At 40.8% G+C, this 144,179-nt stretch overlaps 12 protein-coding genes and 1 long non-coding RNA gene across 20 annotated transcripts in view; 11 read left to right on the top strand and 2 right to left on the bottom strand.

The window, feature by feature from the left end:
- The window catches only part of hibadha (3-hydroxyisobutyrate dehydrogenase a), a 23,970-nt gene extending 820 nt beyond the window's left edge, over positions 1-23,150 (top strand). The window contains exons 2-8 of one of the 2 annotated variants that reach the window (XM_068333053.1): positions 828-988; positions 1,247-1,356; positions 1,492-1,613; positions 14,082-14,119; positions 15,320-15,396; positions 20,472-20,628; positions 21,873-23,150. In XM_068333053.1, coding sequence (XP_068189154.1) covers positions 828-988; positions 1,247-1,356; positions 1,492-1,613; positions 14,082-14,119; positions 15,320-15,396; positions 20,472-20,628; positions 21,873-22,031 — 824 coding nt within the window. In that variant the 3' untranslated portion in view covers positions 22,032-23,150. Of the gene's footprint in view, positions 1-827; positions 989-1,246; positions 1,357-1,491; positions 1,614-14,081; positions 14,216-15,319; positions 15,397-20,471; positions 20,629-21,872 lie in introns of both variants that reach the window. The other variant, XM_068333052.1, reaches the window with a different exon arrangement.
- Positions 23,151-41,668: 18,518 nt separating this feature from the next.
- evx1 (even-skipped homeobox 1) lies at positions 41,669-45,878 on the bottom strand. Its single transcript, XM_068333387.1, has 3 exons — positions 45,354-45,878; positions 44,106-44,344; positions 41,669-43,667 (listed from the first exon to the last, which is right to left on the bottom strand). The coding sequence occupies exons 1-3, from the start codon at positions 45,715-45,717 to the stop codon at positions 43,140-43,142; spliced, it is 1,131 nt and encodes a 376-aa protein (XP_068189488.1). The 5' UTR covers positions 45,718-45,878; the 3' UTR covers positions 41,669-43,139.
- Positions 45,879-54,244: 8,366 nt separating this feature from the next.
- On the top strand, positions 54,245-57,043 carry hoxa13a (homeobox A13a). Its single transcript, XM_068333255.1, has 2 exons — positions 54,245-54,946; positions 55,424-57,043. The coding sequence occupies exons 1-2, from the start codon at positions 54,286-54,288 to the stop codon at positions 55,669-55,671; spliced, it is 909 nt and encodes a 302-aa protein (XP_068189356.1). The 5' UTR covers positions 54,245-54,285; the 3' UTR covers positions 55,672-57,043.
- An 8,060-nt stretch (positions 57,044-65,103) lies between these two features.
- On the top strand, positions 65,104-68,249 carry hoxa11a (homeobox A11a). The gene is made up of 2 exons (XM_068333168.1): positions 65,104-65,880; positions 66,664-68,249. Exons 1-2 carry the CDS (start codon positions 65,220-65,222, stop codon positions 66,894-66,896), a joined length of 894 nt encoding a protein of 297 aa, XP_068189269.1. The 5' UTR covers positions 65,104-65,219; the 3' UTR covers positions 66,897-68,249.
- Positions 68,250-69,027: 778 nt separating this feature from the next.
- Positions 69,028-74,914, top strand: LOC137607374 (homeobox protein Hox-A10-like). Of its 3 annotated transcripts, XM_068333090.1 has the most exons (4): positions 69,028-69,187; positions 72,108-73,098; positions 73,969-74,251; positions 74,381-74,914. In XM_068333090.1, the coding sequence occupies exons 2-3, from the start codon at positions 72,252-72,254 to the stop codon at positions 74,241-74,243; spliced, it is 1,122 nt and encodes a 373-aa protein (XP_068189191.1). In that variant the 5' UTR covers positions 69,028-69,187; positions 72,108-72,251; the 3' UTR covers positions 74,244-74,251; positions 74,381-74,914. The 3 variants fall into 3 exon arrangements, with proteins under 3 accessions (XP_068189191.1, XP_068189189.1, XP_068189190.1); XM_068333088.1 differs by having other exon boundaries at positions 73,969-74,914; XM_068333089.1 differs by having other exon boundaries at positions 72,102-73,098; positions 73,969-74,914.
- Positions 74,915-75,263: 349 nt separating this feature from the next.
- On the top strand, positions 75,264-114,474 carry hoxa3a (homeobox A3a). 5 transcript variants are annotated; one of them, XM_068333086.1, is made up of 5 exons: positions 75,264-75,347; positions 97,373-97,509; positions 106,916-106,976; positions 110,633-111,212; positions 113,485-114,474. In XM_068333086.1, the coding sequence occupies exons 4-5, from the start codon at positions 110,750-110,752 to the stop codon at positions 114,267-114,269; spliced, it is 1,248 nt and encodes a 415-aa protein (XP_068189187.1). In that variant the 5' UTR covers positions 75,264-75,347; positions 97,373-97,509; positions 106,916-106,976; positions 110,633-110,749; the 3' UTR covers positions 114,270-114,474. The 5 variants fall into 5 exon arrangements, with proteins under 5 accessions (XP_068189187.1, XP_068189186.1, XP_068189185.1 ...); XM_068333085.1 differs by lacking the exons at positions 75,264-75,347; positions 97,373-97,509 and adding an exon at positions 104,065-105,665; XM_068333087.1 differs by lacking the exons at positions 75,264-75,347; positions 97,373-97,509 and adding an exon at positions 106,267-106,352.
- Positions 77,593-80,462, top strand: hoxa9a (homeobox A9a). Its single transcript, XM_068333094.1, has 2 exons — positions 77,593-78,988; positions 79,390-80,462. Exons 1-2 carry the CDS (start codon positions 78,433-78,435, stop codon positions 79,629-79,631), a joined length of 798 nt encoding a protein of 265 aa, XP_068189195.1. The 5' UTR covers positions 77,593-78,432; the 3' UTR covers positions 79,632-80,462.
- On the top strand, positions 82,971-86,240 carry LOC137607378 (homeobox protein Hox-A7-like). Its single transcript, XM_068333095.1, has 2 exons — positions 82,971-83,428; positions 84,340-86,240. The coding sequence occupies exons 1-2, from the start codon at positions 83,071-83,073 to the stop codon at positions 84,636-84,638; spliced, it is 657 nt and encodes a 218-aa protein (XP_068189196.1). The 5' UTR covers positions 82,971-83,070; the 3' UTR covers positions 84,639-86,240.
- On the top strand, positions 89,223-91,713 carry hoxa5a (homeobox A5a). Its single transcript, XM_068333065.1, has 2 exons — positions 89,223-90,023; positions 90,607-91,713. Exons 1-2 carry the CDS (start codon positions 89,438-89,440, stop codon positions 90,858-90,860), a joined length of 840 nt encoding a protein of 279 aa, XP_068189166.1. The 5' UTR covers positions 89,223-89,437; the 3' UTR covers positions 90,861-91,713.
- hoxa4a (homeobox A4a) lies at positions 98,347-100,971 on the top strand. Its single transcript, XM_068333082.1, has 2 exons — positions 98,347-99,302; positions 99,846-100,971. The coding sequence occupies exons 1-2, from the start codon at positions 98,885-98,887 to the stop codon at positions 100,172-100,174; spliced, it is 747 nt and encodes a 248-aa protein (XP_068189183.1). The 5' UTR covers positions 98,347-98,884; the 3' UTR covers positions 100,175-100,971.
- On the bottom strand, positions 103,935-108,329 carry LOC137607379 (uncharacterized). Its single transcript, XR_011037973.1, has 3 exons — positions 108,208-108,329; positions 107,739-107,964; positions 103,935-104,071 (listed from the first exon to the last, which is right to left on the bottom strand). It is a non-coding gene; the product is annotated as an uncharacterized lncRNA (long non-coding RNA).
- Positions 114,475-117,713: 3,239 nt separating the features above from the next.
- Positions 117,714-120,624, top strand: LOC137607375 (homeobox protein Hox-A2a). The gene is made up of 2 exons (XM_068333092.1): positions 117,714-118,939; positions 119,550-120,624. Exons 1-2 carry the CDS (start codon positions 118,573-118,575, stop codon positions 120,275-120,277), a joined length of 1,095 nt encoding a protein of 364 aa, XP_068189193.1. The 5' UTR covers positions 117,714-118,572; the 3' UTR covers positions 120,278-120,624.
- A 3,786-nt stretch (positions 120,625-124,410) lies between these two features.
- Positions 124,411-126,575, top strand: hoxa1a (homeobox A1a). The gene is made up of 2 exons (XM_068333093.1): positions 124,411-125,046; positions 125,468-126,575. The coding sequence occupies exons 1-2, from the start codon at positions 124,440-124,442 to the stop codon at positions 125,842-125,844; spliced, it is 984 nt and encodes a 327-aa protein (XP_068189194.1). The 5' UTR covers positions 124,411-124,439; the 3' UTR covers positions 125,845-126,575.
- The last annotated feature ends 17,604 nt before the right edge of the window (positions 126,576-144,179 follow it).

The following is a 144,179-nucleotide window of genomic DNA, read 5'->3' as shown; positions in this document are numbered from 1 at the left end:
TGTATTGAAATGATTAAAGACGTAAGAACACAAATAGACAGCTTAGAAATTAAGTAAAATGATATTAGACATCAAGTAGTGTAAATGGTTACAAATGATAAATTAATTAAAGAGAAAATTGTTTATTCGGCCCTTGAAGCAACCATTATTTTGGTTTCACACGCTCAATTGTGAGGATTTTTATAGTGTAATTTTATCTAATTGTTAAGTGAGTACAAGTTAGAAATTACCTTTACCATTTCTCTGAAAAACACTACATTTTGTTGAAATGATAGAGTAAGCAACAAATTGAGAAAAATAAGGAAAAATGCAGGACAAAGTGGTGTCTACACTGTAAGTTTATTGGCTCAATTGAAGTTAAGGCTCTCAGTTTGAGCTTCTCTAACTGGCCTAATCCTGTTTTTGGAGTGTGTCAGGTTTTCTCTCTTTAGTATCTGTTAACCTGTCTGGACTTTGGCAAACCTAGGAGTGTGTAATACCTTGGCCAGACTTTCTAAATGTTGACTGACGGTTGTGATATCCAAGCAGTAGGAATCATATTCTCTATTCTCATCGTGAAAAGTATACTCAAATTAATTTTTGTAAAGCATTCTGATTTTATTTATTTTTTGTCAAACAAATGAGCCCACCCTGTGTGGAATGGATGATGAGTATCAAACTAATCAACACTCATGAAGACAATGTTAGATACTAAATTCAATCACAGAACTTCTGTTGGATTGTTTGTTCTTATTGAGAATTATATGTATTTGATCTCCTCTGATCTTCAACTTAATTAAATGATTTGTGTTACAATTCTAATGGCGTCATTCTTATCCTCTTCTTAGTGACATCAAGATCAATGGCCTCAAAAACTCCAGTGGGGTTTATTGGCTTGGGGAACATGGGTAGTCCCATGGCCAAAAACCTATTAAAGAATGGTTATCCTGTTATTGCCACTGATGTCTTCCCTGAGTCTTGCAAGGCGCTGCAGGACATGGGCGCTCAGGTAACACTCACTCAATAATGTGTCACATATGAATGTTTAAACATTTATCAGAATATAGTACATATAACCTTGGCATCAAATTGTCTGAGCCACATCAAAACACACTCCTTTTTGTCAGATTTTACCATCTTTCAAATAAAATGCACTGCAGTTTCTTCAGGACAATTGCCAAGTTAATACATGTGTTCCTTTTGTTCAAAATAGTTTTCTGATTGTGTTGATGTCGTGATATTGTGCAACAAAAAATCCAATATTCAGGTCGTACACTCTCCATCAGAAGTAGCAGAGAAAGCAGACCGCATCATCACAATGCTACCCTCCAGTCCAAATGTTATAGAAGTCTACACAGGCCCGAATGGCATCCTCAAGTAAGCCAACAAAAATTTAATACAACCCCCAGCCTTTTTCTGTTAAATTAATGGCACAGGGGTAAGGCCTTTGATGAACAAATTGAAAGGCTTGGGCTTACAAAATGCTAATGTTTCTTATCTTGTCCTCTTAAGGAAGGTGAAGAAAGGAACGCTGTTGATTGACTCATCCACTATCGACCCTGCTGTCTCAAAAGAGATGGCTGTTGCTGCAGAGAAGATGGGAGCTGTCTTCATGGATGCTCCAGTGTCAGGAGGTAATGTGTCATCCAAAGAAGGAAAGCTTTCCTCTGCAGTTTTGCGTTTATTTTTTCTGTGATGCTAGAGTATTGTAAATTGTAAGTTAATGTTATACTCAAAATATTATTACATCTCAGAGTCAGTGATTTTTTTTCATCGTGCTCCACTAGCCTGGGAGTCAAATGAATCAGTGTGTCCTAGTTTGTGATTGGCCACTCACAACCATTTACCAGATATTAGACAGGTTTGATACCCTGTCTTTAAATACAATCTGCTGTTTGATTCAGAGTCATCCATGTCTGCTGATTACAAATAAACCTAATTTGTTTCCTTTTAAAAAATCATTGGTAGTCTTGTTGTACTCATCAGTTTCCAGATGTGTGGAATGTGTTTGTGTGGTTAGAATGAAATGAGGTCACTTACTTTTATAGTGGTTAATGTTTTTCCCATTAAGACTAGAATACCCCAGAATGCAACATGATCTAGACTAGAGGAAAGTACCCACCTCAGTTTTTCATATTGTCTTGAAATTAAATTTTCCTGTTGAGACAAATGATTTGATAGTGTAGTGTGCTACTCCCTTTCTTATTAAAAGTAACTTATCCATATCTCTCTCTCTCACTCACTCTCTCTCTCTCTCTCTCTCTCTCTCCTCTCTCTCTGGTTCTCGCTCTTTTTTTCTTTTTCTCCTTTCTCTCACTTGCTCACAAATGAAATTGAAGATATAATAATCTAAACAACATGCTGTATTGAAATATACCATGTTGTTGCTTAAAAGTGTGTTTTTCAGTATGATTTTTGTTATAGCAATATATCTCTTTGAGGGTCACTTGTAATACAGATTATCCCAGGTAACTAAGAAGATAGATAAATTTGAAAATTTTAAATTAAGATGATGAAAAATGTTATGATAAATCAACTTTGCTTATGGTCTGCCAGAGAAGACATCAATCATTTTTGATTCCGTGAGATGGAAACTATCATTCATGAGCTAGTCAAGGCTAGTTGTTGCAGTGTTGAGTTGATAACAATAGCAATATAAACAAACCAGGAAGTCATGATTCATGCTTCTGTTTCTATTAATGTCAGTGGTAGATAATAGCTTTTCCTAAACTACAATTATCCAGTAGAGAAACTCCTGCCTATGTTCAAACCTCTGCCTTTCAACGCCTTGTGGTTCGTCACACAGGTGCAGCCAATTCTACATGTCTGAAGCAGCTTTACTTTCTGACAGTTGTAACTCCTTAACAACAGTAATTACATCAACAATAATAATAATCGACCAAACACCCCACAGGACACAAAATCACAAGTTGCTGTTAAGTTTGTAATGGACATTTGTGTTGTGAAGTTTAAACAAACCACTGTGTACAGGGGCATAAAAGCCGAGACGATCTATTGACAGAGTTCCAGCCAGCTCACAGGAGGGTTTGTGAGGCCGGATACTCAGCTGACCCGCTACTGTATCAGCCCCCGTAGGCTCTAGCTTGCTGTCTCAGAAGTTTGTAGAGCCTGTCAACTTCAAAACACTGTAACTAATTTTGTCCATTCATCATCTCTCCCATGCCTGTGTACTTCATAGCATTGGTTAGCGTCAAACCAAGGCAAATATTAGCGTTTAACAAATATCTGGAAGGGTATAGCCAGTGAGACCCAGAGGGGTGTGTTTTCCCACGAGGCAGTCAATAACAGTCTCATCCACAAATAACCATGGCAATGCCATGCCAATACTCAACATGAAAAATCAACAAAAGTGGAGGATAATGTTCCTCATGTAAGAAATGTTTGAAGAGGGCATATTACATATAATTATACGGTGCCATGGGATTTATTTCTGTATCTACGATCATTGGTCTGACATTGTGTAATGAGAGGTGACTGTATCAAAAGCAGAATCAGACTGCTAGTTTGCTTGTTTGAGAATACCAATCATAGTGTTAGGCCAATGACCCCTAAGCCTTACTTATGAACTGTCTTACACTCTTTTGTATAAAATATGGAACCTTTTTTGGTTAGTGCTAAGACATGGGTTGTAATTACTGAGCAGGCCAGCCAGTAGGTGCCCTCTTGAGGTTTTATTGCTGCTTCTGACCAGGGGTCTGAAAGGCAAGGTTAAGGTTTTAAGTCCTCATTATGTCGGAGCTGTCTGCTTGTGACGGTTTCTTGACAGAGCACAGGATCACCAGACGTTCTTAATAGGCTGAGCCACAGTGGAGAATTCTGTGTCAGAGCTTTTCATGTTGATGGAGCCGTAATGGTGGGTATCCCATGTTAGTGCCTTTCATGTCAGGTAAAGAGTCATAAAGAGGAGAGAAGCTGCCCTCACATGGAGTGCAGAAGTGGAGAGGAGAGAGATAAGACATGAAGGAGACACACTGCAGTAAAACTGTCCATCTTTCTCTTTTTCATTTTTTTGTACTTGCTCACCCGCACTCTCACAACTCATTTTAATCGAGTATACAGGTAAAGAGTTCTTTATCCTGACACTCCCGCACATCTGACTGCCAACTGTAATCATGTTCTATTTGCTTTATATTACGCAATGCACACACAATACACTCCAGCTCCCGCCCTCTCACATACAAACACAGACATGGTCCACACTGGTATGTTTACCAGCTGGCGTCTGGAGAGCAGCCCAACAGTCAGCGAGATCAGACCCTTAAGCCTGTTGCTCTCTCTTAACACACACTGTTTACATACTATTGACAGTGCTCAGTTTGTGTGTGCAGTCTTCTGTGAAGGTTCTTCCTCTCCTGTCTCTTAAATAAGCCTCTTTTACTAGCCTGAGATGACCAATGATTTACCTGCTACCTCTGGCCTCTGCAACTAGCTCTCTAGACACTCTTCTTTCAGAGACTCATGCATCATGCTTCACGGACCTGCCTACCCATGTTATCTAGTCTAGTCCATAAAATGCACTCAAATCAAAGGTGAATTTGAGAATTAGCTAGAAGTCATATCATCAATCAAAGAAATCTCTAATTCTGTAATTTTCTCTGTTTAGTGCTACTTTTTTTACTTTTGTTACCCGGGGTTTAGGAAGTTGCAATGATATTTTTTAGACAAAGCAGTGAATCTGTCACCATTAATAAATAAAATAAAGCTAGTTATTAATCTCTGATTTAACATTCAACACCTTTTTGGGCTGAGGAATTTGATGGTTGATAATACATCGGCAATATTAGAAACCTGGTTTATCCCACCTGTCTAACCCAGCCCCACACACCACATCCCTGGGTGGCCTATGATATTGCATAGTTACATGCTGTCTTCCAACCAGAAGATGGCACCCTACCCAAATAGGGAGCTGTCATACTCCTGAGTGTGTATTTATGTGAGTGCAAGTGAAGAGTGTGTGTCACATCTATTCTAAATCTATTTTATATTAATACTTTACATGAAGTAAGTACCACATGACATAAAAAGTGAAATTAATAAGGAAACCATTGTCATACAGTATGTATTCCATACACAATAACAGTAATTATATATAAGAATATAACAATAAGGACCATATATATGCATATATACACAGACACACACACACACACACACACACTTTGTTAGTTTATTTATATCTGGATGATATAAAATTCAAAAAGACCTTGTCCAATCAAAATGTGTTTCCTTAGCTAAGGATAAAAACACATGCAATACAGACAGCTTGTGATCTCCCAAAAATTTGCGAATGCAGCATGCTCCCTTTGTGGTTTCTAAATTTGTTCTTTCTTTTTTTTTAATTTAGATGTTTCTTTTGATATAAACGGCAGCCTTTCATGTACGCATGGTGTGTGAGGTTGCATTATTTTAACACAGAAATGTACATGTGTGTTTGTGTGTGTTCAGTGTGCGTCAACAGAGGTTTGGCAGCTCAACGTGGGATCTGAATAGCAGTCTCAACTTCTTTTCAGCCAAAAAAACCCCAAAACTCTGACTTTATTCTCATGGCCTTCTTGCTGGCTTCTGTTGTTGCACATTGCCCGGTGTCTTGGCACTAACCCGCATGAGCCAGCTGTGTCCTAATATACTGTATACACTCATCTGCATATAAATATACAAAGTTGCTGTCTCTATGCAAATGCTTTCTTCAGGCATGCTTGCATTTCCTTGCGCACGCGCACACACACACACACACACACACATACACATCTACCGCTGTCTGGTGTCATTAAAAGCATCCACATGTAAAGTTGACCCACAACAAAACAAGCTCTGATGTCACAGGCTCAGGGTGTTGGCACAGTGATGACAAAAATAGGAGGTCTGGCTAACAAGTGGCAGTGTCGTTAGCAGTAATTACCCAGAATGCCTGTGTCTGTGTCTTTGTGCCCATGGTGGGCTGCCACATTGCTAACGGACGATGGCTTTAAAAGGCTCTAAAAACCTTTCACTGTGTTTTTCCCAGGGCTGGGAAATGAAAGCAAGAGGGAGCTTAGCTGCTGTGAGACCATACTCAGGCTAATGTTGCTTATTTGCGAGGTCTTATAATGCTCGGCTAACTGCCTATTTAGGCTGAGTCTCAACACCACTCTAATCATATCCATACCACATGAAGTTAATCTTGAGTATCGCAATGTGTCATTTTCAGACACTTTTAACGTCATCCTCCAGCTTGTAGGAGCTTGTTCAGCTGAAGGCTGGCACCGGTCGGTTCATCAGTCAACACCACCATTCCACTCCTTTACTGGATGACAGAAGCTCTATTTCTTCCCATAGACCCAGAGGACCTGGGGCGTCTTCTTTTCTCCTTCTTAGTATGTTAGAAAAATGTAATGTATCTAACATGGTCTACAGTTTACAGTTAATCCCATGCATTTTTAAACGGCACGTAATTTGGTAACAAAGAGACACATGATGGGTTGTATTCAGTCGTTTAATAATCAAAGTTATTGACTTGGATACTACACAAAAAGACATTTACACATTTAAAATGTGGTAATAAACTCAGCAAAAAAACAAATGCAAAGTCATGTTAGTCATGTCAATTGGCAGAATTCTCCACCAACTCCCCGTAATTTACAGTACACCAGGTTGTGCTGATACAGCAGATGGTGGGGATAGGTTCTTCAAGGGCTAAATGAATCAGTCCTGGATAGGTGTTAATATGTGAAGTCATTTGGATTTGGGTTGGCCGGAATAACCAGTATACAACTGACTGTAATAGCTCTTCCTCATCCGATGCCAACCATTCTCTTAGTTTTTACAAGGAATTATTATGGCCCCAAAATCTTTAACTGGCCTATCGTACAAACATAAATCACAAAGTGACGATTATTAAATTATCTAAAAATGTGTCTTTCACAGTTTTCTTAAGTCCAAGTGGGAACTCAAGTTTCAGCAGGACTGTGATCACTCCATTGTTTTCTGATTGGCATTTGTGCCATTACTGAATGTGTCACATGACTATTTCTACATCTGTGAAAGCTACTGCATCGCAACAGTTGTATAAAACATCATTTTAAAATCGAAAATTCATACTTCGAGGTAAAATTGCATAGTCGTCTGTGCTTCCCCATAAATATATAAAAGCACAGAGGACAAACTAACTTTACTGTGTAAATCCTGCTAATGGAAGGGCTGGTCAAAGACCATTCCAGTCAAGTTAATCCAGTCTGATAATGGGATTAATTGAGAAGATGAGTCTGGGAGTCTGAAGGTGTTTTAGTGAAGGTTAGTGATGATTCTCTGACACTGAGTTAAGTAATCAGGTTGGCTGGGCAGGGGGTGGTGCTGCTGCAGTCTGTCATGTTGATGGCTCACCACTACTAGAGAGTGTCAGTGGTCCAAAGACAAGATTAGCATAACAAGCCTCTCACTGAAGGCTTCTGGTGACATAGAATGGGGACTTAGGAGGGGGCGCAGAGTAGTGACCAGGGATGGTGATGATGGAGGGTTGGTGATGGGGGAGCTCCAGATGGAGGTGGACCCACAGCAGCTGGGGACTGGCTCTCACATCCCTGCTTCCATGTCTGCTTTGTGTGTTTGAGCAGACAAGTAGTCAGCTGGTGTATGAGTCATACAAAAAGTCTCTGTCCATCAAATGTATCTTTAACATAACACCACGTCACTCAATCTAAAAGCAAATTAGTGTTCTGTCTGTGTGAAGGACAGTCTCTGCTATTGTTTCTGGTCGTGTGTGTGTTTGTGTGTGTGTATGTCTGTGTCCCTGCCCACTAACAGCCTAATTGGGGATCATTATTAACTAGCTCTATCCAAGATGAGTCTCATTGGGCCAGGGAAAGGATTGATTGTGTATCTCTCCTGTTCCCTCTTGCCTCCGACACCTACCATTGACCAGCCTCTCCCCTGCAGAATAGAGCAGTTACTGATGATGATGATAGTGATGATAATGATGATGATGATGGGGCCTAGCCTGGTAGTCAGTGGAAAGGCACTGTAGACTAAATCCTTGAGGCAGCAGCAACATTTCTAATCAAGAAACTATGTTGGCATCTGTGAACAAATTCTTCCCTCGTTTTTTGGGTTTTTTTCCTAAACCCAAACTGTCTCCAGTCTCCTCCTTGCTTGAGTTTCTCATAGAGTGTTTGTGCGCAGGAGTCGGTTCTCATGGTTCTGCACTCATTAACTGGAACCGATAAACAGCCTGTTTTTAACACAACACTGGAGCATTAGCAAAGTTGGCAGATAAACTGTTGAAAATGCTGATTTTTTTTTTTAATGTGGCTAAATGATTTTGGGTAAAACACACCCTTATACCATTTCTCTTATTTACCCGATATCCGTTACGTTTTTTACTGCGTCTGTTTGGTTTTTTAATTTGTTATAGAAAAAGATCTGCCCATGGCTGTAATTATAATGGTGGACCACATGAGGCTGCGTTGTTGGCCTATAAACATCCTACCCCCATTGGCTTGTACTGCAGGCTACCATTGATTTAAAACTGTTACGTTACTTACTGGGAAGGCTCTTTCTAGCCTGCAAGAGAGATGTCTGCAGCTGAGCCATAACTTTAACTTAACTTCATATCGTGCATATCACAGTAGTGTAATGGGAATCACTAAAGCCGGAGCCTCATTTGAAAATTAACATTTAAACCTGTTGTGGCATCATATCAGAGTGAAAGCACATACATTGTGAAATGAGGAAATGAGGTGTTTTGAGGCACACTAATGATATTATAGGTGTTATCTCATGTTTTTGCACATGCACTTTGGGGTGAAAAAGCAAGGGAGTGGCACAATGTCAAATACGTCATTCATTACCAGACTCTTGGAACAGGACTTTGTGTGTCTGTTTGTGTGTGAGTATCTGTGTACGTGTATGCGTGCGCATGCGCGTCTGCATCCATGCGTGTTGTTTGCATAGCCTCATATTGACAAATGTTGTTTAATTTAAACCGACCACCAATAAAAAGTGCCTACTGGTTTACATGTGGCTCGTAACTGTGGGACACAGCCTCAGAAGCTCTAACTGACGTCTTATTGGCAGCCGCCTCTGAGATCTGCACCTGTCCCTCATACACACACACACACACACGCACACAGATACTCAGATACACAGATACGTACATAGACATACACCACTTCAAAAGAAGCTGTAGTTCAAAAGGTTACAAGACTGTCTAGAATTGCTTTGGTTGAGTCTTTTGTGTGTAATGAAAGAAGTGCTAATGAATTTGGTGTTCACTACAAACAGGCCAAACCCATGTTGTTTCTCTGATCTTCCTTTGCCTTCACACCACCAACTCTGCCGTCTTACATTCATGGTTAATGCCTGTTGTGAAGCATCTGTTCTAATTATGGTTGTTTGCCACCTTATTAACTTGAACCTTGTTAATAGATCAGATAAGATGAAGGAAGTCTTTGGATATGTGTGTCTGCTAGTGAATGGAAGCTAGCTTGTATATGGGCCACACGCAATTTTACACATTCACAGAGAGACCCCCTGTATGCTGCCTCCCCATCTTTCTGTATACTGTAAGAGTCACTTTGATTGTCCTCCTCTTCCCCTAACCTTTGGCATCTACACAATAGAACCCACAGAGTAGCTCATTAACAGTCCAGCCAGCTTCAGATACTTGGAGAATATAAACAAAAATTGTCCTGCTTGTATAATGAAAGTGATAGAGCAGGGACATGACTGATTCCCAAGGGAATTATATCCCCAGAAATCACTGCTTGGTAAAAATCAAGGTGAAAAATTGATCTTGGTTCTGAATTTGTTATTGCATTAAAGATTTAATTTTATTTTCATGACACAACCCCATGCAAAATAAACATTGATGTAGTACATCACGGCACGTACCCAAAATACATGAATTGTTGTGTGTAAATAATTCAAAGTGGAGTTTTTAGGATCTGTTTAGGAGTCTCACAGTGCTGGTATCATTTATGATACTTCTGTAATGGTTGCAAAATGGCAGCGGCACAGGTGGATGTTGTATTTCAGTATCCAGGTGTTCCTATACGATAATCGGTCCATAGATAACGTTGTTACTATAGGTTGTTTAAAACACCCACTGTAGTCTCTTTGTGTATTGGGTCATGTTCATCCTATGGCAATCTACAGGTATTTGCACTTAAGGTGCTTTTTGTTGCTATTCTCCGAAAGTGAAAGTGCGGAAGCATAAGGAGGAGGAGGAAATCATAGTATGTGTTGTTTTTTTTAGCACTATAATTATACATTTCCTATATGAATAAAGTAGTATTTGGTGGGGCATTATATAGAAAAGTTTTTTCTCTTGTAGATATTTTTCTCTCTGTTACACTTTCCTCTCCAACTCTCAGCCCCCATATCTTCTATCATAGATCCCCCACCCCTCACACACACATACGCACATGCCGTGTCTCCACCCCCTCCCTCCAAGGGGGCGTTGTGTAGTTGTGCAGTGCTAACGATCCAGGGCTGTCACTCCCACTGGGATGGATGAGCCAGGCAGACCCAGCGCTCAGGAACCCTCATTAAGATTCCACTTTAATCCGTCTCTGACAGGACCAGTCCGAGAACGGGATGCCCCCCCCCCCTTTTTTTTCTCACACACACACAGACACACACATCATAGAATTACACATTACACATATAAGCACTAACACAGTTTTCCTGTGCACAGTTTACAGACTTGCCCCCTACTCACACACACCCGTGTTTTATGCTAATTATGTGTTAGTCTTCCACCAACAAGGATCTTCAATCATCCTGGTGTCACTGCCGATAGAAATCCACTACAGATCATAAGAGCTTATTATGGGTGATTAGTTAATTTGAGGGAGGGAGAGTTGGGAGGGATGCAGGGAGGTAAAAAGAAAGAATAAATCGTTTTTCTTTGTTGTCGTCTCCAGGTCTCTCTACTCTCTCTCTTTAGTCTCGCTCTCTTTCTTCGTCTCCATAGTGAGATATATTGATCAGTTCCTTGACTGTGTTATCAATAATCTCCTCTTTAGTCATCCGCAAACAGCATTCTCCACTAATGAACCGACACACTTGTCTTTCTGTGTTTATATTTGTTTCTGGGAGAGAGAAGCTCAGCCTGAAGCTTAAAAACATGTAAATGAAAGTCAAGAAATTCAAGTTGAGGTGCATTTTGTAATTCTTTTTCTCAAAACTGTAATGGTTGAGTCACCAAAAAAGCTCTGCACCAATCTTTAATCTTGTGTGATGAAATTAAAATCTTTGTACACCAGACTTAAATACTTGTAAGTAAGATAATCACAATCATCTTGTCTTTTAGAAGAAGTGGATTGATGGAAGATAACATAGAAAACAGATATTCACGAGAAAGGAAGTACATATCATGCCCATCATCTGTGGCCCATATGTGTGTGTGATTGGTGTGTGGCAGCCTTATGTTGAACTTGTGTGCACAGTGTGGCCTTTGGGTTTCTTTATATGGACTTAATCACCAGTTGACAGCCCAACACACACACACGCACACGCACACACACACACACACACACACACACACGCACACATACAAACACACAGTGTACTGGTATCATCGTATCTTGACGATAGCACAGCAAATTTAAAGGGAGAAGCAATATTTTTGATTGTTGCTTATAGATAAACAGTAAATCTCTCCCTTTTCCTCTGCAATGAAGTCTGATAATGCTTTGTCATCTGTTTTGTCCCGAGCGGTTCCCTTTTAATTATTAACACTGACATTATTAGGCTTTCATTATTAAGAGGCTTTTCATTACAGCCAAATGACACCCTAAAGAGAATTTCTCTTTCTCTCTCTTGCTCTCTCTCACTGTCTTACTCCCTCCATCTGTTTTTTTTTCTCCAGTCTTTTGGAAAATGATCAGATCAGAAAATGATCAGATCTAACACATTATTTCTGCTTTAGCTCATAAGCTACATTTGTGTCCCCTGACCATGAGATGAAACATAGATATCTGCAGCGTATTCGGCAAACTATACCTACCACCAAACTTTATACACACCATACATGCAGTTGTCTTTTTTGATATTTTGAATCTTACATTAAGGTCATCTTCTCTGGTTTCCATGGAAATGTTTTGTTTTAGGTGATTTTGATTTCCTTGCCTACCTTCACACGTGTTAACCATAATAAGCAGTTGAGCCAGTTTAATTGTTTTACACGCTACTTTCTTCATTTTCCAAGCAAAGATAATTTAAGGTTATTGAAGTTTGATTAGCTTCTCCAGGAATATATCTTGGATACTGTGCTGTTTATTATGGATGACTAGCAAAGGCTAGTGAAGATAATAGTGGTAGTGGTGACCGTCTCTCTGATAACAACTTTGCCTCTCACCAACAATAACTGCCCCCACCTCCTTCTTCTCTTCCTTTGCTCTAAAGGTACCGGTAAGTCACATGCTATATTCTACAGTACAGAACAGTGGATCGTCAACATCAACAGCTGGTCGAGAGCTTATTGAAGTGCTTTCTTCTTCTCCTCAATGATTAAATTATATGGAGCAAAATGTTACAATAACCTAATCTGAATTTAAAACAATTGCGTGAATCATGAGTAATGCTTAACAGTACATATTGTCACAATATTATTATGTTTCTATTCTTACTTATTGTACAGTAACATGATATTGTGATAACCTGTGTTAATGCGGAATTTTATTGATGTTCCCCCGAGCTGTAGGCTGTGCTTGTGTTGCACTGTGGGAAGTTCACGAGACTTGGGAAAAGGGAATGAGAGCTAGTGAGTTAGTCATGAGTGGCAGTTGTGTCTGTGTGCAGTTCCTGTGTAAAGAGACGAATAAATCCTGTGTCTGCAAATTCAATTTCTACTGCAGTTATGGTTAATACCCGGGGTATTACAATATTATGTGCTTTTAACAGTTAGCTAGTGGCTTTACTAGTCCAGTGTTTGTGGTGCACAGATGTAAATTGGAGTGAAATGACGTAAACTTGAATTTTAATCTTCTGTGTTTTTGTTATGTTTTTTAAAACTGATGTATAATCAAGTACGTGTCTACTAAGCATCATTCTGTTAATATATAAGGCTATTAAAAACAATTTTAGAGACATTACAGAGTAGAATCATGCTGCCTGAGTCCAACTTTGAAAAGGGGTAATTTCTGCTTTAAGGACCCTGGTAAGTGACTGAGGTGTGTGTGTGTGTGTGTGTGTGTGTGTGTGTGTGTGTGTGTGTGTGTGTGTGTGTGTGTGTGTGTGTGTGTGTGTGTGTGTGTGTGTGTGTGTGTGTGTGTGTGTGTGTGTGTGTGTGTGTGTGTGTGTGTGTGTTGAGGTGTCTCCTACAACATGGCATGCTTCTTAAGCCATCAGGCATGCGGAAGGATGCCTAATTGAACATGATAAAGTGTAAAGTTAATTACCCCTCACGCCTGTCACTGATAACCCCACGAGGGGATGGCTGGCTTCAGGCACAGCTGTTGGTGTGTATGTGTGTGTGTATGTGTGTGTCTGTATGTGTGTGTGTGAGAGGGAGTGCGTAAGGGTTCCAGGACAAAAGGCAAGGGCTCCCACGAGGGTTGTGTGGTGGATGATGGCAACAATCGGCTTTTAAAGATACCTCTGTCCCTCTGGTGCACCACTACTTAACACGCCTGTCCCAATATGATTCTAACACACACACACACACATGCACACACACACTCACATGCACACAGACAAAAAAATACACCACTGACCTTTAAGGCACAGTTGGTAGTTTGGAAACAGTCAAGAGGCTGATGTATTATATTCTTTTTTTCATCGTGAATCTGCATATTTTAGTTGGACCTGTTTACTGGCGCACAGTTATGAGTTGATCACAAATTCAGAGTAAACTTTAACTATGGAATTGATTTTGCAATTCTGATTTTTATATATAAAGAGTCTTACATCACTGAACTCCTTGTTATTATTTGGTTCATCTGCATTGTGTGTCAAGTGCTACAGAAACGATTGCATAAAATTTGTAAAGTGTGAACAAGTTTGGATTGGAATATATGTAGAATTTAACACTTTGTTTTAAAATTTGTGCTCACTTCAGCTACAGTAAGTTCATAACAGTTCTCTAACCTATGTTTCGTGTTTAGGTGTTGGAGCTGCTAGCTTGGCCAAACTGACCTTCATGGTAGGTGGAGTGGAGGAGGAATATAAGGCTGCACAGGAGCTTCTCACCTGCATGGGGGCCAATGTTGTCTATTGTGGACAGGTTGGCGCTGGACAGGTATAGACAAACAGGATTGTGATTCAGAGCCAATTGAAGAAAAACATAAACAGCAATGTATCATCTCTTCTATAGGACCATAAACCCATTAATTCTACAGCTAATATTAATGGGCCAGAACATGCAGTGATCTTTGACTTTGGGATACATTCTGCTTCACATTTGACTCTACACAGTATTCATGGGAGAGTATACAGTAATCCCTCGCTTATTCGCACCTAAGGATGCACAGTTTCACTACGTCGCAGATTTTTAGTAGGTAGTCACGTAAGAGAAGGGGATGCAAAGGACAGGGCTAGATGGAGGCAAATGATTCACTGTGGCGACCCCTGAAGGGAAAAGCCAAAAGGAAAAGCAGAAGAAGTCACGTGATACCGTACTCGCATGCTATTGGCTGAAAGCATCTGTGCATGTGCTGCGTTCCGCGACTGATGGAACGCAGCTCACTTCCATGTATTAAAGAAACACTTTTCTTCAACACAAAAGTGTTTTAAACAATCAATCAGAGTGTGGGAAAAGAATGTACAGATATAAGATGATTTAATATCTGTATAGAGAGGGTTCATAAAAATTTAAATTACAGTATTTTTTGCACTATAAGGCGCACCCAAAAGCCTTTAATTTTCTCAAAAACCGACAGTGCGCCTTATAATCCAGTGTGTCTTATGTATAAAAAGAACTTTAAAATAGGCCATTTGTTGAATATGTGCCTTATAGTCCAGTGTGCCTTATAGTGCAGAAAATACTGTACTAAAAAGAAATAGTTTGTTGCTATATTGCGGAATTTCATTTTTCACAGTTGGGCCTGGAATGCCTTAACTGGAAGTAACGAGGGATTACTGTACTTGCATATCCACTGAAGTCAATCATAAGATCAAAATTGGTTGGAAGACTGTTCTATAAATGAGGTTCCTGAAATGGTCATGCAGAAAGGCCCAGTTAAAGATCTCTCTTGGGAGTCTATTCTAGAGCAACAATGTCTTATGATTATGATCAGTGTACTACTAAAGTTTTTCTGTTCTGCATTATACATTTTCTTGCAAACCTCCTAATATGCAGATATTACAGTGCCTTGTCTACTTTGTGGTCTACCTTCAACCTTAGGCAGCCAAGATCTGCAACAACATGCTCCTGGCCATCGGGATGATCGGGACCGCAGAGACCATGAACCTTGGCATTAGGTACTGTCTGACTGTGCTTTGCTAAGCTGCTTGCTATTGGTTATCCTAAGAGAAAAACAAGGATGATAAAAGAGGTTAAACAAGGAAATCTAATGCAGGTGTAGCAGTAGGTAGATCATAGAGAGAAATTCTGTGAGCGAGGTATCAAAAGTGTATATACCTATACAACTTACAATTATACTGTGAACCCTTAACAAGGAATATTAGCTAGTACCCAAGATGTGTTGTTGACATGCAATCACAGCCTTGTGGGCTTTGACCACATTTTAAAGGATTGTTCAGTAGATCCAGAAGAAGAAGAAGAAGAAGTTCAGTAGATCCAGAGCGTAGGAGTGAATATTTTCCTCATGAGTCCAAGAAACTGAGACTTTTGGTATTCATAGCATTATAACTTGAATTTGGTGTTGATCCAGCCATTAGATGCAGCCGTCACTATACAAGCAATTACCATACCAGTGATATGGCTCAAAGTGTGGCAGTAATTTACTACTTCAATCTCTGTGTATGTGTGCGTGTGTGTGTGTGTGTGTGTGTGTGTGTGTGTGTGTGTGTGTGTGTGTGCACGTGTGCGTGCGTTCGTGCGTGCGAGAGAGAAAGGGCAGCCCAGAGTGAGAGATGGATGGGGGGGTGGAGCCACAGACTCTGATTTACATCTGCTGATTGAGCTCTCACCAGCATCCTGCCACAACCCCTGTCACTTACAAGTCTTGTCATTCATCATTCCCCATCCTGGCACAAAGCGGCTTTGACAAGGGGACTCAGAATGATAGGATACAAAGTATTGTGAGGTTGTTGTTTTTTGTTTTGTTTTTCTTTTACAGTTTTTCTACAGTTGGTTATTGTTAACATAAAATACCCTAACTGAGCCATCAGAATAATGTTCCACTTTTATAGTCTACCCTATTTAAAAACTGTACATCCCAACCAATGATGTGGTTTCCTGTCTTTATTATATCAATGTTATTACAGTATGTCCATCTCTATGTACAGACCTGTGTAAGGAGGGATGGTCAATCCACATTTAATACATGCTACGTTGGACCCTTAAATGTGTGCATCTCATAATTAGTTTCTTCAATTTTCTTATTCTTTTATCTTTCAGCACATTTGAATTTTCAATTTCCATCCAATTTTGCTCACTTGTCTGTGATAAAGGGATCTTTAATAGGCTGTAGAGTCTATCCACAGTAACAGAAATTGAGTTTTTACAGTAGCAGGGGCCCATCAGTGTCAACACAAATTTTCTACTTATGGGTTTTGCAGCATGAAAGGCGTTCGCCCGCCTGTGTGTGTGTGTGTGTGTGTGTGTGTGTGTGTGTGTGTGTGTGTGTGTGTGTGTGTGTGTGTGTGTGTGTGTGTGTGTGTGTGTGTGTGTGTGTGTGTGTGTGTGTGTGTGTGTGTCTGCGTGTTCACCAATTGCTCTTCTCAAAGTGCAGCTGTGTTAGTGCAGCTGATTTATATGTGCTGAAATAGAGGAGGAAAATTGGCATGAGCAGTCACACATAAATCCCCCCACTAGGCCTCTGAAATATGGAGGCATTAAGGGAGCAACACAGATTTACACATTGCCATGTTGCCTCTGATGCACTCACACACACAGACACACACACACACACACACAGATTTACATCCAGAGACACTGAAGACAGCAGTTTCTACCAAACTTCAACAACTTTTACTCAGTATGCACATCATTGTAATACAAACATTTGAAAAAAGATCAAAATACTACAGTTTCCATTCTATAAATTTGCGCCCCTTACCTATATTCAGTCCTGATTGGGCCCACATACTTGCATGCATGCATATGTGTGTGTGTGTGTGTGTGTTTCCATATTTCCTCCCTTGTTACTAGCCAATCTCTTGGGCTTTATTATAGGGTTTGACAAAGACTGTCATCGTTTAGAGGGAGCTCGCACCCATAAATCTCCCATGCTGCATTGCGGCCCAGTGTCTTATGCAGAGATGATGTTCTCTTAGACTTGTATGCGTAGACACAAGCACACACGACACGGTCATACACAATGGAGACTGAGCACTCAGCCAATTTACAGGAATATGGCAATAACATTTTATCATGTTGGATTTGGTCCTGATAGAGCCGCCCTTTCATCAAATGCATTGTTTCTTGTTATGTGTATATGCAGGCAGATACAGACGCACGCACACACACACACACACGCACGCACACACACACACACAACTCTTCATAGAGCTAATTTGTTGATCTCAGATGGAGGCTTGGGCCGTCTCCAATGGCGCGTGACGTTCTCTTAGTGCAAGGAATGGCCACGCATGGCAATTATGAGCACACACACACAGGCACATATGTGCACCCTGCCTTTTTGTCATTCTTTCTTTTCCCCTCATTCAGCTTCTCTCCATCATCCGTATTTGCCTTGTCTCCTCGTTTTGTTCTTTTCTTTTAATCCCTTCATCTGTTCCCACTGTCTCCTGTTCGTCTGTATGTAATTTCTGCATGCAGCCAACCAGTCAGTAAAATAGAGGGATGAGAAGATGCAGAGAGTAGTAGGGAGAGGTGGCAGGGAATTTAATAATATACATGAAAGAAAGGACTGGGTCAGGAAGCGATATACCAGGCCTTATGTACCTGCACTCATCCATGCATACAAGGCATGCAGTCACTGAAGCAGAAACAGACACACACATACTCACTCCTTTATTCATTTTATGTGGAGAGTATCAGGTGAATCTAAAGATGTTAAAAAAAAACACACAACCCATTGCATTGAACAACAAATAGGTTTGCCATCACACACATGAACAGTCGCACATCTCTCCTTTTTTTTTTAAATGAATTGTGAGCATATGTTCCAATGAAGATTTAAGTTGGGTGATGAATGAGCTTGTTGCCTCCATAAATGTGACAGTAAATGCTTGTGTGTTTATATATGTGCTTGTTAGCTCTTTAATGTAATAATAAATGGTGAACGGGTTGGGCTTCCTTTCCGGTGGCATCAGACGAGGACGAGAAGCTAATCTCAATGAAACAGACAGTTAATATCAGCTCAGTAAATGAACTCCACTTGCTAGACTCCTCTATCGTATATGTGTATAAACACCCTCCCCTCTTATTCTTCATCTCCATCCTCTCACACTTGCAATGCTTTAATCTGCAGCAGCATCCCGCAGCAACACGTTCATCTCTCCATCCATGTCTGAGTGTTTATCCATGTCAGTCTTGTTAAACCGTGACATGTCCTCTTCTCCACGCAAATTACCGCAGGCGAGGAACAACACCACTGCGTCAGCTAATAACCACAGACGTGTGTGTGTGTGTGTGTGTGTGAATGATTGTGTGTGTGTGTGATGGGAGCAGGAGGGGAACTTCATTGATTTATCGTTAACAGAGGACAACAGCTCCCCGTCAGCGTCTCTGGTCGCTATAACAAACGATCTGCGCGCTCGGACGCGCTTTATTGTAGTTCAGCCAGTAACCTTTTCAGCTGCTGACCCAGAACACAGGGAGGGGCTGCCTGTGTGTGTGTGTGTGTGTGTGTGTGTGTGTGTGTGTGTGTGTGTGTGTGTGTGTGTGTGTGTGTGTGTGTGTGTGTGCGTGTGTGTGTGTACGTACGCATATGCACAGAGAAATGGGGGTTTGGGCACTATGTCAAACATATGTCCCCCTGAGTCCTGAGACAGGGAGGTGTCAGCGGGGAAGACAGAGGGGAGATAGAGGAGAGGACGAGCAAATAGAGGCGGAGGAGACGAGGCTAAAGGCTGGTGAAGAGATGCTTACAGACATTTAAAAAAGCCATTATCTGCTAAAACACATTTACACCACACACACACACACACACACACACACACACACACACACACTCATACTGTCATTTAAGCTACATTTCCAAAACAATTAAAAAAGAAAAACGGGGCTGAGCCAACACAAAAGATGAAGGGTAAGGGAGCAGGGAAAGACACAGAGTGTAAATGCTATTCCCATTCTTAATTAGTTAGCAGACAGCTAATAAAAACTGCGGTTATAATGGCAGAATGAGAGCCAGGTGGAGGGAAGGGAGGGTGGGGGGGGAGGGCTGCTGGCCTTAAGGACCTATGATGGTTTAATAGTCATATTGAGAGCAGAATAGAGTTACAGGCCTGTAAGTAACAGTGAACAGAGGCAGCTAGGGCTTGATGTGGTCAGCTTTATACTGGCCTTTAAACTGTTAATATGCAAAAACTGCACTACAACAGACTCAGACGCAATAGTTACACCCTACTGTAATGTTTGGCTCTTGATTTCACTACCTGCCTCTGTGTGCCTCTGCTCACGGTCTCATTTGCTCCTTCTTACCATAGCCTTGGAGATTTGTCCTCTTGCATATGAAAGTGGGTTGCTGCAAAATGGGGCAGCAAGGAAATAAGAGTGTACTCTCTACGTTGACAACAAGGTTTATGACTCCCCTCGTGCTGCTTAACCACTTCTCCTCCTCCACTTTCTTTTTTCATGAAAAAGGGATGATGAAGGATAGACATGCTGGTAAACATCAATACTGCATTAGCCAGCATTACAAAGCCTTGAGCCATTAACACTGAGGAATGGTCACAGGCTAACATAAAGTTCAACAGGGGTCACTACAATCACCAGCCAACCCCACACCCATCATTTTCCATGTTCTGTCTTTGCTCCACTTTGGAAATTAATTCTAAAATCTGTGATGCTATCCTTCCCATTCTGCCTCCAACATTTCTTTCCCCTTTTCAGTTTGTATCGCTACCAGCAGTTTTCCCCTTTGTACCGAGTCAATCTGGATTAGAACAAAACAACTTAAAAATGGATAAATAAGGTCATCTATTCATCTTTCACACAAAAACATTAGATAAGTATATCGTCATTTAGAAGGCGATAAAATTACTCTATTCAGCAGAGCAGAGGTTCTGTGGACTTTTATCAACTACTAAAATCAGCAGTTGTCAGTTGCATTTCATGCCTGGCCTCTACAAGAGAGTTCCATGGTTTATGTACTCAATGTGATGGTTCAATCCAGGAATTTTATGTTTTCCAGGTTCTGAAGGAGACACTGATCTTTTTTTTTTCTCCTGTTTTATGCCAGACTGGGTTTGGACCCAAAGCTGCTAGCAAAGATCCTCAACATGTCTTCAGGTCGTTGCTGGTCCAGCGACACATACAACCCGGTCCCCGGTGTCATGGAAGGTGTCCCCTCAGCCAACAACTACCAGGGTGGATTTGGAACCACACTAATGGCAAAGGTACATTCTGTGTTCCCTGTCATCTCCATGATGACTTGTAACTCCTTCTTTGTCCTCTAATACTATTATATTAAAATAATAATTGTTTTAATACTTCAGCAGTCTCTTGTGATTATAAGATTGACTGTAACTCTTTTCCTCAAAAGGTAACAACATGTAGTTTGTTTGTTTTTAATTTTACAATGAAATGCAACAAAGACAAGCATCAAATCATCAAGTTTGAGAGATAGGGAGAGTTATTTTTCAGGACATTACATTAAGTATTAATCTAATCTAAAAAAAAAAATCTAAATTCTTTCCAATCGATGTTCGGTCAGTTATTTGAGCAAATGATTGTCAAATACTGCTTCTGCTTTTTTTGTTCTCCTTGTCTTTAGTCTTTTTTTTTTCAGTCCCTCCGCTATTTAATTGGCTTTGTCTGACTTTTAGCTGTTCTTTTGTCTCTGTGATGCTCTCCTCTTCACCATCCCATCTGTGACTTACTGCTTGCCACTTAACTTTACTGTTGCCATATATGCAGTCTGGCAGAAAAAAACCCCAATGTGGATTAACCAAAGGAAAATGGGGAGAGGCTTCCATTGATATCTGCAAATTTTTTGACAAATCATTAAAAAATAAACACAGCTATGTATAAACACAGCTATGTATAACAATGAAAGTAAGTGCATTTCCATATTCATCCATACATCCATTTTCTTGAAGTCGAGATGATTATAATCACCACTTTTTTGCCCCTGTGGGTCACGGGTGTTCTAGAGTGATGGTTGTATTAGGTTAAGTGCAGAGGAAGGTAAAGTGATGTACCCATCATGCATAGCGCCTACCATACAACTCTCAAATTGTGAAAGAGTGAATTTGGGATATTTAACATAATTTTCACTCATGGACTTTTCCATCATCAATACAAGATCTCTATTAAAAAATCAACTCTGTATGGAAATAAATGTCATGACACTGTATAAGCTTAATGAAGAGATACCATGTTAAAAGAGTGTTATATACGCAGTTAAAGAGAGTCCAATAAAGTTTTAGTGTGACAGTTATTTGGTAAGGCAGTGTGAGTCAGTTGGTATTATAATCAGATGGACAAAAGTCCACCTGATTGTCTGTCCATTGTGTTGTGTGCTCTGCAAACATCAGCCTGGGTCATGTAGCACACACACAGAAATCTAATACATATGTTTGCCATTAAGTATACCTATAACACTCTTTTCCTCTCTTTCTTCCTTTGTCTCTGTTTCAAGGATCTTGGTTTGGCTCAGAACACTGCCACCAACACCAAAACACCCATCCCCCTGGGCTCCCTTGCTCACCAAATCTTCAGAGTCATGTGCTCCCGCGGCTTTGCTAACAAGGACTTCTCATCCGTCTTCCAATTCCTGCGTGAGGAAGAAAGCCAGTGAATGGAGATGATGTTACGTTGCATGCACAAATAAATACACACACACACACACACCCCAGTGCCCCTTATCCCACTATGCTCAGGAGAGACGAAGGCCTTTACAGGCACAGGTCTGCAACTGAATTAGCATACTCTATGTCAACACATCTTCTCATCGCATTAGCAGAGTCATATTTTAATTTCATGGTTCTTCCTCTGCACAGGGAAACCATTATAACTGACCTTAGAACATAGCCAAGATGGAACATTTCTCCTAGTCAAAATGATCACAATGGAAAATGCGAGGTAGGATGATATACTGAGTTTACATTTAACAATGCGAGAAATGTTATGTTTGCAGGTCGATTGTGGAGTAGTAGCTGAATGTTTTGTTTTTATTCTATTTTGTTGTCCGAATGACTCAGGCCTGTCTCCATTATATTAAAGAGAATGGAAAACCAAGCAGCATACAAGTATTCACAAAGACACTAAAACTTCATGAGAGAGACAATCACACAGTATTTACTAAAAGAAATGCTAGTTGGGTTAAAAGTTTACTTGTTAAATTTAATGTTTGTGTCTTCCAGTTTGTCTTCCATACATATGTTAGTTTTTTAATCATGCAGTTTACCTTCTTGTGAATACAACAGAGTTCTTCAGTCTAAATACTGTGATATATATCGAGATATTTTTGCATCAAGTACATTGCAGTGCAATGTGCTGGGCCATTTTGATACAGTTACTGATATTTAAAATTACCTCTTTTTCTACTGTCTACACCTGCTCATTGAGCCATGGCAGTATTATTACGAGCACTTCTCACGTTTTACACTGTTGTGACAGTATAGTGCTGTTTTCAGTGAATTTAAAGTCTTCCCTCATATTTTCTCCCTCTCTCCCAGTTTGCATGAAAGCTTCAAATTGTAAGCAAGGAAAGGTTCCTCCTTCCTCTGAGTAAATGTACATAATGTATATTCTATTTTGTTGTGCAGCATCAGTGAGAAATCTGAATGTACTGTTGATTTTTTTTTTCTTTTTGTTTTAGTAAAATCTATGAGTAGGGTCTACAAATTGTCTTGGCTCTGTTAAAGTCATGTTGACCGAGTTACACTGTTGCAAAAAATAAAAGATGTTCTCAGTATTTGGTATTTGCTTTTTTTTTAGTACATCTGCACTCAACTTTCAAAGAGGAATTCATTATAGTTTGTTGAAACAGATCTTAAAAATAGAGCTTACAAATAATATGTAGCGATTAGTTCAGAATTTTCAGAGGGAGTGGCTTGGTGGCCATTTTTACAGCATCTATGAGAATGGATCATAAAATCATCCCCAGCCCCACCAAACTTAATATTCAACCTGCTATACAGATTAGACATGTTTATTTTAAACCAGATGGTGAAACATCAATGCACTTAACACTTTTTAATTTTCTCCTAACGAAGTAATGTCTAGTTAACAAACAAACAACCATTGGTAGGAGAGCAATGCATTGAGTGACATGCTAAGAGATACTTGTCATAAAACAAAAAAGCAATTTAGACCAATTCTGGATTTTGAAGAGTGGTACTAGATTGATTCCCTTACGTTACTTTTCCTATTGCTCACTCTTATTTATCTATTTTTTAATTTATTGTCTTCAGATCATTTGATTTGAAACAAACTCCATATACAGTACACTGTGTTATGACTTGGGAATCAAAGCTAAATATTGATTATATGTTTTCAGTGGGGGGGGAAATCATTGCAATGATTTCAAGTGTTACATAGATAGAAGTAAAAAAAATTCACATGAAGCATACATTGATTGTGATTCTATCTATTGAAAACTGGTGGTTCATCGTAAAACTGTGGGAATTTAATGCACTCAAGAAAACTTTTTCCACGATTCCTTTATTTGAATGTTAATTCATTTTACTTTTATTTCATCTATTAATCATGTGGATATCGATTCAACTAAAATGTCCTTATTTTGACACTGAGACCACCTTGGAAGTTAAATATATGAATTTATGTCACATGAAATGAAATGAATAAACATACGATTTAGAGTTCACTCAATTCTCCAGATGTCATTCAGCCAAAGAAGCAGGGATACTTGCAGCCTCCCCAGCATGTTTGCCAGGTCAATCAGTCCGGAGACCCAACCGACATCATGGAAACTGATTTCATAAGACATGAAATAGTTCTCTGGCTAAATCCTTACCACCTAATGTCAATGAAATGCAAAACTGACTGAAATAAGTCTCCACCTTGGATAAAATTAGATATTAATAAATCACACCTATACATTTTATTGTTGATTTAGTATTCAGTTTTCTCTCCTGTTAAAACAGCAATCAAACTTTGACACTTATTGTTTGACACTAGAACAAAATTCAACATGTTTTATTGCCTTGGACCGTAAATGTCTCAAACTTTTTCTCATAATATTTATTGACCGAATTGTTCCTTCCGTTAATGGACCAATATACAGACTGAATGACATTGTCAGACAGTCGTCTGTCTCTTAATGGTTTGTGCATATTTTTAGCTTTTCTTTTCAGTTTTAATTGTACTGTTATTTGACTTGTGTGTGAACAGACAGGTTATACCATTTATGCAATCATTATTTGCATCCTATCATCCAATGTCTCACTTCACAATTTTATCGTTCAAGGTTTAATTTGGACGGCCTATATAGTGTTTATGATTTTTATCTTTGCAGGTTGAAGCATTATAAAACCATCCTGCTCTTCTATAAGCTACTGTTCCATTAATTTTCCTGAGCTTTTCAGCAGGCTAGCTAACGTCAGTCGGGGAGAAATAGCAGCACTAATCTCAGAATGATGCCCTTATTTTCATGATTACAATGAAATGAAAGGGAAAAAACAAATGCGGTTTTGTTTTATTTTGCGCCCTTTCTTCTGAGGCCTGACGTTTCTTCGCGACATTTTATGGAGCTGCTGTCGTCTAAGTGGCAGCCGCAGTTATAGCAGACTGCGGCGAGCCATTGGTGGCAGGGTTTGTGTCGCGGGCTTGTGATTCACTCTGTTATTGTTCTTTGGGGAAGTATGCACTTGCTTAGGCTCTGTGCTTTGAAGATTATCTTCATCTAGTTATAAAAGATGAGTATTTCCATGTTCAATTAAGAACCAACTGATGTTAAGCATCTCCTCTTACGTAAAAGTTGGGTTCTCTGCTCTTTTAGCACCACTGCTTTTACACACAATAGACTATATTCCTGACGTCTTGCTAAAGACGAGCCCTGCCTCTGCCTCGGTCTGCTCTGATTCATATTTGGGTGTTTTAATTTGACTGTGTTTTACAGCAGGCTGCTGAGCCGGCGGTTTACTCATTAAAGGACACATGAAAGCAGGCTGTAAAGGAGCCTTGGTGAGATTGGCCTGCACTGACGTCTGAAGGGGACACAAGCGACCGAAGGGCCAACCAAGTCCCGAGCCAGCCGGTCTGAACCGGAGGGCCTCGCCCTCACAACCAAGCAGCCAGTGGTGGGACACCAGACACACCACACTGAATAGTGTCCTCATCAGGATATGAAACCAGTCTGATGTGTCAGCAAGAGTTCAGCAACTTGTATTTGCTTTGTAGGATTTGAATAGTATAGTCTTACAATACTGACCTGAGAAGTATTTCAGATTACTTTCCCAGGTTTCAAATAACTCGTCCACCACTTATATCCTCACACACACACATGAACCTGACCTAATCTTTCCTTTAAGTCAGATTTTAGTATTGTATCCGCTGATGGGAAAATTTGCATCTTTCTCATTCTTACTGATACGCAGTTGAAGCCAGTGTCTGCCATCCCAGCAATTAAAAAAATCTGTGTGATGTGAGAGTTATTGCTGTGATAAATACCTGAAGCAATAGTGTTCATTATTTCACCATTATAAGTGCAAGTGAACATCTTACCTGTTTAACGACTTACTCTTTAAGGACAAAGGAGCGGCAGGGTCACTATGCAGGGAGGTTAGGTGAGGCTCCTCTAAACACCCTGTGATTCATATCAAATGGCAGTAAGTGGCGTGTGGTTGGAATGTAGCAGGTATAATAGCTATAACAGTAGCGGATAACAAGCTACTGTCTCACTGTGTAGTAATGTGGCCTTGATATTTTTACACAAGCCCAACATTAATAGTCAGGCTATTTAGCCCTAGTTCATATCCACACCCACGGCGTCTGCACATCAGCACAACACCCACATGTCGTCTTCCTGTTTTGTAGACAACATTCCCCATCCTGAGTCATTGACTCCGCTTAGGTTCATTAGTAAAGATAATTCTATTCTATTGCAGACAGCAGTTAACTTGTCACGACGACAGCAAGGCACATAAGAGCAGCTAATTATAACTATGAGTCCTCATTAGAGTATCTACAGGGATGTAGTGAGTTGTTGTGAGACATGGAACGACTTCTTTTTTTTTTTTTTTAAATGGCTTCATCTCACCAAATGAGCTGCTGTCTCAGGTAGAAAGAACTTTGTGTCATATCATCTTCTTTTCTCGATTACTTTTCCTGCCTGTGTAACTCCAGCTGGATACATGATGTTTAATAGCCTGTAAATGGGTTAATCAATGCATTGCCTAATACCTAAGATGTTCCTTGCTATCCTCCACCATCCTCCATCAATTCGTTCTCTTCCATACTTTCTCTCTTTCTGTTACTCCCTTTTCCTCTGATATTATACAATTTCCTTCTATACGTTACCCCCCACACACGCTCTGTCACCTGTGAGTAACGACAATATGCGCATCCTATTCATCACACGCTACTGCACATGCTCAGTCGTGCTTCATTATATTAATTACTCTCATTGGAAGAGTGATCATCAGCCCACATCAGAATCCATCTCCACTTGGTTCCCACAGAGATCTGGACCCAGTAAATAATCACTGGTTGCTACTGGTAACAACTTCAGCCCCATCATTCCCATTGGACCCACCAGGGTGGGCCCTAAATACCCAGGAGGATGCAGCTCCCACTGAGTTACATTCATCTCTGCCACTGGCGAAGGTTGATGGTGAGTCTGGTTCTAGAGGCTGCCGGCGGTGCCTCAGACCTGTAGTGTGAAAGAGCAGAAGTAAAGGTAGTCCGGTCCACGTTGGCTCAGCAGTCGAAAGGGAATAACACATTCTGTATCACAACAGTTTCTTGAAAAGTTTATGAGGTTGCCTGTATTCATTTGTCTGGGGTAAGATGAAAAATGAGATGTGGGAACCAAACAGATTCATTAGCTGAAATCGTCCACAGGACAATGAGGGAGACCACGAGGTCGAGTTCCCACCCAGCAGGCTCAGTGAGGTTTATTAGACTGTGGGATGAAGATTTTTTTTGTCAGGTGAAAACAATAAAAACTCTGAGGTACATGCTAAGAATACTTTACAGCAAAGGAGTCATTTTTTTTAACAAGTTAACGTGAGGCCAGGGACTGCTGCGGAACTAAAACCTGAGTCGGTAGCCAGCCTTGACTGAATGATTGCAAAGGATAGCAGAAGCACAGAACATTACGACATGGCTGACGCAAACGTAGATCAGTCATATCATCCTTAATAAAATCTAGTCCATCAAAAGCTGTAATATATTTTATTGAGTATAATTTGAATCAACTTGAGCAAGAAACGACCCCAGAAACCGAGAGCTAATTAATGGCTTGCATGTTTCTCTGCAGCTACGGAGTAATTTTTGATTGATCCACATCTATTGGTTCACCCATTGATACAGGATTCAGCCAAGGGAATAAAGTTCCTGGAAGTAAAGACAAGCTATTTCTTTTCTAAGAATCGAGAGTTTGTCCAGCGTATAATTTTTGAACTGTCTCATGTACTGTATCTACAACAGATTGTACACCTCAACAACATGTCAGAGTGATTTCTTTTGCAATGCAGAATTGCCTGAAATATTTATTTTTTTGCATTTTTATGGAAACTGCTTTTACTTTTGGTGAGTTGTTGTTGTTTTTTTCAAACTACATGGACACCAGAAAAAATGCATAATGCATTGTTTTAGTTTTATTCTACATGACTTTGAGATTTATTATGAGCCAACTGCAAACATGAAAGAGCTTGTGTTCATGCAAAATGCTCCCAGTTCCTTTTTGTTAGAGCCAGGGGGTTGTAATTATGCGAACAAATGCCATGAAAACCTCAAAATTAAAATTGTACTAGTCTGTCTGAATGCTTTCAGACTTTGTCTGACTGTTCAAGCCCACTTGTTTTTGCTGAATCTTTAAAAATGTCTTAGTCTTTCATAAATCCTGGTTACACAAGTTATTTACAATAATAGAATCCTGTATAAAGGATCATCATTGAGACTTCCTGCTATGTTTTAACGCTTTCTGGTCAACAATGGAACCCATGATTCAGTGAAATAACTATTATCCAACTTTATTTCCGAGCAGTATTGTTTAAATGTTGATTTTCGTCTTTTCTAGTAATAAAGTGATTAGATATTACCAGGCTAAGCATTTAAACCTAACCGAAACAACAGACGCCATCACTTATCATTAAGAGAATTTCTGATTTAAAGACCATCTTGAAACACAGTTTAGGATCGCAGCCAATCAAGAAGTTTGTGAGTCAATAAGTACACTAATCTCCAGCCTCTGGTTGTTTTGATGGCCCCTACTTGAGCAGTTAAGTCTCTCTTCATGGCCAATTGACCTGATGCCTCAGTCTCATCCCTTGCTAATTGAACAGCGAAAGAACAAGAGAGATGAAGAGAAGAGAAAACGAGGGGGTTGAAGAGGAAGGAATGATGTGAGGGAGAACAATTGAGACCTCATTGATTAGGTGGTGAGCAGCGCATGTTTCTCTCTTGACGTTTGGACGCATTAAGGCTACATAAACACCAATAATTGGTTCATTGAGAGCAGAGTGGAGGGAAATAACACACGAGCACAAGCATCCCACATGTGTGTTCGATAGATAAAGAGCACGAAAATTAAATGCTCATAAAAAGGCATCATAAGTTTGCAGAATGGTTGGTACAGACTGAAAGAAGTCCATGGGTGTGTGTGTGTGTGTGTGTGTGTGTGTGTGTGTGTGTGCGTGCGTGCGTGCGTGCGTGCGTGCGTGCGTGTGTGTGTGTGTGTGTGTGTGTGTGCGTGCGTGCGTGCGTGCGTGCGTGCGTGCGTGCGTGCGTGCGTGCGCGTGCGTGCGTGCGTGCGTGCGTGCGTGCGTGTGTGTGTGTGTGTGTGTGTGTGTGTGTGTGTGTGTGTGTGTGTGTGTGTGTGTGTGTGTGCCACGTGTCCCACTGCTGTACTAAGCAGGAATAATAAAACCATCCTCAGAGACCAGGGATGACAATAACACTCACTTCAGGGAGAATAAGAAATGGGGGGACTGCTGCTGACTGTGACAAATTAGCTCTCAAGTATCGAGGTAGCTGATTGGCTGCAGGCGTCAGGAGGGAAAGATATGGTGGGCTGGCTGAGGTGATGGATAGTTATTATGCCATTCTATTAAAAGAAACTGCAGCTTTGGGGCTTTGCAGTTCAATGATAGCTGTGGGGAGCTGCTCAATGCTGTCATGTGAGATCCTGCAAAGTGTGTGTACCCATCTATGCATCTGTGTGACTCTGTCTGTGTGTTTGAGCGTAGAGTAAAACACAAATGTGGTGAAGCAAAGACACACTGAGAAAATTAGCGTCCTTCAGCGCCGATGTTGGTGTGCCTATTTCTGCACTTAGATGACGATATTTTAGAGTTAATATTCAAGGTGTACCCTGCATCCCATAGCGTTACATCCATCAGGTCATAAGAACCCCTGACAGGGCGTAACTGGCACCCCCACCTTCCACCCCACCCCAGAGGGCTTTGTCATAGGAATGGAGTGTTCCCTGGATGTGGAATGATGGGATTCCTCGGTCTTGGCTGTCATCCCTAATCTGACACTGTCACTAACGTAGCTGAATCTTCATCCATTTCCCATGTAGTGCATCACATGCCCACACACACACACACACACACACACACACACACACACACACACACACACACACACGTGCAGACGACTTTCTCCAGCTCACCACACTCTGGTTCACACATACATTTGCATTTATTGCCAATTCAGATGCTGAAGATTGCTGAATCTACATATCGTTGGCATGTCCAGGTGCTAAGTCACCATTATGCCTCTCTCTATCGCTCACACACGGACACCCAGAGTAAAGGGTGGGCTAGTCACAGTGGCGCCAGAGCACTGGATTGTGCTAAGCAAGTAAATATAGCGAGGACAGGCTTTATTGGAATAGAAAAGACTTTGTTACTGTCACAGGTAAGCATGACTGATTGTTCTCCATGTCCTCACCTATTCCAAGAAGCCTCCACAACTCTGGGTGTGAGCTCTTCTGTCCTGTTCTGGGAAATCTCTCCTGAGGCCAAATGTCTTTCTGTTTTAATTTAATTCAGTTGTAAACGAGAGAGATTTGTTGTTTTGTATGTGTACGTTTCATCTTTTTTTGCACTCACTGTAATTTATCATTAGTAGTATCAGTCATCAAAGAAAGGATTATGTATGTCATGTCATCCTGATGTATTGTCTGACAGATTACAATTTAATAGATGTAAAACAATAGATGTGAACGGCTATAAAATAAAACTGGTTTCACCTCAATATCTGCCCTACAGGCCTACAGACTCAAAGTCACACCCATACATACTTTAAATTCTCATATATTCACATCATGTTCATTGGTATAAGTGTTAAAAGAGTGACGGTGTGTGGATTACAATAGAAAATGATGAGAGCTGCAGATTCAAGGTTCTATCTGACCTCTTCGCCACCACAGAGGCAGCACATACCTTTAAAAAAAACAAACCTCCATTTCTATCTTCTAATCCTCATTGATTCAATCAACATCCAGACATTGCATGCAGGGCCCCCCTCTTTCCTGTTTTCCTGGCCCACACTCCCTCCACAGCTGTGATCAATATTGATTATCATCTCTAAACTGCCTGTCTTTGATTATGTGTCCCAAGACCTACTATAACCTAAGATTCCATGAAGGTTTAAATGGATAGATGGCTAAAATCTGTCTGTGAACATATCACTGTTCAGATATCCAGGTACCAGATATTTTATATTGATGTGAGCTGGCTCATTCCTTAAGAAAAAAAATTATATTTAAAAAAAAAACAACTTTGTCGCCAAATTCGCATACAGTACATACTATCTAAAATGTCCAGCTCCCTTCTGTTCTTTAATCCCACTTCACACATCTGACTTGACTCCATCAATCACTACCCTCAGATGGCCCCATGATCACAATCGACACTCAAATGATGGAAGTGAATAAAACTCATTACTGATAGTCAGCACTGAGTCATGGCAGGGCATTAAAAGTTGCCACTGACCCGCGGCCACTCATCCTTCAGCTGTGTTTTATGATGGGGAGAACCTGGCCAGGTTCCCATTGCCTTTCGACACCAATTTCCATCAATCCACCGCACCTACAGACACCCCCAACCTCTTCTATATTTAATGCACATTTTTTTGTTAGACATCTTTTATCCAGGTAGTGTGAGAGTTTCTCGCTGTTGGCTTTGGGCGAGTGATTTCATTGAAGCTAATCTCTGGGGCTGCAAACGCAGTTGTTGTAATAAACCTTTTGTTTTTTCATTAAAATGTCATTCACTGGAAATAGTGACCGATAGCCACTCACATTGGTAGATACAATAGTGATATCTGCAGCCGTTATCCTACCACTGTCTATACTCCCCACCTGATTGTACTAACCACTGCCCAAACAAGTCTTTACCTGATGTAAACCAAGCCAAACCAGTGAGACACCCACCATTTCAGACTTCCTCCTACACTAGCCTCATCCTCATAAACCCAGTGCAGAGAAAGAGCGGTGTTTACAGAAACACAGGAGCGGCTCACCTCTGATCTGCCATGAGATAGGGAGTAAAGAAAAGAAGACAGAGAGAAACAGAAGAAAGGAGACACCAGGGGTTACATGATTGTAGAACAAACTCATAAAAGTTCCATTAACCCGCGAGGAGTTAAAGAGGCCCTGTTTTCATCCAGCGGACAGCCGTCACAAACAGAGCATCACCATAAACCATGTCCTCCGTCGTTACCTCCGTTTTTCTCTTGATCTTTACAGCACTCACTCCCACAGTTTATCTTCTCCTTCCGTTCATATCTTTCATTTTATTTTTAATATTTCACTTACTTCATCCTTCATAAACACGGTGGACAAACACAAATGTATAAAACTAGGGCTCCCTAGAGTCTATTCTCTTTCAACTCTTCATCTCAGTCTTTCCCACAGCCTCTCCTCCTCTTCATCAGTTAACCAAAACAGGACTCCCTTCTTCCATCCTCTCGTCTTTTTAATCTGGGTTCCTGGTCTGTGAGTCACAACCTGACGACGCCACAGTGCTGTCAGCGTCAGTCAGTCTGTTCATCCTATTAAAACAGTTTGGCATTCATCCATGTCTATTCACTAACTGCTCTGATGGTGACCTGACTGCATCAAAATGCGAATGCAGTCATTTTATAGAGGAGCCTACACGTGATTGCCTTCAGATCCCATGCAAACGGGATGAAACTGCACATAATTCATTCATACACACACTGACAATACTGGGATGAGATTTTGTGGACTGATATTATAATCTGACATATAATCTGACATTATATTGCTTTACATGTGTTTTTTTGTACAGATCTTAGAATCAGATTCTACACTTCTTGGTTTTGCAGTCCTGCTCTCTGTGTAACACAATGCTAAATAAGCAGCTCTTTGATTCACTGCAAACCGCTGTGGTTCATGCCAGAAACAAAAACACACCGCTTCCTGTTTGGCATTTAGTGTTCTGAAAAGTCACAGAACGCTGGGTTTTAAAAACATTAACAACTAACCTTCTCATGATACAAGTTAAACTATAACTACTGTTTCAGAAGTTACTTAAATTATTTATTTAACTCAGTCATACAATTCGTAACAATTTTTTCCATCACATATTCTTCCTTCATAAGCACATATTGAGTGGATGATGGTGCATTTTTGCATAATCGTAACAAAAAATTAATATCCCATTTTTGGTTCTTCTGATTAAGTGAATCTCATGAAGATTAACATCATTTTTGCTTTACAAAAATATCCCAAAAACACCAAATAATATTAGAGTGTGCCATGATATAGCGACAAATTATTTATCTTATTATTTACAGTAATTTAAACGTTTATGAACCCTCCCCATACTGATATTAAACCACTTTCTATCTGTATTACCTTTTCCCACACTCTTATCCATTGTTTAAAGCACATTTGTGTTTCACAGAAATGCGCTGCAATCCGAGGCTCACAGAACATAGCGCACTTCTGGATGCCGTCAGCCAATAGAATGTGCGTATGGTATCACGTGACTACCTACTAAAAATCCACAATGAGGTGAAGTCGCGCGTGTTGATGTGCGAATGCCTAAAGGATTACTGTCCTTAATATATTACCAAAAACCAAAAGAATTCTTTTCAGCCATAAGATAATTGTGTATCTCTAACATGTAATGTGCAAAAAATTTACATGGTAATACAAAATAAAATGCATTGAATATAAAGATTTCTATCTGTTGTTAATAGGGACATACATGACAGAGCCTAATTTCAAACATGCAGTACAATATAGCATCATATTTATCCCATAATCAAGATTAATCACACAACTTGAAAAGATTCAGGTTTACCATTAAGGCCCTAATCCTAAAGCCTAAAGCCACGTGTAATCGTACACTACCCTCGTGCTACCATTAAACACATGTTTGCTAAACCTTTCTTTGTGAAATAACTCAAATATTTTGAACACAGGAACCACACAACTGCATCCACCCCTGTCATGTCAGTCGTAGCAGTTTTATAGTTTTGGGAAGGTCTGCCCTTAGTCAAACAATATGAGTGTTCTCTTAGAACATCCATTAAAGCACTTAGCACAAGCTCTTAGATCCTCCTCTGATGCCCTTGCTATCTTGTACTACTATCTCCACTGCTCCTTTTCCCATGGTGTAGCCTTACCTCACAAACTTATCCTTCTTGTTACTCCTTAGTAGGTATTTAAACACATCTTTGAGGTGCTCATTAAGACTTGGTCAAATACTGTATAGATATCAAACCCAGCCTTAGGGTCTGAAAACCGATGCAAATGGCCAAGTGCCTTAAACCTGCATTCTAACAAACAGCCAACAGAGACATTTCCATTGCATAGAATAGGCCTGACCTGACTTCTGCACAGGTTTTCTGTTGGCTGTTGCTTGCTTAGGGTAAATAGGAAGATATATATAAAACAACTATGGCGCAGTCTTCACAAGATCATGTAGAAAATGCAACCAAGTAGGGCATTTGAAAATGCAACCAAGTAGGTACTAAATAGGGCAGGTACATTTTGCCAATGGGAATGCAAAGAAAGACAAATCATAGTACAATTGGAAATTGTACTATGCAAACGAAGGATTCATGTGGATTCATGAAAAAATGCCCTACTTTTTACTGAAAACCTAAGGCTTTTAAATCATATTCAATAAACCAATGGGAGAATTGATAGTTATGCTAGCATGCTATTTAATGGACTTTGTTATCTGATTACCTTTTTGGTCAGGGGCATGATCCTGAACAAGATTTTTGTGCTTAAAATCAAATAATGAGTAGCATGCATTAATTGTAATCCATCTACATACACTCTGTGCCACAATGAGGTTGGTGCCAGATGGAGAAGGTAAGATGTCCACCAAAAGCCATCAACTCAATGGAGTAGAACTGAAGAAGATGCACTTTGGGTCTCTTCAAGGGCAAGGACCAACAGGCCGCTCTATGCCTGTGATACATTTGACCTGTTGGTTTTATGTACTAAAAGGATGACAATCCTGCTGCCATCTTGCCTGCCCTCTGCTAACCACACTATTGTACAGGTTTGTCTTTTGGGCCTTTGTTAAATCCCAATTTTCATTGTGAAGCTCAACTTCACTCACCTTTAGGCCAGGTATTTAAAGTCGAACATTTTCCATTGGGGGAAATTACCTCCTCAGGGCAGATGGACGCTGGTTCCATGAAAAACACACCACTCATTGCCCCTTGTGATCCCTCATTAGTTCTTTAAAACAGGAACATTTGCACTTCTGCTATACAGTGGCTTTTTTTTTTAAGTTGTTGTTGCTAAATTAGCTTGGCTGTTTATGTGTTTAGTCACTAATTGTGTTATGAAGGATATTCTGTACAGACAAGATACCAGGTACTTTTTAACTCATGGAAATGCAAAATAGGTGAGCATAGTTGAGTCAAACTGATAGTACTATGCATTGTGAGCTGGGATTTAACAGAATTATCCAGGAGCTGTATTTCAACAGTGACCTTATTTGCCTCTCAGGTGAGGCAGAAAGCTCTGTGGGTGAGAATGTACACAAAGCCCCGAAGCAGGACCCTTTCCCTCTACACTTAGTCAGTGAAGGTCCAGACATTAAGACCACGGTTCAAGTTAGAGAAACTGGTGCCGTTCCTCCATTGTCAACAGATTTAAATTCTATTAGTACACATTCAGCCCCATAACTACAAACCCAACTGACTTCTATTCCTGGTAGATTATTTCCAATGGGAGATGATCCACTTAGGGTTTTTAGGGTGAGGGTACTGGGTGAGTACCGAGGTAAGGCCTTTGACAAGCCAACCCACAGCAGAACATGATAAAGTTCTCCTCACTACTGGAAAACGGAATTGTATTTGTACCAGGTCTTGTCATTTTGGTGACTTGACTTTTCAGACCTTTTCAGTGATAAATCTTGTGAATCATTCAGACTGTCAGGAAAAAGGCTAGGACTGCAGACTATTGCATCATTTGAAATTGAAATTAATTCCTACACTTGAAGACCAGATTTTATTAACTGCAGCCACTCAGTATCGAACTGAGCTAACTGTAGTTCCCGCTGTCCCACGGGATCTCAACAATGTACTTGATGGTTGCATCCATTAGCCTACATCTTTCTGAGACTCAGGCTAAACTGAATAACTTCAGAAATTCATCGTCCTCACCAGGTGGTAATGCGTGTACATGTATTTGTGTATTGCTTTCTAGAACTAATTAATCTCACCTGTACTCAAGAAATAGTACATAGACTGCTCCCATTTTCAAACTGCATTCTGCAATTTGAGCCAAAAGGACAGGCTTTCTGAAAATGGAGAATCGAAAGAAGGGGAAGTCAAGAGACCCCACTCTCCCATGAGAGGACCAGTAGGCTCGGTGTGTGACGGTCATGGGACAGGGGCATAATGAGGATACATCATTGTAACAATGAGGTGCTCCATCACATGCACACGCCAACAAGCAGGCACACAAGAAACAGTGTACACCCACATATAGGCCTACTCCAAATTACCATTGAACCTCTAAAAGCTGATAATGGTAGATGACGTCAAGTAAGCCTCAGTCTCACTGTAAAACAGAACCTAGTGTGCTGCAAGTTCAGACTGACTGTGGGAACAGGCTTTTTCTTATACTCCACTCTGGAGTCTGATGAGTCTCTGGAAAAGAAGGGGCACAACTTTTCCTGTCAGCCACCGCCATTGCTGAGCAGTAAAGTGGCCGATGTGCAGTAAAATAAAATTAAGTGTAGAGAGATTTGGACAGATCTGCAAAGCCATTGGCTGTTGAGAGGATCATAAAATAATAACACTCCATTGTAAAATAAAGTGCTTATTAAATCATTTTAAGCAGGGTTGCAGTATCTGATCTGCTCCATGAACACAAAACAAAAATCTATCTCTGGGGGAAAACAACCAACTGTAATTTAATAAGTTGATCATCGCAGTCCTGAGGAGGATTTTTGGGAGACTTTGGTGGCTGAACTTCTCAAAACCATTAATAAAGTCACACTTTTTTGTAACCATTACTTGGGCTTAATTGTACAACAGGATCTCAACTAAGCCTGCGGTTGTTTCTTTTTGTGTGATGCTGGGAACAACATAAAGTGTGCTCATACACATAATGACCTTATTATATGGTCTCTCACAAGGACACGCTGCTCCCATATGGATTTCCAGCCTTAGGTAATGGCATGGTCCCCACGTTGGCTGCCTAGAAGCATGTACACACAATCAAATGTGTCCCAACACCTTCATTAGCTGCAGTTCTTTTACACTTGTTGGCTTGTGAGTCTAAACCTCTTATTGCAGATACCTGCAGTGAACACTTTTTTTTTACCACCATCAGTGCAGTGGAGGGATAATAAAGGATTAAGACCTTGAGGACTGACATGTGCATTTATGAATGTGTAGTAAAAGTAATGAGGATGTAGAAATAGATGAAGAAAAATGAGTTACATGATCATTCAACTTAGTGTTCACTTACCTCACTGTGGGACAGTATCGTTTATCTTGGAATCTAAAGGAAATTGCATGTTCTGTTCTTGTTTGGGCTTGTTTTATTTTTTCATAAATAAAGACTGCTCATGAGTAATACATAAATGATTCAGAATACAAAGTTGTGACACTCAGATTCTGTCTTTTTCCTACAAATGAGTACAATTGCAACTTCATGCTTTTGAGTTTCCCCAAAAGGATTATGCTTCTTAACAAACTGCATTACCATTCATTCAAATGAATGCTAAATAAAACAACATAATTGCAAGAGTTATAGTTATATGAGCATTGTATGTAACATACCATTCCTCTGTGTTGTTGCTTCCTGATCTGTGTCTTGCTAATGAAGACAAAATATCAAAACCCTGCTGTAAAAAAACATTTATTTTTACCTTGGCTCTCATTTATTGATTATTCTAACACATAGTCAAAGTCAATTTCATCTGTTGAAGTCCGGAAATAAGCAACTCTCAGTTTGCATGACTTGAATCTCAATGTGAATTATCGTAATAAGGGATATGTGTGTCAGATGCTCTTGACATTTCCTGCATCATCATCAATCACAGCAGTGGAAACACTTTCCATCTGGATCGGGTCACTTTACAGAAAACCTGCAGAGTGAAATATGAAGATGTCCAATGTCAAAGAAATACATTGTGCTGTCTTACACACCCAATCCGTAAATCACCATTTTGCTTAGGGGTCATAATCCATAGAGCATGAAGCTAAACACCTGCATCCCCTATACAGCATATTGTTATGGTTGTTTGCCTGAACACAGTATTTCAACTGGACTTCAACACAGTTATGAAGGTTGATTTTTCCAAGTCATTTATTATCATTGTCTTTATTTTGACTTTTTCAATATTTTGAAGTATAATTGAAGAAAATTGGACACCATCTGTGATAAACTTTATGTCTGAAAACAACTGTGATAACCTCAATTCTGACTCCTCACTATTAAAATCCTTGTATTTTCTGTTCCAGTGTCAAATGCATTCAATTCTAAGAATTGAAATGATGGCAAAGACTGAAAATGGAGGAAGGATTAGAATGAAAGGGTTTTTACCCCAGAACATTGCTCTGTTTCACAGTCAAAGTGATTATACAAAAGGTGAGAAATAAGACAACACTGTCTAATAACTTCAATTTTGATTTATTTAAGAATAGTTAGGGTTAGGGTTAGGGTTTGGTCCTTCAAGGAAGAAAGGATGCTAAAATCTTTGTTCAGTTGCAATCAAGTCTGGAATATTTAAACCACCATTTTAGCTCAGAGCCAAGATAATATTGACATATATGATAATGACTGTAAGGTTAAGATCATTGTAAACCTTTAGTTAAAAAAAAGGTATAAATAAATAACAAAACAAAAACGTTAGATTAAGATAATGGTACTTTTTGGGATCGTGTCATCATGAAAGAGACTTAAGTCTTAATGTCTTAATTTGAACGAAGAATCAAATCCAGACTTCACACATGTTATGTTCACCATTTGACGTGAATTTAAACTCTTCAATCCCTCCATACCTGCATTCAGACAAACATGAACGCCACTGTTGCAGCTGTTGTGGAGGGAAGTTCATTTAAAGTGATGCTTGTGTTTCTGCACAAACAGCTGATTTCAAGAACATAGAGAAATAGTAATACTTCAAAATGGAGTAAATCGTTATTCCATAGCTGCACTGATCTTGGGTTAATAGAAGCGCCACACCTTGAATTGATAATTGATAGAGAAAATTGTCTGAGGCCGCTTTATTTTACGCGCAGAGAATCACGCGTATACAGAGACAGGGATTTTCCGTTTTTATTGAATTCTGATCATAAATCTTGGTCAGATTTCATGCTGAAGTTTTGAAACTTGTCTTGGCCGAGAGCGTTAAGAAATGTTGGGCATATAAAGCTAGAAAAAGACAAACATTTGCGCATTACGCGCTCATAGCTTCGATGAAAAAAGCGTTGTTAAAGGCCACACATCTGCTTCAATTTTGTCCAGGCGTGGACAATATTAATAAGAACGGTGATGGCGTTCAGGGACCTTATTAATTCGTCTTAAAATATTCATTACTGTTTGTCACCTCATCGCTGATAATTTACTACTACTTTGCACATGCATTTTAAATTAATATCTGGAAATTTGCTGACATTTTAAAAATGTATTATTATTTTACTGTTTATTGCCCAAATAGACACTACAAGTAGTAGCAGAGTCCAACTTCTTAACTGGAGCGAGACTCTAAGAATAGCAGCTGGTTGTGCCATTCGGGTTTTCTGCATTTACATAACGTGCAAATGAAAAGTGTGGCTGCGACATTTAAAAAACGCAGTGTTCGCTAATGGACGTCTGCGCATCTGCTGCCTTTATCTTCTCTCCTTTCTGTGTGAATCATCACTCTCTACCTTAATAAGCTACTGTACACTGAAAAGGACTTAAGTGACTTATAATAGAGGTTCGTAGTTTACAAAAAGAGAAGATAGAAATTTGTCAATTGTGGCCATTGACCCCTTTGCGCTTCGTTTTGCCCCAGATGTCTATCTGATCTGCTGATTTGACACAAATTTTGTTAGAAGTTTTTTTTTTAACTGTATAAATCATAGCCTCCCTACGATTAATTACATCCATCGTATACGGAAATTTGAGTTTATTTGGATTTTTACTTTTTATTCTTGTTGGCCTATACAGAAAAAGAAATTACGGCACGAATGTATGCAAGAGGACTGAGCGTATTCAATAGATTCAAGCAACTAAAATAGGACAAATTGACTGAGAGCTTTTTATGCCTCGCTTTCATCCTGCTCTGTTTTATTGTAACTCGCTCTTTCACAAACGCGCACTGAATTGTCTCCACTTTCCCAGCTGCATATAGTCTAGTTGTCTCCTATGCGCCGTAAATAAGGATGATAAAGACACCACCGCAAACGACTTTCACGCGTCCCGTCATTGATTTAATATGACCTCCGTTTCCAAATGATATTGGAAGCCTATTTAAACAGATGAAGGCTTAAATTGTCTTGCTTGTACGCGCATTAATCTCTCATTCATCATCATTACTGTGTGATTGGTCCGTCCACGCCTCCGCCAGCCCCTCACTCCACGACGAGGGCCTGTAAATTAGGATGTAATCCAGTTTAAACAACGGGTTTCAGCAGCCACACAACCATTTGGCCTTTCTTTTTTTTTCTGTATGTGTTGCCGGTGAACAGCTGCACTGCACCGCCCATATCAAAATGCTTTGTGTGGGAGCTGTGTGTGAGTGGGGAGGGGGATCCAAGTCTCACAAATTGGATCTTGTATAAGACTGATGTAATTTGTATTATGTTCGCAGTCTATGAACACATCATATAGCTCAGTCACACGCAATGTTTCCGCCATTAAATGGGATGTGGGTGCTGGTTCGGGCCGCTGAGGATGCTGCTGTATAGGTTGTGTAGTGAAAAGAGGCGGGGGTCCATATGCGTAAATGTTGCGGTAATTGTGTCTCACTTTAATGTGACGTTCTGGCACAGTGACGCGACATTTAGACGATGATCTGACGCTCCTGTGCAGCCAAAAGAAAATCACCAAGCTGTCCTATATAGGTTGTTAAAAAAAAATCCACTGTGCGACCATAATTTTGGAGAGACCTTCTAATATTCAGCTCGATCCGTTCTCCATGTTCTTTACAGCATTTCCCCCTCCACAACCCGTGTTCCTATCAGGCTTCAAGGCACCAGCTGATAGTTTACATAAATCTGCGTTGTGGTTTCGCACGACCCGGGCGGCTTAAACGGTGTATTATTCTAAACATATGCATTTTAATCAGCTCGGTCACACTTACAAGAACTCCAGTTAATAAGGCCATCAATCAAACCGGTGTGCGGGAGGGAGTGCGGCAAGAGGGAGGCTCATCGGTGCGCCATCGGGGTGTCTGATTAGGATGAACCTTTTACCTCACAAAACGTCAGATGCGGATGAAAAAACAGACATTGTTGATGTCTTTTTACATTATAATTTTTTAAATTTCGTTTGCATAGGTCGTGCTCACGGTGAAGAAAACTTAAAAATAACGGAATTGGATCATTTTAATCATTTTGTATTGTTTAAGAATGAAAGGCTGCTTGATTTTAGAAGATTACTGTGTCTAAATATATTAAATGAGGATGAGTATAGGCTTTAATTATTAAAAAATTGAAAGTCTACGGAATAATATTTACGTTTCTCCACACAATCTAGCAAATACTTGTAATTTATTCCATCGAAGACGGAAAACTCCCTTTCAAGTGTGATTTGTGTGTCTCCCTGCGTATCTTAGCACTTCGCACAACCCTATTACGCCCTAAATCTCTTTTAATTTACGCACCCCCGGTCAAATGTGGCCAATTAAGAGCCATCTGATTGGTGGCGTGCCTCTCTGAAATCATCGATCTCATTGCATTTTCAATATCTTCAGACAACTAATTCAGTCGTGTCTATTAAGTGGTCCGAGAGAAAATATGAAGCCCGTTAGCGGAGCCCAGGGACTACTTTACTGTCACGGTCAATCTGAGGGTCCCGTCAGGAGAAATGGGGGACACAAGAGCATTTTTGACATCGACCACTTGAGAACAAAATTAGTGTTATTATTGGAGGGAAGAGGTGGAAATTCAAAACTAATTAAAGTCTATAAGGACGCGAAAGGAAAGAATTTCTTGGAATTTTATTCTGTAATTTCGGATTAAAGCAGCATTTACATGAAAATCCGGGCTGTTTAATTAAAATAAACCATAACGATATTCTAAAGAAACACTCCATTTCTCTACTGATTCGTTGACAGTGTTTATTGCAAAGGAAGATGGTGAGGACAACCCAGTCAAAAAAAAAAAAAAAAAAAAAAGAACAACAATAATAACATTAAAAAAAGAAAAACACAATCACTTACTTTGTCTACAATATCCCATTAAACCTTCACCGCTGTGGTAAAGTGAAAATATTTTTCTATTTATCACAACATCATCAGATTTCAGAGCCGGCTGTCATATCTTCAAAAAAAAAATGGAAGTATTTGCTTGTGATTGTCCTCCCTCTTTCTTTGCAACCTCCTCTTGTGCCCCCCCTCCCTTCTTTCTCCCTCTCTCCCTCTCTTCCAACTGTGCGGTCTGCAGTAATCCGTTCCCTTGGCACCTTGTTACCTTTTGGCAATAACGATCCCATCCCGGTGTTATCATTAATTCAACACTCAAAATTCACCAGGTCGTACATATACATCACTTACTAATTTTACCAGCATGTGCACATTTCGGCCCCGGGGCCGACGTGGAAGACCCAGTTGCAGAGGGCTTCTTTATAATGAGACGATCGCAGTCTGTTAACAAATCTCCTTGTTAAAAAGAGAGATGGAAAGCATCATTCCCGCTTAACTAACAATACATGTTTGAAGATTTTGGACGCGCAGAGACAAGAAATGATAAGACCCATAACGTCATCCATCGCGAAGAATTAAACGATCCCCTTCTGGATCTCCTTCTCTCACACACTTGAAATTAATCTAAAAAAAAATAATTCAAAACTGCTTTTGTGTCCATGCCGCCATACTTCATATTGTCCGGCTTTCACCATGGGATCATTTTTTCAGTAGGCTAATGGGAGATCCGTTGTGCGTCACGTAGCTGAAGTGGATAATTATCTTGCGCGTCAAGCTTAAGATGACTTTCACTTGCTTTGCAGGGTATACCTCTTCATGCTGTTTCAGTCCTGGTCATAGAGTATAATAGGATAAAAAGCTAATGATAAAGGCTTATAAAGAGCAAGTGTTGGTTAGTTTTGGCTTTATCTGGTCAGAGGCACTTCTTCCCTCTGGTCTAATGTCACGGATGAGGATTTGCTGAGAACTGAAGGTGTGAAAGTGACAAAAGCATCAGTCCTGCTAGTTGGAGAACACGCGAAGTCCGTGCCGGAGGGTCTGGTCGAGATGCCATTGGATTGACTGGTATGACATGCAAGACACGAGCAGGGGCTTCCTCCTGGACCGAGACCGTGGGTCGGACCCGGGTACAAGGAAGGATGCCTGAAGGCGCACAGGAGCTCCGGCCGCGGGTATGGGTGGGACAGCATCCGGAAACTGTCAAGGGAGCGCAGGGGGTTGGAGAAAGGTGTAGCTGCTGGAGCCGAGCCAGCCCCGACACCCAGGTGGGAATAGTAAGGAAACGGCAGGTGTGATGGGAAAGGGTAGGGCAGGTTTCCTGTGGCCGCCGCATGGCTCATCATGTAGGTGTAGAAGGCCGGGTCGGCTGGGTGGGGCCACGTCATGGCCAGACGCTGACGCTTGTCTTTCATCCTGCGGTTCTGAAACCACACCTGGGATGGAGACACACAAAGTCAAATATTAACCACAAATCCCCACTGGTGCAAAGAAAGGCCATATGAGAACAGATGCTGACGCGTGGAGCGTATATAGTTCCGCTTCCAGACACAGACTGTAATGTGTGTTCCATTTGTATACTGATTTGATTTTGTTGATTATGATAGATTTTAACAGCATTTATCATTTTTCAAAATACTTTTTTTTTTAAAAAGTGGGGCTCTGAGTTTACCCCAAAACTGAAACAAATTGGTTCTCCATTGCGTTTATAGATGCGTGGACTTCTGGCTAGGCAGAGGTTTTGCCATCCTTTCTACATAAGCGAAGCTTATATTATGTGACCATCCCAAAGAAATGAGCCTCTTTACATTAATCATTTGCGTTGTCTTAATGGGCCTTTCATTAACGAGCGTATTTGAGGCCTCTTCTCTCACCTTGATTGTAGTTTCAGGCAGATTTAAGGCGGCCGCCAGTTCGCATCTCCGCGGCCTGGACACGTAGTTTTCCCGGTAAAATTCCTTCTCCAGGCGGGCGATCTGCTCCCGGGTGAACGCTGTCCGGTACCGGCGAATCTGATCCGCTGAGTAGGAGGACAGAGAGCCGCTACCGGGGACGGTGGTACCCGTGTCGGTGCCGGATTCATTGGCGTGTCCAGGAGAATCCCCATTTCGACCTGAATCAGTATTCAGAATACAAATTATATTCAGGTTAAACATAAGAAGACACAAATGCAAAAAATAAAAATAAAAAAATACAAGAAAACAGTGACACTCATTCCTTCAGTTCATAGCAAATAATTTCCAAAAGAGCGGACATTTGGAGACCAATTATAATGTGCAAAATATTATTTTTTTTCCCATAAGGGCCTTCCTGACATGCAGCTCTGGGCTTGTCTTTGTGAAATCTAAATCCATCGACCTGCTAATATTTTTAATAGGGGGGGGGGGGGCATGATTTCAGTTGACTAAATTGTTGGATGACGTATTGTTGTCTTTCGTTTGTCTTCTTGGTATCCTTCCGGTTTGAGGCAAACAGCGACTACAAATTACTGTACATCCCAATATTTACACGTACTCCTTGTAGACAATATAATGTAACACATTTGCAAATTTATAATTATACTTAACAAGATACACATTAGAACACTCCTCGGTGACCTTCCTCTGCACATTTTTTTTAAACTTGTGCATGCATATATATTCTTACTGTGTTTTTAGAATGCAGTTGATATGTGGATCGACTGATTTCATTTCTGACTTATCAAACCGTGAACCTGTATAGGTTCTCAGTTATCCAGGTCATGGTTATCCATGAATGGAAACGTTTTCAAGAAACTTTCTTGAAGTCCAGTGGATTGATTTAAACAGCTTTTGGATCAGACTCAGACGTGTGGCAGATTAAAGGTGTCTCTTCATGCCTGCGGGCACTTTGGCCACTTGACAGAAACGACATGTGCAGCAGCGACTACACTGAAATTATGCATTAATTGTACTTAAACTGAATTTTATTGATGTGTTTCCATATCAATTTCAATTTGCTTTTTTTTTCCACAAATGGAACACGCATTTTGTAAATTCTTGTCGCTTATCGACGTCTGTGACTGGCTTGGCATTTAATCAACTTGACAAACACGACAGTGTTAGTCACAGAAAAACCCGCAGTGGCATGCAAACCAGACCTACCCTTAGTTGTTGGGTAGTCCATACTTTCAGGCGTGCAGCTGACATCAATTTCCTCGTAGAAGTCCGACTCTGTGTCTGAGCTGCTGCCGTCCTTGAGGTGATGATCGCTCCGAAGTCTCTCACCCGAGGACGTCGTGCCAACCGGTCTCATGTCTGCGCGCATATTCCTCCGTGCGCTCTCCTCCATCCCCACCTCCGTCCTGTCCCGGGAATAAGGCGCTGCCGCGGGGCTCAGGCAGCTCCTGTGGCCCGGCTTCCCTTGCGGTTCTGTCGCGGGGTTCCCGGCGGTTTCCGTTAAATTAGAGCCGCTTTTGCCATGCTGACCTCCCTCCGCCAGCATCACCATCTCCTCTCTGCTTTCCATCACAAACACGACGTTAAGACGTCGAGTTCAGCGGATAGCGAGAGCCGTCAAAACCCCAGCGATGATTTTTCAGGTTGGAGGGGTGTGTGTGTGTGTGTATGTGTGTGTGTGTGTGTGTGAGTGAGTGTGTGTATGTGTAAGTGTATATGTGTGCGTGTGGATGTGTGTGTGGTGGGTGGGGGGATGAATCCCAACGAGAAGGAGACGCTTCTGGAAAAAGGGTCCGGTCTGACCCTGAGAGGAGAGAGCTCTAAAGTGTGTAGCCTGAGCTCTGGGAGGGCTCACCATTTACCCTCTCTCTCTCTCTTTCTCCAGAGATGTCATTCTTAATAGGCCAGTCGGCTTGATGGTCCCCCCTCTGATGACGACACGCATTGATTGGATATGGAAAAACAGACGGAGAAATGTCAGCGTCGAGATGGAGTTGGGGGTGTCAAGGGGTATGCATGCATGCATGTATGCATCTATCTATCTATCTATCTATCTATCTATCTATCTATCTATCTATCTATCTATCTATCTATCTATCTATCTATCTATCTATCTATCTATCTATCTATCTATCTATCTATCTATCTATCTATCTATCTATCTATCTATCTATCTATCTATCTATCTATCTATCTATCTCTGCTTTCAGAGGAGAGAAAAAACATGAAATAAAATAAAGCTTTAGGTTTTATATTAGACAGTAATAGCGAACGCTCTGTATAGCAGGGTGAAAATGACCGTTTATCAATACAAATCAGTAATTTACTTGCATTTTAGTGCCCCCACCACCACCACCACCACCACCATTCTATTTAGTGCCCCTCTCATCTCCACCTTAAGTGGAGTCAAGTTAAGTCCTCAAAGGTCAAGTCTTGTGGGCACAGTTTAGATAAGAGAGACCATTTAACATCAGCCTTTAAAGCCAACAACCTGGAGCAGAAATAACTAATTATCTACGCCGATGAAGTTACTTAACTTCTATGTGATTATGTGTTGGGCCATATTAACGTCCAATTAAAAAAAGAAAAGAAATGTACCTTCATGTCACGTTCAAACACATTCAGACAGCAGAGAGACGATTTGTGGGGGGAAAAATAGCGAAGAGTAATGGACTTGCTTTTTTTTTTTTTTCAAAGTTAGATTTATTTTATCTTTTAAAAAAAAAAATCACATTTCCTTCAGGGCCTGGAACTGGGCTAAGCTGATCACACATTAACTTATTGCATCTTTAAATGAAACAGGAAAAACGGGACAGGGGAAATTACGCCTCGTTATATTTTATGCTTCACGTGTATTTTATATATGGGTGTGATCACTGTTTAATGTCATTGATCCGATTTCTAATAAAAACGATTAACGCCAGTTATTTGCTGATAAATGTTAAAAGTCTATTAGAATCCCAGATTTTATCACTTTATTATAAGGAGTATTCGGAGCCTATAATTAAAAACTATGACTAAGACAACACAAATTCTCATGGTCCAAAATGTTTTCTACACGTGTCGGCACAATATGGAAAAAATAAAATCAGACATGTGATTTCACTAGTGTCAAGCCGTGTCGAGAAGTATTTTGGTAGCACACCTGCTGCCTTTGAGAACATCTTTCATAGAAATGCAGCTGCGGGTCTTGTAGTCCTCGGACGGCCATGATGTTCTGCTGAGACAAGAGTCATGTGGTCTCCAAAGGGAGGAGTGGGCGACGGGTTCCGGAGCTCCGGCTGTCCTTGTGCGCCCTCCTCTGTCCGTATTGGGGAATGGACTGCAGCTGCGGTTGCAACCCCCCCTCCCAACCCCAATCCCTCCCCACCCCCATCCCCAGCCCGGCTGATCAGACAGGGAAATTCCTTTGGCTTTCTCCCTCGAATCTTTCATCTGGTCAGCAAAGCAGAAAGTCCCCCTTCTTTTTTTCCCGCCTTGTTCTTTGACGCTTCTACTCTGCCAATCTTAAAACGCCATATCATTTGTCTGTCTCATGTCTTGAATTCTATTGTAATTAATAATTATTTCATTAGATTTACCGACACACTTTTTTAAATCAAACTATTAGTGGAGACAGAACAGAGACAACTATACTTCAACATCAGTCCGTTAATGACATGTTCATGACGAAATGGAAAATGGAAATTCTGAGGGAACTTCTCAGTCGAGCCATAAATATTATTTTGGGTCAGAAGGAAGGCTAAGTGAATGTTTCCTTCATTTAATTTCAACTCCTAGAAATGAAATGATTTCTTTTTTGAGAAGCTGAGAGACACAACTGATCATTTGGCAGTTAATATGTTGCGCACTTTTATTCCTATATCTATATGTCCTGCAGTCCCCAGGAAGCTGATTTATAAAAGCCTGTTTTTTGAGATACGTTACTATTTACAAGGGAGGCTCCCAAAAATGGCAAAGGTCCCATTGTTTAGTTGCACTTACCACGAGTCATGCAACAGGTCTTGGCCAGGGCAGATGGGATCTTGTGATCATCCGGAGATAACACTTTGAACAAGGTTTTGCGCAATAGATGAACGACCTTGTAGGTTTACAGTAGTGTCACTTATATTGTGTGTATCTTAGATAGTGAAGGACAGCGGATGGGTTTGGAGAGTTTGCCTTGTGGAACCATTCTCATTTAGGACAACGTGAAGGAATGGTAAAGCTGTGGTTATTTCTGAAACACACATCTTGCACATTCCTGTCGGCAGAAGTGCAGAAAAGTGAACTGCCGTCACGCCTCTGCTTCAGTGTCTAGGTCTGCAAGGGGGGGGGGGATCAAAGAGAGCAACCCCCCCCCCCCCTGCAGACGTTGCAGAATGTGCCCCTTAGTTTTACTAGCCAGCGCAACTTGAACTTGACCATGGAGTCTGCGCAGTTGCATGAAATACAATCTATGGCTTGGGGAGAGCAGACCTGCAGGAATATCTGCTTTAAACACAAAGGATGTTTCAGTTTGATACAGCAGCCTTGTGCGGGGCTTGGTGTTTATTATGACGTTTAAACGTCTTAAGGTACACCGTGTTTTACGCAAGGAGGCAAAGGAAGAAATAAACGACATCCAGCCTCTCCCTCATTATATGGCCCCTCCCGTCTCTGTTGTTTCAACTTGGCCTTGAAACAAAATGACGCAGCTACTTGAGTTAACTCACTGACCTTGGAGCGAAACATGTCACGATAACTATAGATCCAGAAATCTCTGCGCTTTGAGATCCACTTTTATCGCTTTTCCCCTGCAACGTTCTGCAAATCCTATTTACGCATAGGGCTTACCAAAGCCCTGGGGTCCGGCCTGCATTACCCCATTAAAGAGAAAACAACATGCGTATGGCTTACCACCAATTCAACAGCATAGCGCGATGCACCAGGTGCAAAGCCCAGGCATTTCACAAGAGCGCAAGTAGTTCTTCAGACCTGCGGGTGCGTTCCCCGCAGCTTGAAGACAGTTGCATTTACAAGCCCGTCTGGCTGCAGATTGGGTTTAATTTGAGTGTTTCTGTCATCGGTTTCGTTACAAGCGTATGTCCAGCAGACTCCTTCTATTTTACTTGGAAATCTTAGCTTCCAATAGTGAATGTTATCGTCGTGTCTCTATAACAGTCATTCAGTTTTAATCGTTTTACAATGAGCGCATGTTGTTGTGGGTGTAAAGCAACGTCCAGACTTGCTACCAAATGATTTGCGTGGAAAATGAGAGTGTATTACAGGTGACTTAACTGAATTGTTTTCAGACTTTCACAACGACCAATAAAGCTCAAATATTTGAAATAACATATTTTATCTATTCTAGAGGAGTTTTCATTGTGAACGCATCGATTCGTGGCTCAGTCGCTCGCCATCAATCAATTTATTAAAAAAGTTTATTTGGTTAAAAAAAATAAACTCAGAACAGATGCAATTTAAAAAAAAAAAAGTGGTTTATGATTTTAAGAAGATCTGAATCAGACAAACCAAACAGTAAGTCAATATTAACATCCACATCACGTTATGATTTCAAGGCAGACATTGTTATTCTTTCTTTAATCTTTTACAAACAGTGTTAAAATAAAAAGAAACAAATCTTTGCAGATCATTTACACAAAGACACCTAAAGCACAGAAAGATTAAAAAATTTCTTGAAAATTAACATTTTTGGGTTTGTTTTCATTGATTTTCTAAACGCCAAAAATACGCTAAACTCACTTCAGCATTTTAGTGTACATTTAAATTTGCTCCAAGAGTTACCCATTAACATTTGAAATATAACCAGGTTTTGGGCTATTCAAACAAAGGCTTGTATAACTGATTCGTCTGGTTTATATTTAATTCATGTTAAATTCATAGCTATTATTGGTGATGCTCATGTTAGTTGGACCCATATGATGTGTTCTCTCATTTCGGCCTGTGGTTGTATGAAAGGCCAGAGGGAAAGACGGGGTCGGATGACGACAACCACACCTCCAGCAATAAATTATAGTGAAAGTAAATAATGCTAATAATTCTACTGATGATAATAGTTAGAACAATAATTATAATGATGATAATACTTCATTCACAAAATATATTTTATTTATTTTATTATAGCAGATGCCAATTTTCAATGCGGATTGTTGTGAAATGAAATAATACTATTTCGTTGTTTTGTTATTTCCTGTTCTCTATTTTTTTAAACAACTTTTTCTCGGCAAGTGATGAATACGTATTGATTAAATCAGCTGATTTATCAATAAATTGGAAAGTTTCCTGTTTGCAGGAAGTATTTGCCTTACTGATTGACTGACTGACTGACTGACTGACTGACTGACTGACTGACTGACTGACTGACTGACTGAATGAATGAATGAATGAATGAATGAATGAATGAATGAATGAATGAATGAATGAATGAATGAAACTAGAGACCTCTATATTTTATTTGAAGAGATTCCTGCATGCATGCCAGTAAACGATTCCCCAGGCCGGTCACAGGTTGAATCTTTAGCAGGCTGTTAACTCAACATTTAAGAGTTTTGCTGGAGGAACAGAAACAGACCGAAATGTACGACTGGAGTATCAGTCAAAAGCATCAAGAATAAATCTTCTGGCGGCTTCCTGTGCGCGTCCGAGAGTGAAGTGAGTCACGTTTTCTTGTTAGTTTTATGCAATCCTTCATAATCTCACAGCTAGCGACAGTCCAGAAAATATGGAGAAGTCAAGTGTGTGACCGCCCATGTGGTTCACTGCTTCGACCACAGAAATATATTGGTTATGTTTTGTCAGCTCTTCATCCGTCTACTTTAAACACTTGTCATCAAGGCTACTGGATTCTGAATACACGACGGTCATCTTATGTTCCATTTTATAACGCAACCTATTAAAGGGTTGAGCACAATTTTATACAAACATTCCTCAACTCAATCCAGGCAAATTGAGAGCGTTTCATCTGACTGTATAGAGGAAACGCGCTATTGTGTGTGTGTGTGTGTGTGTGTGTGTGTGTGTGTGTGTGTGTGTGTGTGTGTGTGTGTGTGTGTGTGTGTGTGTGTGTGTGTGTGTGTGTGTGTGTGTGTGTGTGTGTGTGTTTGGGGAGGGGGGTGGCTGAGCTGCCAAGTTCTCCTGGATCTTCCAGGATAGATCAGGCAGAGGGGGAGGGGTCAGCGTCACACTCAGTAGTCGTCCATTTTTGGCCTAAACTTTTATTTAATGCTCTCATTTGGAAGTTGCTTAATACATTTAATCATCATAAATTCTGGTCATTGCTGTCGTGTTGCCGTCATACCTTTTGTGCAGTGAACAGGAAAAGAGGAACTCAATCATTCGCCATATCAATACAAAATAAGTGTTTTTACAAAAACACAACTTTGGGTGTGTTTTCTGCCTCCAAGGCGAAGTGCAGATCCATTTTAATCAATGTGCACCCTGACTCCATCTGTTTGTTGCGCTTTAGGATGTCCAATGTCTGGACCCACCACATGTGCGTACCGGCGGCCACCGTGGCGGGAGAGCACGGCTGTTCCAAACGTATAGTACGAAAAAATAAAGTCTCTGACTATAGATAAACATGTATCATCCATCAATGGAAACACTCGACTGCAGCTTACAAAATAGCTGGAGGCTGATTGGCGTATAACATGACAACTACCGTCTAAGGAATGGGTTAATGATTAATACATGGTGTTTAGTTTGAAGCAAGATGCACACTCAAGAAAACGCCACAGGGCAGTGCGCAACAGGCTAGGCCCTGTACAGTTACTCCGTGACTCATGTTTTGCTACATGTTAGTTCTCAATGATGCATTTTTTACTTAATAAATGTCAGAGGACATTCAGGCCTCAATGATCCAGTTTGGATAGATTTCATTTTAGATTTCCATGTGACGCCAATGCTGGTAGGCGTTGGCGTCACATGGAAAGTCACCTATGATTTCAATATTACAAACTGGACGACAGACACGTACACATATTATTTATTAACTTGTATATAGGAATAAATTGAGCGCTTCAATACAACACCTAGACAAAAGATCAACCCCCAACAGTCGTGGTTTGTTTTCTAAATCTGTATGTTTTGCTTAATTAATACTTACCTGTTTTATATTGGAAATATTATGGGTGGGGCGAGTCTGCGTGTGAAGACTTTCCAATAGCCTTGCACAATTGATTTATTATTTTAAATTTTTTACTGTCAAATGAAAAGTCCCCAATTAATTTATTATCGTATTTTTACTAAGACGGCTCACTCGTATGTCTTTTTTGTGTGTGTTTGTTTCTATAACACATCGCCTTTTAATCCTGATCATTCCGTAAATAACACTGCCTGATCTGTTTTGCGCTTTTCATAAATGTGCCACTTCATCGTTTTTTGTATCGTCCCACACTGCTGTATAAGGCCTGCAACGTAAATCCTCCAAATTATGTATAAAATGAAAAGATTATATCAGGGACAGTCAGTAATAATTTGAGTATATGAGGTAGTGTTTATAGGATCATTTATTACATAATAAAGATTTATTTTTTACCCCTGTGAAATACTTATTTGACGTCTAATCTAGGTTAATTTCTATATCTGGATTAACTTTAGATTTTTGATTCTCAAATAAGCAAACGAGAGGGGTTCACATAATTTATAAAATGTTATTGTCTCACAGGCCGTAGATTGGGTTTTTACGCATTTCACGTGAAAGCTTCTATTTGGTCGACTATACGTTTCCCCTCATTCTTACAGAAGATTTTACAACAACATACTAAAGCAAGACAAAATTAAGTGGAAACTCATGCTGGATTTTGAAACTCTGGTGACATTAAAAAGATCCATTTCAACAAGCACACAATAGAAACGGAGAGTCACTGGTCATAAAACACAAACCGAGCAGACCAGACACACCACCACGTCATCTCATCCCATCATTTTCACACGTGTTTGCCAGACCCCCCTCCCCGACGATCTTTAAATAATAATAATAATAATAATAAACAACAACAACAACATTCCTTTTTGTATTTCCTCCACACGCTCGCCACCCGAGTAAAACGAGCACAGACTCGTTCGTGAGAATAAACGGTGGAGAAAACAAAATGATAGTAAAAGTTAATGTCCTCCAATAGCTTTCATTGGCACAGGAATTCTCACCCCTCTTCCGCTCTTTTCAAGACCTCAGACGGTTCCTTTAAAGCCTGAATAGCCCGACAGGCTGGATGGCTAGACAGCAACTTTCAACTTGACCTTGGCCTCCAACGGCGTCCATGTGGAAAAAAAAAGAAAAGAAAAGGAACACTCACTGCGATGCCAAAAGCTGCTTCTTTAAAAAAAATCTGAACATCTCACCAACGCACTTTAATAAATTTTTATATATATACATATATATCTGCCTTTGTATAAAAAGAAAAATACCTGGTTCTGGCTTTATGACAAAAATATTAGCACGTATACAGGAAATGACATTGAATATGTCATCTCGTATGTTTTCACGTATTTCTACTACATCAAATGATTGATATGATAAATAATACAATGTCTACCGTGTGTATTCGGTGCGTTATATTATAAGACAATACACTTTATCATTTTGCAATTGAGGAAATCATGCCTTGTTAAATGGCTGACAGTTAATTTCTGGGAAACTATAAGGACAATTAGTTTCTGGGCAAGGGAAGCTCGTATCATACATTTTACTCACTTAGCTGGTGGAGTGTCACACAATGGATTAAAGGGAATAAATAGCTCTCATTGTTAGATACGTTTCTATTTGAGTCACACATAAACGACTACAGTATTGTCAAAATCCAAGAATCTGAAATTCTCGAAAGGACACAACACAAAAAGAAGCAGGTCACCCTTGTTTCTTACGTTGAAAAAGGAACACCCATGTCGATTCAAGTAGACGTCGACCAAATCCCTTTATAGCTACAGTCACCTTACTTCGCCGCATTTTTCTCCATTTAATTATCTGAACTGGGTGATATTTACCGTCCTCTTTGCATAGTCTGGTCACGTGGCAATATCTCAGCCAATGACAAGCGCAACCTCTTCGCTCTTGTGCGCGTCAGAGTGGCATTACTCTCTGGGAGCCTGTATCTCCTTTTTTCAGTCTATGGCTTTTTAAAACGGAGCCAGAAGCTTCAATGTTGGATGGTGTGCTATGACAACGTCACTGCTCCTCCGTCCTCGTTGGGTCGACCCGTCGGTGATGTTTCTCTACGACAACGGCGGAGGTTCCGATGAAGTGAGTAAGAGCATGGAGGGGTTCCCCGGTGGCAACTTTGCTGCAAACCAGTGCAGGAATCTGATGGCTCACCCCGCGTCCCTGGCGCCCAGCACGGCGTACTCCTCCAGCGACGTGCCCACCACCGGCATCGGCGAGCCGGTGAAACAGTGCAGCCCTTGCTCTGCAGCGCAGAACTCATCCAGCGCGTCTCTTCCATATGGGTACTTCGGCAGCGGATATTATCCGTGCAGAATGTCTCATCAGAGCAGCATAAAATCGTGTGGAGCGCAGCCCCCATCCGCGTATGGAGAGAAATATATGGATACATCCGCTTCTGGCGACGATTTCACCTCTCGTGCAAAGGAATTTGCATTTTATCCGACGTACCCGTCAGGTCCATACCAACCCGTCCCCAGTTACCTGGACGTTCCCGTGGTGCCAACCATCAGTACGCCGTCAGAGGCCAGACACGAAACCCTGCTGCCCATGGAGAGCTACCAGCCATGGGCTCTCGCCGCCAATGGCTGGAATAGCCAGGTTTATTGCGCAAAGGAGCAACCCCAGTCTGGACACATGTGGAAGTCTTCCATCCCAGGTAAGACACTTCTCTCCGGCAATGACAGAGCTGCTCGACTCATACACTTAGTAGAACCGTGGTTCTGTTATGTTCAGTGTTTTTATCAACGTGTTGGACAAAAAAACCCGCAAAAGAATAATATTTAATAATAAAATGGCTGAAATTATATATTTTGAAAACAACAAAAGAGAATAAAGAGAAAATATTTTATGAAAAAAGTTAAAGACGCGAAATGCGCTGAGGTTATTTGAGGTTTCCTCTCCTGACTGTTACAGCACTACTATTAACCGACTATCGTAACCACAGATCAGATTGTATCATTTGTTGATTTAAGGATTTTACAGATTGTTCCATAAATAAAATAACGAATAAGTTATTTTTTTTAAAGCAAATGAACAACCGAATTTAGTTCATTGGGTAAAAATGACAGTTTGAAAGTGAATATGACACTTGTTGAGAATCTGGTTGTGAGACTGTTGTCTTTGTTCTTCCCAGACGCGGTGTCTCACGCCGGCGGAGACTCGGGATCTTATCGACGCGGAAGGAAGAAACGCGTCCCGTACACCAAGGTGCAACTGAAGGAACTCGAACGCGAGTACGCCGCCAATAAATTTATCACGAAGGACAAACGGAGGAGGATATCTGCCCAGACCAACCTGTCCGAGAGACAAGTCACAATATGGTTTCAGAACAGACGCGTAAAGGAGAAGAAAGTTGTCAACAAATTAAAAACAATCAGCTAGTTTTTAAAAAAATATATTATTAATATTATTATTATTATTATTACTACGGACAACATATGTGGGAGATCAACTGCTACTACTACTACCACACACACGCACACACACACACGCACACACACACACACACACACACACACACACACACACACACACACACACACACACACACACACACACACACACACACACACACACACACACATGTGCGCGCACGTACACCTTTGGACTCATCCATTGACCAAGAAAAAAAAACTTTTATTGAACATGATTTTTCTAAGTAGCCAAATGATTTCCAGGAGCTTCTTCAACACAAGTCTGAGGCTGATGAACGACAGAGGCTCCGGTTTCTGCCACGTGTTGTTAAATATTGCTCAAGGAATCAAGTGGAGAAAGCAATATAAATGTACACTTTTGCTGTATTATGTGTGACTTCTTTTCTGCAATGCAAAAACTGACTCCACCGAGCTACGCCTTTATCTACAAGTTTAACGAGAGTAATAGATGTAAAGATTCGCAGCAAGTGACAGTATTACGGATTCAGACCTTGGGAATGTTAAATATTAATCTTTCTGGCCTCCTGTTTAAAATTCACAAGCTTAGCTTGTTGAAGTTTGGTCTGATCATATGGATCCGTGCTCTTCTGTCCAATTCATGGTGCAATTATTATAATGCTTAGATAATCGTTTGGGATCTGTGTTCATATCAATCATAGCTTTTTCTGATGTGTGCGTATTCTTGTGGTTGTATATAAAGTCCGGCATGATATCCAGGTTATTTGTGTGTGAGTATGTCGCTGTTAAATCCGTCCTTTAATAAAATATGGACTTGGTGGAATTTCATCCAAGTTATGCTGAATGAAAAATGCTTACAATTTATATTTCTACGCACACTCGCGTCAACTTTTGCTCTTCCATTGCTGTTCCAAACATTTCCAAGATATTTTTTTCCCCGGCTGCATGACCAAATAACCCTGAACAGTGTTATAATCTTGTGGCTTTACTGTAAACATAAATTCAAATTTATAATATTTCTAAGCACAGCTGTGTCGGTTTGACTGTGGGTACGCAGGAAATTGGTAGGTTGCTCCGTTTCAGATCTGAAATATAGACCGACATTGCCATCTAGCGGCAACTGTGTGACACAACCAAAAGGCTGCAAGTACTACTACTACTACTACTACTACTACTACTACTATTACTACTACTACTACTACTACTACTACTACTACTACTATTACTACTACTACTACTACTACTAATAATAATAATAATAGTAATAATAATAGTAATAACAATGATAATGATAATGATAGTGATGATGATGATTTTGATGATATTCCATTCATTCATCATTATTATTATTTTCATTTTTCTTTATTTTTATGAAGACGATGGCTTTAAAATATTATTTTAATTAGTATGAAATATGAAATATAATATGTAAATATAGTTTAACATTGCAAATATATGTAAATAAAAATGATAACTGCGTTACACAAAATGAAATACCTTCCTGACTCATTAACGTAATCACTTCTAAATAAAAATTATTATTATTTTCTCTTTTATTGTTTTGTTTTTATATTTCATTAGTGCAGGTTCAATCCATACTTTTTAAACATTTAATGAAATATTGAATATTTACGTTACACAGTTTCGTAATTGAAACAAATCCACCTTGGTTTTCAAGACGAAGGTGGCTGTACATAAATATATTGTGATAAATTAGATTTGAAAAATCGAATCAATAATTATTTATGATATTCAAATATTCAAATACTAAACTTTACGTAACACTTTCAAAAGGGCACGGAATTTAATACGCTCTCGTTTTTTTCTATAAATGGCCACAAAAGCATTGTTTGTTTCGTTTGCGTGTGTGTGTGTGTGTGTGTGTGTGTGTGTGTGTGTGTGTGTGTGTGTGTGTGTGTGTGTGTGTGTGTGTGTGTGTGTGTGAGTGTGTGTGTGTGTGTGTGTGTTTGTGTGTGTGTCATTAAAACATTTTTTTTATATACTGTCCCATTGAAGTTGAATTCACCCCCACGTAACTCGAATCAAAATCGAGTTATGTGTATCGAAAATTTATAAATAAAATCACAAGGAGCAAACACAATTTGTTGGAAATGCCTCAGTGTCACTAGGATCAAAGATCTTTCTATTTAAAAAAAAAAAAGATAATTACATTTAATCTAATTTTTGTAATTCCTGGAGCAAAAACTAAAAAAAGAAACAGACAGAAAAGTTGGGATGAATTTCATCGTTTTATCGCTGTAAAACTGTTCTATTAATTTAGGTTCATAAATTCATCAAAATTAATTTCAGTTTTAATCTGACTTCAAGGTCTTTTTCCGTCCTGTCTCACACGTCCACGTCCTCGATATGTGTGCAAATGTGATTCATTTCACACACACGCACGCACACACACACACGCACACACACACACACACACACACACACACACACACTTTTGTCACACAGTATTAAAACTTAAACGGTTTTATTTACTGCTACATTCAGAAGACTCTCTGGCAACGCATCCCATCCTATAAATTGCTAAAATGCTTCTTTAAATCGTCATGTATCTCCTCCTTCTAGTTGTTCTCCTCGCCCTTCCCGTAGACGGTTACTATTACACCTATTATTATTATTAAGATTATTAGTTACAGTGAACTGAACATAATAATATGGTTGCTATGTATAAATTTTATGGACGCATTTTATTGTCAAGTTTAACCTGTTCTTATTTATTTGCTTTATCATCCCATATTGTGTCTTAATGGCTCCTTTATCTACCGTTCAAAGAGCTTTAATTAACTTGTTAGAATGGAAAACCACTACTGTTCATAGGTTATTTGTGACCAAGCTTTGTAAAAACTCAAAATATTGTGCCGCGTAAACATTTGTGGTTTAATTTACAATGACAACACAACATCTGATTTTGGATCATATTTCACTGCTTTCTTCTATTTACGACTTTAACGTGGCCGGTTATCTGATTAAAAACCCACAGAAATGTCAGACAACATGTCTGTATGCGCGCAAAACAAAAGATCCACATCCTTTCTCTGGAACGCAAGATGGGGTGCGTCAACCGGTAATACAATTAATTCAGACATTGAACAAAAGTGTTACGTCAAAATACCAAAAGCAGGCGGAACACCGGAAAGAGCAGGAGCCGTCAAGCGGAAGTTTACCGCAGTCACGTGACAATGAGGCAGTTGTGAGGGACTACAACAACGCCTTATTGGCTTGCTGGGAACCAAAACAAACCTACAAGTCCCGCCTCCAAGGTAATGCATCACGTGACAGTCCAGCCCTCCGTGACACAGTCGCTTCCGGTGGGTCCGCCCACTGCATCCGACAGAGAGCAAGAGGAAGAATAGATTTCTGCTGCCACTTTCAGGCGAAATAGGGAATTACAAGTAATTTCAATTAATTAAAAAAAGTAATCATGATGTCTATTTTTTTTTTCTTAGAAAGGAGAAGACGGGTGTATAACATCCACAGCTCAAACATTTTTTTTCTCTATGTTGATTACATAAGACAGAAGAATGTAAAATATAGCTATTTTCTTCTGCTCAAACATATATTTTAAAGTAGGTGCCATGCAATTCACCTCCATGTCGCGTAAAAATGCATCTTTAAAAGAACAGGATGGTCATGTTTTTCTTTCATTCAATTAATTGTAAATTCTTACTGTTTACATCCTCGGGTAACGTGTGTGTAATCATGGCAGGACCTCTGCGTCAATGTCTAACAAGCATAATGTTTGAAATCGGTGAGTGGATCCAACGGACCACATGCAGCATCCACGGAAGACATGTTTCCAGTCTGCCTATCAGTGACTGGACTCAGACAGGGCCAACGACAGGCGTTGCTCTTTACATTGACCTTCGCTGTCTCTGTGCGTAATGGAGGCGCGCCTTTAAACCTGCAGTCAGTCAACAATATAGACCTGGTCAATCTTAATAGCACGAGTTTGGGAGATAATCTCATAATACACCACAAAACACAGGGTAGACATAACCTTATCCTCGACCGTGACAGCGGTCAAATAGAAGCACTTGACCGCGATTACGCGGAAGCCTCCTCCACGTCCCAGTCGGCGCCTTATTCCTCTAGACGGGGTTTTCATGGTGATCCCTTTTGGGTGGATATACTAATGCCAAATAATTTACTGTAGTCATGTATGAAGGATGTAAAGGTACATTTTAAAAAGATGTATGGCGAATAAAAATGTCTGGGATTAAAGTGCGAGCAGAGGATATGCTTATTTTTGTCACAAGGGTTCTGCACACACACTAATTCCTCCTATACATAAAAACAAACCAACGAAACAAAAACATAAATTTGCCTTTGATATTGTAAGGTTATTTCGTGTAGAAAATATTTTGCAAATACAACAGCCTGTTTTCCTTGACAATTTGAATCCTTATATCGAAAAGCAAAAATGGGGATTAGGAAAATTCATGGATCTTTGGGAATGTTGAGAACCGATCCTTCCTATTCATATCTCATTCAGAAACAAGGAAACCGTCTGGTATGACGGATGACGTCTACATTAATCTGATCCGAATAAAACGACAACAATGCTAAGAATAGCATATGTCTTACTTCAAAGTAATCCGACAAAATCATTTCCGAATACTTATTTTATGTAATTTTTAAAAGTCAAAAGTTGGTCAGAATGAACTAATATTGGCGATATTAGTTACATTCGTTGGAAAGATTCCCTGATCTTTATCTTGGAAGGAAAAAACAACCGGCACAGCCGGGCCTAAAGTAACACACCTTTTTGTCATAGATCAGAATGAATTTCGTGCTTCTTATGTGAATATCAAAGTTTCCTTCTAAAATAAAGTATAAAGCTGTACACTGTACAACTATTATATTTACTACTGGTATATGATCTAATATATTGTTTTTACCGTGGAAAATAACAGCAAACACAACAATTAATGAAGAGATAAAGAAAAACAACCATTAACGAAACATCTTGGTTTTCAAAAATGATCATTTTTAACATAATTTGAATTCAGCCTTTTAATTAATACAACGCCCCAGGGTTTCTGGGCGCTTTCTGAAAAAAATAATGATGAAACTTGTTTTTGATCGTGTGAACCCGGTTCACTGAATTTAACTTTTAATTCGTTTTTTAATTGGTTTTGCTCGATAACTTCACAAATAAGTGCGTTATAGTATAGTTAGGCTTTGGTTAAAGCATATGTGAGTCAAAACTTTACCGCTGTACTTATTCGTTACCTCTTTCTTCTGTGCTCTATCTTTTATTACAATTGTGTTTTCATTTCTAAAGTCCGTTTGATGTCCTTTTGTCCATGTCGGCTCCGTCTGACGCCTTGTTTCCCAGGATACCCTTTACTCTAATCCAGCATTGTGAGTCTGCCCTGGTAAATCGGAAGGGCTCCCGTTGACCATGGAGTTGGTAAGGTTCTTCGCTTTATCCATGTGTGGTCCGCCTGGCCCCTCTGTCGTCACCAGCTCTGTTAGACCAAATGTCTGAGTAACCTGTGGATACAAAGCAGTTTTTTTTTCCTGAAACAGGTTCAAATTTACAGACATTTTACTCATTTCGACCAATTCTGATCCCTAATTGTTTCACGTTTCATCCTGATGGTTTTATAATCCCCGCAACTCCAGACCCAGTAACATGAGCAGCTACGCAACATTCAAGTTCAAAAACACTTTTAAAAAATATTGTATTTACATGTATAAATCCAAATCAACAAAACAGCCAAACGTTAATACTGCAAAAACTGATAAATATTTTGTCTGAAAAATGTTGCTTTTACTTATTAGTTCAGCCTGAGTTTGGTTTGGTTTGGTTTGTTTTGATTTGTTTTGGTTTCGCGACCCGTTTACGCATTAGAAACAGCCATTTTTGGTGAAATTGTATTATGTTTTCTTTTTAACTGTTGGACAGTCTGAATTAAATGGTCTCAGCTGGCACTGAATTCTATTATTGTGTACTTTGTATACCTTTTCGGTCTCTCGCTCAGCACATTAGCTAAATAGTCTTTTCATTTTGAAATTAAGAATATAGTCAATGGAGGCTTTGAGGCAAAGGAACGGTGGCCCATTTTTCTGCCATCAAATGAAAACAACAAAACGACCTATACAAAAGCTCTGGCTGCTTTATTTCGCTTGAAGACTGAAATCAGGACAGGAGGACAGTGGGTTTCTTTGCAAGATAGTGAATGCGCTTATTTAACCTCCTTTATAGCCCATACCTGATGTGGTGTTAGCAGCTACTTTCAGATCCTCCCAGCACTTGACTGTTTACTTGTTGTCTGACAGGGTTTTATGGCATGCGGATTGGGCAATCTCTGTGTCTCATTCTCTTCCTGAAAAAAAAAATGCTGCCCTTCCCCAAATCCAACATAGTTATACAAATTAAAGTTCCACTTTGCTCAATTACGATTAAGGCTTCACTTTAATTTGCTGCTATAGTTCCTGTACATATATCAAACTGTACAATTCTAAATCCTGATTTGTATAGGAAAGATGGAAGTTTGAACATTCAGTTATTCATTACGGAATTCTTAATAAAGAGCGATATCCGTCTGAAACCCATCAAAATAACAAGCCTGAGGAGGAATATCGGTCAATAACTTGTTTGGAAAACCAGTAGTTAAACATTTCACCATTTTAAGGTCTTCAAATGAACGGTGTCCTTGAGTAAATAAGCTGATTCTGTTTCCTTCAAAGTCACTTTCGGCGCTTTACCTTCTAGTCAATGAGGAAATAATGACATCTTTTGTCTTAATGTTTCCTTTTTTACCTAAAATACTACTTCCTTTGCGTAAAGCGTACATATATATGGGCGACGTTATACCCGATGGTTCTTCTTCTTTGTGAGTTCATTGTCATCATCTAAAAAAGTTAGATACAAACCTGCTGAAGACAAAATATTGAAGGCCTATACTACTTTCATGATGAGATAGGAAGAATATGAGGCTTATTTTACCACAGTTTAGAGTCGTGGGATAAATTATCGACCTATCTTGTAACCTAAAGCCTGCGTAAATGCAATAGCAATTAAACGAACTCCATCCGGGGCAGAGTGGGCCCTTTGCTCTCTGGGAAGACCCTCTCCCTCCCCCGAACTTGAAGTCGACCGTACAGACAAAGCGTTGGCTTTGAGAGCTCTTACGCACCACTAGACATCAGTTTTGGTTGCCTAAAACCACAGAGGGATGGTCACAAGATCAGCACACTCTGACCTCCTTTGGAACAAATTGCTAACTATTCTGTATTTGGAATACTTTTTTGTTTCATTTCGTGGTCAGATTTTTAACAATTTGTTCCTTTATTTTAGTAGAAATCTTACCTTTCTTGCGCACAGACAAAATTTGTTTCAATGCCACTGAAAATCCTGAGTGGCTGACTTTGACTCCGTGTAGGTGGCGACTTCCCATCACGCTTGGCCAGTTTTGTGGTGTCTGTCTGGCTGGGAGGAAAAAAAAAAACCGCACTAGAATACTATAGCAGCTATAAAAACGCAGGCCTGTGCAGAGCTGGCTTTGGTTTTTCCTGAGTATCCCCTGCTCAATTACATCTTAAAAGCTTCGGCACAACTCGTAGAATTTGTCTGGATTGCCTGAGAGGCGGGGCGTGCAGTTGAAAAGACACCGGAGTTGTTGGTGGAATACTACAATTTCTCCAAATAAAATAGACAGTGGATTGATGTTTTCCTGTTTTTGCTCACCTAGTCAGATGCGGCTTGTGCCCTGATAATGTTTGTGAAATTTTAAGCTGGTGTTTCACATATGCAATCAAGAACTTTGGATGACCATGTGCACGTCGGGCTGTGGGGCCAGGCCAGCCGCGGCGGTCTTAATCCCGGCTCAGGTCTCTCATTCACAGCACATTAGAGTCAGATTGCAGGCTCTCCAAAACAAGCTACACGGTGGCCTCAGAGCAGAGAGCCAGATAAGGTACACTCTGACATATTTATCAAGTCAAAGCAGAAAGACCCTGCAGTCTTTAAGATTGCCTGTACTGTTATCTTAATTGACTTCAAGGTCAGTGTAAATGACCTTTAATTCAAAATTTTTGGCACATTCTTCTGCGTCACTTCATAATCTTAAAATATGGAGGGTGTTCATAATAAAAGTGTAACACATTTTCCATTGAGATGCTTATGTGAACAACAGCTGCATTTTTATTGAAAATGCTTTTAGAATCCATATTTTTTTCATGGCATGTATGTATGGGGGTCGTTGAATTTAAAATAAAACAGGAATGTATAGACTATAATTAGGAAAGTATCTTGAATGTTTTTTGGCAACGATTCTCACCGAATAACTCACTTTGAATAAATGTATGAAGCAAATAAGGAAATAACCGTGCGTAAAAGCGGACGGGTTTGAATGTTACGACAATTGGAGCTGCTTCAAATGAATGTTAAACACCCAGTTAAATCATGACTATAATGCAAATATCAATCAAGAATGTAATTGCGTTATATGTAAATAACGGTAGTTGAATTTGACTGAAAAATCATAGTCTAATGAAGACAGGCGCCAGGAAGGTTGTGTGCGCTTGTTTTGCTTGTGTGCGTATTTTATTTAGAATGACATCAAATTAATATTCAATCTGTACAGGATTTTTTTTTTAATTCGTCGTCCCGTTTCACAGATGACTACAAGGGTTGACTGTAAAAATTTAGTTATTCTTTGGTATAAGTTTTACTAACAAATCGTGTATTCGTTTCTTCTGTGTGTAGCCAGTTGAAACATTAGCCGCTACTTTGAACATGACCCTGATAAAAAACGCGTACTGGGTCAAACGCTATGCTGTAAAACCACCAAATGATCACGACTGAGTCTTTTTTAAAGGCTGACTTAGAAGATAAGATGATCGTCTCCTTCCTCCAATTTTAGTTCTATATTATCAATGCACAATAATGCTGGTTTACTCAATTTTATTGTCAGGTAGGGCCCAGACGGGTCCACTCCCGGATTCCTTCTATCTCTCGATCACTGCACGGAAATGACGAAAAACACAGTAACTGGTTATATTTTAGAAAAGCAGATTGAGCTGAGATATTAGCATTCGTAATTTGGTGAAAACCTGAATAGCAAACTCTCCTTTCTATGACACAACAAGAATTAAATCAAACTTCTGACGCATGTAAAGGAACTTATTTTTGAGCCAAAGTAACAATAAACCACCAATGTCAAGCTCCAGGACGCACAGCATTCATGTCTCTCTCACACACACCTACTTTCACACACGCATGCACGCACGCACACACACACACACACACACACACACACACACACACACACACACACACACACACACACACAGCCTGAAAAATCTGTCAATTTTTGCTGCCTGGTCACGTGACCCCTCCTCCACAGACTGGAAGGAGATGGCTCTCCACGTCAGCTTACGCCTCCAAATTTCTGCTAAGCGAACCTGCTTCAAAGAGACAAGAGGCACGGCGCTCCAGAGCCATGTTCAGGGCGGTTATAGACGAATCAAGCCCCGACATAGAATTCTAACAAGAGGGCGAACTGTAGGATGATGGATTTTGACGAAAGGGTCCCAGTCGGATCAAACATGTATTTGCCGAGTTGCACTTATTATGTCTCGGCAGGAGCAGATTTCTCCGGTCTTCCATCGTTTTTGTCTCAGACACCGTCCACTCGACCCATGACATACTCCTACTCCTCTAACCTGCCGCAAGTCCAGCCCGTCAGAGAGGTAACGTTCAGGGACTATGCAGCCATTGACGCGTCCAGTAAATGGCCACATCGGGGGAACTTGCCCCAGTGTTACCCCAGCGCGGAGGACATGGTGCACCGGGACTGTCTGTCGGCACCAGTAGGAGACATGTTTGCTAAAAACAGTCCTGCAGCCGCCGCGTACCACCACCACCACCACCACCACCACCACCATAGCACCACCGCCAGCTCCACTGCCTCCAATTTCTACGGGAATGTGGGTCGGAATGGAGTGCTGCCACAAGCGTTCGACCAGTTTTACGAGACGGCGTACGGGAGCACGTCGGAGAGTCCTTCCACAAATGGCTACCCGGGTGACAAAACCCCGACTAAGCAGGCCAGCTCCGCGCCGGAGGACGCGCCGTCGTGCAGGGATACGGAAACCAAGGAACCCCGAGATGAGACCAGCAGCCCGGAGTTATCTTCCGGGAACAATGAGGAGAAATCCAGCAGCAGCAGTACGTATTAAAGTCAACGCCTCGGTTATGAGAGAAAGTTTGCAATGTTGTGCGCTGCTGTTAAAAATTTTATATGCTGTTTTATAAGCATATAAGGTTTATAGAGGGCCTGTAGACCCCCCCACTCCCCCAACAAAACTTTGTTATAAACTGCAGGATCACGTGTTTGGAATTGAAATTGGCCGTGAAAGACATCCAGACCACTCTCAGGCACACCCCGAAGTTTACACAAAAAAAAGCATCTAAATATGACCTTAAATTTGAAACATTACATGTTTGCTCATCATGAATTATATTATTAATTCGTTGTTCTATGGATGTTTTGGATGAGTGCTTTCGTGAAATGACCGTGGCTTTATCAATGGACTCTTTTGTTCCCACTTGTAATTTTTTCCTTTCATATAGTCAATAAATATGTGAACTGTCTAAGGTGACACGTTCTGCTCCTGTAGCTCTGAGTTGCTCGTATCTGAAGGTGAGTTGCTTGTTTTCAGTGTCTAGAAAAGGTCAAAGCCCAAGTGTATTGTGCAGCAAGCCAATGACTTGGTCATCTATGCAGGGTAACTTAATATCACCACAAAGGACACTTGAAATATTGGAACTGGAAATATGTTATTAATGCTTTGTGTAGAGGAAATCCACTGAAGCGTAATCTAGGGACTATCCAAACCGTATAAATCGTTTTGTTACACAGTCATGGCTAATTTGAAGTGTTTGTTTTCTGTGACCAGTGTACTTTTGTGTGTGTGTGTGTGTGTGTGTGTGTGTGTGTGTGTCTTCCAGATGGACAGAGGACCCGAAAGAAGAGGTGTCCATATTCCAAATATCAAATCAGAGAACTCGAGAGAGAATTCTTTTTCAGTGTGTACATTAACAAGGAGAAACGTTTGCAACTTTCTCGGATGCTCAACCTCACTGACCGACAAGTGAAGATTTGGTTTCAAAACCGCCGCATGAAGGAGAAGAAACTGAACAGAGACAGATTACAGTATTACACATCAAACCCTCTGCTTTAGACGTGAAGACGATTTTATCACAAACATCAGGATCCACTCACATGTTGTTGGACCGAGTGCGGTTCCAAGCGGACTGATGGTACATCGTGTACCAACCACAATTACCGTGACAGCAGAGACACACTGCTAAGTGGTTTTTCAAGTTCGAGGACGAAATGTGATCGGAAGTTCCAGAACAATGAGCATGAATTAAGACAAACCCTTTCACCTTAATTACTTGCTCCAGACTTTTGCTTTTCGAAAGTAAAGAAGAAGATTTTTGTTTTCTGTTTTAATATTATTGTGACTCTCAAGACGCCTTTTTTTTCTTCTTTTTTCTTTTTTTAAAAGAATTTCCTTCTTGTCGGTTCGAATCTCATCAGTCGCTCATTGACGGACTCAGTGTATTTTGTAATCAAAAGATTTATTTTACTTCGCTGTTCTGTATAAATATCAGAAAATGGTGGGTTTAGGAAAAGGCGAATACGTGACATTATTTGAATCTATATTGGTGTGACCAAATGATACATCCAAACGGATGAGAATGTTAAGTGTTTTTGTTTTTGTGCTTATTTATTTTGTAGCTGATAGTTTACTCTCTTGTTATTGACGCGGATAACAAAGTCAAGCTCCATAATTGGAGGCAATAATAATAATTGTTGATTCACCCTAAAAATATGAGATATCTTTCTCGTGAATGATTGCTGAGAGAAATAACATCTTGTTTTAATCTAAGAAAAAAATCCATGCAGTCCGTTTGATTTTTGGAGACCACCTATCAAGTACTGATACTGGAATTGTGTGGAGTTGCACTGAGGTACGCGTCCTACGTATTCACACAGGTATAAATATAGCTGGCCCCTTCGATCTTATATTTACAACACAAAATACTATTTTGATTCTTTGATACTTGTAATTTAAAAAATAAAGGTAAATAACTTGATTTTCCAATGGATTGTCAGGGCAAGCCTGATCAGGGTCATCGCAATGAATCCACTGCTTGATATGGCCAAACTATTGTGTACTATACTATATTTCCAAATAAAAACACATTATTATATTAAACATCTTTCATTGTCCTCATTGTTTTTGTAAAGTCTACTCCAAGGCATTCTTATTGAAACAATGTAGAAACAGGCTAAAATATTTGTAGAATGAATACATGTATGAAAATACTTTAGCAACGCAGAATCATACGCACTTTACATCACATCAGCGATGGAATCACCGCCGTTCGGTCCCGGTAGGAAACAGACAAACAGACATTTAATTGCAAGGATTTTGGCGTTCCACGTGGAAATAGTTTCCCGGTCATTACTGGAGGCAGAGAAAATACAAGTGGGTTTATCACAAGTGGGTATGTCCATTTTTCTAAAAAAATAAAAATTAAAAAATAAATAAATAAATAAATAAAACTATGCATATTGGTGTGTATATATGGATATGTGTGTATGTATACATATGATTTATGAACATACATTTAAAGAATTATGATACAACCTGACACTTTGTGCTCTAATATTTATATTTCGTCGATTTTAAACTCCTCAATCCTCTTTGAAGAAAACCTCTCTTTTTTCTGCTTACATATTTATCTCTAACATATAATATGTGCAATTTCCTTCGGGATTATTAAAGTATCTATCTATCTATCTATCTATCTATATAGCCAAATATTCTGGATTGCCCACTGTTGTTTTGTTGTTGTTGTTTTTTTTTGATTGGCCTTGGAAACACTGCTCTGACTGCAGTCCTTATGAGGGGTTCGCCATATTTGCTGTTGTTATCTCTGTGTTTATGGGAGCTAACCGTAGCGCATTGGCGTTCATATATGACAGTCAGAGGCCATAAACGGAGGGAGAGAGGCTGAAGTTTATGGTTGCTCTCTCTACCATAGTCCGGCCTTGCCTTGCGCATCCTTTACTGCGCGCTGGAATTCCGTCCCTAATTACTGGACATCCTTCCCGTTGCCGCAGCAACGCGGCCATAAAAGTTGTCTGAGAGTCTGGGGCATTTGTACAATTGAAGTGCAGTGCAATAAACCGTCTCAGACCCAAGGTTATTAACCGTGTTACCAAGGAGGCGAGAGCAACGACAGGGAGAGGACGGCTAGGAAAAGCTCCATGCTTCTTGACTACATCGACTTCATTTGAGAGGCTTTTCCCCCTCGAATGGTTTATCCACCTCCAATCAGTGTCGCGTCGCGCTGGACGCACACGGGATTACTATCCTCTACCACAGGGCGGCGCAATTGGGACCAATGTCACGGCCGTGGATCTTCTCTTCCCGACGCACACATCGAATGAACGCAGGTAAAAGTTCTCAACACAGTCTGTGGCTTCACCGGTTGGCTCTGGGTCTGAGAAAATGTTCTTTTCTCTCGCCGGTTTTTCTCTTACATGCTGGACTGACATAATCACCGTTTTGTCTTCAGCTTCCACATTTCTCTCTCGCTCTCTCTGCGTCGCGCTATAGAGAGTGTTCCTGGGGGCCCTAATAAGGAAACACATCTGCGCTCAGCCTTCATGCTTGCATGTGCTATTCATTTTGCTGAGCTTGAGCTTTTTTAATGGTTGAAGTATAGCTCGACCTGCTTGTACCTGGAGAGATCTGCAACCCCATCAACTCTCACCACAAATGTTTTGGATTTGAGGAAAGTCTGCCCCAATTAGGCTTGTTTTAAAAAATGATACAAGATACAAAAAGGAAGTGTGTCAATTCTCTAATGGTGCTCATCTGAAATCACAGCAGCACACTATGTGCATTAATTCTTCTTGGTTTGGTTTCCTCTTTAAAGAAATTCATTGACCGCAGCACATTATACCTTTACGTGCCAGTTCCACATGAGCTTTCATTAGACAAACGTCGATTTGATTGTGATAGAGCAGCAATCGCGTCTCCCTTTTCCTTCCTGTCATAGATAGCACCGCGATCAGTATCAGTCCAAGTGGCGAGTTGACTATGCTGGACCTTCACGCCTGTGGACCGAGGCTCTTTTTTTTTCCCTTTGTCTCTCGTGAAAAATAAATGCTTCCGCTGGATGTAATAAAACGCCGCCTTATTGTTCATAACTGCACTCGGGACGAACATGATACGACTCAAACGGCCTCTTCAGCCACGATTATATGGTCCGGATCAAAGCCAGTGGTCAGAGCAAACTGTTTTGAGGATATAATAGCCGGGCAGCTGTGAAAATGAAGATTTAATAGGTACAATTAATAACTGTAACACAAAGATATCGATAGGACTCCATGCCAGTACGACAACATGAAGTGTGCAGGGCAAAACATTTAATACTAGGCACACATAATAAATTGATGTATTTAGTTTCCTTACTGGCTCATATGTCCCATTAGGAGTCGACCACTGCGGGAAATAGTTCAAATACTGTTGCTGTAAGTTTGTCTGATTTTATTTTTGAGGTTGTAAAAAATTATTTGCTAGGTTTGGCGGATTTGTTCCAATGTTCCGCGCACAGCCTTTTGTCTTTGGGTCCAGTAATGCAGAAAATAATAAATGTTTTTGCAAATTATCATTTTGCTTTTTAAAAAGACAATTTTTAGAAAATTTATATGCACATAAATAACTTTCGACTAACTTGCAGTTATTCGAGTTATTTGAAATATGTCCGTTTTGAGCAGAAGGGAGTGACAAATGTCCGCCATCGTCGCGCTAAAAATGTAAGCCAGGGTACATAAATGAGCTATCAATGAGAGAACCGCTTGAAAACCTAAATGGCCTTAATTTATGAATTTCTCCTAGCTTTCCTCATTTCGGTCCAACAGGCTGAAAACCCGCCCCGGGGGGCTCATGGCCACCTGGGCCTGGTAATGGCAAAGCTGGGCGAGATTAACTTCAACCTGGAGAGCGCAATAGAGTGCACATGGCCAAGGACACTACTCGATGGAAGGAGTTTTATTGAGGTCCTTATTGCCTTAAATTGGACCGACAGGAGGACTTGTATGTCCAGTCTTTAGTCTATGTACTGCCTGTTGTGCGTTTTCTCTCAGAATGTCGAGATCAGTATCTGGACAGTTTTACAAATTCGATTTCTTCTACTGAGTGCAGTTTGGATTTTAAGAAAAATGAAATATGTGCTGTGACACAAATGTTAATAATTTTTCTTCTAACGGACGTAAAGAAGCATCAATTCGAATGTTTCCCTTACACAAAGAAACTACTTTCATAAATTTCAATACATAAAAAAACCAAACAATAATAATTTAAATTAATTCACGTATAATTTTAAATAGACACTATCATTTTCATGTTCAAATGTAATGAAAGGTTTACATAAAATATATTTATTACACTGATAACAAAAAAAGGAAGCAAACTGGATCTTAAAGAACAACAATTAATGTATATTGGTATTTAAAAAATATATATCAGACAAAAATGTATTTCTTGGAGCCAAATTTTCACTGTTATAAGTTACAGTTGATAGAACTGCTTTGCTGTTGTTTACATAGGGATAGCTTTGTAAATCTCAAGGCGTTTTACATTATTTAACACTCCGTCAAAAAGCCTATTTGGGCAAGAAATTAGCTGCTTAAGACCCCCCTCCCACTCCACGTCTTGATTACAAAGAAAAATAAGACAATTTAACAAAAAAAGAAACAAAATTGGATGTTGGAGATGAATTATTCTATCTCTGTACTCTCTGTCTTTAACACCTTCACCTTCAGTGCTGAGAACTTCAAAGTTACTCGCGTCTTAAAGATGCGACATAGAAAACAAGTTCCCATCGAGAAATTTTGCCAAAGGCTCATTCTACCTTCACCCAAAAACCTTTTATTGCCGCTACATTCCATGATTTGTTATTGGAAATTTCAGTTGGATGGTTTCAGCAGTGACGCATTTTAAAACTGGATTTTCTACCTTGATGTCACATTTCGTTTGCTCAGAATATTTTATATTCATTCCCATTGCCAAATTATTAAATTAGAGCCTCGAAGTTTTATAATCGAATATGTTGCACCTACCGTTGAGCACTGTGGTACTCTATATTTGTTGAGGTGGAACAAATGCTTGAGGCGTCATTTAGTTGATTGTACAGTTGCTGAGGTGATTTCGAATAGTTAAAAGAAACGCTGCTTATAGTTTAAACTCAAACTTCATGAAACTTAAACGTGATGTTGGACCCAGTGTCTTCTACGGGGTAATGGAGGTACATTAAGGCGAGGTGAGGGAACACACTGATTACTGTGCTGTCTTCTTTCCCAGCTTCAGCTCCATGATGGATTTCTCTCAGGCCCTACGTAGCAGCGGAGTGGGAGGGACTGCCCATTTTCCAGCGTTTTCATTGGTTTTACAGTCTGCACGGCTGCGAGGGGGGGTTGCCTCTAATCATATCCAGCATGTTTTGCACAAGAAATGTCAGCCAGAAAGGGCTACCTTCTCCCCACGCCAAAATACACCACAATAATGTCATGTTCGGACGCCCCGTCAGGAAATGCTTTCTTAGTGGATTCTCTGATCAGTGGCCGAACCGAGAGCGGTGGAGGTCACTACACGGGGAGCGCCGTGTGCGTCCCCCATAGCGCTGCTGCAGAAGTGCCTTACGGACTACACAACTATGGATACTTCCCAGGTATGAGTAAGAGGGGCGATTTAGCTTCCCAAAATATGCTCTCCACGTCAGGCGCATACATGTCCAGTATGGAGATGTGGATGGACGCGCAGAGGTCATGTCGGATAGATCAAGAGCACCCAGTGGGTTCCCAGGTCGCGCCATGCACATTTCCGCAGAACATTAAGGAAGAGAGCACGTACTGTCTGTATGAGCAGCCTAAGTGTCCTAAAGCTTCGACCGCTGAAGATCTCACATATTCGAGGCTAACGACGACCACCCTCGGCCCCGGTTCTTGTACTGTTACGGATGGCGGAGGCGACGGGGGCTCTGTTCCTGTGCCGGGCTACTTCCGCTTGTCTCAGACTCACTCACATTCTCATAAACTTTACAACACCAACGGCCCCCAGCCGAACCCTTCCCATTCTCATTTTGGCCTACACCCCATTGCTCCCGCTCGCTTCCATACGCCACCAACCTCGACTTCTGCTCCAGCCACGGCGCACGAAAGGAGCACGGAGGAACCCGTGTCCTCGGGAAACGCAGACGTTGCACCGGGGACCGAAAAGGCGAGCGAGTACTCGGATGCAGAAGACTCTTCAGCTGACGAGACAGAACATGACAAAGACACCCCAGCAGCAAATCCTAAAGGTAATCTCGAAACATAGGTGTGGTCCTCCCCTGTTGTTCTGTCAGCATGCAACACAGGTAGAGTAACGCTTTTCGATGTCACCTGTCAAGTTTAATTTGACTAAGATAGATTGTGGTCAATAACGGGCATACATACACATACACTCACACATAACATATAGAGCCAATAATGCGCGTTTATACTGTTTAAATGCATTCAAATGAGGCCTGTATGTGCAATGATACACGCGTAAAGATACGTATGCGTAAAATTCCAAAGCTGTGACAAAACCATTACATTGTGATACTTCATGTTCCAGAAGAAATGGCAGAAATAAATATATTTTAAATGCGTATAATATAAGATTTAGTAATGACACAAGCTAGTACTTCTTTTGAGCGCTAAAAAAAATACCTAGACGCACTATTCGTATTTTCTCGCCATAATGTCTCCATTCATTCATACTCAAAATCCTTGTCTTGTATTGAGTGGAATGTTGGACACAATGATGTTATTACATTAATATTATTATTATTATTAATATTAATGCAACCATTATTTTTAGTTATCACTATTTTCACTATTACTGGCAATTTGCCTCCAAGTCTGGAGAATCTATCAATGAATAACTACGCATGACAAACACACACACACACACACACACACACACACACACACACACACACACACACACACACACACACACACACACACACACACACACACACACACACACACACACACACACACGTATATGCCAGTGAAACTTGTGTGTCCTACAACCTTTAAAATACACACTTTCTGTTTCTGACATATACACAAACACGCATCCCAAAGCAACTCATGTTGCAGTGCGTAAAACCCTGTACTGTATCTGCCATTTCCTTTAGGAGGCACAAAAAGTGAAAACGCGGCCAACTGGTTGACAGCAAAAAGTGGCCGGAAGAAACGCTGTCCATACACCAAGCACCAGACACTGGAGCTGGAGAAGGAGTTCCTCTTCAACATGTACCTGACCCGAGAGCGCCGCCTAGAGATCAGTAAAAGCGTCCACCTGACGGACAGACAGGTTAAGATCTGGTTCCAGAACCGCAGGATGAAACTGAAGAAAATGACCCGAGAAAACAGGATCCGTGAGCTCACCTCGAACTACGGATTTTCGTGATAAAAGAGGTGACTACAGCATTGAAAATAGAAGAAAATTGGTGAAATCAATGACGCCCACCCATCCTCACCAATTTTTTTTCCACACAATGACTCATTTCACTGTGGGTTCATCATCCTATTTTTATTTCCACACAGACTTTAAAGTCGGCGCATTTGACCTCTGGGAGCTACCGAGAAAAGGGAAAAATTAACACCATGGGCTCAATTTGATTGTTTTCTGTTGTCGTGTTTTTGTAATGTCGACCTGTTTCTGTCACCTCTGTCGTATGGTGCATAGTGTCAGTGAAATTAACGCAGTTTTAAAAGCGGGTTGAGCCCTGGAAGGCAGGCTCAAATTGTCAAATCACTACTGACAAATAAACTTTGCATACGTTTTATTAGTAAATATTAATTTATTTTGTTTAAATTGGAATTGCATGATATACATTTATGCAATATTACACCCCGGATTATAACGCCCATGTATCAAAAAGGGAAGAATTCACCAGTGACCATTAACTGTAGTCTACCACGATATCTATGTATGAGCTATAAATGTATACATTGATTCTTTATTCACACAGAGGACGTTTACACAAAAACTGTGTGCAAAGTGATGAAGAACATTTGTACTGTATATTTCTTTGTACATATGACATTGTGTTTTGTGTAATGCTTAATAAATTATCAGCTCGGATTGAGGAGTAGTAGACTGTATTTTTGTAATTTAATTATATAAATTTATATATATATATATATATAGATGTATATATATAAAAAGACTTCGCCTAAAATTCAAAGTCCAAAAATTATAAAATAATAGTGTCACTTCTGCTGAAGATTCATTCAGAATTTTGTGAAAATGTTTTCTAATCTGGTGGCCATTGGAAATAATTAGGATATTAAGCTATGAGCCATCTAGCAGCATGTCCAACCGGCTATTGTAGAGTTTTATGACTGGCTGCTATATGAGGTTTCTCCCTCTCCTCTAAGAGCAGCTTCAGTCGTGGGAGAGCCTTTCATACGGAGAGGAGGCCCGGCACTGAGCTACAAAAACTGAACTGTACAGATACACTGTGGATAAAGCATTACCTTCTGCTTTAGTTTGGGAATTCTGGATCAGGTAAGTCCACCTATCCTTGCGCATTTGTCTATTTTGAGTCCTTTTTTTTCTGTCAGCGGCTTCACTTGCGTGTCTACAATGTTCTGTGTATTCTTACTACGGACGATATCTGGACACCTGATGACGAGTTCGGGGGACCATGGTACATTGAGAATTGTCTGATTGTTTTACACTCGAGGCCCGGATCGACTATGGACTGAGTGGTTTAGGTAGTTTCATGTTGTTGGGGTCCATTTCTAACTCTGCAACATGAAACTGTCTTAATTGCCCCAGTTACACACATCGAACCCCAAAGGAAAACAAAATAGGGGCTCATAGATGGCGGGATTTGGTTGAAAATTGTGGAGATGTGTTTTGTAAGCATGTTCCAAATCTCCATGTTTTATGAATGAGGAGGGGTCGACCGGCTGTTGTGTACATTCTTACTTTATGCCCTGTGGTATTTCCTTTTCACGTCTCTATTAAGTAATTCAATAAAACCAAAATGGACATGTGTGCTGAGTTTAAACGTGCTTAAAGCTGCAGAATCCTTTGTGGACTTGGAATTAAAGGTAATGCCGTGAGTGTTTTCCGTGAGTAGTGACGCAGACACGCCAGACAAGGCCTCGGTTACGACCACTGCAGTGGAGGGGAAGGGGAAGGTGAATGGGGCAACAGCGACCTCCGTGGGCAATGAGACCGGATGCTTCCGCTGCGCAATAGTGGCTCAGACAAAAGGAGGGGAAGAGCTTTATGGCGATATTTAGATCCGCCAGACAGGCTGTTATCTGCAGAGGTAAAAGAAGTGAATAGCCCTGCGGTAAACTAGGTGAAAAAACACCCTGATTTAGGTTTACAGCCTGAGAGCCATTGGCATAGTGGCGTCTTTTCCTGCTCTGAAGGTGTTTGTCTTTTTAACTTTTAGTGCACAAATAGGCGCACAGCATCTCCAATACTCCTTCAGCTTGTTTGATGTCTGTCGGACAAATAATGCAAGTGCCAGTGAGGTAATTCCTTGAAATTTTCAATGCACAAAATGAACAGCTTTTGCCTCCTCTTTTCGCGTTGCTTTTCCAAATGCAATCGTAACAGCAGAGGGATGAGATTTCCAGCGTATTGAATTCCCTGTGGCCTTGTGGGGTGTTGGCCAGGCTCTCTCTTTATTTGCTGGTAATAAATAAAAAACGCAACGTAATGTGTGAGACCTGAAGGTAGGTGCTATGTGGACGTGATCTGCCATACCGACCATTACTGAATATTTTTACGCTTACAGACATGGTAAAATCCAAATTTAGTTTTCTTTATTTCTGCGATTTTACCCAATTCTTCAGTGAATAGTGTTTAAGTTCTTCTAATTTTTTATTTCTTATTTCTAAATCCTAAATTTAGACACATAACGCGTATTTATTTATTTATTTAAATGTCAGTGTATCTCTCGACTCTATTTACTTATTATAATATTATTATAAATTATAATTTGGGTTTGAAATGGTGGTGTTTGAAAGTGTTAGGTACTTCATCCCCCTTTAATTAAAAATTAATTAAACCATACGCGTGATTCCTGCGCTATGTAAGAGTAACCTTAAACTGACGCACTGATTGCTGGAAGGCATAGTTAATTTGTTGTTGGTGGTGAGGGTTCCAACACATGGAGGCCAAGAAAGCGATAACGGCAGTGTGAATAATAAACGGGTTAAACAAGTTAAGTGAGGTTTAAACAGGAATATGGTATCAACTGTAAAATATGTATTTAATCCTGGGATATACCGGCGCGAAATTCAACAACACCCAAACTTCTCTACGTTTTTATTCATTTTACCTTTATCATAATATCGGCTTATAGTTAATTTTCTATTTTTTGTACTTTTTGTGATAACACATCCACAGGCCTCTGTCTTTCTTTATATTTTATAATATGCAGCGATAATCTTTTCGGCACATGCTTTTGTAATTTTATTTCTCATATAACATATTGTTTCCATTCCGTGACTGTAACGTCGAACCAATGGACCAACTACAGTATAAAACACGAATTTAAGCGTAAAACAATTGATATAGTTCTTAAATGTCCTGTCCATTCTGAAAGTAACCATTTGCGTTTTAGTTTGTTTTTTTTATTCTTCATTTTTTATAAATGCTCTTTTTTCAATCTGTGCAATACGCGGCAAAGTGAATTACTACGAATGTTCCCAATACATACTGGGACAAGACATATCCTGTCACCACTGTGAAATATTATGGATATAGTAATATGTTATTTATTCTAGAGTTGTGCCTACAGGCCTATATGCTGTGAGATTTCAATTTGGCCTCGCCCTCTGAAATTGTCAAACAACTTAATGTCAACATGAAAATGACTTTACTTTCAAAATAAGACGTGAGCTGCGCGTCTTTTGCTGTATTTGTCAGTGTTGTCTGGAAAAGATTTTGAATCTGTAAGTTGAAATGAAAATGAAAATATACGGACATTGGCAGAGAGATCTCATCCAGTCGAAATGTCATAAAATACCAAAGAACGCAAATTAAATCGAGCTTCCCGGGTTGTTTCAGCTCTGAACTTGTAGCTTTCTCCAGTACAGCTGTAGCTGAAATGTGTCTCCAGCAGTAGGGTGCTTACGTGTCCTATAAAGTACCTCGTAAAGTAATGTTTCCAAAAACATTCAGTATGGATTTGGATAACCACGACCAGGGGTCGGGGATCTAACTCGACCTGTTATAGAGGCGATAATTTTAATCAGCCATTCATATTTTACGTCCCAAAGATAACAGATCTAACTAATTCTTTAGCTTTAAAACAAGAGGGTATTATAAGAGAGCGGGAGAGTATTTAATGACCAAAGGGATTGATTTATCCTTTATTGTTCAGCCTTTATGATCACGTGTGCCTGCTATCCAATGGCATGGCAGCCTGACTCCCCATTACTAGCCCACCGTAGTTCTGTGTGGGGCCAAGTTGCTACTTGATTTCTCCACATTGTTATTTTGTGAGGCTGGGTTTACTGCATGTGTATGTTTGTGTGTGTGTGTTTGCGTGTGCGTGCGCTTTAGTTTTGCATGTATCTGTTTGTATGACTGCGTACATGTGAACGTACAATTTTTTTCTGCCATGTCGACATCCGGAACACTGACTAGTTACTACGTCGATTCCCTCATTCTGCCCGAGAGCGAAGAGCTCTCTGTGCCGAGATACCCCTCTGGTCCTGGGATCCAACACGCCAGACAGTCTGCCTCCATCAGCGACCACCACAGCGAACACGGGACCTGCACCTACCCATCCAAACCTCCGGTGTTCGGGCCGTCATGGAGCCACGTTCCTGCTCAATTTCCAGGCACCGTCTCGTCTGTGTACCATCACCACTATGGGCATCCGCAAGGGCCGGTCGGTGTAGAATCAGATGGCCGTTATCAGTCGTGGTTGCTTGAGCCCGTGTCCGCTTCCCTACCCATGCCCGGATTACCGACGACCCATCAGTACGGAATCAAGCCGGAGGGTGTCGGGACGCGGGCTGACGGCGCGCTGCCCGGCTCCCACACCGCGCTGCTGCTCTCCGATTACGCCAACGGGACTGTGGCGACGGCATCACCGGTGCAAAAGGACGCACTGGCCGGGCAGGCGGGGGACATGAGCGGAGAAGCTGAGGAGAAACCGGGCCTTGATCCAAGTAAGTCGCTGCGGAGTCCTTTATGTTTACTGCCTGCTATTTATACCGCTTAAAGCTGCTATAGGACTGGGTTGCGTGATGGAGAGGGGGGGGGGTGCACGTCCGAACAGAGGCCATTCTGAGCGAGCCATTTCCTTATGGGGGGGGGGGACCCTGAATGGCCCCTGCTCCATTGCCATATTAGCTTTTAAAGAGAACGTGACAGAAATGGTGGAAATCTGGACGCGCTTGTGCGTCAAAAAGAGGGCAAGGTTTAAAAACCTAAATTATGAATGATGCTTGTTCTTTTGTTTTTTTTAAATTATTATTATTATTTTTATTTTATTTGGTGACTCGGTACCGGACCCTCACACCAGTGTCGCCCCCCGCCCCCTTCCCCTCTACCCCCCAACTCTTTCCAGATAACCCCGTGTCCAACTGGCTCCACGCGAGTGCCACAAGAAAAAAGCGCTGTCCGTACACCAAGCACCAGATCCTGGAGCTGGAGAAAGAGTTCCTCTTTAACACCTACCTGACCAGGGACCGTAGGTACGAAGTGGCGAGGCTGTTAAACCTCACCGAGAGACAGGTTAAAATCTGGTTCCAGAACCGCAGGATGAAGATGAAGAAGTTTAATAAAGACGGCGCACCTAAAGACGACTGACTGAAACCGTAGAATATTTGGGCTGTTAGTGAGCTTTTTTTGCGTGTGAAAGCTCTTAACTCCACTGGACCTTGTTTTTAAATTGTCTTATTGTTCTATATAACAGAAGCTATTGGGCTTATTTGTCTTGTAAAAAAAAAAAAAAAAAAAAAGCATGTTGGGCTTCAGTTTTATGCGACTACCTTTATATTGCACAATTTTAACAGTGCCCACTCGTTTTTATTTGTTCTGTTGACTTTGAATAATACCTCGTTTTTGTGTCTTAGTTGGCCTGGTCTCTGTGCTCGTTTGTGTATGAATGTTTCTCGCTGTGTGTTCTGATTTGTAGCTATATTTGTTGTCTGTCTCGGAGTTCTACCTGAGCGTATAGTTTGTAAAATGTATTGCTTTAATTGTTGTTTCTCCCTTACTTGCTAGAGCTATAGGACTGACGACCATGATTTTGAATCTAACATTGGAATAGTATAAACAGATGACTTGTATTTTAAAAATAAGCGCAAAAAGCTCGGAAACCTTTTGAAAAAATTCTAGCATAATAAATTAAACGGTGTTACAGAAGCTATATGACACGATTGACTACCTATGTCTTTCAACTACCTACAATAACATATTTGTTCCATGGCGGAAGATGACATACATTTGCTTGTTTTAGATGCTGAACTATGAATTTCAGGGAGTAACATTTTGAAAGTACATAATGTTTGTTAGTGAGAGAAAATTAAATAAAACACTGTAGGCTACTTATTCAATACCTCACGGTCTGCTGACCGTCTGACATTTTTTGTTCACAAATGTAATTTGTACTTTATTTATTAAATAAAACAAATTATATCTGCGAATACATGCACGGTACGTTCTCATTTTTTTCTTGCCTCCCATCCAAATTTAATATTTATCGAAAATATATTATTTGCGCGTGATTCCCCCCCCCCCTGCTCGATCGCTTTCATTTTCTGCTGTCGACCATCACAACACAAAAACACAAAACGACAACAACTGCAATTAACAAATATTACATATTTGGATTATTGAGCACAGCAAAACAATTTAAGGAAAATTATTTCATATTTCAATTTGCAGACACGCTCGCGTGGCGCTCACACACACACACACACACACACACACACACACACACACACACACACACACACACACACACACACACACTTACAAGTGTATATCTGTGCGTTTCTGGACTGGGGACAGAGCTGGCAGAGGATGTTGTTAGCTGTATACAGTCATAAAAGACAATTACTGCTATAACCTTTTATGGGGTGTAAAGCGCTGCGAGGCGAGAGGACACAAAACAAAAAAGAACGTCGTGGACTTCGACAGCTGAATCCCAAAATAATGTTTCTGTTGAGATCAGATATGACGAGGCTGCTAAGATTGGAGCTTGGTAAGGAGCCTGCGTAACGAGATAACACCCCATGGTTTAGCTTTCGTGTTATGTTCAAATTTGGGATTTAAACGTGACCTTAAAGTTTATCAAATATGTTTCAGAGAAGATGTTTCGTTTCAAAATATGTCCCCACATTTGTAAGTTCAAGTCTGTGCATGAAGGAAATTTTTTGGCACAAGAAAAGAAAGTGTGTAGATGCGGCAAACTGTGATGATGGATCGTGGCCAGGCGCTGCTCGGTCACAAACACCACAGTTAGATGTTATGAAAGGCTGCACAGGACTTGATTATTGTGGTTAGAGGCTAAGCCGGAGTTCAGTCCAACTGCAGTGCTGCTGTGACGCGTTAGGAGACGCAGATGGACACAAACTTCAAACACTCCACCAGAGACAGTGCAATAAAACGCCTGGTCTGCTATACTGTCTGGCATTCCAGTTTTAATGGCTTTATGACCGACCAGACACAATTAGGCCGTTTCCAGAATGGCACCCATTTGTTTTTTTTTCCTGCGTTTTCTGTGAACCTGCGCTCTGGACAAAAGGCCGAGCGGAAATGATCAGCTTTATTGGATTCTTCCCGACGGGGACGCGCTGGACTCATGGTCATTTAGAGGGATCTTTTGTTTCTACCTGGGAACCTTCCGCCCTCTGCTCCCTGTCCTAAAATCGAAGGAGCAATAAAGTTAGCCACTAGTTTCAAAACACAGTGGTAGGCCTATAGACAACGCGTTTTCAAAATAGGTCTATACATCTGGACCGATCCACTCGAAGGAATTTAGGCTTTTATTAAGATCACAATCGACGAGTAAAAATAACATTTCAGTGGTATTTATCGTATCTTTCGTTTTACATTTATATCCAAAAAAGAGAGAAAAACATTGCTACGCCACAATCTGCAGATCCTAAAGTCACCAGAGGGTGGCGACACTATTCCACAACATAACCTAACCGCCCTTAGCAGTTCCCTTTAATGAACTTGCTCTGGAGAACAAACTGTAGTAACATTTTAAGGGTCGAGCAAAATAATTTCACACCTTTTTACAGCTTCAGAGCAGTAGGCCTAGTTTCAGCTTGGGGCTGTACGGCAGAGAAAGAAACAATATACACAGATGTGTTAATGTGGTTTAAAGCAATTTCAAAACCGTTAATTAAGTGTAATTTTAAAGGGTAAATTTGTTTTATTGCAAGACTAATAAGATTAATAGAAGACAGAATACCGCCTTTATTGAATTTATATATTTGTTTTTATACATAAGCCTGGATGGGCACATTCAAATTGCAGGTGATGATAAAAATGAAGAGTTAATCATTGCTGGCTTGTATAATAATAATAATAATAATAATAATAATAATAATAATAATAATAATAATAATAATAATAATAATAATAATAATAATAATAATAATAATAATAATAATAATAATAATAATTCTCACGACTCCTACCAAAGTATTCATAATCCAAAATTAACTAATTAAATCTAAAGTAAGCACAATCGCTAATGATTTAATAATATATTATATATTTAAAATAATTTATTTTGTGTTTTGGAAGACTAATGGGTATGTAAAATAGTTTGTTTCAATATGAAAAAAAACGATCAAAATAATTAATTGGGATAGTTTTAGTCACAATCATGTTAACCTATACTGTATAAATATCACTTTTATCTGGAAAACATCTCGTGGTTATAGAAGAAGAAAAGGTGAGGCAGTGGAAAAATAAGTGATTTAAAATCATGACCTTGACCAAGTACTGTTAGATCACCGAGACTGTGATTTTCTCATTCGTGTGTTTGTTTGCGTGTCTATATGTTCATGTGTGTGAAGCGTTAATCCCACTCCGCAGTGCTGCGGCGCAATGAATCCGCGTCTGCTGATTGGATGAGAGGGTCCAGGCCCGAGTCACATGGGTGAATTCTTTGGTCCAGGGTAAAAATGAGGCTTGGTGTAAATCTAGAGTGTATTGCTGTCATATATCACGCTACCTCATAAAAACGACACTGAAGATTCTCGGCCAACAAATCAGAGAGAAAAATATGAGTTCTTATTATGTGGATGGTCCTCTTAGCAAATATACGACGCATAGTTCTCTCTTCGCAAACGCACAACGCGCTTCTTGCAGTATTGGACGCAGTGGAGAGGACGATTGCGCGGCTCGGAGTGCAGCCATTGCGTTCGCACCTTCTCTGTGTGGAGTTTACAACCTTAATAACGCAGCTCTCCAGAGCTCGTCTGTGTTTTCCGTGGGCTTCCAGGACCAGGACGCCCACACGCTGCGCCGCAGCATCGACCAGAGGTGCCTGTTCGTCGACAACTGCTGCCATCCAGAGCCGGGAGCTCTCACCTCTATGCCGGACTCACATTACCGGATGTACCCCTGGATGAGAGCGACAGGTATGTGCTGGTCGTGTCTTTTAATGAGCTCTGTGAAAACCTCAGGTAAATGGTCTTACAAAATATTGCGATACTTACATTGGTCGTTAGTTGTTCAATTAATTTCGCGAAGTCATTGGAGTTACATGGGAAGAATCGTAAAACTTTTATTGCGCAACTAATGAGTTTTGCAGCCATAAATTCATTTGGCCAGCGCTCTTGTGTGCTTGGTACGCAAAGACCTTGCCGCTGGGGGTTTTTCTCTGGACCTATTACTCTTATTATAGCCCTTTCTCCCCTTTGTGGTTGTAAAAAAAGACCGGCATGTTGTGTAAATCAGGTCTCTTGCACTCTACAGCTCCCTTCTAATTGAGTCCGTGCAGCACAGGCTTTGGTATTTTCTGAAAACTCGTTTGTGCACATTGCTTTATCAATATCCCTCACTATTGTCGCTCACATAAAGAAGTCAAGCAAATTTAAAATGCAACTATACTGACCATTTTCATTTCCCAACCAGCATTTATATTTGTTATAATTTCGAGAGAAGGGATGTTGAGACTGAATAATTACTTACAGTTCATTCTTCTGTCTTTTTTTTTTCTGTGTGATTAGAAAGGCATGCTGATATTCAGAAGGATTCATGGGTCAAACATTCCAACAGGACGAGTTAAACAGAAATATAAACGTATTTTCGCAACATACTTGAGCGTGGGGAGTGTTAATGTGTGGGAAGTGGTGAAATACAAGTCATTTTACGCAATCACAAATAAGTAAACAAGTCCCCCAAATGATTAAAAAGTTCCATTTTAATGCGAACACCTGTTTCAGCTGCACGTAAATTATTCCTTCATACAGGTATACATCCTATACATTGAATGAAAATTATTTTTGTTCAAAGTATCAAAGTGATAGCACATCTTTTTCCTCTTCAGATCCGTCCCGAAGGCGCGGACGGCAGACCTATTCCCGACACCAGACCCTGGAGCTGGAGAAAGAGTTCCACCTGAACCGGTACCTGTCCCGCAGGAGGAGGGCAGAGATAGCCCAGGAGCTCTGCCTCTCGGAGAGACAGATCAAAATCTGGTTTCAGAACCGCAGGATGAAGTGGAAGAAAGTCAACCAGGATCCCATTTTGACCTTCAAAACGGAAAAAGACGATGTCCTGGAGGAATCAGAAACCGGACAATCCGAAGCTGGAGACACTTTGAAGTCAGAAACAGCTGCGGAATAAAAGAAAATGAAATGAAAGAAAAACATGATAAAGTGTGTGTTGGTGGTGCATCTGAGATGTTCAGCACCGACCACTCATACAGGAGATTATAGTTAAATGTAATTAAGTATTGGACATCAGACCGTATCTGTTTAATAAAAAACATTAAAGATACTCATAAAAACAATATATTAATTACCTATAACAATAACAAAACGTTCATTTAACCTGTAGCATCACTGATTAAACATTCATTAGCGATAAACTACCTAAACCAACAATAAGACACTGACAATGACACAAAGCACTGAACGCAAATTACAAATTGAACATGTTTCCCCGTTAGAACACGTTTCTGTACAGAACTGTAGGAAGCAATAATGCTCTCAAGGAAACTAATCACATCCTGCGCAAATGTACCTTACTTAGAACTCAGGCTGAGTTAAATTGATTTTTCTTTCTTGGTTAAACGTCTATGATTGTGATTTAGATGCCTGTAAAAAATCAGTTAATGTTTATTCTAACAATTTCACTGCATATCACTTAGATCTATGGCGTTGCGACTGTTTTCGATAATTATCTGCTCCATTAAACCCGGGGTGAACAAAAAAATATTTCATTATCTTCCTAGAAAGTTATTTTATATTTTGGTAATGACACCCTAAGCAGAATATTCCTTAACACAAATGTTTTTTTGGCGTTTTAGCCACGAATCGTAAAACGTTCCATTTCCTGCGTGTTTTGAAAGAAAAATAATTGTTTGATTAAAAATCCCTTCACATCCAATAAAACGCTGTTAATTTGAGTTTTCGTGTAAAATTAGAACCCGTTTCTTATCCGAAGTCTGATGTATTTGACACGTTTTCAGTTCGAATTAATATGTGAACAAATAAATATAAAAGTCTTAAATTTTATAGGGTTTTCTTGTGTCCAAATCTAATAATTAAACCGCATAGATTTTAAAGCTTAATCGCCCCCGTTCTCCCCAGCTCTGGGTCAATAGTGACATCTTATTATATTTATAACATTTTGTGTACACCCACAATCAGGACAACAGCGGTGTGTGACTTTGCTTAATTCCCTATGATGTGTGCATCTCATGACTGCGTTATTTTGGAGCAGATGAGGGGAAATGACTGTTTCTCTCTGTATTACATCTTTCCTCTGTAAGATGGCGCCTGATGGTGACCTCCCCCTTCCTCTCGCCTCCTCCCTCCCCTCCATCCCCATCTCTCCCCAGCGCTGGGCCATAAATCCGTTGTTGTGAACGAAAATTTACAACGTAGCCATGCAACTTTACGACCCTGCTCGTCTTCCTATTGGGCGCAGATTATCACGTGACAGGGAGCCGTGAACATGAACTTTTTATATATAATTTCCAATAGCGGAATAGAGCAGCCTTTCAGGTAACGGTCTCCGACTTCCACGCGGCTGTTTTCACCGACGATCCTCGAGGTTTTTAATCCCAGTCCCAGGTTTATTCCTGATTTAAACTGGAGGGCGGATTTTTCTCTCGATCAGCTCCACACCCATGGATCTCACGATGGGACATGACTAGACTGTTCGAACGGCCTGCTGCTGGTTTGAACAGATAACTAGAAGCCCTGGTGCATCACCCCCCACCCCCACCCCTACATGGACCATGCTGATTAACCCCCCCCCCCCCCCCTCCGTCCCCCCACCACCACCTGCACCACCTGCACCTGCAAAGTCCCACCTCGTCCTCTCCAGTGTAGAAGCAGAAGCCTTCATAAGGTAGGACATCTGAAACTTTCACTTCTTTGTCCTTCGGTCAGATTACGAATCATCTCACAGAAACCACCAACATAATCCACATCTTGTTTAGTAATCACGCGTTCGTTCTGTTTCTGTGTTAAACCACGGAGAGCAAATTCCATCAGCTGGTTTTATTATGATGTTGACAGAAGATGATTGGTGTAAAAAAAAAAAAAAAAAGGAAGAAGAATGAAATCCTTGGGGGTGATGAATTGGTCTTCATCGTTTGTTTTTATCTTTTTCTTTATTTCGTCTGGGATGCCGTCCAAATTTTTATTTGTTGGCGGATTCGATTAAAGCTGGAAGATTTATTTGGTGGATGCTGACCGAGAGTTGTGCTCTTTTACGCCCTCTTGTGGACAAACTGGGGTGACAGGGGTGGCAGCTGTGCCTTGTTGTGAATCCTTTGGACACCACTGAGGTCGACCTCCAGTGTGTTTGTACCAGTTTGCTGTGTTTTTAGGCTGTGTGCTTAATGTGTGTAGAATAGAAATGGGAAATAAAATAATTTTCAACAAAATTTCATTAATTGGATTATTTTCCTTGACGCACGAATTAGTGATGTGTCTGTTGTTGTGCACTCAGCTTTCCTGCTATGAAAAAAAATATCTAAAAATATAGATAAACCCATAACAACTTGTAACAACTCGTAAATTCCTTATGATTAGATTTTCCCCCCATTTTATTTGTTATTTACGCATTTATTGTTTTCCTGTATTTATTTACATATGAAATACACCGCTTGTTTCACGTTTAAAACTAAATCTTGCTCGACTGCTTTTGTCACAATCATACATGCAGGTGTTTCAGTTGTGAAGTCTGCAGCTGTTAGGTTGTGATTTGCTGCCCGTCATCTTGCTCCATGAAATATTCCCTGTCCTGAATGTGACCTCTGAGGGCCGACGTGCCGCAGAAAATACATGGGGATTTTCTTGTGTAGGCCTGCTTTGGGACTGGGGTGCTGCTGTGTGAGGGCGCCTGCAGAGCGCAGTGCCATCCTGTTTTTCCTATAGAGCTTTGACCTCGTTGCCAACATGTTTGACATTAACGCGCACTCTTTCCTCTCCTTTCTTTTTGGTTCTTACGTGGATCCTGGGTGTGTCCCTCTTTGACTCAACTCAGCGAAATAATTTTCGTGGGAACTTTCTTGCCATTGGCCAGCTATAAATCAGCTGTTGGGGCATGTCTTAGCTTAACCAACACACTCCAACCACGCAGTCTTCATGAGGACTCGCTAGGATGCCGGAATTCACCCTTCCTCACATCTTGCCTTCTGGGGCTCTGTTACAGCAAAGGGGCATACATACCTGGGACAGAATAAATAATGTCTATTTTACTGTTTTGTCAGCAACGCATGATGGGACTTGTGCTGGGTGAAGGGGCTGCTGTGGGGAAATGGTATGTTGGAGGGGAAGCAAAGGACAAGTCGCCCCTTCGAAAGACGAAGGTGCCATAAAAATTCCTCAAGGAGAAAACCAAACGGAGCGCGCTGGTGGAGGCGCCATGCCTGCAGGCTTCGAATCTGCCAGTGCTCCTGTTTTTCTGCTCAGAACGAACAGTTATTACTGAGAAGTTAGGCCTGCACGTTTCAATTTGGAAATCGATGTGGTTAAAATCACAGCTGGAGAGTTCGTCGTGTTTTAATGTTGGTTATAATCATCCAAAACTAAAAAAAATAAATAAATTAATGTATGCCTGATATTTTCTCTCGAGGATATCCACGTGACCTATTATTATCGATTTATTGGTTAAAAAAAATTAGGTTGTATTTGTATTTATATTTTTCTACAAGAAGCACATAATTTGGAAACTACCTCTGTCCGAGCGTTTAATGCGCATAATCTATTACTAATCGCGGAAAAGATACGTGTAATTTATTTACTGAATATTACATATATTTTACGTCAGATATTCCAAATACGTTGACTTTATTATTACTATTATTGGAAATTTCCAATATTTAATATTTAAGTTATTCCTAAATGTACACGATTTCGGTCCTCGGAATGAAAATTTGGATTTTATTTCCACGTATTCTTATAATAATATCCCAGAATTTGAAAAATAAACGTTTTGATTTGAGTGAAGACTAAAATTCTGAACAATTATACGAATTTAACCGAGAGTGCGACAGAGACGGTTTATAAGATAAAAGGTTATAATATCTTACATTTGTATCCAGGTATGTTCATATACAAGCTAAAATTCTCAATGTTTCACAGTGGCCTTTTAAATTTTTTTATTAGTTTCTCATATCATTCCCGGTGTACCGTCTGTGTTTTTATCTTTCAACAGAACATTTATTCATTACGCTTTCCCCACATGAATTCACTTCTTTTCTGATTGTGAAGGCGAAAGTGCGAACAAGTGCAACCCTGTTTTGAATGGGCTTTTATTCTATTAACTCCGCAGACTATTTGCACCCGTGGCCTATCATATAACACGCACAACGGATTCTGATCGAATTATCCTTTTCTACACCATCTTCGCATAGATTGTACTCTCAGCGTGTTACTTGTTTTATTATTTAGGAGCCCAATGTTGGGGGTGTTTTTTTTTGCCGCAATGGTCGTTAACCTCCGAGTGACCCCGTGTGGCGCGAACGTCTCCGTAAGCGCCGCAGACAAGCAGTACCGCAGTTGAACCAGAGGATGGCGCACCACGACAATTCAAAACAGCCCGGACCTGGCTCAGAGCTCGCCCTCGCCACGAGCGCAGGGAGGCGCGCACCCTTCATATCCCACCCAGTATTTCCTGTGCGCACGAGTTTACCTCTGGAGGTCACAGAGAAGGATTTACGACTGGTCAACAAAAGCACGTGATTCTCCGCCGTACCCCATATTTGGGTGCCTACGTAAGAGAGAATCAAGTCCATGTCCCACTCATTTCCATAATTCATCATAAATTGTGCAAGGGGTGCTATAGGACGCGCTAAACCATAAGAGCCACAAATCAAGCACAAGGGTTTTTGCTTTTTACCTTCAAAAAACAGCAAAAAAGCAGCAACAACACTTACATCGAGCAAACGGTAGAACTGTCAACAAATGAGCTCCTATTTTGTGAACTCATTCTGCGGTCGCTATCCCAATGGCGCGGACTTCCAGTTACATAATTATGGAGACCATAGTTCGGCAAACGAGCAATACAGAGAGACAACAGCCGTGCATTCCAGCAGGTACGGCTATGGCTACAACGGGATGGACCTGACCATCGGACGGGCCGACACCGGACACTTTGTGGGCAACGAGCGGACGCGGGGCTACTCTCCGACTCAACCTTCGGCTGCAACACCCTCTGTGGAGTCTGTCAGGTACCCCCAGTCTGCCAGCAGCACCACCAGGACATCGTCTCTTTCGCCTCCATCTGACCCACTACCGTGCGCCTCGGTCGCCACCGCGACCCCGGTCACCGAGACTCAATCCCAACACCGATCGATAAAAAACTCCATAACGACTCCGTGTTCGAGCTCGAACGGAGGGACGCTGCTGCTCAACCGGGACTGTGTGTCCCAAGCTTCCCCCCTCGAGGAAGAGAAGCCTGCAGGAAGCGCACAGACAACTCCTCAAAATGTCACCGACTCGACACAACCTCAGATTTACCCGTGGATGAGGAAACTACATATAAGTCATGGTAAACTACTTTTTTTTTTCCTATGATCTTGCATTTATTTCAGATAACAGACGCTTTAATACTGTAGAGACGGTCATATTTTATTCAGGGAGTTTTTTTTTTGATATAACAAGTAACATTTTGTTTAAAGGAAAAAATACATCAATTTACAACGGGGAATATGGCGCATATATGCGCATCTCACCTGTTTGGTGTATTATTACGTTCCTCTTTCAAGCTAGATCAGGCTAATGCAGTTTATCTACCACATTATAAAGTTAATCAAACGTATACATAAGGAATATGTCTTTATTATTTCTGTTTTTTAATTTTACGCACAGTTAGGTTAAAATTTGCATCTTCTTCGTCAAATCATGTTCATTATTGTGCAGTGGTAGAGCTGGGGGTCCTACGTCTTTATGAGATTTCTTAATTACAGGGTTGCATTCACCAAACTTTGACACAATTCCTACCTAAAAAAAACCAAAAACCCATAGAGAATATAAAAAACACGACACGTGTATTCAAAAAAAGAAAAGTTTTCGTATTGCTTCTAAACATTGACTGTATATATCTTGTGTTTTCGCCTCGCTTTACATGCAAGATTTGTCCGGACCAGAGGGGAAGAGAGCCAGGACTGCGTACACCAGGTACCAGACCCTGGAGCTGGAGAAAGAGTTCCACTTCAACCGGTACCTGACGCGCCGGCGGAGGATCGAGATAGCCCATGCCCTCTGCCTCTCAGAGAGACAGATCAAAATCTGGTTCCAGAACCGAAGGATGAAGTGGAAGAAAGACAACAAGCTGAAGAGCATGAACATGGCGGCTGCAGGCGGGGGAGTAGGCTACAGGCCTTGATATTTACTCTGCTCGACCCCTGATAATCCAGCACTATGAAAATAAAGATCGTCATAAAAACTTCTCCTATATTTCCAAAAAAGCGCAGAGACTTTGAACAGGCTGTGTGCGGGAAAAACGGGACAAAGGGACACCTAGCCGCCCAATTATATACTTTAATATTATTTCCTTATTATTTTTACCGTGGTATGCTTATGTGAGTAAAATAAATGCATTATGTACAGTTCTGTCTAGATATAGAAGAAAACAAACATGGAAAATTACTGTTTAAATTATTCCTTGTTCACACGAAAAAATAAAGTTCTCCCTACTTACCTACTACCTACCAAAACTACCTACCTACTTAACTACCTACCACAAATAAAATCATCAAAAGTTGTGTGATGCACTCAGAACAACAACAACAACAACAACAGCCTGTTAAACAGAGGCTTTGGGTCGAACATTTGTGTTAGCCTTCGTTTTATATGTATGTACTGTATATGTATGTATTTATTTGTTTGATGTATTGTCAGTGCTTCCAAAAGTAGAACCAGCAGAGTACGTAAAGCCTTGTGTGGTTATTGTGTGCGTTGTGAACACATGTATGAGCTGAAGTGTCCACTCTATGTACAGTAGCTGTTCCTTCTTTATTTTTCTTTCATATTTTCTTTTGTTTCAACTGCTGTTTGATTTGTTCACCAGGACGCAACATATTTGTCTTCGCTCTCCTTAACTGTTTGTGGAGAGTCCCTTTTTATTTTTGCTTATGTGTAAAACACCGTCGTGATTAGCTTTTTGTAAATGTTTTTCAGAGACTGGAAGAATATACTATGATAATAATATCGATGATGGACATAATAAACTTTCTACTGGAACGTCAGCATTACAGTGAGTTTTCTATTTTGTCAAATCTTGACTCATTTGCGCCTTTTTCCACCCTTTTTTTTTTAAACCTTTGACGCGCTTATTTAAGATGTCTTATCAGCCAAATCTCCTTAAATTCAACAGGTCCCCCCCCTTAAATGAAAGATTTGTCTTTTACTCACCTTGATGCGGAGCTGGGCGCTTTGTGGGTCCTTGGTCACTAACCGGCTCCTATAGGGCCGAGCGTCCCCCTGCGCACAGACTCCTGGGCTATTCCCAGAGAATCAGCTCGACTTTTCAAGCTGTAAACTTTATTAAGGCCGATTCTGGCTCCCTGACATTTAGGTGCTAAATGAATGGGGGGTTTTGTCTATGAATTAGATCGTAAAAATCATCCGGAGCGCGGCCAGATAGGCTCACTGGCCATAAACGGTCACGTGGTGGCCATTAAAGTAAGTTTTATGGTTTTGGGGAGTTGACAGTATATTGCACATAACATATAATCACACTGACGGCGAGGCTTCGTCTGACTCTCTCTGTGCAGCCTGTAAGTGTTACTTGACCGGTACAGACCTTCTCTGTTGCCCAGTCTGTCTCAGAATGGACCGGACGTTCTGCAGGACGGGGAGCGCGTTTCTGGGTAAGTTTCTGCAGACTATCCGGTAGCGCAAGAACAGCCAGTCTGTGTTAAACAGTCTTATTATTGTATTCACTCCCTCTATCCGTCCCTATTAGACCATTATACTAATTTGTCAGTTGTGTTGAATACCGGTCTCGGCAGATGTTGCGCAGGGTTGGGTCCGGCTCATGGCTATTTAATTGCTTCCTTCCCCGTGTAACTTGTTCTCTCCATCTGTGGTGAAACTCATAATCCGTTTTTACATGTTGGATAATTATCTCTGTGTCCATTTCCACCCCCACAAACTTCTAGTTGTTGTCGTTTAATTGACTTGGAGAATTTACAGACACGGACCAGAAAGTTTCCAAAGGGGTGTGTGTGGATTTCCCTGATAAAGTAATGCTCTGATACAGGCCAGCGAATTTACTACTAGATCCGTTTCATTGAATTCGTTTTGTGCTGATGACTTTTTCCCCCTCTCAGCTGAACCTTATACGCTTAACGTGTTGGCACCGTGTATGGGTTTAGGTCAGACTGTAAACAGTGGAACGCAAACACAACATGGGAACAAACATCAGCAGGGAGACTTTTGAAAAGGAATTCCGCTTCTTGTCTGCCACGTTGTTTTCTGTTTGGGGTTGAAAAGTTCAAATGACCTCTCAAAAGTCACTCTCGCTTTGTGACCTTTTGTCCAGTCCGATCCAGCGCGGAAACGGACATCAGTGGGACTTTAAAAATCATGGACTGACAATGAAAAACAAAAGTTTTGCATTCATTTCTTTACTAGATATATTTTTCCCTTCGATTCTTTTCAGTGAAATTGAATGCACCACGATGCGTCCGTTTCTATTTTGAGATTTCAGGGACAAGCATATAAAAACTTTTTTTTTTTTTTAGATTTACGAGTAGATTTGAGTAGAGTAGACGGCCTGAACTTTTTTAATTTCTGAAGGTTGGTATCTAGGTGTATTTGCGATGGCTACAAGAAAAAAAACATTCATGATAATATCTCCTCCTATGCATTTACAAGTTATTTGGGATAATTAGTGGAATAAATAAGAAGAATTCACAGCGGAGATGCGTAATACACACGTTTTCATGCATCGATGCTTGTGTTGTCGCCTTTAAAAACAAGTGGGAAATATTTTTTGAGTCTTTCTTTTATCAAACAGATGTTATAGATCTGCGTGGAGTACAAGAAATCCACCGGAATAAACCAAACGATAACGCCGGTACCCTCCCTCCAGATAAAATGTGCGCAAAGAAGTCAACAGTTTGAAAATTCCGACTTCTTTCTATCTTTATTATTAACAAAAAAAAAGAAAATCAAAAATCTAACAGAACCTAGTGATTGTGTGGTTATTTGGAAGTAAAAAAAACAACAACCCCTTTCCAGTATTTCAAAATGAGAAACATCGACAGGGCCCCTTGTGCTTGTGCTGTAGGTTCATCTGGAGGTCAGCCACAGCGCCAAGATAAATCTGCATCCTCTCGCAGCCACCAGCAGAGCTCGCTTTAGGCCAAGTTCACTGTCACTCTGCTGTACAGAAACCGCTCATGTGTGCGCGGAAACGCACGGGCACGCACGCCCAGACGTTAATGATGATCTTAGTTTTATCTATAAGCATAATTTGTGTAGATTAATTTAGCAAAGGGACACAGAGCCTTTGGTAGCATCCCGGAGATGTGCACACAGAGAGAAAACCGCATAACTTTAACCGTTGCCTCCAACAAAGTCTTTTAGTTGCTGAGGTTGTAACATTAATGGATGATTTGCATATTTTAGAGTCATATTAGTCTAGAGAGGGAGCATATTGGATTTATGTTTTCCACTCCCTCGTCAGAAAAAATCATCATCAAGCTACAATTTGCAATCGTCTTCTATCTTCTCAAATTAAGAAATTTCGGGAAACAATATTAATATCATGCATGGTAAGAGAGATGCACACCACTAAAATATATTTTAGGTTCAAGAGGGCCAGATAAGCCCATCTCATCGGGCTGCAGCAGATGAGGGGGAGATATCTGCAGAAGAGGAGGAAAAATTGGGGTCAAAAGTTTACGCGCTGAACAAGTCTCCGTCATCTGTTCACTCGGAGCTTGATGCCAGCCTTATAATAGCGATCTTGACTCTCCACACAAAAGACAGAATAGCTTTGAATTACATATGTTGGACGGTGCACTCCAGGTGAACCCTGGAAGCGCGGTGACCTCGCGTTCGAGACCGGGGGGAGGGGACCCCCCACCCGTCCCCAGCAACAAGATTGAGTGCTTGGCGTTTTATTAGGGTGGTTGATTGGTGAATTTCCTTTGAATAAATTGCATTTGATATGTTTAGGGACGGGGGCAGAATTTGCATTTTCAGGATTGATACTCTCGACCCGGTCACAGGGTAATGGGAAGGCCCACAGCCCCCCAAATTGAGCCCCCGGACCCCTTAAAAAACATTTAGCCCCACTCTTCCTGATGAGCTGAATAGAAGCTTTTAAAGAAAAGCAGAAACGGGACAGCTGTTTCTGTGGCTCAGAGAGAGAGAGTTTTAGAAATATTTTTGTGACAATGTATTCCATACATTTTTCATTTATCAATTCTATTATTTTCACTGGGCCGGTTAGTCGCTCGGGAAATAACTGCAGCTGGCTTAAGTATGGGACATATGGTTGTGGGAATAAAGGAGTAAAACTATTTTGTGGATATTATGTTAGAAACTTAAAACCGGCTCTCGCTGTGTCAGATAACTTCTTTAAGGCCTACAACCATAAGACCAGAACGCACGACTATAATTCGATTACGATTTGAATTTAAAACGACACAAGAATGAGGAGACTATTAAATGCAATCCCTCTCATAAACGAGGAACAATTGACACATGTGTAGATTCTAGTTTTTAGTTTTATTGCTCTAAAATAACTGCTGATTTTGGAAATATCAGTAGTCAATTAAAGAAGTTAAATCAATTAAAGCCGAAGTATTTTTTATGAAAGTACACACATTTTTCGACACCATGGACCTTTTTGCACGTAAATCACGAAAATTTAAAAATGTTTAAATAATGTTCAGTAAATTACATATGTAGGACGGTGCAATTGTTTCTCATTTATAGGCCTAACTTCATGTAATGAATTTAAAATATAAAAATGACATCCGAGGTACATAATCCGTTGAATTCACGGTGCAGAATTTAACAAAAATTAAAAAAGGAAATTAGGAAATCTTTTCCAACAGATAAGGTCATTTAAAAAAAATTGGAACTGGATGAATATGAAACATTTTTATGACTGGAATTTTAAGACGTCTTTACGCAGTCTGAACATCAACAACCTGTTCAGTAGACGATGGAGAAAGTCATCCATGCGCTTTGGAAAGGACGCGTTATTCTCTGTAAGGTTTGAGCGCTTCTGCGTTGCTCCTCTCGTCGAAGTTTATGGCTGCAGGTGAAATCTGGCTCGTTCCTTCTTCCAAATCCTTGCTGTGCCAAATAACGAGAGAATATTATGACTGTTTACTTGTATCTAAATATTTCCATAAAGATTTGAATGCAGTAATCGAACAACAATATGCAGCACATTTTGAATGCAAGGAGAATTTTTTATTCCACCGTCCGGGATCCGTAGACAAGAGACCTTGTGAGAGCCACCTGCAATCTGTCACCATTGTCACAGCACTTCTCTGATAATCTAAATTTACAGTAAACTGTCAGCATGATGTATACTGCTTAAATAGACCTTCACTTCACAGTATATGCTCTGAAAGGGAACACCGCGATCTGGCTCTATTTTTGTGCTAGAATTAAACATATCTAGCAAGTGTCTGTAACGGTTTTATTCACATTAGAAGCAAAAAAATCTGTATAAATATCACGGGAAATTACTAAAACACAAGCTGTAGTGCAACATTGCTTTCTAGCTGATTTTACTGGTCAACAGAAGGATCAGCAGCTCCTCCGTGCTCGTTGCATTCCAGACATTTCCAGATACTGAAATGAATATAAACGAACAGCAGCATCCTCCCGGCCTGAGGACTAGATAAGAGAAGTGCTCCCGGAACCGTTATCTAAAAATATCTGTTTTGCAGGGCTGAATAGGATTTTTGAAGATTCATAATAATGTAAGAAAAAGAAAAAGTTTGCAGCAACAAGTAAATTGTATAAAGAGATGCAAATAGTCAACCTGATTGGTCCATATGTACAAAAAGACCCTTGATTAGCGATAGTAGGTTGTAAATTTAGATATCAAGTGAAGCTGTCTTACTGCTCGCATTATTTTTGACATATTGCCTCTGAGGTTGCCTCTCGGTCATACGGATTCAGCAGATAAGTGACGGAAAATACGTCAGGTGCCATTTAAAATGAGTTAGACAGGCACATATAGCAGCTCCTCCTCATGACATATAATAAGTCTGTTTTAAGAGTAGAGAATATAGTACACCTGTTTGCTTTCATCAAACCCCCCCCCACCAAAAAATACCCCATAAATTAGAGGTTCAGAGAAAACATACATAATGTGTATTGATATTTTCATTTGATTTTTATTATCATTATTATTGTTATTATTATTTTTAAAAACTCACTTTCTCGCAGAAGGTGTTCAACTGGTTTTTATTTTTCTAGAGTTAGAAATCTTTTGCACATTCTTAAAAAATAATCCCTTAGGAGGGTTGGGTTGGGGTGGGGTGGGGGGGCACCTGGGTGATGACCCAAGCTAAGTGCTCTCCTAACTCCTCAGTGTTGAACGGACCCCGCTGAAGTCCAAGTCCGGGGTGAACCCCAGGTCACTGCGTCTAACAGATATGAAAATGTCGCCTCTTTGGAAAAAAGGTCGCGCCTTGTTGTTTAACAAAGACTGTCAATGGACAAGATTAATCAGAAACAAAATGGAAACGGTGTCACTTTTGGGTCAGGCAGAAGTTATCTCTGTTTGGAGGAGCGAATAGAATGGGAGGCGGGTGGGTGGGGGGCCGTGAGGGGGACAAAAAAGAAGAAGAAAAAAGAGGGGGGGGAGAAAGCTTTCAATATTTCCGAAGTTTGGCCTCTTGTTTCTCCACGCAGAGGCCTTGTTGACGTGGACAGTGTGGAACCGCTTTGTGAGGAGATGCTGCATCTTCCGCGGACACAGATACAGTGGGACATCTCGGACATGAAGAGGCAACATCAGCAGGACGTGATGGCAGATTCCGAGAAGCACGGTCAGACCCTTTATATTTCATAATTTGCGAAAATAATGTCTTAAACAAATTTGCACTGTATATAAATATGTAACATTTTAAAATGATAATACCCAAGGTTACACTTTATTTATTCCCGTCAAATAAGACACTGCACCTCATATATTAGTATTATTGTTGTACATTAGTTTCAGTAACCTTATTTTGATGTTTTTGTTGCGGTGTTGATGACGGTAAAGTGATGCCACTCCTGGAACAATGCAGATTTTTATAGAATCCATTTGTGTGAACTATTACACAGAACTCCAAAGTTCTGTTATATCGTTGTTTGTGTTGTCTGGAGAGAATCCAGAATATTTTTTATTATAAATTGTTCATAATGGTTGTAATTAACATGCTTTGTTGGTGTTCTAATGCGAAATACGTGTCCTGTAAATGTTTGTCCAGTGCTTGGTTAGTTGAAGCAGGTTGAATTGATGACCGTGAGATCAGTGTCATATAAGTTTAATATGGCACCATTGGGCAAAACAGATGGAAAAACAGATTCATACTGAGTGTTCTGAAAATATTGAACGAAGAAATGAAAATATGAAAGGTGTTGTGGATTCACACTGCAGAGAGGAGCGTTCTGTGTTGTATTTTTGTGTGTATGTGTGTGTGTGTGTGTGTGTGTGTGTGTGTGTGTGTGTGTGTGTGTGTGTGTGTGTGTGTGTGTGTGTGTGTGTGTGTGTGTGTGTGTGTGTGTCACAAACGGGTATAATCCAGCTTTACTGATGCATGTGCTTTACGCAGGCTTGTATGTCCGTGGAGCCACGGCTTGTCAGTGTTTCCAAGAGAACATTTTCCGTATTCGGCCATTTAAAAGCTCATTTTTAGGTTGAAACACAGCAAATTGATTTGCGTTGTTGTGTTGATGTGATGTTTTGTTTCACTGTTTGCAGCTCAAAATGGTTTAAACACATTTTATTGTGCAGAAAACGCATTAAAGTCACTAATAGAAATAATCTTTTGTTTGTGATAACCTTTATTTTCTCCTGAGGCTTGAATTTCATAAGGAGATGGATTTTTTTTTTTTTTTTTTTTTGCCTGTTAGAAAGCCTCACCCACATAAGTTTGGTCCGATGCAGTAAACAACTTAGTTGATTGGGTTTTCTTTATATACCGTGATTTAATAAGGAAAACACCAACGTAAGCCAATACGAGCGGCGTTGGTGGTACCAGTGCCATGCTTTCCATTGGTTCCTGTTTACATGATGCCCACAGGACACGCGGTGATTGGTGGCGCTTCACACGTGACCAGGCAACTTTGTACATTTGACAGGGAGTAGGAGGGTTTTGTGGAGATCAGAAAAACGACAGCGCGATAAAAATTAGTATTGTTGCACTTCACAAATTAATGACCATGAGTTCCTACTTGATAAACTCCAACTATATCGAGCCTTCCTTTCCTCCATGCGACGAATATCAGCAGAGCGGATACATTTCCAACCCCGGTGATTACTACGAGCGGCAAAAAGATACTGGCTTCCCCCATCACAACGAGCCATCCTACTCGAGGTCAAACTACACAGAATCGGGCTACGATTACGGTAACGTCGCCGCTCCTGGACTCGATGATTACGGCGATGGTCACCACGCGCAACCGCAACCGGTTCCACAGAGCCACGGTCCTCGCGTCGCCGCGGCCCCGGACGGTGGCGCAGGGGCAAATGCCAGCAAAGACTGCAGCCTCGCCAATGAGGTATATCCCGGGGTAGCGAAGGGCAAGGAGCCGGTGGTCTATCCTTGGATGAAAAAGGTCCACGTTAGCAACGGTGAGTTATCGTCACGGTTAAATAGCAGAACACTGAGAAACAACCGCTGGAACACACGGAAGCCCATTGAAGCAGCACTAGTAGCAGCCCTTACAACGGCAATTTACGACTATCGAGCAGCAGGGTCTGTAATTAAGGACCCTCGTAAATTTTATTGCTTCTGTTTTGTCTGTCGGGGCCATGTGCCTTTGTTGCTTTTTAAACCAAAGTACCTCCACCTCATGGAGCCGAGCCAAACTGTAATATCCAGCCCCGCTGTTTTGTTAATCATTTCTAATTTTTTTTTTTTTAATCTCTCCCTGGATGCGAATGTTTGCGCACTCAGCATCTCCAACACTAAGGTCACGTCTATAACGCGACACAGTGATAAAAACAAACAGGGCGCATGTGATTCCCCAACCAAACTCAGAAATGTGTTACAGTTTTCAACCTTGACATTTATCCAAATAGATGGACTAAATGGCTTTGGGATTAAAACGCTACCATCCTGCAGTAACACCTGCTTGCTTGCCTCTGTATGGCTTTTTTCCCCTCCTCATCCAGTCAATCCCGCTTACAATGGAGGAGTGCCAAAGAGGTCCCGCACTGCCTACACCCGCCAGCAGGCTCTGGAGCTGGAGAAGGAGTTTCACTTCAACCGGTACCTGACCCGGCGCAGACGGGTGGAGATTGCGCACACCATGTGTCTGTCTGAGCGCCAGGTCAAGATCTGGTTTCAGAACAGGAGGATGAAATGGAAGAAAGAACACAAGCTTCCCAACACCAAGATCCGCTCTTCCAGCTCGGCCTCATCCTCAGTCTCGGGGGCCCAGCAACAGCAGATAAAAACAGGCCAGCAGCTTGTCCCCACGCCGTGCACCGTGGGTCTATAGTGCTTGAACGACCCCACCCATAAAAAACCTAATCCAGACTGAGATGGCAAATAACACAAGTGGATTCTGATGGACCGATCCTCAGTATTTTCACATAAGGTGTTCTCTCTCTTTTTCCATTGCCTCTGCCATTGGGCCCCTGTCACGTCCTTTGTACCATTTCCCCCCCTCCTCCGTCCTCACCCTCCTCATATAAGCTTGAAATTCACTTTTATTCGCCACGACGGCTACTGAAGTGTTTATATATTCGTTTATTGTCATGAAAGAAGGATAACGCACATTCAGACACAGGACTATAGGATCAAAATCTTTATTATTACAGTTTAAATGGAGTGATGTAAGATTGAGTTTAAAGTAATTTCCTTTATACTCACTTTCATTATTTTTTTTATTTTTTTATTTTTCACGGAAAGTTCTAATATACTTGAAAGATATTTAGCGAGACTCTAGATGCCTGTTAGACGGCTGTTATAGAGGAATGGCGTCAGTCAGAGTAAGAGTGTAGTTCGTGTGTTTGAGTGGGTTGGTTTACTGTTGAATGTAGTCCAGGTGACTTTCACATTTAATGTACATAGGCAAATCATAATGAAGGCACAATAAGCAAAGAATCTCGTCTGGTAGAATTTTGTTTGTAGGTGTTGTAAAGTCTAGTTTTATTTGTGGCAGTCCGTCCCATTCTGTGTTGTGTTATAAACTGTGAATATTGGTATGTGTTGTCTCAGTAATGACTGATGTGATGTAGGCTATAGCATAGGCTCAATCTGTCTTTGTGAAATAAATATGTTCTTCACTTATAAGGCTGACTCGGCTTTTGGATATTTTCTCACCGTAAAGTCGGATTTGATTTGACGCGACATGTCAGGTACAAACGCAAATTACCGCACTAAATGCATCTAGTTGCCTCCTTGTCAATTAACATCCCTAATTTGTGTATCGTGTATTTATTTCGTGATACATTTTTCATTTTAGAATTTGGATTTTATTTTCTTTAATGGCATATTTTAATCATTTGAATATTTAATTTAGTTTCTTTTTCATGCGTGCGTAAAGATGGGCGAACACTTTAAATTCTACTGCATCTCACTATGATTAAAATTTACTGGTATTTTAAACTTTACATGGGTCAAATAAAAATCAATTTGCAAAATGTGATGATATTTTCAAGAGGAGGATACAGTTTCGTTTTGTCAGCGCTCAAATCTTGAGTATTTCCTTCTCCAGTAATGATTTCCAAACACTGAAACAGTTTTTCGGCTGTTTAACATGTGTAATTTATTTAAAACTAAGCTTGCCTTTTATCTCAAACATCACTCAAATCTTGTTCTGATCCCTATGTGTCGTTGAACGCTAAGATGACTGAAATTCTAATCCGTAAAATGCGCATGTCACGGGTATTTTCGTGGATGAAGATGAAATGTGGTGGAAGCAGATATCAGCTGCTTAAGCATTGCGAGCTTTGGCACGGGAATAAAACTAAACCCTAAGTGTTAAATGTATCCGATCACAGATATTGTTCTCTCCCACCATTAGAGGAGTTCAGCCAACCTCAGTGCACAAGAGTGTGAGTGTTGGTCATTACCTGCTACATCCAAACAATAGAGAGTTCAACCAAGGGACACGACCGGTTCTGGCCAATCACTGACTCAGAGCACTTCTTCTGACCCCTGACCTTTCGACACACACAATGTTCAGACCATACATCAGTGTTGAGACCTCCCTGAGCTTTTCTTTTCTTTAAGATTTACTTAGAGACAGCGCAAAAACAACAACGGTGTGAAATTATTCCCAGAGACAGCTCCTCAGTAGTTTATTAATAAAACAACTCAGCTCAAGTCGTTGCGTGTGTAAGTCAATGTGGACTTTATTTTACAGATATATAACCTTATCAATAATTTTTGTACCATTTTCCATGATCATTTGTGCATAGAACAATAATCCTATAACAGGACTGTGCAGCGCTCACTGTGGAAGAAGATGGCGATGAGGATGATTGACACCAATTTTTGCGCAGACTCAAAGACATCCAACCAGTTAAATTATAGATCTCAAGTCATTTAATTTTCGGATAGAGGTCACTTCCAATGTTCTGAAATTTTAATTCGCTCCTTCACGTGACTTACTTAATAATGAATGCCCCGGGGTCAGAAATAGATCTGAAAATCTGCCTTATTTTCATTTGAAGTGATTCTCTGCAGGATACGAGTCAGATCTCTCCTGCCCTGACAAACTCGAACAGACCGTTGTGACCTGTGAGTAGATTTGACTATTTCTTGTGTTCTTTGTTTAGATCTGATACAGCTATGTAGGAAATAGCCCAGAAATGGAATTTGTGTCATTTTATTGTGGAGCAATTTTACTGATCAAGTAGACCTAATGATTGGTTGATTTGTAGCTCTACATTAATGTATAGAATCAAGGATTGCTAATATCTCACATAACATTTTAGTCCACTTAAAATATATTTATTACTTAATAAATAGCAATTTTCTTTTTCAAAATGTGAATAAAATATATTTTAAACGCTAAAAAAGACAATGTGTTAAATTTTTAGGACGGAATTCTACATCCACGTTGTCAATAAACGATTTTTAAGGATAAATATCAGTCAAATGTATTAAAATGCAGTTGGATGCAACAAAAGTAACTTGAGAAGATGTAATAACATGTAAGTAGCTGAGTCTTTTCGGAATGAAGTTATGCAATCACTTTATTGTGAAATTAATTATAAAGACAAACAGTTTATTTATATACAGATAAGGACATTATGTATCACTTTTTAATGCTTTGCTTTGAATTAGATAAAGGTTTTCCTTTATCTAATGCATAGATATTTACAGAAACCTCACAGTGCAAACGAATTATCTGTTGCTTAAAAAGGTTTGAATGACAGTGAACACAATGATCAGTGTATACACAGGTTACACATTAACGAGGTCCTCGGGGTACACGACAATGTTTGGTCTGTTTTTAATTTCATCATTATTATAATTATTATAATTATTATACTTATTATACCTATAATAATAATAATAATAATAATAATAATAATAATAATAATAATAATAATAATAATAATTATTATTATTATTATTATTATTATTATTATTATTATTGGTTGTTGTTGTTGATGTTGATGTTGATGTTGATGTTGATGTTGATGTTGATGTTGATGTTGTTGTTGTTGTTGTTGTTGTTGTTGTTCTCCTTCTTCTTCTTCTTGTTCTTCTCCACCTATTTTTTTAAACTTACCTTCAATATATAACTGACATAAAAGCCTATTACGTAGCAGCATCATAATGAAGAGCCATAATCAAGGTCAATATGTAAATTCAATTAGCTTTATTTCAACCACCTACACACAAATAACGACGTTCTTCCAGTCCGGTTGCTTCTATGAGAAATGGCTTCGAGTCCGTCTGAGCGTTGAATTTCCCATTAGCCTTGATGTTGGACGGTGTAAACCTCAGAAAGAGTTATCTTCGGAAGTGCGCACCGGTAACCCAAGCCTGGCTCTTGAGAACTCCGAGTGTCAACATTGTGGGAAGATATGGACCGCTGTCTGGCCAACATCCAGAGGTCTGCGCCTCTAACTCCTTTTCGCTGACAGTGATAACGATTTGTGTAAATAACTCAGGAACATTTATTATAGGCTACCACTGTTGAGATGTAAAACGTAACCAATCAATTCATGCGTTTGAGCAGAGGGAAAGTGAAAAAGGAAAAATGTATAACAAAAAAAAAAAAAAGTAGGAAAAAAGAAGGGTACGAACTGAGGCCCTTTGGTTTCCAAAATACCTTCCAGATCGACTCTGCGCCACCAGAGTGAGTTCAGGTGAAGATAGGCAAAGAGATTCTTGTGTCATGTTGAGTCTTAAAATCCTGTTGACAGCTCCCAATCTGTTTTTGAAGAAAAACGAAGACAGCATAAAAATAACACTGACTATACACAAACATTCCATTTAACAAAAGAGGAATTGTCGTCTTTTCACACTCATGTGTCTAAAACCTGTGCGTAAAACAATATTTCAACCCAGATCATTAATATTCCTCCTCTCCAGTTTCTCAAGTGTTGAAGGTGAATTAATAAGAGCTGGTCTGCTTCAGTTCCTGTCTTTTAAAGTTTACCGTTCAACTTGTAGTTTAAGAGGACAAAGGCTGGTGTGGGAGTGGGATGCTGTCTATGTCCGCCCCGAATGATTAATAGTTGTGTTGGGATTTTTCCACGCCTGCTGCCTCGGTGTTGACGGAAAACAAGCGCCAAATGGTGCCGAGATGAGCGAATCTCTTCCGGGCGACTATTCGACTAAGATACGTGGAGTAGCAGCTATAGATATCTACCATTTACGCACGTGGTGCACGATTAAGATAGGACAAAATAAATATATATTTTAATATATATATTTTTTTTTAATCAAGAAGCGCTCCCTTTACGCAAACCTACAGCTTTACTCAGCTGGTCAGAGGAAACGCCTGAGCACATGTAGGTCGAATGGGGGTCCATGTAGTGATCAGTGGGGTCGCGCAGCCACTCTTTGGTTACTTCACCTCCACTTACAGCTTACTGACTGACACGCACCTCTCACGACCACCAGGATCCACATTCTCTCTATGTAGGACAGGTAACAGTTACTCTTTTCCCCCCACGATTTGCCCATGAAGCATGCTGGCTTTTGCTGATGGAGAACCAGAAACTGACTAAGTGGTACTACAACCAAACTGTGGGAAGGAGGACGTGGGGGGCGATGTTGAGTAAATTCTTGGCTGTGTTGTAAAGAAAGGGGATAAGTGGTTTGCTAGAGTGATGTGTATTCATTATGCCACCATAAATGGTGTTTTGTATGGAAAGCCATCTCCATCTCACATAGTGCGAATTATCACACTGCAGTGCAAAGCATTCTGGTTTTTAACTTGGCTCAGAGCTGAAGCTGCGACTCAGCATAATACAGCAGGATTAGCTCTTTCAGCCGCTAACAGGCACCAAATATATGGCACTTTAAACCTGACAGAACAGTATTTCCCTCTGAATGGGCGACACGTGGAAAAGCTGCTTCTCTGCGAGAGGCTTGCTCCTCTGCCAGATACATTGCAGTGTCACATAGCCCTCTTTTTTCTCCCTCCAAACCGATCCGTTTCTCCTCAGGGGCAATGACTGCCTCCATTAATGATTCACGGGCTCAAATAAAGGGGATTTAGGTTGACGTTGCGTCACGTGAGCGGGGCGCATAATACTGCGCGATGTTATGGCATGGGGAAGAAAAACCGGAGCCCCGTTCTAGACATATAATGCTGATTATATGTGGGTTACCCCACTTTCCATGAGGGGAGTCCGGGCTTTGTAGTTTTGTTTATCGAAGCAAAGAAAAGAAAGAAGCAGGCTGAAAAGAAAAGGAGGATCCCGAGTTTGTGGATGTATACCATTCTGCTGTCACGGACGGATATGTTTTCCACGCGGACCGAATGACAGCTCTGGAAGGATGGATTTTATTTTGAGGTATTTCCGCCGATTGTTCATTACTGTCGTGAGTTATTGCTGCGCGAGGCAGAGGTCAGTAAAAGGGGTCCAGGGTTTTTTGCAGGGCGAGAAATAGGCAAGTATCAAAAGACCCATATATTCACACGACTGCTTGTCTTAGAATAATCACAGTAAATCAGGAGACACGTTAACATATTAATATAACAGTGGGAGTTATTTATTTAGGCCATTAGAATTCAGGCATAGCTCAATTTTATGCCTCTTAGACTAAACGTTTCATCAAATTTATTTTAAGTTTCAGCCTAAATTTGGGATACAGCCGTTAAGGGTAAATCATTTCTTCAGTTGCGTCAGCACATATTTCGATAAACAGGCCAAGAATAGTTTGTAAATAAAGCAACCATTTAAAATGGGATAATAGACCTCTTTTAAATACCCGGACAGCGCGCGGAGGCTCCGAGGTGCATCCGGTCCTATACAACCAAACATCTCGTATATTTACGTGGCTTTTTTTTGGGTTTTTTTGTGCGTAAATGATACATCAAGACGTGCTCCATAAAAAGCGGGGGAAAGTGGTGGCGTTGGGTCTCTCCGTCGGGGAAACGAGCATATAATGGAAGACGGAGTGCCATGCAGGACCGCTCGGCCGCGCTGAGGTCACGGCGCTCCGGTTTGATTTATGGGCGCGGGGACTTGGGGAAGATGGTGCGCCAGAGCTAATGACTCTTCGATCCGGTTATGGAGGAAAATACAGCAGAGGAAAAAAATGCATATTACTCGATTTTTATGTCATCAAAATATGACAATGATATTCCGCAATATATGAACATAATGTTATATTCTGATATTGGCTGTTTTATTTAGGTGGATTCCTTTACAACCACCGAGGAGTTTAGATTTCGTGAGGATGAACATAATTCTATTTCAATTTTCATGTAAAATCTTCTGTTATAATTATATGAAGCTATGGAGGGATTTCTTCAACATGTCGACTTTCATTCAGCTTTAAACTCTAAATATTCAAGTAATTGTACTGAAAAAAAAATGTGTAATTTTGTCCATATTTCCTTCTTAACGCTTATTTAATGCAGCCTTGAACACATGCATGAATAATCACACATTACAAGCTTATTTCCAACAATAAAATTGCATAACTATACAAGAATCGCCTACTTACAATGAAAGTTATCACTTAAAGATTTAATATACGAAGCGAGACCTTTTCAATTATCCTTTGAGACATTCAAAGTGTTTATTCCTCATTGCAGAAATCCAACCAAGTAAATTCAGGCCATCTCGCGGTCTCCGAGACACCTTGAACTGCCTTCGGTAAGTCCATATATCTTTATTGATTTGTTTTATGAATGCTGGATGATGATATCCTTATTCAATTTCTAATAAGTACCACACACGCCCACCAAAGCACTCGAAGGGATATAGAAGCAGCTAATGGCTTGTACATTTCCTTGTAGCAGCGATACGACCAGCCCGAGAGCAATAATTCCTTCTCTTTCACTTGTCTTTGTGGTGTAATTTGTCACTATAAAAATGACGAGGGGAATCGCAGCTCTTGGAGCGGTGCCTCGCTGCTTTCAAAAACTACTTTCTGTTAAAAAAAAATAAAAAAAAATCTGCTTGTCGCTACGAAATTTAACTGCAGCGATGTTTAAAAATAGATTTTACAAAATTTTCTGCCGTCTAATTTTAAATATTTTTTTGCTCTCTTCCTATTGTTCATGACACTATGATGCACCGCCAACCTCTCTGACATTTAACCCTTTCCTCAGCGTCAATTTAAAGAGATAGACGAATCAGCATTTCAGGCGAACACAAAGAAGTAAATAATTATACAAAGTGAATTCTCTGGTTTGAGGGGAAAAAAAAAAATCCCCCTGAGTTGGCTAAAAAAAAAAATCCTCACGCCTGAATTTTTGTCCCACTCTTCCTCCCACGCTGTCCTCTAATCTTTTATGAATTTTGCCCCCGCCTGAAACTCACAATAGGACTCTAAAACGGTAAGACGGAGGGAGCACACATTTTTATGATTATTTATTGTTTATTCTTCCTTATGTCCGCAAAAGCCAACGTTACCATGCGGAGGGATTCCCCATGTCGCCGGGTCTCATCTGCCCTGCTCCTCGCTTGTCCTCCGCTTTGCCTTGAGTATAGAAAACTTCCAATTTTCCCCACATTCTTCTCCTGGTGAGGTTTTCCCATTTTAATGCATCGAAGAACTGGTTTTTGCTCCGAGCTTGTTGTGCTTCCTGATCTGTGGGTGAAATATTCTGCTGTGTTCCTCATGCTGACGGTGGAATACCTGTCGTTCGTGTGAAAACGATTGAGAATCATATGTGGGGGGAAAAAAAAAAGTGCGGGTTAATGATTAAACCGATAGATAAAAGCCCTTTTATGTTCCGTGGAAATGAAAATGCAGCGTGCTGATAGTCCTTTTGTATTACCCACTCACTCCACGTCTAATCAGGGCCCATGAGTCCTGTGCAGGACAAGTGCGGTAAATAACAACAAAAACATTTTAAAAACTCTTGAAGGATGGACTTACTATATGGAACGATGCATTTTTTTAATAGACACGCTACCTCATTTGGTTGGGGGAGGAGGAGAGGCAGCCACTTGATCTGAACTGGCTTTCCAAAGGCGCTACTTATTTGCATAATTTTTTGTCTATGGTGACGCTCTGGTTCGGGGCAGTTCACTGGTGTCTACATGGTACTGGTGAAGGATCACATAGTCCAGCATTGCCTTGGCTGACTTTAATATTGCTATGGAGCCTTAGGTTTTGCTTTACAGCTTGACGATACATTCAATCTTAAGGCCAGATAAGTCTTATCTCTCTGACCCGACTGCTCACGTCTGCTTTCGTAATCTCGGTTTACCCATCCACGTCGAGTTAAGAAAAAAGAAAAAGGAAGAAAGGAAAGAGGTTGCTCTCGACTCTTCCCTGTTTTGTTGTGGCTGCTAACGCCTGGTGTATGGCAGGGCGCAGTCTGCTGCTGCTTTTCTCCTCCCAGCCCTGCCTTTAAACTTTTTTTCCTCTGGATTACTGCCTTGATCGATTTCGTCGCTGAATGAGAAGATATCACTCGGTGCTCTGCATTCAGAGGATAAGGTAAGCAGGGCCAGAAATAGGCTCTCTCAATTGTAAATGGCTGAGTTTGTGTGTCGTGCGGTGATTTATCACCGTTCGACTTAGATCTCGGTTCAGGAAGAGTTCACACACAGTCAGACAGCCAGATTTCTCTAACGCGGAGCAGGCTGTACGGCGTTAGAAAAGCTCAAGTCTGTCATTTGTCTCCCTTTTTCTACTGTTTATGACGAGCGCGTTGGCTCGCATGGAGATACGCACAGCTTTCTGATATCTCTTCCAGGTCGTCGTGAGTGCAGATATAGCGAAGACACCTTCTATCATTCTGCGGTTTAGCTGCATTGAGAGCTCATTTATACTGATTTGATCCCTGTTATGCACAGCTGAGTAAACCCAGAGGTTGTTTTTTTTCTTTCCTGCATATTGTTTCATATTGTGCTTCATCTAGTAAAAAAAAAAAGTATTGCGCTTACGCCTTTACTCTTCTCTACTACAACAATATAGCAGATTTTTGCAACAGTAATATAATCGTTACTGCCGGGATCTCGTTTTACTTTTACGCACATGGCATCGCAGTTCGCTTCCACAGTTACGATTTTGGAAATTCGGACCCCTTATTTTTATTTTATTTTGTCTTGGAATCTACCTCCTTTACTGTGTTGATTGCGAATGTTGGGGAAAAACGAATGATTTCAGTATCGAATGGTGAATGCATGAGGAAATGAAGGCGCCCTCACATTTAACGATAATACTTATTCTCTGCGTCTTCTTTATCTGAATACTTATTTTTATTACTGATATTTTCTAATTACATTTTTCTATTTGCCAATAACAGTGGTTAAACCCCCCCCCCCTTCAATACATTCAAAATAACGTATTTCCATATATTTCAGTATTCATTTCAAGATTCCACAAAAAGACCCGTGGATGTGTCGCTCTCATGGTATAACTTAAAGGCTCTCAGGGGCCGATCCCCTCGGTTACTTGCATGAGTTATGGGACTATAGGAGCACGTTCAAGCTGTGCTATCCTACGTTTCTGTCCGCCTGACTACCGAGCTTGCTCATTCCGAGAAGGCCGTCCCGGCCCACTGACCCCCATACATCACAGGGACGGGCTGCCGCGCAGACAGCATGGACAGCAGTCATTATTACGGGCCTGCAAGGAAAAGTTCACACTGTGGTCATAGCACGGATTCTCGCCCGGTTTTTCAGGTTTTCCTCGTGGCCCTCCCATTCATCTCGCAGCAAGAACAGAAAAGAATATGAACAGAATGCGGTTGTTAATGCTTTGCTCCAGGTGGCCGGGAAAGCAGAGCGCGTTGAGATCTATCCTGTTACTGAAGGAAGACGCTATTTCTGTTTGCTTTTACAAACAGCGATAGACGAAATGGTTTTAAAAAATATGTGTGACACGCTGAACATTTCCAGCTAGGACATTTGGCGATGACAGCTCCTTCTAGTAGAAAAACAATAAAACACAAAAATATTTTCCTGTATGGTAGGTAACATGGTATAATAAGCATTTCAAACAGGACCCATTCACAGCTATGATTTTACGCGAACTGTAATCCTACATACAGCTTCACGGTTAAAGAGCTCATAGTTTAAGAATGTTGCGCAGCTTCTTGTTAGGACCTGAAACTGATTTGGCAATCCGAAATGCATTTGAAAACGTTTTTGTTTTGACGTGGTTTGGCACAGATGGTAATACAAGGTTAGTGTGCGCCTCTGTGCCCTGTGTAAGCCATAAGGTAAACGGTAATAGTCTACAGAACTGTTGGCCCTATCTTGCTTCCATAGTCTCCAGTGTCAAGTCTGTATTGAAAAGTAAGATGGATCGCCACCATTTCTTCTCCTCACAGTGCTTCTTGTAACCCTAGGTTCACCCGAGGAGGCCATTGGCGGAGAGGCGTCACGTGACCACGGGGTGCCAATGTTATTCTACAAGGGTGTCAAGACCCTGTCAGTTTCTGAAATAAATATTGGGAAACGGCGAGATGCAAAAGGCAACCTACTACGACAGCTCCGCAATTTACAGTGGCTACCCATATCAAAGCGCAAATGGCTTCAGTTATGATGCCAATCAGGTCCAATATCCCCGGGCCTCTCATGTGGAAAGTGAGTACCATCGACCTGCCTGCTCCCTGCAGTCTCCTGACGGCTCCGTGGCTCTGCAGAAGCCCGGGGAGATGGAGGAGAGCTGTGACAGGACCACAGCCATTCAGGCGGCACAGTCGAAGGTTCATCCCGAAAGCAATCAACCGCAGGTGCCGGTGTCAGCCCCACCCCCCTCCTCCCAATCCCCCGGTGCTATCAGCCAAAACGCGAGCAACGGGTCCAACCAGCCCAGTGCCAAGAACGGCTCCCCGACCTCCTCTGCCCGCGGCAAACAGATCTTCCCCTGGATGAAGGAATCCCGACAGAACACCAAGCAGAAACCCTGTAGTAGCTCCAGCTCAGGTACCAAAACACCATTAATGTTGAGACACACACACACACACACACACACACACACACACACACACACACACACACACACACACACACACACACACACACACACACACACACACACACACACACACACACACACACACACACACACACACACACACACACACACACAATATGTGTAGCTTGGTATAACGTAAGAGTTGAGATGTAGGTGAATATTACTTCATTCCCTGAAGGGTAAGAAGTTCAAATAAAAAAAACCTTTCTAATAATTACAGCTTTTAGAGTCATGCTGCTTTATCTGTATAGTGTTCATTCAGCCAATCAGTGCTCAATCATGATTTAGTCACATTTCGTTGAGAATTGTCAAAACTGATGAGAAGTGATGATTGAGAACAAATCAGAAGCGACTATAAACTTCGAGGCTCTCTGGGTAGAGGAGCATGTGTCTCAGCAGTGGGAGTGGATCCCATGTGTTGCCTCTGTGCCCCACAGCTGACCTGTCCTTACTGTAAACACGCATCTCCTCTGATCACACAATGTTCCCGCAGAGACAACAAACAAACACGCACAACAGTGTTTTGGTTTGCTCTGTTTTGATTAGAGGGAAATGTGTGTGCGTGGGGGAGAGTGTGTGTATAAGTATCCAGCACTAAGAAATGAAGATTCAAACTTTCTGTCTTCATTTGGATTACAATTCAAGAAGCGCTTTATGCTCCAACAAGCGACAAAATGCATTTTACCTGTGCGTAAAATGCATCTTGCAAGGCGCATTTTACGCACAGGTTCGGTTCTTTTAACGCGTCTAAAAACCTTGCGGTACGCGATTTTAGGACTCTTTATTGTTTAAAGACACACCACAAAAAATTAAAAGACATGCCCATCTTCAAATTACGTAGCTTTTTGTTATTAAAGTGATTCGTGGGTAAGAAGGAGTGTAATTTCATGCTGGAGTGAAAAAACTGAAAATGTAAAGAATGGATGCCTGTTTCATTCAATATAGTCATGATGCCGTGATAATAAGCATTCAAGGATTTATCGGGTTTCAGTCGCGGGTGCCACATTGTCGAATCCCTTCTTTTTATTGTGGCGAGAAAATGTATTATGTCAGGGAGGGGGTGTGAGGATTGCATCACGCTATCCTAAAAATATACACTGCCTTATTTAAATTCAAAACAGGTTCATGTTTTTGGGGCCAGATCAAAAGTATTTTGTTTGGCAATGCTAAAAAATCATTAAGGGTCACATCGCATTGTACAATCTACTGGCAACGTTTTAACATTTTAAACTTGGGATGGGTCCAAAATGTCTAGTTTATCTCCTTCTTTGCGATCCACGTATTAAAAATCCTTTGGTTTTACGCATTTGAGTGTGTAGCCCAATATCGATTTCCCTAGAGAATTAGACTCGTCTCTTAAAATTAACGCATTAATAATAATAATCCAAAACAAAATTCTAAAAATTATTACCTTCGTTGAACGTGAACCCCCGTTCACACCTCCTGTTAAATTCTCTTTCATAACTCTTTTGCAATAGCGGACGGATCATGTTACGTCATGCTACATTCCATTTACTGTAGATTTGGGCGACAGGTAAGGAAATTTACTTAGTGTTGGCAGACTGCCAGAGCGGTAAGTAGACCAACACCTTGGAACTCTGCAGCCAAGCTTCATCCCTTTAAAAGGGGGAGGCTTATCTATGAGGGCAAGGCGAGCTGCTCTTGCACCCCAAAGGAATACATAATGCTTGTCTTTGCATTGCGCGTGTGTATTATTTGTCTACGGGGGGAGATGAGGGTCAAAATGTATTAGTAGAAAACCGTGTTTCCTGGTCCCATATCAGATATTGACCCTTCTATTCTCCTATTACATTATTTCTTTTGCAGTTAGAGTAGCGCGCACACGGACGCGTGGGTGCGCATTGATTGTTAATTGTCCTTTGGAACCTTTATGATAACCGTTTGCTTTGCAGTTCCAAGAGGATTTATCAAAAATGTTGTGATATTTGCAACACATACATAAAAACGGAGGCGGGCAGAGAGGGAAAGGGTCGATGACAAAATGACTGTTTAAGTGAAGCAGGGCATATTTATCTAGTGGTGTTTGCGCTCAAACCCCGCCCGCTCTGATGGTTTGAAAGTTATCAACAGCGTGTATGTTGTCACTGGGTTTTGCTTTCACTCTCACTCTCCTGTCTCTGCTCCTGTACCCCCCCCCCTCCCCCCTCCCTCTCTGTAATGGATTAGTGATTGACACTATGCTCTCCTTCTCCCTGACAGTGGAGAGTTGCCCCGGAGATAAAAGTCCTCCGGGGTCAGCAGCATCGAAGAGAGCCAGGACAGCTTACACCAGCGCGCAGCTGGTGGAACTGGAGAAGGAGTTCCACTTTAACCGGTACCTCTGCAGACCCCGGAGAGTGGAGATGGCCAACCTGCTCAACCTCACAGAGAGACAGATCAAAATCTGGTTCCAGAACCGCAGGATGAAATACAAAAAGGATCAGAAAGGTGTCGGGATGATGCCTTCCCCTGGCGGCCAGTCCCCACGGAGCCCCGTGGGCCCGTCCTCCGGTGGTGGAGGAGGCGGATACCTCAACTCTATGCATTCTCTTGTAAACAGTGTACCTTATGAGTCCCAGTCACCGACGTCTTACAATAAGCCACATCAAAATGCATACGGTATGGCCACGCCATATCCACCGCCTTTAAACAGCTCCCTGAACAACTGCCCGCCCTCCCAGAAGAGGTACCCCGGGACCGACTCGGCCACGCCCGAGTATGACGCGCATCCCCTCCAAGGCAATGGCAACTACGGGACTCACATTCAGGGCAGCCCTGTTTATGTCGGCGGAGGTTACATCGATTCAATGCCCAATTCTGGGAGCTCCGTTTTCGGGCTGACCCACATCCCTCACCCACCGTCGAACATGGACTACAATGGAGCAATCACAATGGGAAACAGTCAGCATCACGGAGTGTGTGATCCTACACCGACGTACACGGACCTAACGCCGCACTACTCTCAGGGAAGAATTCAGGAAGCGCCCAAACTGACGCATCTGTAGCGGTGGCGCGTCCTGTTCCACTCCGCCCATTGTCTTACGCACCTCCAGACACATGACCGCTTTGTTTCTGCGCCTCCTCACAGCCTCCATCTTCTGTCTGCCTCTTCATGTTTTCTGTAGTTAAGTCGTAGGATAAATAATTGCGACTTTCTTGAATTGAATTTCGTGTCATTGTCTCACAAAGACCTTTAATCTAGGCTGTAGAATGGGAGGGAGGGAGGGGACGGGGGGGGGGGCACAGTATAAGCATAGGCCTATTTAATCTTTTTTTTTTTTTTAAGTCTTGTTTTCAATTTTGAATCGCAAACAGGGTATTATGAAATTACGTTATTACAGTTTAATGTGAATTTCTCCATCTTTTATTTATCCGCAGTTGAAGAATTATTTTTTTATTGCATTTTGTTGCACTTGTGAAAGGATCCTTCAAGAGTCACGTGTTGGGATTTATGAGGGGAAATACATTTTCAAAAAACAAGGGGTCATGATCTTACACGCAACCTCTCTTGCTTGTATTGTTCTATTGGACTTTGTAATGTTATTTATTTTTGTTCGGTGTAAAGATAAAAGGGTCCTTTAGTATTATTTGACATCTCTGCGATCTTTGTGTGGGGAGAAGGTTGATGGAATATTAACGTCTCAGCCCTTATCCAGCAAATACAGGTAGTCTGCAGAAGCCCCTCAGCAGCAGTACATCATGATGCCATTACAGGCTATGTTTCTTTTTTTTTTCTCCTTCTCCGAGGAAGTGTTTTCTTTTCTCACCGAATGTAAAATCAATCAGTCATGCAATAAGGGTGCAAAGAAGGACACACGTTAGCAGTTTCTTTATTGAAGAAAACAGAAACAGCCATAATTTTTTTTTGATGTCACACATTCCATGCTGCTCCAGTTCTAAGACATAAATAAAGGATTTGAAATATAATTACAAAAAACCCCCCCCGCAGTTTTACTTTGGAAGACATTATCGTTTCATGAAATCAAATACAAGACAGTTTCTAGATTTTATTTTCAGTTGCAGTTTTGTATATTACATGATTTCAAAATTATAAAGGTGACAAAAGAAAAATGGAAATATAATACTATTCCGACAAAATGTAAAAGAAAGAAAAAAGAAAGGAAGAAAGAAAGAAATAGAGGCTACACAAATAACGTGAAATCAATGATTATATTTCATATTCATTTGTAGACTAAATTACTTTAGATCAACACTGAATTAAACTTGATTTTTACTGCCTTTCTCTTGAGTCGGAGTAAAGCGTGGCCTTTCCCACTTCCCTCATTTGCGTGGGCACATCCATAATAATAAAAATGTCAGCCTGTCCCCTTGAAGATTCTGTAAGAAGACAAAAAACACAATTAGAAATCGTTGAGAAAATATTTCCCCGATATTTGAATCTGAAAGCAAAGGAGCTCATTTGTCTTATTATTCGACAGATATGCATGCAAATCCAGTCTAACACGAAAAAGCTCGGTAATCTGAGACTTCTTTCGTGTGTGTGTTGTGTGTCAGTGTGTGTGTGTGTGTGTGTGTGTGTGTGTGTGTGTGTGTGTGTGTGTGTGTGTGTGTGTGTGTGTGTGTGTGTGCAATTGTTACAATGAAGGGTCTAAATGAAAAATAACTATCCATTTTCAAATGTCTAATATATGCTTTAATTTCGTTGTGATATTATAATTGAAAATAGCATGAATGGAGCTAAAAGTATAACAATAATAATCGTAAATCTCGATTTATTTTTCAGAAAAAAATAATGAGTTGGTTTGCGTGGGCTTTTAGCATGCTTAACGACTTCACTGCCTTTCTCAAGAAATGTTTAAAATCTTTTTGAGTTCTTTTTGTTTGTTTGTTTGTTTTTAGTTGTATTTGTGCAACCGTAGTTTTATTTATTCTTCCTCAATTTGCACCAAGATATCAACGTCCGGCCCATTTTGATTGATATGAAAGGGCATGAACATTAGTAGCCCTGACATATGGTTAGTAGGCAAACCTTGAACAATTGAACCATGGTGTGTCACAGTTTCAAAAAAAAAAAAAAAAGCAGGAAAAAAAAAAAAGCTGATACACTGAGTATTCCTGCATCCAACAGACCGACGTGCACGCACACAAACACACGTATATAAACACAGCAAGACTGATTAGGCCCATATGCGCCTGATGCAGGTGACGCATAAATGACGTTTTAACTGAAAAAAGAGGAATATTTGTATTACTTTCACTACATTTCTATCCATGGGAACGTGGTCCTAAATCAATTCTTCTGTAAAGACAAGTGTGTAGGAGAGGTTGAGCTCCATTAAATGCCGCCACCCACTCGACTCCTTCCACACAAAGCCTGTGCGTAATTCCAAAAAAAGCCATCCATCTCTTTCGCTCGCAACTCTGTCCTTCAACACAAGGTCTGGTTCCCTCACAAATCCTGCATGTTGACCAAAACGACAAAATTCACGCCATTGCGTAAATTGCATGCACAGATCAAAAACGAAAACAAGGGGGAGAAGCTCCTGAGCCATACTCACCGTTGGCGCATTGGTTCCTTCTCAGAAAAGGTAATGGGCGCATCTTGTTTTAGCTGGGGTCTTATTTATCTTCTAAAATATCCCTTGAGCGACAACCCGGCTATGTCTGCGAGCAGAAACTGGTTCTAATCTGAGTGACCACTGTTTCTCGCCGCTTCCTGGCTGCATTTGATCCGAAGGAGAGTTAGAAGCCTTAAATGTGTTGTGAGGGCACCGAGCTGTCAGACCTTTTGGCGAGTAAGATTGATCGCGCACAGGCTTCCAGGACTCTTTGTTTGCTATATAAGCAACAAACCGAGAGAGGCCTACCACTTCTCTTCCTTCCTCTCTCTTACTTGGTTACTCATATTGTTTTTAAATAAAAATACAACACCCTCTGCTTAAATACACCGAATGTGGATTTCACAGATTCCTCAGTTGAGTGTTTTAAACCACTGCAACCGAGTCACTCGGTAACACAACCGCACATTAATGCTGCTAATGGATTCGTTGTAAACGGTAATTTGTGAATGTGTTAGTATTTGTGTCATTACCATTTCAAGGAAAGTTAATAATGCATTTACAGTGATGCCATTCCCAGCATATAGCTTAATGTTATCCTCTTTAATAAACCGGACACTGTGGTTTTACATTCTTAAAGAAATGAAACCCATAGGTACAAGGACAATAATTTAAATAATCAGAAATTATGGAACCTTATGGTTATGGAAATTGTTTAGTGTTAGCAGTCACAAAAACACCGACTGTGACTTCAATCTGGTATTTGAAGGTACATTAACGCACATGGGCGGGTATGACCTCATATTAAAATCAACATTTATTGAAATAAACTAGTCAGTATTAACATAAACACATCTACAGCAGCCCCATAAAATAAAAAATAATTTGTGCAAGAGCAAATGTGTTCATGCATGCGGATCTTGTGTGGACCTTATCTGTAAATGTCTAACAGCTGTTACGAGATGAAATGGTCTGGACGTCAGCCCTGACTTAATGTATGGTCTTTTTATTGCAACACATGTCAATGGTTGCACTGCATATTTCATTATTATACATCTTTGAAGTATCAAATCCATTCTGCACTCCACAGCTACTGAACATGCCGGATTGTTGAGGTTTGCGTCTGTCGAGAAATTTCAATATCTTTTTTTTTTTTTTTGAGGGGGGGTGTAATTTTTTTTTTTTCACCACAGAAGACTGTGGCCAAGACTTCTGGCCAGCGCTGGTTGTTCTGTGTGTATGTGCGTGTGCGCGTTACGCGTGTGTGTGGTGGGGGCGTTCTCGACCGACATCCTCAAACAATACAAGAAAAAGGAGTGCACGAATCCGCGCACCCTAGGCTGGGCTCCTTCCCTGTATGTAGAGAGCGTCGGCCATTCTTAAAAAACACATTTTGTAGCTTAGTGGACTGGACTGGAGGGGGCAAGAGGAGGATAAACTGATCGGACAAAGATGTAAATAAAAACAGTCGTCTCCCATCTGAGCGAGGCGTTCTTCATTCGAGGGTTTTGGATCAATCAGGCAGACAGTGGCTTCTTTTGATTAAACCCCAAATTGTCATTGGGCAGAGGTAATCATGTGACAGGCAATTCTGTCCAATTTCAACCTTGTCTCCATGAATTCAATAGTTTAATAGTAGCTCGGTCCCCACACGGCCGTAATAAGTGAAATAGAAAAAAAAAACACCACCAGGAGATTTTTTTAATGATATTTTCCTTCTCTTCCGCGCTGAGCCGCAACATTTCTAAAAACACGCGTACAAACTTTCCTCGGCTCTCAGGGAGCGGAGATGAATTACGAATTCGAGCGAGAGAGCGGTTTTATCAATAGTCAGCCGTCGCTTGCTGAGTGCCTGACATCTTTCCCCCCTGTCGCTGATTCATTTCAAAGTTCATCAATCAAGAGCTCGACGCTTTCACGCCCGACACTGATTCCTCCTCCCTTTGAGCAGACCATTCCCAGCCTAAATCCGGGCAGCCATCCGCGGCACGGCCGGCCCAGGCACAGCCCCGACGGATGCAGCCCGCTGCCCACAGCCTCCTTACCCCCGGAGTACCCTTGGATGCGGGAGAAGAAAGCCTCCAAGAGGAACCACCTGCCGACCTCCACCGCTACCACCATCTCCAATGGACCGTCTGTGTGCTTTTCCCCGAAAGGTGGGTGATTTCAAAGCATTTTTTTTTTACTGCAGAGGGTGTTTACTATCTGTTGCTGTAACAGGAGCTCAAGTGCTGAGGCCTTTCCATAAAAAATAGTTCGGAGAGATTTTGCGATGACAGATTTATGGTTTCTCCTTAGTTGTGAATGAATCTAATAATAATAATAATAATAATAATAACAATTTAAAAAAAACTTTGGGTAAAGTTTGACAATGTGAGATGATTTATTCCCTTAGCCGTGGCAGAGTTTTGATGTGTGACAGTAATGAAGAGTGATGGAGTGCCGTTGCCGTGGAGGGCAGCTGGAGCATTCATTACTATCCGGAGCCAGCGTGGACCTCACTGCGTTTATAGTGCATTGTCGTATTTTATTTTCTATGTGAAGCAATCTGATATATACGCTGGGATGATTTTTTTTATTTTTTTATTTTGATACATTGTTTACTGGCTATAAGGCTGGGTCAGTGGCTCCAGCGGCCATTTTGCTGCAGTGTGTTATAAGATACTGTCTAGTGACCTGTGAGAGCCATAACATTAGTTTCACGGGCAGCGGGGCAGGGAAACTGCTCTCCTTTTTTTATTCACATTCCGGTTCTTGTTTTTCCAGGCTCGCCTGAGATTGTGGAGAGCGCCGGGGGAGGAGGGGGCTCCCGTCGGCTGAGGACCGCGTACACCAACACGCAGCTGCTGGAGCTGGAGAAAGAGTTCCACTTCAACAAGTATCTGTGTCGGCCGAGGAGGGTGGAAATAGCGGCCCTGTTGGATCTGACCGAAAGACAGGTCAAAGTCTGGTTCCAAAACCGGCGCATGAAACACAAGCGGCAAACCCAGAGCAAGGAGAATCACAACGGAGAGGGGAAAGGAGCGGGCGCGGAGGAGGACGGCATCCACAGCGAGGAGGAGGACGAAGGCCCCTTGTTCGACCGGAGTGGGGCCCTTCTGGAGAGAGATACCTGCTCCTTTCAGAACAACTCTCATGGAGCCACACAGCAGCTCCACAATGGAGAGTCCATGGGATTTGCTGTTGCGCCGTTGAACAGCAATGACAAAAATCTGAAACATTTTCCCAACCCGTCACCCACTGTTCCGGGATGCATGTCAACAATGGGGCCAGGCTCGGCATCTGGCCCGGACAATGGCGATAGTCCAGCGGCCCTGGATGTTTCTATACACGATTTTCAGCCTTTCTCCTCGGATTCCTGCCTACAGCTCTCCGATGCAGCCTCTCCGAGCTTGTCGGAGTCTCTGGACAGCCCCGTGGACATATCCACCGAGAGTTTCTATTTTTTCTCGGAGTCCCTGACTACAATCGACCTACAACATCTGAACTACTAACTAAAATATTTTCTTTCTTTCTTTCTTTCTTTCTTTCTTTTCTTTGGGACAATGAATATCAGGCTACGATGGTATCAACTGATGTTGTTTGTACATTCGTCACATTTATTCTGTTGATATTTGACTTGACGATTAATTACAAGGTAAGGATGAAATTAAATCACTGAAATAGCTCTACTCAAACGTGACTTGTAATTACCATAACAAACTGATCTATTGGAATGGAAATTATGAGTGTGAATTATAATACAATATTAGGCCAATGGAACCTGGTCATTTTTATTTTTGTATAGCTTCCAATGTCTTGGATATTTTTGTTAGAATACAATTAACTTGCTACAATCTCTTTTCCTGGTGGTTTGAGTGGTTTCTTCTTTCATTTACGGATTAAATATATTTTTGCAAGAATAAGGTATAGAAAATATACAAAATAGATAAAAATGAGTAGTAGTACATCAAAATAAATTCTCAACAGGTTGGCATTGTGTATAAATGGTATGATGCGCGTTGTGATTTGAATGCACACACTTTTATATTCTATTAAAAAGTTTAATTACAACTTATTTTATAGATATATTATTTCAAAATGTTTACACAAATACAAGAAGTCTTTTCATTCTATTAATTATAAATTAAACTTTTTTAATGATAAAAGTGTACATGTCCACAAGATAGCAGATAATTATCGGTTGTCGACCCTAAATGTGGCTTTTACTTTCTGAAATTTATTTAAATACATAAACGTGCAGATGCCCAGATGCTTATATTTTATTTCTGCCTTAAAATTTTAGCATTTTGCTGAGTGAAAACAAATACGGCTCTCAATGACAGGGCTCTTAACATTGTATGCATGTTGCAGGCAAATGCCCGAACCATGTTTGCCTTCAGGAGCTCATAAATCATTCCCTGGCATGAATGAGACGGACATTAAGGAGACCAATTGTGGCGTAATGTGCACAAATAAAACCCCACTTACATTTTCATACGGGACTACCCAACTCCTGCACTAAAAGGGGCTGAGTTTATGCATTCGTTTGGTAATAATTCATTTTTATAGCTTGTTTAAACACGGCTCTGCCTCGGCGGCAGCAGCAGTAGTAGCTGCCTGCTCTGGTTATGAGGCTGCACCCCCCCACCCCCACCCCCAGTGTTAAAAGTAGCACCGGGCGTTACTTCAGGGCTACTTCTGGAGAAGATGGAATTTTCAAAACTTTCAAAAATCATTAAAAAGAATTACCCTGGAGAAATAATCCTTATACGGTAATTGGTGAAAATAAGAACAGAAGGAAGAAAATGAGTTTATATGTGGATTTTTTTGGGATTGTTTTTCCTTATTATTAGTTTTTATTATAAAATTATTCTGGTAATAATGAAGTAGTGAAGCTAAATGCAAGCACTATTGAAGATTCTACAAGTGATATTGCATTTGAATTTGCTTTTTGAAATCAGTTATTATCTCGTTCGCAATTTGACCCAGTTGGTTCTTCTCTGCAACAGCTTTATGACTGAGAAATAAAAAGAAAGAAAGAAAGAAAGAAACAACAACCACTGGTTGAGACTCCGGCCTGCCTACATCGATTCAGAAACTCATCTAGTCGTGCAAAATACCAGATCGAGTGTTCAGCCGTGGTTTTATTGAATAATCTGGAAACCGTAAGCAGTCCATCGACTGGCTGAATAGCCTTCTGGTGTGTGTGTGTGTGTGTGTGTGTGTGTGTGTGTGTGTGTGTGTGTGTGTGTGTGTGTGTGTGTGTGTGTGTGTGTGTGTGTGTGTGTGTGTGTGTGTGTGTGTGTTTTAGAAGGGGGTTTCAGGGCGGGGGGAAGAGGGATCCTCTCCACTCCTACACTCCAGCTCCCACTGACTGCAGCCACAGGACCAGCAGGCTATAACCAAATCATTCCGAGACAGCGCGCCCTTTCTGCGCACATGTGTTCACACAAAGAGCCAAAAAAAAAAAAAAACTCTTGACGAAGTTTCCACGGGCAGGCAAACGCACCGATCCTCTGCACCCACTCAGTAGTGCCGCAAAGGCAGCTGGGAAGCCGGCGAAGGGAGGCTGGACTTTAGGGGCGTTAACCTCCTCAGTGCGCTTTTGTTCTCCGGTAGGAAGTTTGCACAACCTCTTCCTTTTCTCTGATATCCCACGAGTTTGAAAAAAATTAAAAATCTAGATCATTTATTATACCTGCAAATATTGGCTTATTATCATGACTGTCAATTAAAAAAAATAAATGAATGGAAGGGATATAAATCTACAATCCATTACATCATCGAACAATTATTTTTGCAAAACTGCTTAAAATTAGCGACGATTTGTTTTAAAAGTCACTTGAAATCATTATAAAGCAGAATATCATCTGTCAGTGACATAATGCCTTATCATACACTTTCAGATTATTACTAATACTATCTCAGCAGCATTGAAGTAGAGGGTGTGCATTTGTCTTGTACTACATGACATTTAATAAAGAGCCTGTCAATAAAATTTTATAGTCTGAAAAGTTGACAATTGGAGAAATGCAATGAAGTAAGACATACAGTGTATCTCCTGTTTGAAGTATAGTTCTAGTATAGTAGTCTATAGAACCCCAAAACTGCACCCCAGCCCAGTATTTAATTACTATATTATTCTACCACCTTTAAAGAGCGTTTTGGGTACACTCTGACAAAAAACCTTTTTGTGGAATCACACGTTTTTACACACGAAAAAGCATTTGAGGTGTCTTATCACATACCACCAGTAGGGGCGCAATTTCCCCCACGTGATCCTCTCCTTTCTCCCCCTTCCCTCCCCACTCTTTTCCTTCCTCAGTGAGAGGTTGGCTGTCTTTACGCCGCACTCTCCCACGCTCACCCCCCCCCCCGCCTTTGGATGTCTTTTTTTTTCTATCCAAAGCAGTATTTAGTGGCCATTAATTTCTCCAACAGCTTTATTTGATGAACTTAACGGGATAATCAGCCCACACTCCTACCCCGGGCTATATGGGCGCATTAACTTCACGGCGAACCACGCATTATCAGATCATTTGATCACTATACATGCATAATGAATACATATGGGAGAGAAATCCAACTAGATAGCGGACTCTATGACCCAGGAAAGACAATTAAATACCACGACATCTTGATGTGTAATATGTTGTCGCTACATCACCTGTGACCTCTCAGCTGAGGAGCGTTTCCAATTCGACTTATTTACGAAATCATAAAGCATTTAAATAAAAATGGGTTCTGCTCTGGTTGAACTAGAGGAGGCTTGTGTGACGAGCCAAACCGTCCTGCCTCTCTTTCAGTATCACACTGTTACAATATTTGCTGAGCAAATCCCGCGCTGCGTTAAAGCGTGAAACACCTCTCACTGGAATGGGACACTGATGGCCAACCATAGCCTGTGGCGCTGAGACACACACGCGCAAGTGCACCCGCGTGCACACACGCACACAAACACACACACACACACACACACACACACACACACACACACACACACACACACACACACACACACACACTGAACTATCATACATCCCGGAGAGAATGGAGAATGACACTGAAATATTTTGTACCATTTTGCGTCATTACGCGCGGACGACGACAGACAAGTATAACGGTGTGCGCGCACAGACGGACACACAAGCTGCTTTTACATCAACTCTCCCGTATATTCCTAAAATACCATACCTGAGTCACACGGACACGTCCTTCTCGTGGACAGGTTGCAGAGGGTAAAACGCCAATCTTCCCCGGGGGCATAAGATTGCACAGCGGGGCTTTAGAGGACGCCGTGTTTGCAGTTCTCCGCTTGTCATGCGACCCCGGAGCTGTCCACCACCGTCTGACTCCCAGCTCATTGTTTACTCGGCCAATACATTAGTGGCGACGCGCGTCACCTTGATCGACGAGCGCCTGGAATTTAAATAGCCACTCAAACACCAATCTGTCACCAGTTAAGGGGATAAGGACAAGTATCTCACTGGCTGACCCAGGTCCACGTGACAGCGCCCGTTCATTGATATCGGCCGGCTCACGCCCATCCTCCCGTTGATAAGGACGTAGTGTAGGTGAGGGTTGGCACGGTCAATCAGGGTAACAGAGAGGAAGAGATCAGCGGGTGATTAGAGACTGGACGGTCCCTCGGCCCCCCGGTAGAACAATGCTACAATGAGTAGCTTCCTAGACTACTCGGTAATGAGCGGTGAAGGTGGCTCATGTTCCGTCAGGGCTTTCCACTCGGACCACGGGATTACAACATTCCAGTCCTGTGCTGTCACTGTCAACAACTGTGGGGCGGATGAGCGCTTCGTGGCGAGCAGGGCTTCTCCTGATGCTATCTCTCACCAGCCGGGGTCATACCAGTCTACAGCGAGCACACTGGGTCTCACTTACGGGCCCCATCCGGCCTGTGGCTCCAGCTATGGACCCCAAAGTTTCTGCACTACGTACAACCATTACGCGCTCAACCAGGAAGTAGATTCCACAGCTGGATTCCCACAGTGCGGCCCGCTGATGTATTCGGGTAATATTTCCTCATCCATGGTCTCTCAGCATCGCCAGGGTTACAGTGCCGGCCCTTTGGGTCAACTACAATATGCGCACGCTGCGTATGGAGGTGGACACGAGCAAGCAACAACTTTTCCTGGGTGTACAAACCCACTGTCCCCGCTGCACGGAGTCCACCTGGAAGCCTGCTGCTCACCTTTGTCTGAGGGCGCATCTTCTGCACAGACATTCGACTGGATGAAAGTCAAGAGAAACCCTCCAAAAACGGGTGGGTGCCATGCTGTGCCCGTGACAAATACACGCAGTGGCTATAATGGCTTTATATTTTTTTATACATTTTTTATAATGGCTTTATTTCTTATAAAGTCAGAGGTGTTGACAGATGTTTTCTATCTGAGACACGGGAATGGAAAGACATTTTCAGCCAAGTTATCAGTTCAATTTCGGCATTTAATAGTTTATATCTGATTGTGCACTATTTAATAGCTAATATAAGTGATTTAAACTAAATATAGAAGCACTGTTGTAGCTATTAAAGTGTAAACAGGAGAGTTACATGTAATATAGCGTTTAAACTGCAACTGACAGGAATGACTTCGAAAGTTTCTTTTTTTTCGGGGTGATGTAACCAGATTTCATGAGTTGAACAAATGTTTGGCAAGTTTAAGTTGACATGTTTGTGTTTACAGGGAGGTCTGGGGAGTACGGTTATGGAGGTCAGCCGAACACGGTCAGAACCAACTTCACCACCAAGCAGCTGACCGAGCTGGAAAAGGAGTTCCACTTCAACAAGTACCTCACCCGAGCGCGGCGTGTTGAAATCGCGGCTGCGCTGCACCTAAATGAGACTCAGGTGAAAATCTGGTTCCAAAACCGTAGGATGAAGCAGAAGAAGAGAGAGAAAGAAGGACTGCTTCCGACCAAAACTCCATCAGATCAAGGAGAGAGGATTCCAGAGAAAATAGACGATGTAGATTCTGAGAAATCTGTGTCAGTTCCTTCTAGTCCATCTCCCACATCCTCCTCACTATCATCCACTGGGGCTGATCCTTACGCCTCCAACTGAGAACCCACTGCCTCTTTACCTCATCGGGTCACAGGCGACCTGCATATATCAGAGCTCATACCTAATATATCAAAGCCAAAGTCGTACAATGAATGATATATGTGGACAATTAGGATGGGTTAATGCACTATTTATGACTTTGGACATTATAACGGACCATTTCTGAGTTCTATATTAGTTTTATATTGCCCATTGTGTATATAAGAAGAGTGACATTACCGTGCAGTGTAAATGGTGATTTAAAGTGCACACACATTTGACATGATATGCGTTTTGCGCCACGACATTGTTGAAAAAAAACAAAACCCCAAACAGCTGGGACTTCCGCATACCTGCTCCTAAAGTGCAATTTGTCGATTTTTAAGTCACAAAGATGCGCACACTAACAAATACCTCACATGTGCCAAAGATGTGCTCGTTGACTCTATAGCCAGGCTGATTGCGTTGGATGTCGTCAAGTAAGCAACGCAAAATCAGAAGAGATGGGACGATTTCACCCTGATAGAGTGTATTGTAATCAGATACCTGGTTACTATACTGTCACTTTTGCGTTTGAGGCCTGTGTTTGTGTGTTGTCTGAGTGTTCATTGTGTGAGATTTGCATGATGCGTAATGCTTTCATGAATTATTAGCAAAGCGCTGAGTTTTATCAGTTGGGGAACCAGTCTTGTTTGCCATGGATGGTCCAGGCTTTATCTGTTATCTATTTAATCAAGTGGCGCACATGCAGAATGTTTTGTCCAGATAGACATTTACGGGTCCATTATGTGTATTAAAGTGCGTTTAGCTCTAAACATAATTTTAACCTGTGTCATTGCTGAGTCTTCGCACGGACAGATTTAGAATGTTCCAAAAGATCTTTATCTTAAACTTCAGAAGGAAAGCCCAGAGTGTTCATCCATCGCACGTGGTTCCTTTACAGCGCAGTCTCTCAATGTATGCGTCCATGCGCGCTCCCGTCCCTGGGGGTAAATGTTATCGGCAAAATAAAGGCATGTTTATCCAGGAGGGGATGAGAGCGCGGACGTCAGCGTCATTTTTGATGACAACCTTATCGAGCTCTGGGCGTATTGAAGGGACAAAAAAGAAAACTCTATTGATTAAAACATAGAGGTTAGGCTATATCGACAAAAACGGGGCCCCACGGTCCCTGTCAGCGTTAACTCCTCAGTTCAACACGGAGGTGTCACCATCTCTACACGATGAATAGTGAAAACTTGCAGCTCGACATGTCACACAGTCAGGAATGTAATTAAAATTTCAAACGGAACTTTAATTGTCCTGAAACATTTTCGAATAAGCTTTCTTTTTTATACTTAATACCTGATGTATTTTATATGATAAGGATCATTTAATGACAAGTTAATCCTGAAATCACACTGAAATCACGCAAAACTGAAAGTTTAGTTTAGTTTAATTTCATCCACAACATTTCAGGCCAGTCTGTTTATTCCCTGTCCTATTTCAAAACCGAAAAAAAAAGGGGGGGGGGTCCTGATTGTTTTGGTGTTTTAATTCCTGGTGTGCAGACTGCGCATCCATCTTACCATAAAAGGGCAAAAACCGCCAAAAGAGCCATGATTAATGCGCAGCGTTCACCTTCACCTTGGATCCACCTGCAGCAGCTGTTGTGTCGGAGTTGGAGAGACTGGATCGCAGGCTGCTCAGTCAAATTCAACAGGAGCGAGCTCGGAAAAATGGGAGTAATATCTTTAGCCAACATCTTTGGACCATAATATTTTTCGAAAAATATTGTTGCATTCTGTTTTTCTATGTTCGAGATACAGTAGTTGGTGAGACTCCTATGACAGGGTTAGTGTGGTCACTACAGATGCCCTCATTTTGTCAGAGTTGTTTCGGTGTAAATAAGGAATTACGCACACAGGCCAATTGCTCAAGAGCCTGTTTGTATTCGTCAGGCCTTCCTGAAAGTGAATGAGGTGGGAGGAAAAAAACCTAACAAAACGTTCATGTGCTCTGACAAATATACATTTTTAAACAAATCTCGAAATTTTGAACAAAGACGTGGGCAGTAGGCTTATTTAGATGAACCTCCATGAAATATGTATTTTTACAATGCCATCGCAATGTTCTTCAGTTACAAAGAAATATATTTGGCTTATTCGAGACGTTTTAAAGGAAAAATAGAATTAAAAGTTTAAACTGAGGGGTCAGTGAATATGGCAAAATTATTAAATTCTTATTTTATTTTACTATTTCATTCACAGATTATTTTGAAAAAAGAATCCGTATAATGTTACTTTTTTTCGAATTTAAAATTCAGAAAAATATGAAAATAACTAAATTTACCAACAGTAAAGAACACCTAAAAATATTCAGGGCAAATTAGCTCTCAAAAATCATCACAATATTTTGGACATGGGAAGATGGAAAATGTGATGTTTAAAATTATTTATTTCACTGCATTACCTGCATTTTTATGTTTGACGACAGTAATTGTGAGAGTCATTCTGTCTTATTTTCAACGATCGTCGATTAAATTTCAATCAGCAAACAATAAACTATATCACATATTGACAATAATTCCTCCGTAGGCCCAGTTTAACTATATTTATTTGAGCACAGATTACATCTGAATCCTGTTTTTGCCTTGCTTTAAAAAAAAAAAAAATTTTTCTACATTAAATTCTTTTGAATTAGGATAAGATGAAAGTTGCAGTCAGACAAAGAAATGACTTTCTCTTAAATACTATTAATTCATTTGGATATTGTACTAAAATTAAAGCAGAAGTGTTTAAGGATCTCCCTCCCCCCAAAATTCCTCCAATAGTCCTAACTGTCAGACTCTCTAAATAAAGGTTCATTTCTCCTTCCCGTCCCTGACGCGCTACGCAGGAAACGTGTTAGAAACGCAGCTGATCCTCAAAAGAGACTCCGGGGTCAATCGTCGGTCACAGTTTGTTGTCACATCACCGCCCACACCTAAACAAAAGTTTACAGATCACACTGGGCAAACAAACCCCTCAACAGCGGGGCCACAGCCCTGCTCCGACGGCCTGTTTGACCAAAACACCTTCACACCAGTTGCTAAATGCTAAAAAAAGAACCCAAACCTCGGCTTTGCCTGACCTCCACAATCTGGCCCCACGTGGCTGATGGTTCCCATAAGGGCCTCTGGATAAACACATGGACGATGACAGATGTTTGACGAAAACCATTAAGGCTTTGTGAGGGAGGAAAAAGATGTTAAAAGCTTTTGATTTTAACGAGGTGACCCAGAAGTTGGACGCAGAATTCATGTTGCGTCCTTGACGCGCGGTTTAATACAGGAGTGCGTCTTGTGCCAACCACACCTCTGCCATGGGACAGCTGAACAAACTGCTCTTTTAACTTTGATGGGCCAAATTATCAAACCAACCTGCCTTCACAACAGCGGAGGTGATGGAAGTAATCTTTAGGTTATCTGACATTAAGGTAAAAAGGGAACATTATTTTAACGAATAATTAAATTTTGTGTCTGTTTGGGGAAATTCATCCATTCTGATTGTAAATTAAACTACATTGTAATGATGAGAAACACAGCTCACATCCACCATCGTCGAATATCCACAGTTGTGTCACAACATCAGTGGAAAAACAGACGTTTATGTACTGTTTAGTTAAACATTAACATATATAAACATTGAATATGTTTATATTATAATTTTGAATACATTTACATACATTTATGCACACACACATTTGAATATATACTGTATATATACACAGTATACAGTATATACACACACACACACACACACACACACACACACACACATATATGTGTGTGTGTGTGTATATATATATGTATATATATATATTTAATATATAAAAATTAAGATCTCAACCAGAATCCCTGCTGTGACGGAACCCGTGACAGGATTCTGTATAACTGGTTGAATCCCCAAGTTTATTGTCTGTGGCTACATGACAAAGGCTTCACATTAATTAGTGGTAAACCACAAATATTTATTTCAAACCCACACAGAGCAGCAACACATGAAATATATTTTAGTCATTCAAATACAGCATGAGATAGATGATAAGATCTGGGTCTTGTTTGAACATGCATGTACAAAGGAAACACACACACACACACACACACACACACACACACACACACACACACACACACACACACACACACACACACACACACACACACACACACACACACACACACACACACACAGACAATGCCTATTATGTTTAAAAATATCAACCAGAAAATGTTGAAATCACGACCGTGCCTGTGATTCTGACACTGTTGATTTCAGTTTTTCATGTGTCTGAGAGGCTTTGTGAGTGTGTTTGTGTACCCAACTGTTCACTGTTTCCCCATTGAAAAGAAATAGAATTATGTGATAAGGACTCACAAGAATCTGCAGGTTCAAAGGCGCTTTTTTGCTTTACCACGTTCGACTGACATTTATTTGAGCTTGTCAACCATCCATGTTGGGATTTTCTAGAGACAACATTGTTGTGTGTAAGTGTGTGTATATGTGCAGGTATGTGTGTTACTGTGGTCTGTTCTTGACCCCCCCCCCCACACACACACACAACTGTGTGCAACATGAAAAGCAAAACAAAAAAGACTGATGCAGGCGATCTCTGTCCAGACAATTGATGCTCAAAGCCTTGAGAGACATCAGGAATGTTGAGAACTAAGAGGAGTGTTTAAGCTGTTAACCCTTTAATACTTTTTAATATTTAACTGTAATTTAGACACTACTAGATATAAATATGCCATCCTTGCTCTATTCCCATACAATAAAAAAACAACAGAAGTGAACGTTTAATCAGTAAATGACAGTAACTTTATCTAAACTATCTATGAATTTTAATGTGTATTCTGTATTTAATGATGTTTAAAGAATGATAATGCAATACCACTACAGAAATGGAATAGGCCTTTATATGTAAAGCATCTCATGGTGTGAGAAACCTTTACAACACTAGTCAACATCTATTAATGAAGTTCAACACTGTCGGCAGGGGCTACCAAGGCCCTTCTGCTTGGATCTGGGATCCGAATCGCCCACATCCTTATAAGTCCACAGTTTCCTTCTGATCCCTGACATCTGTCCCTGTTTAATTTCTACCAGCGCATATTACTGGTAAAATAAAATTTAAAAAATTAACATTTTGGAACTTTTTGAGTCAAATTTAAAATAGAATAGATATCTCATATTTTATTAGTGCAGATTTGAACATCCATGACAACAGGGTGAGCAGCTCATAGTCTGTCAGTAGTGTTTAAATTTAGTCCCTTCACTTTTGTTTTACTTTCCCATGATGCTCTGCTTTTTACAGGTAAGTATATGGCATTCCTGAACATAATCACTTAAAGTGATGCAGTGGTCCTTTACTTTTCCCAGAATGCATTGCAGTTGACATTAAGTCACTGTTACCGGTGTAAATGCAAATTTAAATTAAGCTTTCATGAGGCGTCCTCCTTCCACAGACTGGGAGTACAGTGCGCCCTCGTGCATTTGCGCATCAACGTTCGCGACTTTACCTCATTGCGGATTTTTGGTAGGCAGTCAGGTGATACCATATGCGCATTCTATTGGCTGATGGCATCCGGGAGTGTGCTATGTTCCGTGAGTCTCGGACTTACGTGAGACACAAAATTGCTTTAAACAGTCGATCAGAGTATGGGAAAAGGTAATACAGATAGGAGGTGGTTTAATATCAGCATGGGGAGGGTCATAAACATTTAAATTACTGTAAATAATAAGTTTAAGTTTGTCTCCATATTGCGGAATTTGTTAGTCACGTGTGGTTCCTGCAACGCATTAACCGCGACGAACAAGGGTGCACTGTACTTGTATTTTACTTGAATGCTTTTGTTTAATGCCACGTTCTCTTCATCTATTGTCTCAGAGGAAAACTTTTCACTTCACTAGATTGAGAATTTAGACAGTGGCTGCGTCATCAATATTATTTTTACACGCAACACATGAAGGATTTATAAAATACTATATTTTAACATAACTTAATTCATCCATTCATCTTCTTGAAGATGAGACAATCATAATCGTCCCATCTTCAGTCACTAATCTGTATCTGGGTCACAGGATAATCTGGAGACTATCCCAGCAGACTACGGGTGATGGGCCGATCCACCCTGGACAAGTTACCAGTTCATCACAGAGCCATAATTTAATTTACCCAAGAGCTCAAACCCCCCCCCCCCCACACAACTTAAAGATCAGTTGATTAGCCAATTCATTATTTTTAATAAAAATCCAAAACATCAAATCAAAAAAACCAAAATAAATTTTGCCATCTCATTACATTAACCCTTGAGAAACAGTAATATAATGGTCTAAATTTAAAATTTTTATTCAACACAGGGACTATTTTTCACCACTGGTGTTTCAAATACATTTTCCTGATTTTAATCACATTCTGTTACTCATATAGTGATGAAGGACTTTAATGCTAGCAGAATATTTATGCATTGTGCTATTTGCAAACTACTTGTACTTCAGAAACAGATCTGACTACTTCCTCCACCACAACTCATCAGGGTAGTCGAGGTATTGGCACTTCTGCACTCATTGACCACTCCCCTGTTGTGATTGGCACCCAAAATGAATTCCTCCATTGACAGATGTGCATCACCATGTGCCGATAAAGGGACAGAGCCAATAGAGGGATTGACAGTATGATGGAGGAAGAGAACAAGGGTACAGAGAAGAGAGATGACATCATGTGGTTAGTGGGTATTTATTGTATGTACGTGATGAAACAGTGCCTGAAAGACAAAAGTGCGATGTGCAGCTCAAAGTGAGGAAAGGCAGAGATTAGGTGTTAGGTTAGAGGTTGGCTACATCCATAGCAGAACTCACCTTCAAGAGTTGCTCTCAGTGTTAGTTCACTCCTTGTCTCAGGGGAAGCAGCACTTCACCAAATAGAGTCGCACAAAGACTTGTGAACAGACAAGAGCACCGCCAGGATGCCTCGGTAGGTCTGAGGCCCAGAGGAGCGAGGACTGGGAGAAGGACTGTGATCTGGAGACAGGGGTCCATCCATCACCCATGTCCTGACCTCAGCTTGACCCCAACATGGCAGCCAATGAGGCGCCCTCTCCCCATAACTAAAGCCTCCCACCGTACACGTATGTAGACATGCAATACGCATTATCTATATGCACTCCCCACCACACACACACACACACACACACACACACACACACACACACACACACACACACACACACACACACACACACACACACACACACACACACACACACACACACACACACACACACACACACAACACACAGATCGAGCTGACACAAAAGGGAGGCTGGATCCTCTTTGTGTTTGCCATTGTGTTTTCCCAGAATCCCTTGTTTTTTACGAGGCTACAACACCTGACAAGACAGGCTGTTCAGCCACACAGACAGATGCACATGCACATGCACGCACGCATACACATGTACACACACCCACACACTCTTTATACAGAAATGGCAGCGATTATTTACCCATGCAGGATAGTGGCTCTTCAGGAACAAACAGCAGCAATCACCAACAGTAGGTGAGAGTTGTGGTGTTACAGCTGATCCCAATATAATAAAAATGGTCTGTAGTGTTAACACCAGTTTGGCTTCCATGCAAATCAGCTGTAGACCAACTAATTTTCACTTTCTATTGTTAAAAATTCTGCATATTTTTAACAGAGTCTTGTTTTGTTGTCTGCAGTTTACATAAATACTCATCTTTTCATTGTCAAACCAAGATTTTTTCCGTTTGTAATTTTGTCATTTTCAAAACTGTGTGGTTGTTGCACAACAAAAAAAAAACTGTGATCCTGAAATCCTAAATTGCATACCTAGTAATGTAACCAACACCCTTCCCTCAGTGCTCATCAGTAACAGAAAACAGTCTGAGCCTTTGATATGAAGGAAGTGAGCCTTTGGTCTCATGAATAACGAGACAGGTTACTTAAACAACTTCAAGAAGATAACTGCTGTTATATCACAAAGAGAAATGCAGGACCTCAGTCCCTACTTTCAGGCACAGACACACACACAGCTCCAGGGTACAGGAGAGATTGCAACACCTCAGATTAAATGTCTCTGTGTCAGGGAAGGTTCGGAGATGTGTGAGTGTTTGACTCTGCTCGAGGCAATGTGGGTGATAGTCATAACGTCTGAACTCACCCGATACCTGATTTACCTGAAAACCACCTGTCAGACCGCTTCATAAGAAGAGCAATGATGCTCACGTGCGTTGTGACAAAAAACTAGTGGAACACAATATGGGGAATTAGGGACCAATTTGTGTTTTAACTGACATGAATCAGAACACTCAGTCTCTTTAATGGTTTCCGACAAACTTCTTTTACCAGCTCAGTTTGGTGCAGTTTGTTGTAGTTGTTGCACTAATCTAGATTCCTTCTTCTAAAAAAGTATTTCTGCTGATATGTTCAAAGATTTCTCATAGCAAAAAAAGCAAAGGCAAAATCAAGTTTGCTGATCCAGTTACTGGAGTACAACAGTGAATCTTTAAGCATTTCAATGCCAGAAATTACACATACAGCTGGAAAAGTAGCACAAATGTTCAAAGAGGCGAAAACAGCAGCTTGTTATTGTAAATGACAGAGATGTTTCAGTGACAGATGTAAGGCTTCGTGTAACTCTAAGCCTCTCATTTGTACATGACCTGAGGTGCAACACGCTCTTAGCGAGAAACTATGTATTGAAAGGCTGCTTGTCACCTGTAGGCAAACAACAGTTTAGATTTAAAACTGCAACACCCGTAACAGTGAGTTTAGTAAGACAAATTGATTCTGAAACAAATCAGGAGATGCTCTGAGTTAATGGTTGTGTAAACAAAGTAGATAGAAGCTTCTTATTACATATTATATATATATGTACAGTATATATATACTTATCAGACCACATAAAGTGTACATCTTCCTAGTCTTTGATTTAGTTATGTATTCCAATCATGTTAAAGTATGTCTGGTGACATACTTATCATGGGAATTATAAATAAAAGTCAATTTTATGTTCAGGATTTCGATGTTTTCCAATAATAATGAATGAATGAAGTAAATAATACTACAATCGCCCATGATAAGTTACTGGTGACAAACAAATGAGGGTCAATTTCTTAAGGAGCAAAATGAATATAGCAAGGTCTTCAACCTCAGGGTGTAATAATACAACTACTGACGATCTCCTTACGATGATACAAAACGAAATACATATTACTGCACCCAGATCAGATTAAAAATGTTTTCAACTCTTCCAGGGATCAAGATCGACCCTCATATGAAAAGTCCAGTATAAAGAAGACATCTCTCCTCTAAGTCTTATTAGTGGAGGTATAACAAGCACCTTGCAGCAGTTTGAACATGTGAAAGATTCCTACAGAATATTTTTCCTTTGGAACTTCATAGTTTGGACACATTTCAAACAGATCCCTCTGATCAATAACCAAGAACACATCGTGGCTGTTCTGATGTTCCAGCACTTTTATATGATGCAACCCCGGTAAACACTGCATGCCAAGGACAACATCAACAGCAACTGACACATTATCCAGACAGCCATGCCCTGAAATGTGGAGTGTAGGTTTTAAACAAACTCGTGAGGTATTTTTTGAAGAGGCAGCTTGCACAGTTTGGTCCATACTATCTTAAAACTGGAACAAGCCACAGTTTACCACCAACAGGGAAGTAGCTTCTCAGCTTCAAAGGGATTTGTCTTTTATGGGGGATTGCATCTTCATCCCTCGCAGCATGAGAAGTGATATACTCCACCGTATGGACGCCAGAGTATCACCAAGTGTTGCAAAATGACATACATGTCAATGTGTTGACTCTGGAAGGAAATCAAGATCTAACATCTGGTAACAAAGTGTCCTGAATTCATGCGGACCAAACCAACTCAAAATGAGTCGCGTCTAACCACAAAACCACTACTAAAGACCTTACAAAAGAACGAACAGACATCTGTTCACATGGAAATCTGAACTTCTTGATTGTCATCGACTATTTTGATGTCTGTCTGGAAGCAGCTCATCTGTCCTACATGACAAATGACACAGCTGAAGAACAGCTGTACACAGATGGAAGCATTCAGACAAGCTACACAATTCAGGATTTACAAAATCTTTCCATGGTTTGTGATTCAAACACATCATTTCTCACAAGCCTGTCTATCAGTGAGCCTCAGAGAGCAGGGCACAAAAATAATTCTTTAATGGTGTTAACACTATTATTATTATTTATTAATTGCAGATTGACCATGAAACCTTGACACATTGTCATTTTTCCCGTCTAGTAAATGTAAATTGTTTCTGATACCTTACAACAGAAGTTCTTTGTAGTGTACATTAACTATCACTGATGTTCTAATCTACTCTGTTAGGGCTATGGAATTGCTGATTTTTTTTGGTTATTCACCAATTTTTGTTAATTAATTTACATATTTGTATAGCATCTAATCATGCTAGCTTACTTTTTAGGTGGAGCAAGTCTCAATCATATTCTTCAACTGATAGCCACGATTCTTCCAAACTTTTGGTGAGAGGAGAAAATAAAAATCCCCTCTGGACGAGCAGGAATTTTGGACTGTATTGATCACACAACCATATTGTTGTTGTGGTGGTGGTGATAATAAGAGTAGAATCAACCACAGTGGAAGGTTTGACCTCAGTTCATGTAAACCTGCCAGGAGAGAATGTGGAACGACTCTGTGGAAGATGCTAACGTAGTAAGATTCATGAATGGGACATGAATGTGTACAGTTGGAGAGGGAGAGCTACGCCTATTGAATAACAGAGAAGACCCTGTCTAAAGGCACATTCATGTTGTATATTAAAGAGGGACACTGAGACTTATGGAGCCCTCCATTTGTCTTCTGCATTCATTTCATACATAATTGGTCACATTCCCAGTGAGCTTATAGATACAAGCAAGACAAAGTAGAGTGATAACACCACAAATGGTTGAAGGCAAAGTACCTACAAGGCACTGTATGTATACAGACATAATGAATAAAAAGGTGAAGCAAGGAAGTGCGAAAATCTCATGTCTCGTTGTACCTAACGGTCTCACAGGACACTGCCAGATATTTGATTTCTTTGCTATTTCGTATTCACCAGGAGTACTATTCCGGCCTCCTCCGACTATAACTGTACTTGTCGCTCTAAAATCCTTTGACCTTTCACTGACTTTCAGTGGTTGTAACAGTGACGGTGTAAAGGATGTAAGTATGAAAGTGTTGCTGGATGGACCGTGTACACATTCACAGATCAATTTTTGGAAGCCAAGGATCAAGAAATGGACCTTAGCCAATGGAAGCACAACTATAGGCAAATCTCAGGTAAGGAGCTTGATAACTGAATACTTTCACTCCTGTTCTACTTTTGAAGGCTCACTGTATAATGAGTAACCCTGTGTGTAAGGAACATAATGTTTTAGTTGTGAAATAGCGCCCTCAGTATTATGAGCTCCTTAAACAGGCAGTTCTCAAGATACGAACAAGCAACTTACGAACATTCGGGGATATAAATAACCGCGCACCGCGGTCGTCACAACCCACAGGGTTGTCCCCCCTGTAGGAGCTAAATGATGTAGGAACCAATGTTGACCAGGTTAGGTTAATGTCCAGAGGCATTAACCGCTGAATGCTGAATGTTTTGCTATTTGATGTTAAATATATTTCGAGGTAACTGAAAAACTAAATAAAATAAAACAGAGTAATCAGACATAAACTGGCGTGTCAGACTTTTGATTACTGGGAAGCGCATAAACACGTCATTCAAGTCAGTGCGGTGGAATACCTCAGTGGATTGAAGCTTGGATTAACCTCCACACCCCAGAAGATAAAATTCATTCAGCAGACGTAGAGATTTAAAAGTTACATTACGGTAACACACTATTGTATTTTGTTCATGTGTTGTTTTGATGTCCGGTTACGTTTCTGGTAAGTCCCAGAGAATAGTACTTTTGTAAATAAGAGAAGTAATAACGTTTAAATGACCTCGCATGGCAGTTACAGATTGACATTTTATAAATAACAACGTACAAACAATTCAGCTAACAAACAGCCTATCGACACCAATTGTGTCCTTAGGTTGAGGAGTACCTGTCTATAATCAATTCCCCCCTTGGGGTTCAGTAAAGTGTTCTGACTCTGATTAGGCTTCTGGATTCCTGGCGATTATGGGCTTCATTCATGGGAAGGATTTTAATTTTAGAAGCAGCCAATGTTAAGAAGCCAATTTGGGCGAGGAGACACAATTAGATATTTAATACATAGTGGCATTTTGAATATTAAACATGGAGTACAAAATGAACACTAATTACATTCAACCCCTTGTCAAACAAGTTCAAACAAACCACAGCCGAGTTTGACAGTTGAGTTTCCTGCACTGAGTTTCAAAGTTTAACACAAAATAGACAAAAACAAATATCTGGTGAGAGACTTTCCTTTCTAAAAACATTTTCCCCTTTCCTGAGTCCATAGTGATGCATTTGGTTTTGTCGGAGATGGTAGAGCTATTTTTCAACATTTTATTTTAATATAGCTTTTGTTTATATTGCTAACAGGAGGACATGTTATGTGATTGGACCATCCTGGGATGATTTAGTTCACATGCTTACATGTTACAGTGTTTATGGTCTTAGTATATGTATCACACGAGTGTCATACCAGGTAGTCAGCAGAGTTTTGAAAGACAATAAATAGCAATGCTTCACGTATATGTCTGCATGTGTGTGTGTGTGTGTGTGTGTGTGTGTGCATGTGTGTGTGTGCATGTGTGTGTGTGTGTGTGTGTGTGCGTGTGCACATGTGTTCAAGTGTGCTGACCTCACCAACACCACATGCTCACCTGCTGGACAGTCACCCTCGTCAACACCTCCCTCCTCTTACTCTCGCCTCCCCCCTTATCATTTGAGCTCCACAGAGACTCGTCTAATGACAGCGCTTGTCTATAATGTCGTCGTCACGGCTAGCGTGGATGTTTGTTGCTGTGTGTGTGTGTGTGTGTGTGTGTGTGTCTTTGTGTGCGCTCTGTGTGTGTGTATGTTTGCCCTATAATGACAGTGGCTGTCTATAATGACTCGCACTGGCAGGGATCATTTGGTCCTCCCTCTCTCCCACGTCTGCTGTCCCATGTCAACCGTGTCCGGGTGGACGATGATGTGATCTTTAGCCCCCACTGTGATCTATAGACTGGCATTTGGCTCAGAGAGCGTCCCTGGGCCTTGACATGAATCTTAAAGCTTACCACTGGTCTGCCGATATCCTCCCTGCCCGCCTTACGTCCCCCAACAATAAGTTAATGCCAGCCAGCGCAATATTCCGACAGGCAGCATTAGATACTGGAATGGCAGTTAACCACTGAAGTTCGAGCCCCTGTAGAGACAAGTATAGATGGTTTGTGTGTATGAATGAATGTATGAGTGTGTGGTGCTGCATCTTTTGTTGTTGTGTAGTCACTGTTGAATGTAAAGTACCCTTCATTTTCATTAGTTCTTGAATGTTTCTTTTATAGTAAAAATTTGAAAGTAGTAAAGAGTAGATACTTGTGTTGGTTTAGATTTATAGCATAAGATAAACATGATAAACAGGTGCACTGCTTATGATCAGGCCTTATCATATCTTTATTGCACCTCATTATTCTGCCTGTGAGCTGGCAGCAGATGTAGAAAAATTGCAGAACAAATGGGGCATTTAAAAAACAGCTAGTAGCAGCTAGCAGTTAAATCACAGAAGAAGAAACTTCGCCGAAAATGTTCTTTAGATGAGTAAGACACGCAAGGTGGTGGGCTATCAACCAACCAAAATGCTATCAGCATAACTACTTGCTTCCAACGACTAAATATGCTGGGTTCCTTTTTTAAATCTGATCTGTAGGGACGTACGCCCTCTACACATAATACTACATTTAAGAATATTCTGTTCTAAACAGGAAGAAATTATCATGTGAATTATTACTTTAAAACCTAGGTGGGGGAAATTGGGGTGATCCAAAACAGTATCTAGAGTTTCAAAGCATCTGCCATCCAACCCTCCCTCCCAGTTTACCTCCCTCTAAACGTGCTCCCATGCAACATAGGAAAGCGACTGTCTGCCACGTAGCACCCCTTCTAAGATAAGCGCAAGTAGAGAGTTTGTCATGTTCTTTAATCTCTTGCAGCTATTTCTGGCTAAGATTTAAACAAATCAGCAATTAATTTTGACTGCTGTGCATGTGTGCTTTCTGCTAACTGAACTTTAGTGCCTCAGGGGGTGACTGCCATAGATACGTCACTTATGCAGGTAAGTGTATAGATAAAGTCCTTTGGGGTTCCCGCCGCAGTAAAACTTCCCTGAGTTGATGTTCAAGTACCCTAACAAAGTTACTTTTTTTTTTTTTTAATGTCTGTTGACTGTGCTAACCATTTCCACATTTCCCCATGTGCGAACATAATAAAGAATGCACACGATAAACATGACCATTGATACTCACACCCATCATTGTGTTCTACTGGGACTGGAAAATTTTACTCCTCTACTTTGCTTGTGTAACTAGCCCACTAACAGTTCAAGGAAAATGTCTGAACAACCAAAGATTCTGGTTGTGTGGATCATTGCGCAGAAGTAGACAAGCAGGTAGGGCGACTGTTCATTTCATTCTGGCAGATCGTATTACAGTCATATATCATTTATGTGTATTCAAATCATATTTATTTAAAATAGAACACCTGATTCAGTAATTGAGATGTCACAAAAAGAAAAGGATTACTTGTTTTTTGTTTTTTTGTTTTTTTGTTTTTTTGTTTGCTTGTTTCTTATAGGTCTCTATTACTTCTATATCTAATGTAGGCCGATATGCCATTCGGTGTGTATGTTCTGGTTGCAGAGTGTATTCCTTAGAGACTGGCTGCATCCTCTCCTGCATTGATGTCTTATCAACATACCTGACAGCATGGATCTTCTTCCGTCTTCCCACCTCCTTTTCGTTCATCCTTGCATGTGTATCTCCACCTGTTCCGTTTTTAACTACAGTTTCTTTACATTTCCCATTGAATTCTCTCTGGTTTTCATTTGCCTTTCATTATCATCCTGTCTTTTGTATTCTCCAGCTTTGCTTCCCTCACTCTTTGTTATTTCTATCTCTGGGTCAATACTGTGTGTGTTGAGGAATCAGCAATTGCAGTTTCTGGATAAACACCCTTTTAGCAGGATTATCCCTGTTGTCCTAACAATATAAACCCTGGATTAGGTCTGATTGTCCAGGGACACGTGTGTACATGGTTGTGTGTGTGTTGTGTTAACTGTGCAGGTCCCAATTAATCCATGTAAGTATCTGAATGTGTGTCTATACATCTTAAATGTGCATTAAATCCATAGTTCCCTGGTTTCTTACATCTACAACATGGTATACAGGTTTTAAAACAGGCTGTCAAATTTTAAAAAAGAACAATTTTCCTTCAACAAAATGAATCGTTCAGCATCAGCGTATAGTAAATGGATCAAATGCATTTTCTTTCTCTTCAGTCAGGATCCCTGTTGTTTTAACACAGCTTGAGGTGAATATGTGGTTTCCTTTTCCCTCATGACTAATGTCTGTCTAAACACGTCCTTTGTCTTCCCTCACATGAAATAATGATAAAATGATTGTATCAGATAACAAAACCAACAGATATAATCTTAATAATTATTATTTTTGGAAAGGGATTTATCCAATGACAAAGATCAGAACCAAACGGTTTATAATTTTATTGTCAGTGAAGACTTAATGATGACTCATCACCATTCTGAGAGCTCTGGGTGACTAAGCTTTTGGCAGAATTTTGGCAAAGACATCTGAAAGGAAAGGTGGTGACGCGAGTAAGAGTGTGGCTGAGAGTCAGGCTGAGGTTTGCAGTGGTGATGAGGAGGTGAAAGGTGAAAGGTCAGCCCCCCTACTGATATCTGCTGGGCCAATGAGGCAGTCACGACCCGGTCATTGGAGGTTCAGGTGTCAGAGAGAGACGACTGACTGACAAGACCAAGCGGGACCTCTCCTGCCTCCGTCCCGCTTGGACCTTTCATCCCTCTCTCTCCTCATCACTCCTCCATGATCTAGCCCTCCCCAACGCTCAACTGCTACCCTCTACACAATCTTCACACTCTGCCAACCCACAGAACCCCGACTCTGTCATCCTCTCATCCGTCCCGCCTTCCTTTCCCCTCCGCTCACCCTCTTTTTCATCCCTTAAGCTAAACATTACCACAGGGTTTCACTCAGCAGGCCGCGCTGACGGGGGCAGCTCTCAGCGGGACTGCATGTCTTCAGTCGACCGTCATGCACTCACATGGCTTACATTAACACTCACCCAGAAATGTACACATATACATACTTAACATATATGCAGGCTGTTGGTAAGTTCCCTGCTCTGCGTTTCTAGTCATACAGAAACATTTACAGTTTTTGAGCTTGAGAAGGACCTGACAGATTTTTGTGCGTCTAATTTTTGAAATTGCTGTCATACCTTCTGAGCATTCTTCATTGTCCAACTTTACCCTGACTATGAAAGAAAGTCGTGATTGCTGGCAAACGTCTTTGTTAATTCAAGTTCAGGGCTGGTCTACCACTCCTCCGTCTCTAGAGATGGACCAGTTTGGACTTGCGTTGAGCTGAGGTTCTGTTATCGTAGACTAAACATCTATGAGACACTCAATTGTACCTTCTTGTTAATACATAAAATCAATAGAAGAACACACATATCATTGTTAGTGGATGACATTGTAGAATTGATTCCTAACTTTTCATCTTCACATTCAATTATGGCTTACTGTGATGCCAATAAATGCAACTACATATCAGAAACTGTTTTCCCACTTTTAGAATTTGATATTGAATGTCATAACAGCGGATACTCAGAAGTTATTGACTCCTTCAGACCTGGTTGCCAGCTAGAGCTGATAGATTAACCACAGCTGGCTGCAGGTCACAGGGTGGTTTCACTGCATCAAACCCCAGTGATGAATGGACAAAATGAAGCCCTGAGCTATTCCACCAGTGAATATGATGCATTTTTTGTTTATGCAGGAAAATGCTTTTGAGATCATTTGTTGCAAATAGTACTCAATAAAGCATAACCTTTTAATAATTCATAAAAAATATACACTATATTCCCATGACCTGTTCTGATCCCAAATATGCCCAGAAAGACTTTTTTAAAATTTTTTTTTACAATTTCTGTTTCAACACAAGCTTCAAATGCTCACTTTTAGTTGTTTGTGTCTATGGGGCATTTGAGGTGGTCTGTGTGAGTTTCACATGTTGAATAAGAGCATTAGCTACAAACTTCACCCAGAGCCCTACTAAAAGCTTTAATAGAATTCTTGATGGATTGAAATGCAAACATTTGACATACGTGACAGAGATAAATGTGTAATTCAGCAAGTCTTATACGCAATGTGCAATACTGACACTTTTTATTTTGTACAAAGAATGTAGTCTTAGTTTTTTTTACTATGCCGTGTGGGAATAATTTATATTCATAACCATGTCATGGACCTCACCCGTAAGGCACGGAGGAGCTTCTCATCACTCTCTTACTGTCTCATCATCGAGCCGGCCGGCTTGAAGGCATACCTGAGGACACGTGAGAGCCAGACACAGGCTCTAGCAGGTATGCACACTCAGACATACATGTTGGCAGGTGCAGGTTGTGCGAAGGGCTGTGAGTCATTCCTTCTGTGTTGCTTTTCATTAACTTGTCCAGTACAATCAAAGACTGTCATCATGGATGACAGAAGAAGAAATAAAGGAGAGGAAAGAAAAGGAAAAGAAAAGAAAAGAAAAACAAGGGAGATGGCTTCTTCTTTTTAAATATATGACTCAAGAATCTTCATCTGAAACTGAACTTCCTCTTTCCTCCTGATAACATTGTGTTTGGCCTTTTTTTTTGTTACCCTTGAAATGTCCTTTGACGAACACACAAATGCGTGTCTCACACACAGACCCTCACACACACACATGAAAAAAATGTAGCAATAAAGACAATTGTGCTCTGGGCAGCATACATTCTATGATACTAGCTCTTCATATAGAATGTTAACAGCACCTGCATGCTAACATGAAGGAAGTATCTTTGTTGAGAAACAACATTCTCAACAATGCAATCAAGGCATTTACACAAATGCCACACCTTAATGAAATAACGACAGAATACATTTACCCCACTGCATAAACCATTGGCTTATTTCCTTACTTTCGGGGGACGCGTCACTCTGCTAAAGGTTAAAGGCAAGATATTCTAATCAGGGACTCTTTACAGAACAGCCGCTCAATAAGGTCAACTGGTGTCAAAACATTCAGGTT

This window comes from Antennarius striatus, chromosome 14 (genome assembly GCF_040054535.1).
Source record: "Antennarius striatus isolate MH-2024 chromosome 14, ASM4005453v1, whole genome shotgun sequence".
NCBI lineage: Eukaryota > Metazoa > Chordata > Actinopteri > Lophiiformes > Antennariidae > Antennarius > Antennarius striatus.
The sequence above is the reverse complement of the archived record's forward strand: the minus strand, read 5'-3'. Positions and strand labels throughout refer to the sequence as shown.

Coding starts and splice junctions, on each gene's coding strand:
- hoxa11a (XM_068333168.1), top strand. CDS start 65,220: ATGATGGATTTTGACGAAAGGGTCCCAGTCGGATCAAACATGTATTTG. Junction 65,881..66,663: donor GGAGAAATCCAGCAGCAGCA/GTACGTATTAAA, acceptor TGTGTCTTCCAG/ATGGACAGAGGACCCGAAAG.
- hoxa13a (XM_068333255.1), top strand. CDS start 54,286: ATGACAACGTCACTGCTCCTCCGTCCTCGTTGGGTCGACCCGTCGGTG. Junction 54,947..55,423: donor GTGGAAGTCTTCCATCCCAG/GTAAGACACTTC, acceptor TGTTCTTCCCAG/ACGCGGTGTCTCACGCCGGC.
- hoxa1a (XM_068333093.1), top strand. CDS start 124,440: ATGAGTAGCTTCCTAGACTACTCGGTAATGAGCGGTGAAGGTGGCTCA. Junction 125,047..125,467: donor GAGAAACCCTCCAAAAACGG/GTGGGTGCCATG, acceptor TTGTGTTTACAG/GGAGGTCTGGGGAGTACGGT.
- hoxa4a (XM_068333082.1), top strand. CDS start 98,885: ATGACCATGAGTTCCTACTTGATAAACTCCAACTATATCGAGCCTTCC. Junction 99,303..99,845: donor AAAGGTCCACGTTAGCAACG/GTGAGTTATCGT, acceptor CTCCTCATCCAG/TCAATCCCGCTTACAATGGA.
- hoxa9a (XM_068333094.1), top strand. CDS start 78,433: ATGTCGACATCCGGAACACTGACTAGTTACTACGTCGATTCCCTCATT. Junction 78,989..79,389: donor GAAACCGGGCCTTGATCCAA/GTAAGTCGCTGC, acceptor AACTCTTTCCAG/ATAACCCCGTGTCCAACTGG.
- LOC137607378 (XM_068333095.1), top strand. CDS start 83,071: ATGAGTTCTTATTATGTGGATGGTCCTCTTAGCAAATATACGACGCAT. Junction 83,429..84,339: donor CCCCTGGATGAGAGCGACAG/GTATGTGCTGGT, acceptor TTTCCTCTTCAG/ATCCGTCCCGAAGGCGCGGA.
- evx1 (XM_068333387.1), bottom strand. CDS start 45,717: ATGGAAAGCAGAGAGGAGATGGTGATGCTGGCGGAGGGAGGTCAGCAT. Junction 44,345..45,353: donor GGACTACCCAACAACTAAGG/GTAGGTCTGGTT, acceptor ATACTGATTCAG/GTCGAAATGGGGATTCTCCT. Junction 43,668..44,105: donor TGCCTGAAACTACAATCAAG/GTGAGAGAAGAG, acceptor TCTCCATCCCAG/GTGTGGTTTCAGAACCGCAG.
- LOC137607375 (XM_068333092.1), top strand. CDS start 118,573: ATGAATTACGAATTCGAGCGAGAGAGCGGTTTTATCAATAGTCAGCCG. Junction 118,940..119,549: donor TGTGTGCTTTTCCCCGAAAG/GTGGGTGATTTC, acceptor TTGTTTTTCCAG/GCTCGCCTGAGATTGTGGAG.
- LOC137607374 (XM_068333090.1), top strand. CDS start 72,252: ATGTCAGCCAGAAAGGGCTACCTTCTCCCCACGCCAAAATACACCACA. Junction 73,099..73,968: donor CCCAGCAGCAAATCCTAAAG/GTAATCTCGAAA, acceptor CATTTCCTTTAG/GAGGCACAAAAAGTGAAAAC.
- hoxa5a (XM_068333065.1), top strand. CDS start 89,438: ATGAGCTCCTATTTTGTGAACTCATTCTGCGGTCGCTATCCCAATGGC. Junction 90,024..90,606: donor GAAACTACATATAAGTCATG/GTAAACTACTTT, acceptor TTTACATGCAAG/ATTTGTCCGGACCAGAGGGG.
- hoxa3a (XM_068333086.1), top strand. CDS start 110,750: ATGCAAAAGGCAACCTACTACGACAGCTCCGCAATTTACAGTGGCTAC. Junction 111,213..113,484: donor CTGTAGTAGCTCCAGCTCAG/GTACCAAAACAC, acceptor TCTCCCTGACAG/TGGAGAGTTGCCCCGGAGAT.